The sequence below is a fragment of the Leucoraja erinacea genome, chromosome 35 (genome assembly GCF_028641065.1).
Source record: "Leucoraja erinacea ecotype New England chromosome 35, Leri_hhj_1, whole genome shotgun sequence".
Classification (NCBI taxonomy): Eukaryota; Metazoa; Chordata; class Chondrichthyes; order Rajiformes; family Rajidae; genus Leucoraja; species Leucoraja erinaceus.
This window is the reverse complement of record NC_073411.1, coordinates 12,996,277-13,101,276: the sequence shown is the minus strand read 5'-3', so window position 1 is coordinate 13,101,276 and position 105,000 is coordinate 12,996,277. Positions and strand designations below refer to the sequence as shown.

The window sequence follows — 105,000 nt, the reverse complement described above, 5'->3', positions numbered from 1 at the left end:
AAAGCATAGATTATTCAGCGTGGAAACTGGCCCTTCGGCCCAACTTGCTCACACTGACCAACATGCCCCATATTTACTATTCTCACCTGTCTTCATTTGGTCCCTATATACCTCGAAACCTCCCTTTAGAGAGGAACCTATCCAGGTTCCTGTCTAAATCTGCCAGAGATGACAGGTGCTTTCTGTACAGAGTTTGTACGTTCTCCTTCTCTCTTCATAGCTATCTGAAGAAGGGTCCCACCCCGAAACGTCACCCGTTCCTTCTCCCCAGAGATGCTGCCTAACCTGCTGAGTTACTCCAGCATGTTGTGTCTAGCTTTGTGTTGACTTCGAATCAGTCTCAGCCTTTCCAAGTGAATGTAGATTCTGTCCTACCCACTAGGGACAATTTACAGAAGCCAATTAACCTACAACATTGGTTCCCAATAATTTTTTCCATTAATTTCCCTCGTATTATTGTACAGCTGATAATTTTTGGTTAGATAGATCCAGATGGGCTAAGAGTTTCCTTTGTTGGATGCATATCGTTGTGTCCTTGGGCAAGACACTTCACCCCACCTTTGCCTGTAATGGAATGTATTACGGCGGCAACACTGCGACGCCCTTGTCTCCCTTTCAAGGGAGATTAAAAATGCATTTCGTTGTCTCTGTACTGTACACTGCAATGACTAAATTCGGATTTCAATTTCATTTCATTTCATTTTCATTTCATTTTCATTTCATTTATCCCTGGTGCTCTATTCGGATAAGGTTAATGACATTAGTCACCATCGCCTTTTCTTTCCGATGTTCGCTCACACCGCCCTCTTTGACCATGCTTTTCCTGTTGAATGTTGCCCGCTGACCAGGGAGCTCACGTTACCATCAATGCCCGAGCTGATGAGGATGTGGAGCTAGACGAGATCATGGGGAAGGTTGCCAAAGCCTCCGGTGCCAACTACAACTTCCACAAGGAGAGCTCCCGCTACCAAGATACCACCCCGCAGGGTCCTGTGGTGAGTCACCCATCAGCCTCTTGAAGCACTCTACACAACCCTACCTACAGCCCAACCTCAGCATCGATCTGCTGTGGACTTTGTTCTGGTTGCATTACGTGCTTTGCTTTGCACTATTATCATCTGGTTACTGAGTATTACTGATAATATTGAATTATTGATTATTATATATTTGTTGTTGCATTAATGGACCTGCAGCAAGTAAGAATTTCACTGGTCCGTTCCTGGTGCATATGACAATAAGCAAGTTTGGTATTCCGAAAAACGCAAGGAGTCATGGGATTTGTCAAAGGTCACTCGTGATAAACATTCTCGGCAGCTGTGCTGCTGCATGGATACAGACCAGCGTTTTATCCGTAGTCAGGATCGAACCCAGGTCTCCAGTGCTGCGAGCGCTGTTGAATTGCTACTGGACCGTCCCCATCCCCTCCCGAGTGTCCCAACTCTGTCCAGGGGCGGTTGGAGATGTCCAGGGTGACCTTGGACTACGGGACACCAGCCCGGAGCAATGGAGTTAGCGCTTCTTCTCTACCTTGGCTTTAAGCCTGGGCCGCCACTTATATTCTAAACTAAATAACATGGTGGGATTATGTGAATGGTGATCATGTGGTTTGGGATTGTGTCAGTGTAGTGATGGGACGGCAGGGGATTTTCAATCCTAATTGCCTTGTCCCACGGTGCGAGTTCATTCCAAGAGCTCTCCCGAGTTTAAAAAAAAATCAAACTCGTGGTAAGCACGGAGAATGAAAGTAGCGGGTACGTCGGAGCTCGAGGTCGTCTCATAGCCCTAACGGCAGGTACTCGGGAAGACTCGCTAACGGCAGGTATTCGGGAAGACTCGCTAACGGCAGGTAAGCACGGGAAAACTCGTGAAGATTTTTCAACATGATGAAAAATGTCCACGAGAGCCCTGAGTACCGACGAGCGGCCATTACCGTAAATCTCCGAGTTCGAATCGGGGCAAACTCAGGAGAACTCTTGGAATGAACTTGTACCGTGGGACAGGGGTTTAAGTGTTTTGTTGGTTCTGAGCAGAGACCAAGACGGCACACTGGCCCAGACAATTGCTGCGCAGACTCGGTGGGCCAAAGGGTCTGTTTCCATGCTGTGTGTCTAAGAAAAAAAAACGAAAGTACGTCACTTTCTGTAGGTGGTCCTCAGCGTGTATATGAATGGGTGGAGAAGCTGCATGGTCAGCTGCTTGACCCACCTTCATGGCTGGTGAGTATTGTATAGCACGAGTGGGCCTTACAATGGGGAACCTGTCCCATATGCAGCGTACTTCCTCAGGCAATGTTACCAGTAGCAACGGAAAGCTGCGTGCATTCTGGGTGTCTGTTGTGAGGCAACGTGCCCATGCAGTGTGACCACAGAGCATCGTTGCACCTTCTCTACTCTGCTCTGACAGATCGAGTTTCACGGCCAAACTCTATCCCTTCCCAACCCAGGACACGTGCTACTCATCTTGCTGTCATTCGAATGCCACAATCTTCAGGCAGCACTAATTTCCTTCTCTCTCCACTCAGGGGTCAGTTTATAAGAAGACAAACGCAATGACAGAAATCCGAAACGTGAACAAGGAGGGTTTCTGGGCACAAACGGAGGTGAGGCTTTAGTGAGTAAGTAAGTTTATTGGCCAAGTATTCAAATACAAGGAATTTGCCTTGGTGCTCCGCCCACAAGTAACAACATGACATACAGTGACTGTTACGGCAGTGGAATACTTTTGAAGGATACATTCAGCCTGTTGAGTTGTGATCAGCGATTGTAGCTTACATCAGCCATCCACCTGTCCAAATGACTAAACCCAGAGGTTGCCAATTGAAGTCCCACTGCGCCAATTTGAGAATCGAGTGTCCACGGTGAGACCCCATGGAGATAAAGCTGACTGCAAAACATTCCTTTGGTTATAGGATCCCAGAGTTGACTCTGGATGTGTTTCAAGGAAAGTACCTACTTGGTCTTAGCCTGTTTCAGCCCAGACCTACCCTTTGCAAGTGAGTCAGCGAGCACAAAATCACAGCAACGCTGAAGTAATGATTGGCTCAGCACGGAGGAATGAGCAGTAAATGACAGCCTCGCTAGAAATGCTGACAAGCACTAAAACATTGATCAACGTTGCCCATGATCTGAGACAGCGGTGTTGAGCCACCTGCGCTGTCTGCCCAGGAGCAGGTGTACAGTCGTAGGTAATAGGAGCAGAATTAGGCCATTCGGCCCATCAAGTCTACTCCGCCCTTAAGTCATGGCTGATCATTCACTACCTCCCAACCCCATTCCCCTGCCTTCTGCTCAGCTCAGAGCTTTGTCAGCGCCCTTTATGGCCCACTATTTGTATACCATGGGTTTGCAAAGAAAGAATTTCACAGTGACTTGTCGCATGTGACAAAGTATTCATTCATTCTCCCCGTAACCCCTGACGCCCGTACATAGTGTGTGCTATGTGGGGAGAAGATCCCAACTCTCTACCCCCTAGACTAGCTCGGACTCTCTCCTTGTGGAGTGCCATATCATCAATCCATGACTCCCCCCCCCACATTCCTTGTGTGCTGCTGTATCACCAGTCCTGCCCAATCTCATGTCCAAAGGTGATCGGAGCAGATTTAGGCCATTTGGCCCATCAAGCCTACTCCACCATTCAATTATGGCTGATCTATCTCTCCCTCCTAACCCCATTCTCCTGCCTTCTCCCCATAACCCCTGATACCTGTACTAATCAATAATCTATCTATCTCTGCCTTAAATATATCCATTGACGACCTCCACAGCCTTCTGTGGCAAAGAATTCCACAGATTCACTGCCCTCTGATTAAATAATCTGCTCACCTCCTTCCTAAAGGAACGTCCTTTAATTCTGAGGCTATGAACTTGGTCCTAGACTCACCCATTATTGGAAACATCCTCCCCACATCCACTCTATCCAGGCCTTTCACTATTCGGTAAGTTTCAACGAGGTCCCCCCCTCATCCTTGTGAACTCCAACGAGTACAGGCCCAGTGCCGTCATGTGCTCATTATGTGGTAACCCACTCATTCCTGGGATCATTCCCGTATTCTCCCCCCACATTCCTTGTGTGTTGCTGTATCCCCAGTTCTCCGCAGTCTCTCCCCACATGCCGTGAGCTAGCGACTGCTGCTTCCTGGCCCCACAGTGTTGGGTCCTGCAGGATTATCGTCGAAACTTGGGGGGGCGTGTTTCTGAATTTCCACGCCACATTCCCACACTGACGGTGAGTCCCTTTCCCATCAGAAAGATGAGGCAAAGCGAAGGGAAGAAGACAAGAAGAGGCGGGCACAAGAACATGAAGGCTTGGAGCAGGAGCGGAAGGCGAGAGAGCGGCAAGAATCTGACTCGAGGGAGCAGCATTATAGAGATAAGTCAAGTCAGATTGACCAGCAGAAGTGAGTGTTGTTTCTCTGTGTCCGTTCTTTCTCCGAATGGTGCTGTGTTTGAGTACAGACCGGGTCAGGGACTGCAGGATATGTTATTTAGTGAAGAGATACAGTGCGGAAACAGGCCCTTCGCCCCAACATGTCTGCAAGGACCAGCGATACCCGCACATTAACACTATCCTACACACACTAGGGGCAATTTACATTTATACCAAGCCAATTAACCGACAAACCTGTATGTCTTTGGAGTGTGGGATGAAACCCGAAGATCTTGGAGAAAACCCCCGTGGTCACGGGGAGAACGTATAAACTCCGTACAGACAGCACCCGTAGTTGGGATCGAACCCAGGTCTCTGGCCCTGCAAGCGCTGTAAGGCAGCAACTCAACTGCTGCGCCACCCTGCTTAATCTAGCTACTCAATCTTGCCTGCACTTGGCCATGTTCCACCAAATCTTTCCTAACCATGTACCTTTCCAACCTGTCCCGCTAAACTACTCCAGCATTTTGTGTCTACAGTGTAAACAGCATCTACAGTTCCTTCCTACATTATGTGGAATTGGTTTGAACTCCCTCAAGTTAGATGACCTGATTGTAGTTTCATGCAACATAAACTTTGGGCCGCTGCTTCAAGTTGATACTCCTGCTTAGTGTCTCAGTGTTGTGCTGTTGGTGTTTTAACGAGTTGCAAATATTACAATAATTGTACTTACCGTGGCTTTCCTGCCGTAATGCAGGAAAAATGTTCCCAATGTTGGGGGAGTCCCGAACCAGGAGCCACTGTCTAATAATAAAGGGGAGGCCATTTAAAACTGACAATGGAAAAAAACTTTTTCTCCCAGAGAGTTGTGAATTTGTGGAATTCTCTGCCACAGGAGGCAGTGGAGGCCAATTCACTGGATGAATTTAAAAGAGAGTTAGATAGAGCTCTAGGGGCTAGTGGAAACAAGCGATATGGGGAGAAGGTAGGCACGGGTTACTCATTGTGGATGATCAGCCATGATCACAATGAATGGCGGTGCTGGCTCGAAGGGCCAAATAAGCAAGTAAGTAAGTTTATTGGCCAAGTATTCACATACAAGGAATTTACTTTGGTGCTCCGCCCGCAAGTAACAACATGACTTGCAGTGACAGTTACGAATGACTCAGAAAACATTAAACATTAATAATAATAAAACGTTCATGATAAAACACCATTAATCAAGCATGTGAACCAACAAAATACCAATAAATGGCCTCCTGCACCTATTTTCCATGTTTCTATGTAATGTTAACCATGTCTGAGCAGCTTCATGGGTCTGGGTACAACTTGCTTGCATTGGGTGTTGTTGGATTTAATATGGATTATGGAACACCTCAGTAATGATTCATAAAAAGAGTCTGCCCGCAACAGACTACATTTTCGAAACTCGTTGACCGGCAGGTTTTCTTTAAATTCACTCCATTTTTATCCATCTGTCGTAGGCAGTTCCAGAAGAAACAAGACTCTGTAAGCAGGGAGAATGAGAAACAGCGTTGGGTGAGAACTCATCTGTGTAACTGTAAACGTTGATGCCCCTCTCTGTAGCTCATGAGTGCTGACCGTCAGACTGACTTGAAACAGCAAGTCCATGTAGTACATTGCTAGGGTACAAAATATAAGCTTTGTTTTGCATTCAAATTTCCGCCCGACTCATCACCCACCAAATCCTGGCATCACATCACTCCAGTCCTCAAACAACTTCACTGGCTTCCCATCTCCCACCGGATCATCTACAAAATCCTGGTCCTCACCTACAAAGCCCTCCACCATCTGGCCCCCCCATATCTCACTGACCTCCTCTCCCCCTACCAACCCTCACGGTCCCTCAGATCCACATCAGCCGGTCTCCTCTCCATCCACACCTCCGCAGTTTTGGGGACAGAGCCTTCTCCAGGGCAGCTCCCAGGCTCTGGAACTCCCTCCCCCAACTGATCTGCAATTCCGTGTCCCTCACCATCTTCCAGTCCCACCTCAAGACCCATCTCTTCACCTCTACCTATCCTTAGCCCCACATCCCCCTCCCTTTTCATCTGTGCATTAATTGCCTCATATTGTGTTGTGTATTGAATTCTGTCTTTACTTTGTGTACTAGTCATGTCTCTACTATTTATTTCATTCCCCTTACATGTTTTTCCTCTACCTGCTAAATTTTTGTAAGGTGTCTTTGAGACTCTTGAAAGGCGCCCATAAATAAAATGTATTATTATTATTATTATTATCCATGTTCCTGTCGAACTGTTTTTTAAACGTTGGGATTGTCCCAGCCTTAACTACCTCCTCTGGCAGCTTGTCGGTAGTTTTCTTCATGGAGTCCCGAATATTGCGCTGCCGCTAACTGGGTTGTGAATGGGTTGTTTTGCAGAATGAACAAGAGCAGGAATATCAAGCAGAGATGCGCAAGGGGTTCAAGAGAAGCCAGTCTATTGAGAAGGCATCGGTATGCTGACCATTAGCATGTATCTGCATGGGCTACAGTCCTGTCCTTCATTCAAAGAGGATGTGGGGGTACTTAATACACAGGGAGCAACTGCCATTTCTTTCCCTCCCTCTCCATCCCTCCCCCTTCCTAGTTCCCCGACCAGTCTGACTGTCCCCTAGATTAAAATTTTATCTCTATTTGCTTCGTTGTCAACTTCTCCCAGCTAACAATGATCTATCCTACATTCTCCTTGAACCCCATCTCTATTGGTCTCGTTTTCACACCTTACTCTTCCTTATCTCTGTGTCTCCCTCTCCCCTGACACTCAGTCTGAAGAGGGGTCTCGACCCAAAACATCACCCATTCCTTCTATCCAGAGATGCTGCACGTCCCTCTGAGTTACTCCAGCATTTTGCGTCTATCTTCAGTTGTTACGACTGACTGTAAATGTATGCCAGAGCCCCATAGGAGAATACTTACAACTTGGAACGTAGGAGAACATAGATAGTATTTTTGTTTAAATGGGCAAGTACTTGCCAGGGTGGGGAGGCAGGCTGGGTCATACACATGGCACCCACGCACACAGGCGCGCCCACACACATGCCCAAATGCGCGCGCACGCACGCACACATACATGCGCACACACACGGGCGCACACTCGCACACGCCTGCTAGCTGACGTCTGCGTTGCTCTGCGTTCTCCACTTACTACTGCTCTCTCTGCAGGAGGCAGCTTCCATCATCGCCCAGAGATCAATGAACCCCAAGGAGCTGTTCAAGGACCGTGAACGTGGCAAGTTGGCAGACCCGTCTTTGTTCAATGCGAGCACACAGCCAGGTAATGGAGTAGACCAGATTTCCCCCCCCCCCCAACCGCCTGAATGCACGCAACATGTTTCATAGGCAGAAGGGATAAGCCCGTAGTGCAGTGAACAGCGCAGAGTGTGGTCGAACTGGTTACAGCTCCTGACATATGTGACATTGTACAATCCTGAACCCTCACGACCCAGAATAACGTTCAAACCTGCTGTATAGAGTTGGCTAAAGCTGCAAAGTTAATGATGACGGAATGGCCAGAGTGCTGAGCTGCGCAGTTGCAACAGTCCAGCAACTTTTGCTGTCACAGTGTTTAGCTACAAGTGAGCAGATCCACTGCCCTCCTGTTCCAGGAGCGTGCGCGGGTCAAGATCTCTTGTGAATTAGTGTGAGCACATGGCCTGGTAATGGAGAGGGAACAGGAATGAATGGGTTAAATAACATGTGATGAGCGTTTGACAGACTGGGCCTTTACTCGCTGGAGTTTAGAAGAATGAGTGGGGACCTCATTGAAACGTACCGAATAGTGAAAGACTTGGATGGAGTGGATGTGGAGAGGATGTTTCCACTAGTGGGAGAGTCTAGGACTAGAGGTCACAGCCTCAGAATTAAAGCACGTTCCTTTAGGAATTTCTTTAGTAAGAGGGTGGTGAATCTGTGGAATTCTTTGCTATAGAATGGTGTGGAGCCAAGTCAGTGGATATTTAAAAGGATATTTCCCTTATAGTCACGTTAACCACCTTTGTACCTTATCCCCACCTAAACAAACCCCTTCTTGTTTGGAGCGACACTCAAATCCTAGTGCATCTTGCAGTGGACAAGCAGCTTAAGACGTCTTCGATATTTTGAGCACTGATCTGGAAACTTATCGAGTCGGGCGTCAGCGTACCTAGAAAGGTTTCTGCCCCGCTTCATGCTCTCTAAAGCCACAGCTGCCGAGGATGTCCTGTCCTGTTGCACAGAGAACACTGAGGTTTGCAAGTCATGCACTGTTACATTAACGCACTTTGCACTGAGCTGCTTGCAAATGGCAGCTGGAATCTCTTAGTGTGCACGGTTGTTCTTCATGACTGCGTATCATAAGTACAGAGTCTTATCTACACTGGAGGGAAAAAAATTAAATTACTCCGTTGTAGCTTTGCTAATTTCACCGTGCAAATGAGACACTAGGCAGGATGTGGTTGCAACTTGGCTTGTTATCTGGTTAGTTAGTGCAATGTCCAAGTGCCTCATTTACCTCGGATTTACTGGTTATCAACGCAATCTTTCCTCGTTTGTCCTATTAAGGTCAAAAGAAATAGCAGTAGAATTAGGCCATTCGGCCCATCAAGTCTTCTCCGCCATTCAATCATGGCTGATCTATCTCTCCCTCTGAACCCCACTTTCCTGCCTTCTCCCCATAACCCCTGACACCTGTACTAATCAAAAATCTAGGCAGGGAGGGGGTACTGATTGGGGATGATCAGCCATAATCACATTGAATGACGGTGCTGGTTTGTAGGGCCAAATGGCCTACTCCTGCGTCTATTGTCTATCTATCACTGCCGTAGAAATATCCATTGTTTTGGCCTCTCCAGCCTTCTGTGGCAAAGAATTCCTCAGATTCACCACCCTATGATTAAATACATTTCTCCTCATCTCCTTCCTAAAAGAACGCCCTTTAATTCTGGTGAGATGACCTCTAGCTCTAGACTCTCCTTGTGCTTGCACTGACATTTCTTGCTGCTCTCTGTCACCCTGTGCTTTGGTGCTTGAGCTTCCCTGAGCAAGGGCTGGGTTGAAAGCACAAGTAGCCCTTCAGGGTGAAACACTGGCACCCAAGCTGGCACTGCCCTTCCAATCCACTGTCCTGATGCTCATTGCTCCCCTCTCCCTCTTGGGAAAAGTTTTAATAGGAATCTGTGGGGTAACCGTTCCCACACAAAGGGTAGTGGGTGTATGGAATAAGCTGCCGGAGGAGGTAGTTGAGGCTGGGACTATCCCAACATTTAAGAAGCAGTTAGACGGGTACATGGATAGGAAAGGTTTGGAAGGATATGGACCAAATGCTGGCAGGTGGGACTAGTGTAGCTGGGATGGGCATGTTGGGCCGAAGGGCCTGTTTCCACGCTGTGTCACTCTATGCCTCTCCATTACCTGGTTGCCATGCGGTAAGGACAGCTGATGCATGCGACCACTGCCATCTATAAGCAATACTCCTCGAAATATATCGCCGTTCCTCCACTGCCCGCTCGGTCTGGACCTTGGACTTGCATAACTGCAGTGTGAGAGTCCCTTCCTATCAAAGATCATCGTGGTTCAAGGTGGATCACCACCAGAACCAGCTGTCGTTGAAGATGAGCAGTAAATATTGGGCCTATTAACAAAGTAATAAGCTCAGTGTTGCTGCATCTGGTCAGCTTGCATCAATAGATAATAGACAATAGGTGCAGGAGTAGGCCATTTGGCCCTTCGAGCTGGCACCACCATTCAATGTGATCACGGCTGATCATCCACAATCAGTACCCCGTTCCTGCCTTCTCCCCATATACCCTTACTCCGCTATTTTTAAGAGCCCTATCTAGCTCTTTCTTGAAAGCATCCAGAGAACCCGCCTCCACCGCCCTCTGAGGCAGAGAATTCCACAGACTCCCCACTCTCTGTGAGAAAAAGTGTTTCCTCGTCTCCGTTCTAAATGGCTTACTCCTTATTCTTAAAAATCAGACTTATCAAATATTGTGGACTTTTATTTGGTGTGTAATTTTGAACACTAGAGGGTGATTGGTGCAGATTGTAACTTTGTCCTTCACAGTGCAGGCCTGCAACGTGCGGCCACTGGCTTGGAGTCTCCTGCTGTGTTGCCTTGTACGCTGCTGTGACAGCGCAGCTCACTGTTGTGTCCGTGCTTTTGTGTCTTATCTGCTTTTTTCTGCCAGGCAAGTTGAAGAGCCCTTTCCTGCAGTCCCGGAGCCAGCAGCTAGAATCCCCTCCCTCGCCTGTCCGCTCATCAGCCCATCCACAGTCCCCAGGTTGGCATCGCCTCTTCTCCGTTTTCACTGGGCCTGTGGTGGCGAAACAATCAACAAAGGGTTAGGGATGAGATGCATGACGTTAGTTACTAAACCCGCGAGCTCTCTCATGTGATGTGTGTAATCAGAGAGCGACGGTTGTGTATTACTGTCACTTGCCTTTCGACACATTGGCTGCTGCAAATGCTGGACCTTGTGGGACCTCACTTGTGTCTCAGCCTCAGGCTAAATCACACAAACCAGATCACTCTGCTCTGCAGCAGACATTTGCTTAGAAGTATCCACCAGAGTTTAAACTGTGCTGGTGTAACTCAGCGGGACAGGCAGCATCACTGCAGAGAAGGAATGTCGAGACCCTCCTTCGGACTGGAGAAGAGTCATTCGGACATCTGCCTGAAGAAGGGTCTCGACCCGAAACGTTACCCATTCCTTCTCTCCAAAGATGCTGCCTGTTCCGCTGAGATACTCCAGCTTTTAGTCTCTGTCTTCGGTTTAAACCGGCATCTGCAGTTCCTTCCCTCAGAGTTGAAACTGTCCACACGCCTCCTCGCCCTCCTTCATCTCACCCTATCGCCACATCTACCGTGCTTAGCAAGCTTCGCCTTCAATGTAATCTGCTTTATGCTTATTAATTCATGGAGTAAATGCAGAGAGTCCATACCTCTCTGGGTCGACTTTTCTCCTGAATCCCTGATTAGATTTATATTACCGGTAATTCTGGGCTTCCAAACAAATGGAATTGCATTACTGTGAGCCAACCAAGGTGGTAACCAGAGCACCCCCGCCTTCGTACAACCTCTGAATTCCACAATCCCTTTCAGCATCTTCCCGGTGCCTTACTTGGTTCTTGGTTTCTTGGTCCTCCAAAATATTCCAAATGGAATTTAAACTGGAGGTGGTACCCCCCCACATCTCATCCCCCCCCCCACATCTCTCTCCCCCCCCCCCCCCGTCTCTCCCCCCCTCCCTCCCTCCCCCCCTCCCCCTCACCTCTCTCCTCCCCTCCCCTCTCTCCTCCCCCTCCCAACTCCCTCGCGCTCCTCCCCTCTCTCCATCTCTCCCTCCTCCCTTCTCTCCCCTCTCCCCACCCACCCCCTCCCTATCCCCTGCTCTCCCCATCTCTCCCCCCCCAACCTCTCCCTCTTTACTCCCTTCCCCCCTTCCCTCCCCCCCTCCTCCCCCCCCCTCCCTCCTCCCCCCCCCCCCCCTCTGTCTCCTTCCCCACCCTCCCCCCCCCCTCATCCCCCCTACCCCTCTCCCACTTACTCCACCACCACTCTCCCCCTCCCCCTCCCTCCCCTCTCCCCTCTTCCACTTCTCTCCCCTCCCCCCCCCCCCCTCTCTCTCCCCCCTCCCCACCCCTCTCTCTCTCCCCCCCCTCCCCTCTCACCCCCTTCCCCTCTGTCCCTCTTCCACAACTCCCCCTCCCCATCCTACGATTCATTCTGTAGTAGAGAGACTAGACCTGTGTATGGTGCTGCAAATGTGGTCTAACCACAGTACCGATCCTCACTGGATTACTTACAGGTATCATTCCTGGGAACCGTCCGTAGCCAATTTCTCCAAGAAAACTTCCATTTTCTACATCAATCACTCTACGTACTATAACTTAGTTTAGTTTAGAGATACAGTGCAGAAACAGGCCCACCGAGTCGGCACCGACCAGCGATCCTCACACATTAACACCATCCTACACACACTGGGGACATTTTTACATTTATATATTTATACATTTACACCAAGCCTATTAACCTACAAACCTGAATGTCTTTGACATGTGGGAGGAACGAAGATATCAGAGAAATCCCACGCAGGTCACGGGAGAATGTACAAACTCCGTACAGACATCACCCGTAGTCAGGATCAAACCCAGGTCTCTGGCGCTATAAGACAGTAACTCTACTGCTGTGTCACTGTGCCACCCCATTTATTTACTATCATTTTATTTTCATCCAATACTTACCTAACACTACCTCTAACTAAACTAATATACTGTATCCAGTGGTTAATAGACACCATGTAGCATTATTATCATAACTTGCTTTGCAAATGTGGTAATAAAGTGTGAGTTTGGGTATAGTCGGATTTCCATAAGTCTGAAGAAGGGTCTCGACCCGAAACGTCACCTATTCCTTTTCTTCAGAGATGGTGCCTGATCCGCAGAGTTCCTCCAGCTTGTTGCGTCTATTACCCGTTAAAAACCAGGTGGTTTGTAACCCAGGGAGCCCCTGTGTATGGAAGCCACAGTGATGTGGAATGCTGCATGGATTCTAACCAGGGTATATAGGGACCAGGAATGTGCACGGGCCCCCAGCTGAGGGCTATCCAAGTGACAAGGAGGCAGCGCTCAGTGGGTTGTCAAAGGTCCACTATAAATTCACGTTTTTGAAATCTTTTCCGGCCTTTGTCTCCACTTTGATAATTGAGGTTGAGAATGTAACTTATGCGATGTAACCATGGTGATGCAGTTTAAACACAGCATGCCTGGAATGATTGTATTTATAGAGTTTGGTTCGGTGGGTGCTGGAAGCAGAGGTGGGCGCTTTTCAACCCTTTCCACACAAGTGCGTGCATGTACACACGCACACGTGCTCGCGGACACACACGCGCTCGCACATGCATGCTCGCGCGCACGCACACGCACATGGGCATGAACTCGCGCGCGCATGCACACTCCTCTTCCCTTTGTAATTCTCTGATCGTTGATCTTTTTTGGCAAATCCCATCAGAACAGCACACGATTAGAAATCACTGTGTTTGCCAACCTTGTATTTAGACATGCAGATCTCAGCAGAGGCGCAGAGTGAAACCGAGAGGGTAGATGCAGAGCCCAAGGAGGAGCCACAGACTGTCTGGAACGGTAAGTCAGCAGCTGAGGTGTCCGTGCCCCTGGCTCTGTGCACGGGTGTCTGTACGTGACATGCACTGTATTTGGGAGGGAACATTATCTACCTCTATTTGGTTTATTATTGTCACATGCACCGAGGTACACGGAAAATCTTTTTTGTTGCGCGCTATCCAGTCAGTGGAAAGACTATACATGATTACAGACTGAGAAGAAAGGGTATCATGTTTAGTGCAAGGTAAAGTCTGATTCAAGATAATCTGTGGGTCCCCAATGAGGTGGTTGGTGGGTCAGGCTGCTCTTTAGTGGATGGTTCAGTTGCCTGATAACAGCTGGAAAGAAACTGCCCCTGAATCTGGACGTGTGCGTTTTCACACTTCTGTACCTCTTATCTGATGGGAGAGGGGGAGAGAGTGTTCTGAGTGAGACTGGTCGCCTATTCCTTCTCTACTTAGATGCTGCCTCACCCGCTGAGTTCTTCCAGCATTTTTTGTCTTCCTTTGACCTGAAATGTTCTCAGTTTCCCCTTGCTCACATGCCTGACCTCTTGAGTCTCTCCCGTAATCTGTCTTCAAGTGGGTGTTGGGGGTGGTGGGAGAGTGGCTGGGTATGGAATTCCCTGCCACAGAGGGCAGTGGAGGCCAAGTCACTGGATGGATTTAAGAGAGAGTTAGATAGAGCTCTAGGGGCTAGTGGAGTCGAGGGATATGGGGAGAAGGCAGGCACGGGTTATTGATAGGTGACGATCAGCCATGATCACAATGAATGGCGATGCTGGCTCAAAGGCCAGCAATGGCCTCCTCCTGCACCTATTTTCTATGTTTCTATGTATTCCTGCCCTTGTTGCCTATTGACCTGATTTTCCCTCTGCTCATGTTCCGGCAACCAGTACCCGTACCAGTACCAGTACCAGTACCAGCACCAGCACCAGCACCAGCACCAGTACCAGTACCTGCGGAGCAAGCTCAGAGTGAAGAAGGTTACAGCTGGCAGTTCCACCACTCAGACACAGTGGAGCACGAGGACATCTACCAGGATGCGGAGGGAAACGCAGAGGAGCAGCAGAAGTCGGAGCCAGTCCCCGCGGTAAGTTAGTTTAGAAATCAGAATCACACTTTTTCCGCCAAGTATGCAATAAAAGTCACTGCTCCCTGATCAGTTTTATTGCCCTCAACTTAGTTTACAACCCCCAATGTTTATTTTAACTAAGCTAGTTGTGCTGTGGAATCTAAACATTATGAACAAATATATTTATTGTCTCACCAACATCCTTATGTTGGCCATTTAGCCCATCGTGCTTCCCCAGTAAAGGGCCTGTCCCACTTTCACGAGGTAATTTACAAATTCTCCCGAGTTTTCCCCTCGATTCACACTCGCAGAATGTTTGTAACGAGTCCGTAGGAGGTGGTAGATATATCCTAGCGGCTCGTTATGCTAGCTGTAGGTACTCGTGGCATCGGGTAAATCGGGACGTTTTTTCCAGCCCGATAATAAATCTCCACGAGAAACAAAAAATGAAAAAACTGTAACTTTTTACTCGTAAGGGGGGCATCGAAACAGTCGTGGGAATTCATGGACAGACTCGTAGGGGTCCATGAACACAGTCGTAGGAGTTTGTAGATTACCACAATCTTGATTTGTTTTTCGGTCCTTTAAACTCGGCAGAGGTTTTGAATTAAGTCTTGAAAGTGGGACAGGCCCTTAAGTAAATTCGTGGGTTAAGCAGATTGAAAACTGGTCACCTTCCAATGTCCGACATCGTGGGTATTTGGGATTGTGAAGGGCTGTTGCTGGAGTAAGTGGGGAGAAGCTGTTTGCAGTGGGCCAGTGACTCGAGAGTGCTGGACATTTGGAATTGGCAGCAGAGTTGTCTGAGGGGCTTTGTGATTTGGAATACACTGCCAGAGCTGCTGATGGGATGGGGTTGGAGGGAATGTGCAGATGGGAGCCGGGTCGATACTTGAAGAAAAGTTTAATTCATTCCCAGGTGACCACGTTCTTGTTTCTCACAGTCTGTCCCTCAGGTCACGACGGAGCAGGCCGCCCCTGACGATCAGAACATTTATGAGACAACAGAGACCCCGGTGCAGGGGCTGTGTGCCAGGGCACTATACGACTATCAAGCTGGTAGGTCTATTTGCCACTTTGACACCAACAGGGCCATTGGTCACATAATCCAGCTGCCGATAATCAGGAGACATCGAGGTCCCTGGTGGACTCGCGAGCAGAGTCTGTGGAGAAATTGGATCCTGTGTGGCTGTGTTTAAGGCAGAGATAGATTCTTGATTAATGCAGGTGTCGGTGGATATATCTTTTATTGTCATTGCACAGAGGTACAACGAGATTTGGAATGCAGCTTCCATCTGATGTCATAACTTAATTAGCTAAAGATTTAGACACCCAGAGAAACAAGATTAAAAAAAAACAAAAACAGTTAAAACAGGGAGAAGGCAGAAGTATGGGGTTAGGAGGGAGAGATACAGTAGATCAGACATGATTGAATGGTGGAGTAGACTTGATGGGCCGAATGGCCTAATTGTACTCCTATTCCTGATGACTATATGACCCGTGTGTGTGTAAGAGTAAACTCCATAGGCTGGTATCGTGCATCCCAAGCACAACACACAGACCTGATACCTGCCCAGGTGCCAACCTTTCTTGGGCTTCCGTGAGATCCAACACCAGTTGCAGGGTCTCTGGATGAGTGGACACAGCGGAGTGACCGGTCAACACTGGCAAGGCAGCTCACTGTGTGGTGGAACCTGCAGATGGAGGAGTGCCCACTGCCCATTTCCATGGCACCCCACATCCATCCTGGCCTTGTCCGGAGGTTCCTACTTCCCCAACTCTGCTCCCAGTTGCCAATGCACAACTATAAAGCAGAGAAAGACAAACTCTTGATTAGAACGGGTGTCGAGGGTTATAGGGAGAAGGAGAAGGCAGGAAACTGGGATTTGGAGGCAGAGATCAGCCATGATTGAATGGCGGAGTAGACTCGAGGGGCCGAATGACCTAATTCTCCTCCTGTAACTTGTGAGCCACTGTGACGTTTGCTCTATGATAACCCTGGTGTGGAGAGGCAGCTGAGGGGATCAGTCCTGGCTTTCCCCAGGTGCCCTGCCCCTGCCACTGCCAACTCAGTTGCTTGATCACATGTTTCCTGCACACAGAAAGATGCAGCTTCTCCCAACACCTTGTACATGTGGAGCTTAGCATCCCAACTTCCTTATATGCTGATTGATGAAGGCTGATGTACCCAGAGCCTTCTTGACCACCTACCTGTGATGCCACTTTCAAGGAACTATACACCTGCACTCCTAGACCCCTCGGCCCTTCAACTCTCTCCAGGCCTCTCCGATTCACCGTGTAGGTCCTGCCCTGGTTTGACTAAAACTCTTATCACCGCACACGTACATTGCATTAAACTCCATTCACCATTTCTCAGCCCGCGTGCCCAGCTGAATAGGATCCAGCTGTAATTTTTCGTAACCAACTTTGCAGTTTTAGTGTTTAAGAGGGAACTGCAGATGCTGGAAAATCGAAGGTAGACAAAAAAAGCTGGAGAAACTCAGCGGGTGCAGCAGCATCGATGGAGCGAAGGAAATAGGCAACGTTTCGGGCCGAAACCCGGAAGGGTTTCGTCCCGAAACGTTGCCTATTTCCTTCAGTCTGAAGAAGGGTTTCGGCCCGAAACGTTGCCTATTTCCTTCAGTCTGAAGAAGGGTTTCGGCCTGAAACGTTGGCTATTTCCTTCAGTCTGAAGAAGGGTTTCGGCCCGAAACGTTGCCTATTTCCTTCAGTCTGAAGAAGGGTTTCGGCCCGAAACGTTGCCTATTTCCTTCAGTCTGAAGAAGGGTTTCGGCTCGAAACGTTGCCTATTTCCTTCGCTCCGTAGATGCTGCTGCACCCGCTGAGTTTCTCCAGCTTTTTTGTCTACCTTTGCAGTTTTAGTGTTGACTCTTCTGTCAACTGGTTACAAACACATGAAGCCCAACACCCAGTGATTGCAGAAAGTAAAAAGATTATCCCGATGGTTTTACTCCAGGATAATTCTGGACAGTTGTGTGCAGAATATGTTGTGGCCAGTGATGCAGAACACAATGAACAGGTAGAAATGCTGGTTTAACAGGTTTAGGTGTGCTGACCTCTCTCTCTCTCTCTCTCCCTCCCTCTCCCCGTCTCATCAACCTCCTCCTGTCTCCCTCACCCCTTCTCTCCCTCCCCCTCTCCTCCCTCAACCCATTTCTCCCTTCCCCACTCACTCCCTCTCCCCTCAACCCATCTCTCCCCTCCCCCATCAATCCATCTCTCCTTCCACCCACGCCTCCTTTCTCCCTTCCCCCTTAACCCCTCTCTCCTCTGTCACCTCCATCACCCCCTTCCCCCTTTCCCTGCCATTCCCCTCTCTCATCCCCACTCTGCCCTCGCTACCCCTCTTCCCTTTCCCCATCACCCCCTCTTCTTTCCCCCCCCCCCCCCCCCCCCCCCCCCCCTCCCTCCCCCCCCCCCCCCCTCCACCCTCTCTCTCCCCGCCACCCTCTCTCCCCCCCCCGCTGTGCTACCTTGCGGACCCAGCTGACAGCACAGAGACCCCCTTCGACCCGGACGACATCATCTCGGACATTGAGCAGATAGATGAAGGCTGGTGGCGGGGCTACGCTGCGGACGGCACCTTCGGCATGTTCCCAGCCAACTACGTGGAGCTGCTGACCGGGTAGTGTCCGGCCCTGACCTGCTGCCCGCCCGCCCGCTCTGGCCCAACGCTGACCACTCGCCAACGCTGCACTGTGCTCTCGTCCTCTCACCCTCCCGGTGTCTCGGTGATCGACACGGCGAGGGGTGGTGGTGTCTGCTCTCTGTCTGGGGGGGGGGGGGGACGGTCTCTGCTCTCAGTCACACGGTGGGGGGGAGAGGTGCTGGAGAAGTTTCAGCCACCCCTCACCCTCCAGTACACTTGGTGTTTTCCCCCCAAACATTCCATCCATCACACATTCCACCCCCTCACTGCCTAGCGATCAGGCCAGGACGTTGTCCGATCCCGGAGCCCCTGCCTGGTGGTACCACACTGGGGGCTGTCCGTCCATCTCCGGCCTGCTTCCCCCCCCCCCCCCCCCCCCCCCCCCCCCCCCAGCCCCCAGCCCCTCACAGCGCACTGCGGCCAGCTCAGGGTGGGTAAGCCCAGCCCCACCCACACACCTGGGACCACAGGCCACTTCTCCCCCGACCCCCCCCCAGTGTCTCGTGCCTAACCCCGCCACACTCCCCCCCCCCCCCCCCCCCCTCCACTCCCGCCAATTGTGTCCCAACCCGTGCCCACCCCACCCGCCAACAAGAGGACATTGCTGGTTTACGGAAAAAAGACAAGAGTGCCGGAGTAACTCAGCGGGTCAGGCAGCGTCTCTAGAGACCACGGATGGGTGATGTTCGGGGTCGGGACCCTTCACACTAGAGATGCTGCCTGACCTGCTGTGTTACTCCAGCATTCGGCATGTTCCCCACCTGTTGTTAGTTGTTCAGCAGAGGGGGGTGAAGGGGGGGCGAGGGGAGAGGGGGGGGGTGAAGGGGGGGGGGTGTATCAGTAGTCGTCAGGCACTCACCCACCCCCCCCCCCCCCCCCCCACCCTCACTGCCGCTGCCTCCGTCAGCTCCCCTGGACACAGCGGCCCCCTGAATTTGAGTCGATGGTCGGGTCTGGGGGGGGGGGGGGGGGGGGGGCTTTCTCTGGGTTTTCCACACATCGCATCAACGGCTCTGTCATGGTTTTCTTTCTCTCTCCAATGGCTTATTTTGAATAAAAAATAATCATGTGCCGAAATGAAAGTATTGTCTACCTGTGGGTACAGTCCCCAGCACCACGGGCACTGGGGCTGTCTGCTTCACCCCCCCTCCCCCCCCGCCTCCTCCCGCCATTCACTCACTCGCACTCACCCACTCGCTCACACACACTCATCCACCCACCCCCCCACTCTGCCCCCTCCCTCCACTCACTCAGTAACCCACCCACCTAACGCCTGCCTAATGTCTTTGCTGCTCGCTTTTAATAAAAGGATTTCTTTGTTTTTTGGTCACTTGGCCTCTGTGGCTGTGTTTGTGTACTAGGTGACGGTGGTGTGGTGGTCATAGCCTCAGAATTAAAGGGCACTTTTTTAGAAAGGAGGCAGTCCGAGGGTAATTAATCTGTGGAACAGAGGGCTGTGGAGGCCAAGTTAGTGGATTTTTTTAAGGCAGAGATAGACATTCTTGATTAGAACGGGTGTCAAGGGTTGTGGGGAGAAGGCAGGAAAATGGGATTAGGAGCCATAATCAAATTTTTCTAACTTACAAAATTCTTAAGGGGTTGGACAGGCTAGATGCAGGAAGATTGTTCCCGATGTTGGGGAAGTCCAGGACAAGGGGTCACAGCTTAAGGATAAAGGGGAAATCCTTTAAAACCGAGATGAGAAGAACTTTTTTCACGCAGAGAGTGGTGAATCTCTGGAACTCTCTGCCACAGAGGGTAGTTGAGGCCAGTTCATTGGCGATATTTAAGAGGGAGTTAGATGTGGCCCTTGTGGCTAAGGGGATCAGAGGGTATGGAGAGAAGGCAGGTACGGGATACTGAGTTGGGATGATCAGCCATGATCATATTGAATGGCGGTGCAGGCTCGAAGGGCTGAATGGCCTACTCCTGCACCTAATTTCTATGTTTCTATGAATGGTGGAGTAGACTGGATGGGCCAAATGACCTAATTCTACCATAACTTGTGGACTTGTTGGGGCCTGCAGGGAAAGTGGGGGAGGAGGGGTTATGGAGGGAGGGAGGGAGTGACTGAGGGTAGGGGAAATGAGTGGGAGGGAGAGGTGAGGGGAGGAGTAGAGGGAGGGTGAAGAAGGCGGCGGGAGTGCTGGGGGATGAGGGGAATGGAGGATAGGGGTAGGAAGAGGGATGGCCAGGTAATGGTGGAGGGGAGGGAGGGGGTGATGACAGGAAGCAGAGGAGGGTGGGGAGAGAGGATAATGGAGGAGGGGAATAGAGGACTGAAGAGGGAGAGTGAGATGCATTCACGTTGATCTATTTTGCCATTTTAGTCATTTTAAACTTTAAAATCATCACAGTGTATGCGCAGTTTGGTGGAATATTGCATTGGGGGAATGGGGACCCAACTGGTCCCACTTGGTCTAGTGTGACAATAAAACACACGACTCCGGGAACCTCTCAAACAAAGATACTAGAAGATCGTCTAGGATCTTTGATCTCAACAACCTTGCTGGAGCAATTGTTGGAAGTAGCAGCAGAGGGCAGCAGAGGTCCAGTCTCTGTCAGCAGAGTGATGATGGTATTGAGGAAGGAACTGCAGATGCTGGTTTACACCAAAGATAGACACAAAGTTATATGGAGAAACAAGGAACTGCAGATGTCTTTATTTACAAAAAATACATAAAATGCTGGAGTAACTTAGCGGGACAAGACAACAACTCTGGCGGGACAGGGATGATTGGCTGATGCCAGTGTAAAGGGAGTTGCAGTAATCAAGACGGGAGGAGATGATTGCGTGGATGATCTTTTCAAGGTCGTCGAATTGGAGGAATGGTTTTATTTCAGCTATCGTGTGAAGCTGGATGAAGCTAGCTTTGACCACAGCATTGACTTGTTTGTCAAACTTCAATGCAGAGTCAAATATCACGGCAAGGTTTTTGACGTGAGGTTTGAGTAAGGAGGTTAGGCTTCCAAGGCTGCCTGCTATGGTTTTGATGGAGTCCGAGGGGCCGAGTAGGATGACCTCAGACTTGCTCTCGTTTAGTTGGAGGAAGTCATGGTCCATCCAACACTTCATATCCTCGAGGCTGTAATCTAATATGGACACATCGAAACATAGAAATTAGGTGCAGGAGGAGGCCATTTGGCCCTTCGAGCCTGCACCGCCATTCAATATGATCATGGCTGATCATCCAACTCAGTATCCCGTACCTGCCTTCTCTCCATACCCTCTGATCCCCTTGGCCACAAGGGCCACATCTAACTCCCTCTTAAATATAGCCAATGAACTGTGGCCTCAACTACCCTCTGTGGCAGAGAGTTCCAGAGATTCACCACTCTCTGTGTGAAAAAAGTTCTTCTCATCTCGGTTTTAAAGGATTTCCCCCTTATCCTTAAGCTGTGACCCCTTGTCCTGGACTCCCCCAACATCGGGAACAATCTTCCTGCATCTAGCCTGTCCAACCCCTTAAGAATTTTGTAAGTTTCTATAAGATCCCTTCTCAATCTCCTACAGAGTATAAACCAAGTCTATCCAGTCTTTCTTCATAAAACAGTCCTGACATCCCAGGAATCAGTCTGGTGAACCGTCTCTGCACTCCCTCTATGACACAGAATTTCCCAGCTAATCGATATCCGTTGCAAAGACTTGACAAGCACATCTGTTGCCAAAAAGCCCGGTGGCAGATTAATCTTATTTGATAAATATTTGTGTACTCTGTTTGTTACAAGCAACTTTCACTTCCCCCTCCCATCAGTGAGGAGGTCTGCATGCGTTGAGTTGACTGGAATTGGTAGGGCTTCAGTCATGAGTGCAGTGTGTGGGCTAATCCTCCAGCTCGATTTATTTACGCCCAATTCAGTTTGAAAGACAAGTTATTTCCAGCTTGTGAGAGTACAGTAAATAATTGAGGAAACGCATTACTGTAACAAGCATGTAGATTCCTTTGACGGGGAAAGGCACTTACAAGCCTAATAATGTCCATGTACACAAGGGCTCTACCTGTGCGTGCGATAGACACAAAATTCTGGAGTAACTAAACTAAACTCAGCGGGCCAGGCAACATCTCTGTGGAAAAGGAGTAGGTGGGATTTCTGGTCGAAACCTTTCTTAGGGGGTTGGAAAAATATAGGGGGTTGGACAGGCTAGATGCAGGAAGATTGTTCCCGATGTTAGGGAAGTCCAGGACAAGGGGTCACAGTTTAAGGATAAAGGGGAAATCCTTTAGGACCGAGATGAGAAAAATATTTTTCACGCAGAGAGTGGTGAGTCTCTGGAACTCTCTGCCACAGAAGGTAGTTGAGGCCAGTTAATTGGCTATATTTAAGAGGGAGTTAGGTGTGGCTAGAGGGATCAGGGGGTATGGAGAGAAGGCAGGGATGGGATACTGAGTTGGATGATCAGACATGATCATATTGAATGGCAGTGCAGGCTCGAAGGGTCGAATAGCCTACTCCTGCACCTATTGTCTATGTTTCAGACCTGCTGAAAATGCTGTGGATGTTGTGTGGTTAGAAATCTTGTGTTAACCAGAATTGTTTGCGCGTTGCTCTTTGGTCGACGGCATGTGGATGTAATGCGTTGTGGGTTAGTATTTGAACCTATTTGTATCCAACTGTACTATGAGAATCGTTTTTCATCATTCACCACAGAACAGTTTCCTGAAAGCCTCTGGAAATAATCGCTGAAATCTTTGGTACTTCCCCACCTCCAGTGTGGTTCTCAGAATGATGCCTGCCACCTTATTTCAGTGGGAACTGCTTCTCGGCTGAAATATTATCGTCAAAATAATAAAAAGTACCTTGACGAAATGATACAAAATAAAAGCTGGTGGAAATTTTTACAAGTAGTGAGAATTGATGTTGGGGCAAAAACAACAGCAACAGTTTTCCTGTTATTTAAATATCAAATGCAAGGCTCAAAATAACCCTGGAGGAACTCAGTGGGTCAGGCAGCATCTGCGGAGGGAATAGACTGCAAAAGGGCCAGTCCCAAAACTTTGTCCATCCATTCCTTCCACAGATGCTGCCTGACCAACTGAGTTCTTCCAGCGCCTCATGCTTTGCTCCAGATCCCAGAATCTGCTGTTTATAGAATATAGTACAGCACAGGGACGGGCCATTCAGTCCACAATGTGTGTGGTGAACATGATGCCAGCCAATCTCCTATTCCTGCATGTGTTTCCCATTCCCCAATTATCTGTATAGTCACCTAGCTATCCAAAAGCTTCTGAAACACCATTATTGTATCGATCGCCACCGCTACAAGAAAGGACAGAGCTGGCTGTATTTTTTGAGAAGGCTCCACTCTTTCAACTTGTGCAGTAAGATGCTGCAGATGTTCTACCAATCGATGGTAGCCAGTACCATCTTCTTCGCTGCCGTGTGCCGGGGCAGCAGGCGAAGGCCGCGGATGCCAACAGGATCAACAAACTCATCAGGAAGGCCGGCTCCATCCTGGGGGCGGTTGGAGTTGGATTCACGGGAGGTTGGTCTTGGAGGGGAGGATGCTCCTCAAACTGCGGAGCATCCTGGACAAAACAGCTCACCCCCTCCATGGCACGCTGGTCAACCTGAGGAGCAACTTCAGCAACAGTCTGGTTCCACCAAGATACAGCACAGAACGCCACAGGAGGTCCTTCTTCCCTGTGGCTATCAAACTGTACAACCTCCCCTCCCCTTCTGACCTGGGGTAGACTGAGACTGACCCACCCCCAGCCCAATCTTTGCACATCCCTAATCCTTTCCACTCGTCACTTAATTTTCATGTTTCATGTATTTTGTGTTTTATGACTGTTGGCAGATTAATTTCCCTCCTGGCCGTATCTGCCGTTTGCCCTCTGTCTGAGGAAGGTTCTCCTTGCCCTGGTGAGAGCATAGTTTCTTCCCCCACAAGATAGGATTGAGACCCCTTGGCGTTAGGAAGAATGAGAGGTGATCTTACTGAGGTAAACCAGTTTAGCCCTGGAGGCAAGGCAGCGCCTTTACCACCTCAGGCAATTGAGGAAATTCAGAGTGTCTCCGAGGATCCTCCAGTGCTTCTACGCAGCGGCGGTGGAAAGCATCTTGTCCGGGAACATTACCATCTGGTTTGGGAATTGCTCTGCCAAGGACAAGAAGGCTCTGCAGAGAGTAGGGCGTTCGGCCGAATGCACTATGGGAACTTCACTCACCCCCCTGCAGGAACTATACAACAGGAGGTGCAACTCCAGAGCAAACAAAATCATGGGAGACCCCTTCCACCCCTGCAACGGACTGTTCCAGCTGCTACGGTCAGGCAAACGCCTCCGTTGCCATGCGGTGAGAACGGAGAGGTTGAGAAGGAGTTTCTTCCCAGAGGCAATTCGGACTGTAAACGCCTATCTCACCAGGGACTAACTCTACAGAACGTTTTTCCTTCCATTATTTATTATGAATAAGAATAGGTGTGTTATGATTGTGTTTATAATTTGTTTTGTTGTTTGTCTTTTGCACAAAAGTCCGCGAGCATTGCCACTTTCATTTCACTGCACATCTCGTATGTGTATGTGACAAATAAACTTGACTTGACTTGACTTCTCCGGACTCAACAGCTCCATCCAAGACCACGTGCAACTGCAGCGAATTGTGGACGCAGCCCAGACCATCACACAAAACCAACCTCCCTTCAATCGATTCCATCTACACCTCATGCTGCCTTGGCAAGGCCAGCAGCATCATCAAGGATCAGTCACTCCCTCTTCTCCCCTCACCCATCGGGCAAGAGGTACAGAAGTGTGAAAACGCACACCTCTAGATTCAGGTAGACAAAAATGCTGGAGAAACTCAGCGGGTGCAGCAGCATCTATGGAGCGAAGGAAATTATTTCCTTCGCTCCATAGATGCTGCTGCACCTGCTGAGTTTCTCCAGCATTTTTGTCTACCTTCGATTTTCCAGCATCTGCAGTTCCTTCTTAAACCTCTAAATTCAGGGACAGTTTCTTCCCAGCTGTTCTCAGGCAACTGAATCATCCTACCACAACCAGAGAGCAGTGCTGAACTAATATTATCTCGTTGGTGAACCTTGGACTATCCTTGATTGGACCTTGCAGGCTTTACCTTGCACTAAACGTTATTCCCTTATCATGTATCTGGACACTGTAAATGGCTGGATTGTAATCATGCATTGTCTTTCTGCTGACTGGATAGCGTGCAACAAAAGCTTTTCACTGTACCTCGGTACACGTGACAATAAACTAAACTGAGCCGTGTTCCCATCTGCTGTGTAGGATGTGCACAGGCAGGTCTTACACTGCAAGATCCCACAGCAAGATGGTGAAAAGAACCTGATAACCTGTTTGTGTAAGGAGGAACTGCAGATGCTGGTTTACACTGAAGATAGACACAAAGAGCTGGAGCAACTCAGCGGGACAGGCAGCATCTCTAGAGAGAAGGAATGGGTGACGTTTCGGGTCAAGACCTGTCACAAGACTTGTGACCTGTTTATTTGAGTTGCAAATATTAGTCCCAAATATTGTTGACGGGATCTTTTTGATTCATTTGTGTGAGCAGATATGAATGTTATGTTTAATTCGAAGGACTGATAAAACCACAACTGAGTTTTCCCAGAGTTTGTTCGGGTCTGACGAGGTATTGGACATCAACAGCTCACCAAATGCGTAAAATCTTTCACAAATGAAACCATTTCCAGGCCACAACACTCTGCTATTTCCTGTTAATTGATCATTTGACTGTAAATCTCACCAATATATTACGCAGAGTTCTCATCTCACTCAGCCTCTAATGAAATCATATCTCCACCATCAATAACCACACACCTCCAGGGACAAACAACGCATCATGTTTCTGCAGCACCTGGAATGGCTCAATTCATCGAGTTACGTGAGATGTGAGGACTGAATACAGGAAATGCTGGAAAAGCTCAGTCGGTCGGGCAGCATTTGTGGAGAGAGAAACACACAATGTTGGTGTATCAGATCTGAGCCCACACCCCATCAGAACTGGGGAACTCTGAGTCCCCAGGCGACCCAGCCGTGGTTGATCAGACCACGACTTGTGTTCAGGTGGCACTCTCTCCTCCCCATGGACCTTCTCTCCTGATCCAGAGCCATCTCGAGGCCTTCTCCGCTGCCTCTGTGGTGTTCTTGATGGCTCTTCTCCTCTCTACTCCGATGATGCCCAGCGCACTCAAGGCTTTGTACAGCGATTGCCCTGCAAAACCTCTGCAGCCAACCTTGCCTTCCAGCTCTTCGTACTTGGTCAACTTCCTCTCCTCCAGACGGTCCTCCCAAGGCACTGCCAGTTCCAACAAGACGATGTTTTTAGTTGCCTCTGAGACCAGGAGACTGTCTGGCCTCAGGGTGGTCGTGGCAACGTGCTGTGGGAACTTCAGCTGTCTCACCAGGTCTACAGAAAGCTGCCAGTCCTGCGCAGTCGCCAGGATTCCTGACGGATTCCTGGCAGCTGTGGAAAGATATTGAGTACAAAAGTTGGGGCATCATGATACAGATATACACGTCATTTGTGAGACTATACATGGAGTATTGGGTGAAGTTCTGGTCGCTCAGTTATAGGGAGGATGGCATTACGTTAGAAAGGGTGCAGAAGAGATTCACCAGGACCTTTTCCTGAAGAATGTTCACCCGACGCCGATGATCCAGCTTCGCGGCAGAGGGCCTGAGAACATCGAGTTGGCTGAGGAGGCCACATATAGACCCCAACCTCGGGTGGACTATGAGGGGGGAGAACTGGATGTTTTTAGTGCCTTCCCCCACAGTGAATTCTGCTGTGGGGGGACGTTTCATGTTGATTTCTATAGTGTGCTGTTCTGTGTCTTTTTTCTCTTTTTTGTTTTGTATGGATTTATTGGCATTTGATCTGTTCAATTAATTTAATCAATCTCTGTAAAACACTTTGGTTCAAATACTGGTTTTGTTGAAAAGTGCTATATAAATAAACATTATTATTATTATTATTATTATTATTATTATTTCCTGGGTTAGGGGGCTTGAGGCATAAGGAATGAATGCATGAAGTTTATTGGCCAAGTATGTACACATACAAGGAATTTGCCTTGGTGCAGGTAACAACACGATATACAGTAAACAATTAAGAATAAAACTTAAAACCTTAAGAATAAAACATTATAGTTTAAACATGTGAATGAAATAAATTACCAGAACAAAAGGGGGCTACAGACTTTTGGTTATCGAGTAGAGCTACTACTCATGTTTTTATGTCTGGTTGTGGTGGCTTTGACAGTCCGGAGAGGTTGGACAGGCTGGGACTTTTTCTTTGGAGAGCAGGAAGCTGATGGGTGATCTTATTTGAGGTGTACAAGATCATGAGGAGCATGGATAAGGGAATGTTCACAGCCTTATTCCGATGGTAGAGGATTCAAAAGTAGAGGACATACATGTAGCCTTAAGATGAGAGGGGCAAGATTTTAAAGGGACCTCACACTCGGAGGTAAGTCGTATCAGGGATGAGCTGCCACAGGAGGCTTTAGAAATGGATACAATAATGACTTTTAAAAGACATTAGGACATATATATATACAGGTATAAATAGACAGAAATAGCCAAATAGCTTTTGCGGTTGCAGCACCTAGACTGTGCAACAGCATCCCTCTCCTCATCAGAACTGCCCCCTCCATCGCCTCCCTTAAATCAGGGCTCTAAACCTACTTCTCTACTCCCTAGCATTTTTTGAGGCCATCTGAGGGGGCGCTGTAAACAGTTAATGTATGCATTGTTAGGTCTGTGAGCCATTGTATGTAGCACATTAGTATCTGCTCTGATACAACCTGCACCTCCTCGCTGGCATTGCCCCTGCTGATGTGAGACGGGAAGCCGCCAGCCGAGTAGAGATGACCAAGGCCACCAGTGATGAACGCCACCTCCTCTACGGACATGTACCCCCGGCCCAATGGCTGAAGTCCAGGAGAAGCTTTCTCAGCCATGTCCAGCCCCTAATAGCATCACGGGAAGAAACCAGACTCCAACTATGGACAAAAAGGCTTGAGGACAACCCCCCTCCTACTGACTTGGGTATCCCTCCTTCTGAAGCCCTCCCTCCAGGCTCAGAAGCACCATGGGTCCAGTGGAAGACGCTCAACCGCCTGAGAACAGGAACAGGGTGATCAAAAGCTGCCATGGCCAGATGGGGCTATGAAACTGGCCAAACCACCTGTGAATGTGGAGAAGAGGACCATACAATGCAGCACTGCCTTGTCTGCCCCCTACTACTCAACCAGTGCAGCCCAAAGGATCTCGCAGTGTAAAGGAATGGGAAACTGTCATATAACCAACCAGCTTCAAAGACACGAAAAGAAGATCTGCTCTGATGTACAGCACTTTGGTCAAAGTGAGTTGGTTTTAAATTGCTATACATAATAAATAAAATTGATTGATTGATTGAAATACAGGCAAGTGGGACTAGCCCGGTATGATAGACAGGGTGGGCCGAAGGGCCTGTTTTGATCCGTATTGCTGTATGATATCTATGCCAAACAAGCCTGGTGTAATAGAATATTTCTCAAAAGATAGGGCTTAATATTCCATTGATAACAAAACTAACAAACGGAAGTGAAAGAAGCGGATGTAATAGTGTTACATTAATGCTCAGTCATTTCGGAAGAGGTTTCAGCAATATTGAGGTCAGTTTACCGTGGGTGCTATCTGCTCACTCTGCTGTCAATAAAATGTCTTTGGCACTCGACAATGCCACACACTCACCCACGTAAGTTTCAGTTTTACTTTGTAAAGTCTGCTTTGTGAATTTCACCGCTCCACACTGGGAACTGTCAGAGGGGGCTATTGTAGGGAATGAATCACAAGTTTTGTTTGAGGCAAGTTTCGTAAGTGAGTGAGAGACCAGAAAAAGGTGCGACTATTTGGGCGACTACTCACCACCAAACAGGCGTCACCCCACAACCTTTTTCTGGTCGCCGCTGGATTTTCAACATTTAATAAAATTTCGGCAACATGCTGCAACTATGCTGGCAAGTCGCCAGAAAAATCGGGTAAGTGGGACAGGCCCTTAATACTCCAAATACAAGGAGCAACTTGGAACCAATAGGTGGGAATACTGAAGATAGACATAAAAAGCTGGAATAACTCAGCGGGTCAGACAGCATCTCTGGAGAAAAGCTGACTGGCCCATGAGTCAAGAGTCAAGAGTGTTTTATTGTCATGTGTCCCACATAGAACAATGAAATTTTTGAGTTACTGCAGCACAACAGAATATGTAAACATAGTGTGATATGATAAACGAGAGAGAAAAGAACATTTCAGTGTGTATATATACACATACTCACTCTATATATACATACACTACCCTACCCGCTGAGGTACTTCAGTTTTTTGTGCCCATCTTTGGTTTAAACCACCATCTGCGGTTCTTTCCTGCACAGGGGAACACCACCACCTGCAGGTTCCCCATGTGCAGGCCCTACACCGTTCAGTCCTTCCTTGCGGCTGTGTCAACTCAAATACTGTAGCGGGAGCTTCATTAGAAGCTTTGCTGACGTTTGTGGCTGAGCTGTGGGATTGCCGGCTGGCCCAGTGGTTAATGTCACAAAGCGGCAAGAGAGAGAGTCGAGTCAGGCTGGAATCTTGAGGATTGGATTCTGAGGGTTTTATACAGAAACCCAGGAACGATTTACAGATCGGAATCAAATCAAGAGATACAGTGGATTTAGAGTATTGGGTAGCCAGCAGTAGGTTAAAGGCTTGAATCTAATCTTGTACAGGTTTATACAGAGTCGGCGAAGTTTCAGATCTCGACTCTGCCTCCACCGCCTATTTACCACCTCAGCCTCTCATAATTTTACACACCTGTCAGGTCTGGTCGCAAACTCTGGTGACCACAGAAAACAATACGTCAAACGTGGCCAAACAAAAATCTTATAAATCTGGATCACGACTCTTACACTTAAAGACCCACCCTGTGAACGCAACCATACCATGTGCCTCCTTTACCATTTATATACTTGTGTTGCTACTTTTACCCTGGGATCCTTCTGTGCATCTTTGCACAATATTCTTTGCACAAATTACTTCGCACAACTCTGCACAAGTTTATTTGCACAAGGTAGACAAATAAGCTGGAGAAACTCAACGGGTGAGGCAGCATCTATGGAGCGAAGGAATTAGGCAACGTTTGCACAACTTTGCACAAGTTGCTTTGCGCAACTTTCTTCACACAACTTAGCACAAGTTTCTTTGCACATGGTGCTTTGCACAAGTTTATTTGCACGACTTAACACGAGTTGCTTTGCGCAACTTTGCACAACTTTCTTTGCACGAGTAGCTTTGCACAACTTTGCACAACTTTCTTTGCACGAGTAGCTTTGCACAACTTTGCACAACTTTCTTTGCACGAGTAGCTTTGTAAAACTTTGCACAACTTTCTTTGCACGAGTAGCTTTGCACAACTTTACACAACTTTCTTTGCACGAGTAGCTTTGTAAAACTTTGCACGAGTAGCTTTGTACAACTTTGAGCAAATATCTATGACTGTGGGCGAGGTCACGTTTGTGGGATTACAGCGGGGGGGCCGGGGCTACCACGAGGGGCAGGGGCAGTGGAGGGGCGGGGCTGCCTATGTGGGGGGCGTGGCTACCAATGGGGGCGTGGCTATCCGGAGGGGAGTGGCTGGCCAGCTATGGGGGCGTGGCTGTCGATGAGAGGGGGCGTGGCTAGCCGGAGGGGCGGGGTGTGGCTGGTTATGGGGCGTGGCTGGCCAGCTATGGGGGCGTGGCTGTCGGTGAGGGGCGTGGATAACAGGGGGCGGGGGCGTGGCTAGCTATGGGGGCGTGGCGTGGCTAGCCGGGAGCGGGGCGTGACTAGCTATGGGGGCGTGACTGTCGGTGATGGGCGTGGATAACAGGGGGCGGGGCGTGGGCTAGCTATGGGGGCGTGGCTGTCGATGAGAGGGGGCGTGGCTAGGTGGAGGGGCGGGGCGTGGCTAGCTATGGGGGCGTGGTTGTCGATGAGAGGGGGCGTGGCTAGCCGGCGGGGCGTGGCTAGCTATGGGGGTGTGACTGTCGGTGAGGGGCGTGGCTAACAGGGGGCGGGGCCGGCGGGTTGTCCGTTGGGCCGCTGCTGCAGCTCGCGCTCCGCCGGCAGGCAGTTTGGCGTCGAGTGCGGGCGGGTGGACGGGATCCAGCTCCATGTGGGCTCCTGCCGGCAACTTGTACAAGTGAGTGAGGGAGGGCCGTTAGGGTCAAGTTAAGTTGAAGTTAAGGTCATGTGTGTGTGGTACTCTGTATGTGTGACATTGTATGTCTGATACTGTGTGTACATGTGTGTGTGTGACACTGTGCGTGTGTTAGTGTGTGAGGCACTGCGTGTGTTAGTGTGTGAGGCACTGTGCGTGTGTTAGTGTGTGAGGCACTGTGCGTGTGTTAGTGTGTGAGAGAGGGGCATTTCGTGTGTAAGTGTGTGAGAGAGATGTGTGTGAGATGGAGATTGTATGTGAGATATTGTGAGTGTAAGAGATACTCTGTGTGAGAAAGACATTGTGTGTGTGTGTGTGAGAGTGTGCGTGTGAGTGTGTGTATGTATGTGTGTGTGAGTGTGTGTGCGTGTGAGAGAGGGGGTTGTGTGTGAGAGGGAGATTGTGTGAAAGATACTCTGTGTGAGAGACACTGTATGTGTGTTGGTGTGTATGTGTGACTGTATATGTGTGTGAGTGAGAGAGAGAGGCGTTGTGTGTGTGTGTGTGTGCAAGAGAGAGGGGTACTGTGCTTGTACTCACACCTATTGCCACCACAGACGTGTTGAGCCCTTCCCGCGTTCTGTACTTTTAAATCGGAAGGGCTGCCGAGAGAGGAGACAGAACTAGAGCCTCACTCAGTGTCTCACTCAGTGTGAGGCTCTAGTTCAGTCTCCTCTCTCGGCAGCCCTTCTGATTTAAAAGAACAGAACGCAGGAAGAGCTCAGCACGTCTGTGGTGGCAAAAGGTGTGAGTTGAGTCTTCGTGTTGAGACCCTCCATCAGGAGTGACCCAGAAAATGAATATCCACCTCTTCTCTGGAGAGACTGTATTCAACCCCTGAGCTCTGTTTGTTATACCAGATTCTTGCTTCTGTCGTCTATTTGTCTCCAGCTTTCCTGGTGTGTTTGAGTCTCTGACTTGCTCCTGCACATGACTCTGTGTGCATACAAGCCTCCTCTGAGCCTCGTTGGAAGTGGGAACTTTGGCAGAGTTGAGAAGTTGGTGCCAGTGAGACTTTTGTAGCAGTGCTGTGTGGGCAAGGACAGAGAGATTCAGTAGAGATGATTGCTGCAATCTCATTGCTGAGCAGCTGACATCCTTGGGAGTCATTCAGAGTTCCTGCCCCGACTCAGTGAAGCCCTAATTTTGGCCACTACGAGAGAGGGGAGAGCTCGGAGTTACAGACAAGGCTGTTTCCACATTCCACCATGGGCCAGGTAAGGGGGATTGGAGAAGAGGGGGATGTGGCATGAATAGCCTGCAGGTAACGTGGGTTGGGCAATGGGATCTCTCTGTGAGCCAGCAGAGACTTGATGGGCCGAAAGGTCGTGAGTAAATATGGAAACTGGCAATGATTTGAAAAGGAATTGTTTGCGGTGTGCATGGCTGCTGTTTAAGGATGTGAAAGTCCCTGAAAGGGAAGCAGAGGGGATTTCGCAAATTGTTCGAGAGATGAGGGATTCATCTTCACCGAAAGGTTGTCCATGGTGGATGTTCTCCTCGGAGAGAAGCAGTTGGGAGGAAGTTTGATAGAGGCAATGGGGTGGGCTGGGGGTGGGTCTCCCATTAACAGACTTGGAGTAATGCTGCTGGTAGAGCCATGCCTCACAGCACTGGAGACCCGGGTTCAATTCTGACCTCAGGTGTTGTCTGTGTGGAGTTTGCACGTTCTCCATGTGACTGTATGGGTGTTCTCCAGGTGCTGCGGTTTCCTCCCACATCCCAAAGGCGTGCAGGTTTGTACGTTAACTGTCCTCTGTAAATTACCCTGAGTGTGTAGGGAGTGGATGTAAAGTGGGACAACATAACAGAAAACCCAGACTGCAGGCGGTGTGAGGTGGCAATGTGACTAGGATCAGACTGTCTGTTGGGGCGTGAGATCCCAGCCCGTCTGGAGAAGTCATGGGATGGCAGCCGGAGGCTAAGGTATTAAGTAAGAGCAGAATTAGTCCATTTGGCCTATCAAGCCTACTCCGCCATTCAATCATGGCCGATCTATCTCTCCCTTCTAACTCCATTCTCCTGCCTTCTCCCTATAACCCCTGACAACCATACTAATCAAGAATCTATCTATCTCTGCCTTAAACATGTCCATGGGCCTCCACAACCGTCTGTGGCAACGAATTCCATAGATTAGCTACCCTCTGACTAAATAATTCCTTCTCATCTTCCTAATAGAACACCCTTTAATTCTGAGGCTGTGACCTCTAGCCCTAGACTCTCCCACTAATGGAAACATCCGCTCCACATCCACTCTATCCAAGTCTTTCACTATTCGGTATGTTTCAATGAGGACCCCCTTCATTCTTCTAAACTCCAGCGAGTAAAGGCCCAGTGCCGTCAAACACTTATCTTGTTAGCCCACTCATTCATGGGATCATTCTTGTAAATCTCCTCTGGACCCTCCCCAGGGCCAGCACATCATTTCCCAGATATGGTGCCCAAAATTGCTCACAATTCTCTGTAATGTGGCCTGACCAGAGCCTTATAGAGCCTCAGCATTGCATCCCTGTTTTTGTATTCTAGCCCTCCTAAAATAAATGTGAGCAATGTCTTTGCCAGGGGAAGGTGTAGAGCCTAGTCTCCCTGTGAAACACGGAAATGTCTGGCTGACCTGGACTAATATGCAGCAGCACAGGTTGAGAGAAATACACCGGAAAGGGGCAGGTCTGGTGTGTGACTCAGAACCCACAGGGGAGTTTTTATTGCAACAGACATGTGTTTTTATAGAAAATGTGGTAATTTTGCTGAAATGATGTCAATTGAAAAGCAAGGTATCTAATGTTTACATCCTTCAGAACAGATATTGCAACCAGTGAAGTTTTGAATTGTCTGTTTGATAAAGGGAAAGTACTGAGGTTCTGATATTACTGAATCGGAACCAAAGTCAGTGATGTATCTGGTGAAACAAGGAACTGCTTATGCTGATTTACAAAAAAGGACACAAAGAGCTTGAATAACTCAGCAGGGCAGACAGCATCTATGGAGGGAATGAACAGGCAGAAGATGGGTCCTGACCTGAAAATTCATCTATCCATTCCCTCCCCAGATGCTGCCTGACTCGTCGAGATCTTCCAGCACTTTGGGTTTTGCTCAAGATTCCAGCATCTATAATTCCTTGCGTCTCCAGGTGGTGAGTTACTCAGCTAAGGGCAGAGGAATTCAATGAATGGTGGTCTTTGAGGGTCTTTCTAACATTATTCACTCCCATGTCGATTCACCTCTACCCCATTGCGGACATTGGACTGTCTATGGAACTGATGCGCTACAATGCTGAGAACTATATTCTGCACTCTGTATCTTCCCCTTTGCTCTAACCATTGTACATTTTCTTTGACATGTATGTGCCTCTGTATGGTATATCAGTTCTGTTTGGATAGCATGTAAAACAAAGCTTTTTACTGTGTTTAAGAGGGAACTGCAGATGCTGGAGAATCGAAGGTTACACAAAAAAGCTGGAGAAACTCAGCGGGTGCAGCAGCATCTATGGAGCGAAGGAAATAGGCAACGTTTCAGGCCGAAACCCTTCTTCAGACTGATCGGGGACGGGGGTGGGCGGGGACAAGAAAGGGAAAAGGAGGAGGAGGAGCCCGAAGGCTGGGGGATGGGAGGAGACAGCAGGGGGGCTGAGGAGGGGGAGGAGACAGCAATGACTAACAAAATTGGGAGAATTCGATGTTCATGCCCCCGGGATGCAGACTCCCTAAACGGAATATGAGGTGCTGTTCCTCCAATTTCCGGTGCTGCTCGCTGTGGCCATGGAGGAGACCCAGGACAGAGAGGTCGGAGACGGAGTGGGAGGGGGAGTTGAAGTGCTGAGCCACCGGGAGGTCAGCTTGGTTATTGCGGACCGAGCGGAGGTGTTCGGCGAAACGATCGCCCAACCTCCGCTTGGTCTCACCGATATAGATCTGCTGACATCTAGAGCAGCGGACGCAATAGATGAGGTTGGAAGAGATGCAGGTAAACCTCTGTCGCACCTGGAACGATTGCTTGGGTCCTTGAACGGAGTCGAGGGGGAGGTAAAGGGACAAGTGTTGCATCTCTTGCGGTTGCAAGGGAAAGTGCCCGGGGAGGGGGTGGGTACGAGAGGGAAGGGAAGAATTGACAAGGGAGTTATGGAGGGAGCGGTCTTTGCGGAAGGCAGATATGGGGGGAGATGGGAAGATGTGGCGAGTGGTGGGGTCACGTTGGAGGTGGCGAAACTGACGGAGGATTACCTTTTGTATGTGACGGCTGGTGGGGTGAAAGGTGAGGACTAGGGGGACTCGGCCCTTGTTGCGAGTGGGGGGATGGGGAGAGAGAGAGCAGTGTTGCGGGGTATGGAAGAGACCCTGGTGCGAGCCTCATTTATGGTGGAGGAGGGGAACCCCCGTTCCCTGAATAATGAGGACATTTCAGATGTCCTGGTGTGGAACGTCTCATCCGTGGAGCAGATGCGGCGTAGACGGAGGAATTGGGAGTAGGGGATGGAGTCCTTACAGGAAGCAGGGTGGGAAGAAGTGTAGTCCAGATAGCCATGGGAGTCAGTGGGTTTGTAGTGTATGTCGGTCAGAAGCTTTTTTGTGTAACCAAAGCTTTTTACTGTACCTTGCTACTTGTGACAATAGTAAACATAAACCTTAGCTTAGGTCAGAGCTCGGCAGTAGCATACACACCCCACCTCGTGGTTCCAACCCTGATTTGGATCAGTTTGTTCAGCTCCAACGCTCTCCAGACCTGGTGTGTGCTTGAATTAGGTGGCTTAATAGTCCACCGTCCATTGAGGAACTGACCATCGTATCTACCAGTTCATCTTCTCCTTCAGGCCAGTGTGCCTTGGGATTTCCCCCTCTGGCTGCTCTGATTTCTTCCCACATCACATTTCCCCCCTTGCCCTGCTTTAGAATGGATGTCATGAGGATGGAGAGAGTGCAGAGAAGATTTACGAGAGATGTTGCCTGGATTCAATAACCAGAGCTACAGGGAGAGGTTGGACATGGTGGGCCTTTATTCCTTGGAGTACAGGAGGCTGAGGGGTGATCTTATAGAGGTGTATAAGATCATGAAGGGAAGTGATTTCATCCCCACACCTTCCTAGGGTTGAGAAGTTGAGATTGTCCATCCCCTGCTGTCTTCTATCTCAGTACCACATTCTGTTTCTTTCATTGGTGGAAACATCTCGACATTTATCCTGTCGATTCACTAAGGCTCTCAACCCCTTCCAGAAGATCACTCCTCATTCTTCTGAACTCCAAAGAATACAGAGACAACTTCTTCAACCATGTATGGTAGGACAACTCCCTGAGCCCCAAAATTAGCAGATGAATTGCCTCGACTGCTAGTAATTAAGGTGACGCAAGCTCCACACAGCGCTGCATGCTGACTCTCCTGCAGAAGGTGAAGGATTGTTGAATATCAGTCCTCTTCCTGACACAGCAGATCTAAAAATAAGGAGAGAACAAGGGAGCTGACAGACCACAGACATTCTCCCAGCTTGGTTACAGCAGCTGATTCTGCTGCTCCAGCTCTCTGTCCTAGTTTTGCAGATCAGCAAAGGTGGAGCGGGGGGAGGGGGGGACATTTCAATGTTCTGTTGTCAGTACACATGACAATTAAACACTCTTTTGACTCTTGAAGCTGAGGCCAGACTTCGGGGTCAGAACATAGCAAGATGCTATTTCCTTTATCCTGTATCTGTACACTGTGGACGGCTTGATTGTAATCATGTATAGTCCTTCCGCTGACTATAGCAGGCAACAAAAACGCTTTTACTGTACCTCAGCACACGTGACAATGAACTAAACTAGCCCAGTGACTCCTCTGTTAACTCGGAGGCATCATGAGATGTCGCATCTTGAGTGGCTGAATGGCCTCCTATGATGCCTCAGGGTTCACAGAGGAGTCTCTGGGGTAGAAGAGAGTGTCCTGACACTGACCTACAGTAGGTCTCCTGATTCTGCCAATCCTCACCAACATTCACCCTCACAACCCTCCCGAGACATTACTTATTCCGATGAGTCTGAAACTTGAATGGTTGCTCCAGAATCCACAGGCTTTCGTTTTGAGCACTTTCCTATCACATGTGGACCTAAACTTTGCGCAGTTCTCAAAAAGGGCCTGTTTTTGTCGGGTGTTGATGTATGTGAGAGGAAAAATGTAAGTGGATACTTTATGGACAGCACGGACATGATGGGCCAAACGGCCTGTTTCCATGAGATGACTATAGCAAGCTGTAACCTTCAGTGAGGAAGCCTGAGTGCCCTTCACAAAAGTGGAGCTCAGCAGTTTGTGGGCAGTCATTAATCAGAGACGGGGTAAGGCAGGCAGGCAGCAGCATCCAGGGAGTGGATGGTTCACAGCTGGGCAGCGCTGGGTCTGTGCTGTGGACCTGGCGCTGCTCTCTCGCTCTTACTCGGTGCCGGTACACTCTTATCAGCCGCAGATCAGCAGAGCTTGGAAAGCTGTCATTTCCGATCAGCGAGCTGCCTTCTCGAGGCCCAGACCGCCTCAGCCACAGTTGTGATTTTGTGAGCATAGTTTGAAAGGCAGTTATATTGACCTTAAATAATGGAGTAATTTCTGTACTAAGCTACTGTTCAGGCGGGGTTAGTCACAATTTGTGTTGTGTTTCTGTTTGTGTTTGATCACTTTTTTCCAAGAAGGAAATGAGTAATAAAATGAAATTCTATAGCGTGTGTTATAAACTTCAGATAATAATTTGAGGTGAACAGATTGATGGAAGGCAATGATAGTGTGCCGGTGTGTGTGTGTACATTGATGTACATCTTTCTCTGTCTGTTGTCTACGTGCATGGGTCCCTCAATATTGCTGTGTTATGCACGCATTGTGCAGTAAAGCCATGTATGGGACATCGTTCTCTGTGCCTGTGGCAGTGGATGTGGGCTTGTTCCCTTGCAGACATTCCCAGCAAGACGTGGCATATGTCTCTTCCCCCAATGTTTCATTGAACAACCAGCTCCCATCTTCCAAACGTGGACAATTTCTAACGTTGCCCCCAGATGGCAACTGGGCTAATCTGTAACGAGCTGGGTAGAGGTGGACAATAGACAATAGGTGCAGGAGTAGGCCATTTGGCCCTTCGAGCCAGCACTGCCATTCAATGTGATAATGGCTGATCATCCCTAATCAGTACCCCGTTCCTGCCTTCGCCCCATATCCCCTAACTCCGCTATCTTTAAGAGGCCTATCCAGCTCTCTCTTGAAAGTATCCAGAGAACCGGCCTCCACCGCCCTCTGAGGCAGAGAATTCCACAAACTCACAACTCTCTGTGTGAAAGTGTTTCCTCGTCTCCGTTCTAAATGGCCGACCCCTTATTCTTAAACTGTGGCCCCTGGTTCTGGACTCCCCCAACATCGGGAAGATGTTTCCTGCCTCTACCCTGTCCAATCCCTTAATAATCTTATATGTTTCAATACGGTCGCCTCTCATCTTTCTAAATCCCAGAGTATATGACAGTTCAGCCATCCTGGGAATTAACCTGGTGATCCTACGCTGCACTCCCTCAATAGCAAGAATGTCCTTCCTCAAATTAGGGGACCAAAACTGCACACAATACTCCAGGTGTGGTTTTGCTAGGGCTCTGTACAACTGCAGAAGGACCTCTTTGCTCCTATACTTAACTCCTCTTGTTATGAAGGCCAACATGCCATTGGCTTTCTTCACTGCCTGCTGTCGGTCGGCACCCTCATCGACGGCCACATTGACCTCTCCACTTTCGCCTCTGGGTCCCCGCCTGACCCCTGTGTGGCGCCGAAACAGGCCCCAGGATGCGTCGACTCGCAGGCTCCAACTCCAACCCGCGAGGGAGCCTCCCTATAGAGGATCTGTCTGCCTTTCACCGCAACCTGCGTTTTTGGAAGACAAGAAGGTGTGAAGTGAAAGACCAAGGTGGTTTTAGTGGTCGCCCTCACTATGACATGACATTTGATGTTGGTTCAGTGAGTGTGTGGAACTCTGAGTGTGCCTCTTACTGATAGAAGCTGCAGGCTGATGAACCTACCTGCTATTCTGACCATTGTACAGCTTCCATCGTGAATCCCATACTCCTAGATACCAGACATATTAACTCTCATTCTTCTGCCATTCTGTAGCTCACATCCCAACAGTATGAACATTGATTTCTCCAATTGTAGGTAACTTACCAAAGTCCCCACCCCTTTCTTCCACCCCTCCTTTTTTTTTACCCCCTCTCTTCCCTGTGCCTCGCCTACACCAATTTGAAATGTCACCCATCTATGTTCTTCAGAGATGCTGCAGCACAACAGTTACACCAGCACTTTATGTCCAAATCCATGAACATTCTTGCCCAACTGCACCAAGCCATCCATCAATCCATAGGGAAAGACCAGGATATTCCCACCACTCCCAGAGGCATTGGCAGACATTGCATTCCCACACAGAACACTGTGTGAAAAGCCACATACATGTTGGTCATGCCAGCTGCAGTGTCTGTGAACACCACCCACCTCCTTCCCCTCTGTCCCTGCATCCAGCATGACTTATCTGATGTCTCCTGCCATTCACATGGGTGATGGGGTGGCACTGCGGCTATAGCTGCTGCCAGAAACCTGCATTTGGTCCAGACCTTGAGAGCTGTCTGTGTGGAGTTTACACGTTCTCCTTGTGACCATGTGGATTTTCTCTGGATGCTCAGGCTTCCTCCCACATCCCAAAGATGTGCGGGTGTGTAGGTTAATTGGCTCTCTGTAAGTTGCCCCCTGAGTAGGTACGTGGGGAGCAGATATGATGGGCATATGAGAGAGAATTAGTAGCTAGAAATGTCCTGAGAGCAGGCATGGACTCGATGGGCTGAATCATAAGGAATAGGAGCAGAATTAGGCCATTCGGCCCGTCAGGTCTACTCCGCCATTCAATCATGGCTGATCTATCTCTCCCTGCTAACGCCATTCTTTTGCATTCTCCCCATAACCTCTGACACCCGTAGTAATCAAGAAATGGCCTTCGATGCACTATGAATATCAAAAGACCAATCTATAAAAATCAAATGGGAATGGAGTTGTGATTGTGACTGGGAATACTCTGGTTCCCCAAACTCCAGTCGGTGTAGATGGGGTGTCGGGGATAGAGCGCAGTCTCTCTCTGATCTGGTGCTCAGCTCCATGCCCGGTTCCTCTTACAGCTGTGAAGATCGTAGCCTAGTCTTGCCGCTGCGCCAACAACAGAGCTGGAGATGGCGGAGGAGCCGGGTCTACCGGATGATGCAGGTGCCGGTGAAATCAACCAGAAGAGCTTCCTGGTCAACCTGTACCAGTTTATGAAGGAGCGGGGCACTCCCATCGAGAGAATCCCACACCTGGGCTTCAAGCAAGGTGAGTGAGGGGCTGAGGCAGGAGGGGGGACTGAGCCTCGGGCATCCCTGGCAAAAGCTGATCAGCTTGGCAGGTAATGCCATGCATGGCAAGGGGTGAATCCACGATGGCATTCTGAGACACGGCGCTTCCCAAAACAAGTTCCACATCCAATAATGTATCATTAAAGGAAAGAAACACAGCAGGCAACCTTTGCTCAGTGAAGGGTGGCACGGCAGCAGAGCTGCTGCTTCACAACCCCTGAGACCCAGGTTCAATCCTGACACCAGGTGCTGTCTATGTGGTGTTTGCATGATCTCCATGCAACTGTGTATGTTTCCTCTGGTTTCCTCCCACATCCCAAAGACGTGCTGGTTTGTAGGTTAATTGAGCCTCTGTAAATTGCCCCCTGGTGTGTAGGGAATGAATGATAAAGTGAGATAGCATAGAACTAGCATGAAAGGGTGATCTATGGTCGTTGTGGACTCGGTGGGCTGAGAAGCACTGCAGAAGCCTCAGTACTGTAGCTTCTCCCCAAAAGCTGCAGTGCTTACGGCTACCCAGCACGAGTGGGCGTGAGAGAGCGGTGGTGTCTTCTGGCGCAGGGAGTGACGGAGGAGGGAGGAGGGGGAACAATGACAATGACAATACTCTCGCTGTACATGGTGGGATCTTGACGGAAGTTCCCACCTTTTGCTGACTCTGTGACTGCTTTCTCTTCACAGTGAACCTGGCCACACTCTACAAGGCAGTGGAGAAGCTGGGCGGTTACGAAGTGGTGAGTCATTTTTTTGTTGCCCTCTGTGGCAGGGAATTCCACAGTGGTACAGGTGGTACAGGTCTGAATCCCAGCCACCTGTGATGTTCCTGCTCTCTAGCCTTGGACTGTTCCTCCATCATGAGTCAGCCAGGCTTTGATTGAAGAAGGATCTGACCAGAAACGTCACCTATCCATGTTCTCGTCACCTGTCTGATCTGCTGAGTTACTCTAGCATTTTGTCTTTTTTTGACTGGCAGCTTGGTCCTACTCTGCCTTGCAATGCAGGCCGTGCATTTACCCCTCTATAAAGCTCAAGAGTCCAGAATATTTAACTCCCTGACATTGGGCCCTAATACTGTTCTAATGAAGCTTGCTCGAAGCTCAAGGTGAACACCTCACCCTCTTGTCTCAGACTTGTCTCAGACTTCCTGCCTCAATGCTGAGCAGCACCTTCCAGTCACGATAATTTGCCTTTCTCTGTGCGCCTCATGGTATCATCAGGGTTCAGTTCTTGTCCCCTCAATCGCATCTCCTGTGGGGTGACCATCGCCCCCTCGCCTGTCAACTGTGTCCAGCACCAATCCGTCAATCTCTGCTCCCTTTCAGACCCGCCCTGTTCACTCCCTCTTGCCCCTCCTCACCACCCTGACAACCTAAAACATGTTTGATTAACATCGAAGATAGACACAGAATGTTGGAGTAACTCAGCGGGGCAGGCATGATCTCTGGATAGAAGGAACGGGTGACGTTTCGGGTCGAGACTCTTCTTCAGATTGAGAGTCAGGGGAGAGGGAGACACGGAGGTGAGGAAGTGTAAGGTGTGAAAACAGGACATCAAAGGTGATGAATCTCAAGGCAAATGTAGCTCAAGGATCAAGGTTAGCTTGGAGAAGGTGACAAGGAAGCATCTGTTTCCATCTGTTCCCAGTTTTAGTGGGAGACCATCGACCCCAAACATTAGCAGTGTCCTGTCCCCACCCACACTGCCTGGCAATATACAATAGACAATCGGTGCAGGAGTAGGCCATTTGGGCCTTCGAGCCAGCACCGCCATTCAATGTGATCATGGCTGATCATCCCCAATCAGTACCCTGGCGTGCAGTATTTTGTCCGTGGAGGCCTGTCGCTTACTTCCCCTGACATTTTGGCACCGGTCTTTCCCATGCGCAGTGTCCAATCCAATGAATTCCAATCTCAAGGGCTTGACTTGGAAACCAGCCCCAAACAAACGTCAACATCTCGGCCCTCTGAGACCTACTGGTCATGGGGACTTGTCCAGACTTTGGTTCCCAGGAATCCTCAGCTGGGAATTGGCAAGGAGTGTTGGAAAACATCCACAAAATCTCACGTCATTCGCATTTCTTCTCCAGCAGCAGCTTCCAGCTGCACCCTGGTGACCTGGCAAGGGTCACGCTCCCTGTGAGGGGGTGAGGTCATTGTTTGGGTATCTGCAGCTATTGGGACCTCCAAAGTGTCCAGAGGTTGCTCACCAGGAAAGGGGCCCTGGGTGACTCCAATCTCCCTGGTCTACAGGGACTGAATCACGGGGAGATACAGGTCAGGGACAGGCCCTTTGGCCCAACGGGTCCGTGCCGACCATCAACCACTCATTTACATAGTCCTACATTAGTCCCATTCCTTTTTTCTCCTTTGACATTTCATTGAAAGTTGAAGGAAAAGATTAAACTGGCCCCAGATTCCATCACTCCCTACACACTGGGGGCAATTTACAACCAGCACGTCTTGGGGATGTGGGAGGGAACCGGAGCATACAGTCACAGGGAGAAAGTGAAATCTAAACAGGCATAGAGTGCAGGAGGTCGGGATTGAACCCGGATCCCTAGCTGTGTGAGACAGCAGCTCTACCCGCTGCACCGCCCGGACACGACAGTGTTCCAGTCCAAGTTGCTCTTCACCCTCCCTGGATACGCACGTGACATGCAGCAGGATGTGACTGGCAGAGTGGGTCTCCCATGGGCTCTGTGCTGCTGGCATCAGGGAACAAGGCAATTGCTCCAAAATTCTCAGCAAAAGCACAATACCTGACAGCTGCATCATCTGGAGCAAGGATTAAAATAGGAATCTGTTGCCTCAGCAGGTGACGGAGAGCGGGAGATGCTGCCTCCCTCCTCCTCCTCCTTGCTTCCTTCCTTTATGTCAGAGAGACAGCATGGAAACAGGCCCTTCGGCCCACCGAGTCTGTGCTGACAAACGATTACCCATACACTGATGCTATCCCACATACTAGGGACAATTTACAGATGGCAACAATTAACCTACAAACCCGAACGTCTTTGGAGTGTATAAACATTGTGCTCTGTAAAACATATAAATAAATAATTGTTCAGTGTGTGTATATAATATAACAAACAGAAAAATAAATGGCGCAAAGTCAAAAACATAACTCAATAAATAAATAAAAGTTCAATAAATTAAAAAATACAGGTTGAAGGGCCTGTTTCTACGCTCTAACTCTACATTAAACTGAACCAGCAAAAGGGCCACATAGCTGGGGCACATATGAGTGCCCATGGCTATATCTTTAGCTTGAAGAAAGTGAGAGAAGTCAAAAGAGAAGCTGTTGAGGGTGAGGCCAAGTTCAGTCAGGTGGAGACGAGTGTTAGTGGAGGGGAATCGATTAGGAAGATAGACACAAAAAGCTGGAGTAACTCAGCGGGTCGGACAGCATCTCTGGAGAAAAGGAATGGGTGACGTTTTGGATTGAGACCCTTCCAACTGACAGAGAGACAGGGGAAAGGGAAACAAGGTGATGTATGGAGATAGAACAAATGAATGATATGCAAAAAAGTAACATTGATATGGGAAACAGGCCATTATTAGCTGTGGCCTAAAGCAAACATGAGTACAGACATTGAGTCTCAACAAGACGACTTTGAAGCTGGTACGACTGGGGGAGGGATGGAGAGAGAGTGGGTGCAAGGGTTACTTGAAGTTAGAGAAATACAAATTCATACCACTGGGTTGTAAACTGCCCGATTTGCCCAAACATATTGGGTCTCTGTCAAGAAAGATCCAGGAAGGCCTTGAGACATTCCTGGTGGAGGGTGGAGGTGTAAAGGGACTGGACATCCATGGTGAATATGAAAAAATGGGGTCTAGGAATTGGAAATTGTTGAAGTGATGAAGAGCATGTGAGATGCCTGCCTCGGATGTAGGTTGGAAGGGACTGAACAAGGTGAAAGTGGAGGTATGTGGAGATGAGTTTAGCGAGGGGCAATCCCGTTTGTGCATTCTGGGAAGGAGATAGAAATGAGCAATGGGAGAATCAACAAGGAGTAGGTGCAGTCCAAGGAAGGACATGGCAGGTTGGCTGGCGAGGTGGGGGCAGTGGGAATACACTCTGGAGAGGGGCAGGAACACGGCCATCTGCTGCTCGGAGAGCACACTGCTGACAAGGTGGGGAATTTCCCCCCCCCCCTCCCCTCGACAAACCGTTAACTTCAGACATGGGAATTCAGGTTTTACTGAGAAATAATGACTGTATCTCTCCAAGTCAGGAAGTGTGCGTGTACAGAGAACTGATAAAATTATACTGATGATTTAAAACCGCTAGCGTGACAGACAAACCCTCCACCACACCAGTCCCCTACCAGTAATTTCACAAGAATGAACTGGATCAATTTCGCTCAATACTTTTCCGATCCATTTATCTGTCCAAGTGTATTTTAAGTCAGATTTGCATCTTCTTCTGTAGATTCCTTTCGCAGCTCATCCCAGGTACAGACTATAAATTGCCCTCTTAAATCTCTTTTTCTCACCATAATCCGATGTCCTCTAGTTTTAGAATCCTCTACCATAGGAAAAAGACTGTGAGCGTTCACTTAATGCGTGTCCCTCACGATCTTGTACACCTCTATAAGGTCACCCCTCGGCCTCCGTTGCATCAAAGAAAAAAAGGCCCAGCCTGTCCAACCCAATGATCAGTCTGAAGAAGGGTTTCGGCCCGAAACGTTGCGGGTGCAGCAGCATCTATGGAGCGAAGGAAATGGGCAACGTTTCGGGCCGAAAACCTTCTTCAGACTGAAGGAAATAGGCAACGTTTCGGCCCGAAACGTTGCCTATTTCCTTAGCTCCATAGATGCTGCTGCACCCGCTGAGTTTCTCCAGCACTTTTGGCTGTCCAAGCTCTTCCTGGCCTCACCAAGCTATCTCACTGGGCCCATTTCTCTCTCTCTCTCTCTTCATAAGAGCTGGGAAAGGCTAGAGATCAAACGGGTGTTAAGTTGGAGGGAGGAGAGACTGCTTGGGGGAATAAGGTGTCTGTGCCGGGCTGATGCATGGAGATGTGTTGGCAATAACTACAAATGCTGGTTTACACCAAAGATAAACACAAAATGCTGGAGTAACTCAGCGGGACAGGCAGCATCTCTGGGTGACGTTTCGGCTCGAGACCCTTCTTCAGACTGAGTTGTTTGGTGATGCTGCCCACTGCCACCCAGTGCTACTGACCAACTACATACTGCACCAGAGACCTGGGTTCGATCCTGACCATGGGCACAGTGTGCGCGTGTGTGTGTGCAGTTTGCACGTTCTTCCTGCGACCACGTGCGTTTCCTTTGCGTGCTCCGGTTTCCTCCCACAACCCTATCCACGTACACTACAGTTGCGGCTTGGCCCACTGAATTACTCCAGCACTTAGTGTTTTTTTTATTTTGTAAACCAGCATCTGCGGTTCCTTGTGTCTACCAAAGATATGCGGGATTTGTAGGTTAATTGTCCCTCTGTAAATTGCCCCTAATGGGTCGGGAGTGGATGAGAAAGTGGGATAACATAGAAACGGTTTGAACAGGCCGAAGGGTCTGTTTCCCTGCTGTATCTCGAAAAAGAAATGTAAAACTAAATTTCATCTCTGCTCCTGCAGGTCACCACAAGCCGTCTCTGGAAGAATATTTACGATGAGCTGGGGGGGAGCCCAGGCAGTACCAGCGCCGCCACCTGTACCCGCCGGCACTATGAGAGGTAGGAGTGGGCACAGTGCAGAGACTACACACCTGTGTGGAGGGGTGGGTGTCCCTGCACCTCACTTGCCCCCCCTGCTGGCTGTCTGGGGGCAGTTGCCAAGAAGGGTTCTAACCCGAAACATTCACATTCTCCAGAGTTGCAGCCTGACCTGTTGTTTAGTTGAGACATACAGCGTGGAAACAGGCCCTTCGGCCCGCTGAGACCACACCGACTGCACACCGGCTCAAGCTGACTCTTACAAAATAAACAGAGAATGCTGGAAAGGCTCAACAGGTCAGGCAGCATCTGTGGAGGGAGAAACTATCCATGTTCCTTTAACTTGCACCTGACGTATTCATGTTATTCCCTCTATCATGTATCATAGAAACATAGAAACATAGGTGCAGGAGTAGGCCATTCGGCCCTTCGAACCTGCACCGCCATTTGATATGATCATGGCTGATCATCTAACTCAGTATCCCGTACCTGCCTTCTCTCCATACCCTCTGATCCCCTTAGCCACAAGGGTCACATCTAACTCCCTCTTAAATATAGCCAATGAACTGGCCTCAACTACCCTCTGTGGCAGAGAGTTCCAGAGATTCACCACTCTGTGTGTGAAAAAAGTTCTTCTCATCTCAGTTTTAAAGGATTTCCCCCTTATCCTTAAGCTGTGACCCCTTGTCCTGGACTTCCCCAACATCGGGGACAATCTTCCTGCATCTAGCCTGTCCAACCCCTTAAGAATTTTGTAAGTTTCTATAAGATCCCCTCTCAATCTCCTAAATGCTAGAGAGTATCATTACACTATGGATGGTTTGATTGGAATCATGTTATTCTCTTTCCACTGCCCTTTTCCCTTTCCCCCCTGCCTCTCCCCCTCTCTCCCCCCCTCCCTCTCCCCCCCCCCCCCCCCCCCCCCCCCCCCCCCCCCCTCCCCGCCCCTCTCTTGGACAGGCTGGTGTTGCCGTACGAACGCCACCTGAGGGGGGAGGCTGACCGCCCTCTGCCGGCGGGCAAGCCCCGGAAACAGTACAAGGTGGTCCGGGGCAAGGACGGCAAGGGCTCCAGCGCTGAGCTGAAGGAGCAGAACAGCAAGCGGAGACCGGGGAAGACTGGCGTGCAGCAGAACCAAGGCGGTGAGGTACGGTAACCCACTCCTTCCCGACTGTCTGTCTACGGAGAGTGGTGGCACAAGGCGCAGCGGGTAGAGCCGCTACCTCACAGCACCGGAGACCTGAGTTCCATCCTGACATCGGGTGCTGTCCATGTGGAGTTTGCACGTGGGTTCTATTTGTGATCGCGTGGGTTTCCCCGGGTGCACTGGTACAGGTTGAGTGGTTAGTCTGCCGCTGTAAATTATGTGGGGGTGACAACAGCTGGGAAGATGAAACTGAAACTCACTGAATCTGGAGGTGTGAGTTTTCACATTTCTGTACCTTCTGCCAGAGGGGAGAAGAGGGAGTGACCGGGGGTGCGACTGGCCCTTGATGATGCTGCTGGCCTTGCCGAGGCAGCGTGGGGTGTAAATGTAGTTTGGGCATCCCTGTGACTGAAGATTTCTGTCTTGTGTCCCCTCTCCCCCCATCACACACACACACAGATTCCCCTTCTGGTGGCCAATGCGGACACGGGGTCGGGGTCGGCCAGGGACCCTCGCCGCCTCTGCACATCTCCTACCGAAGACCACAAGTGCCCGGGAACGGACGGGGCGACGACGGGAGACAAAGGTTGTACCGGGTCCCCACGTCCAGCCGGCGACAAGGTCCCTGGTCCGGGGTCGAATGAGGAGCTGCGGGTGGCGGGAGGGGTGACCGACGGAGAGACGAAGCCGGGTCCCCACCGCTCTTCGCCCTGGAAGGAGCGGGCAATCCTGTCGCCTTTAGCCAAGAAGAAGTTCCTCGCCCAGACAGGGGTGGTGGCGGCGGCCGGAGCCGGAGCGGTCAGTCTGGCCAGACCCACGGTCATCCAGCCGCCGCCGCTGCCGCCTCCACCGCGCCCGGCCGGCTGTCGGATAGCAGGGGAGAGTGGACAGGAGCCGCGGACAAGCCCAGCGCCCCCGCTGCGTCCAGCCGCGGTCAAGCCGCTGCCCCTCGCTGACAGACGGGCCGGGTTCTGCTGCCGCGGCTACAGGGAGCTGTACGACCGGCCTACCGACCTCAGCTTGCCCCGACCCCGGCCTCTCGCCCACCCGCCGTGGGCAGTCGAGCCAGGCCGACCTAAAGCGTGCTGGGTGCCGCCTCTAAGCGTGGCGCTGCCGCGGAAGGTACCGGTCAAGCGGCTGAAGGCGGCCGGAGGTTTGTGCGAGGCGGGCCCGCTGACGGAGGCGGCTTTGGGCAAGAGGTATCGCGTCGTGTCCCCGCTGCGAGTGGTGAAGCAGCCGGAGGCCCATGAGGGACCGGCGGGGGAGGACAAGCCGGGCAAAGCCCCTCCGCCGACCTGGTTGCTGGCGGCGCCCAGAGCCCATCTCCCCTGCCCAGCCCCGGCGCTGAGGGAGCGGTTCCCGGCCGCCTACCTCCTCCCATTCAAAGGGCAGGCACTCTATTCCTCCCTCGTCCCCTCGCTCGCCTTCAGCTCCTTCATGGCGCCGGCCGGGCCGGCGGGGACTCTCACCGCTCCTGGATACCCGCTGGATCTCTACAAACATTGGGCAACCGGACCTTCCTACGACTCCTTCCTCCGGCATCGACTCTACCCGCTAGCTAGTTATCCCACGCCCTACCTCTCCGCCCAAGTGCGGCCTCCGCTGTAGAGCGGCCCGGCTCGGCTCGGCCCGGCCCGGGCGACTGCGCTGGCCCGGGGCCTGTGACCGAGAACGCTCCACCCTAGAACCACACAAACGGGGCATCGCCCCTCGCTGAGCCAATGACCCGGGTCGCGCTGAAAGGACAGAAGATGGCCCGGGTCGACCTCGTGTGTAAATAATCCGTGACAGACAGAGACTGGCCGGGGATACAAGGCCCCAGGGAACTTCGGACATCGGCGCGGAACGACTTGACTTTGCCGAGCTCCGCGCTGCTGCTGCTGCTCCGAGTGTCAAGAGGAATCCGATGGACTCGTTCAGGGAGCGACCGGTGAACCGCAGATGCTGGAATCAAGAGTGAAAAAAGCCAAAGTGTTGGAGGAACACAGCGGGTCAGGCAGCATCCGTGGAGGGAATGGACAGATGGCGTTTTGTGTCGGGACAGTGAGACTGGAGAGGTTGTACGTTACCCGAAATGTCCCGCCACAGATGCTACCTGACCCGCTGAGTTCCTCCGGCACTTTGACTTGCAACTGGTTTAGGGGGCAAACGGGCCAGGAGGTGAGAGTTGGACGATTCCTTGTAGATTAGCAAACAAATAGAGATAATTTATATACACATAAACCTGGAGTAACTCAGCGGGACAGGCAGCATCTCCGGAGAGAAGGAATAGGTGACGTTTCGAGTCGAGACCCTTCTTCAGACCAAAGATTATAGAGGAGCTCCTCTAGGATCTTTGCTTCAGACTGAGAGTCAGGGGAGAGGGAAACGAGAGATGTAGACGGCGAAGTAGAGAGATGTAGAACAAATGAATGAAAATATGCAAAAAAGTAAGCGGGGGGGGGGGGGGGGGGGGGGGGCAAGGGCTACCTGAAGTTGGAGAAATCAGATTCATATCACTGGGTTGTAAGCTGTCAATTTGCGTTTGGCCTCACTTTGACAATGGAGGAGGCCTAGGTCAGAAAGGTCAGTGTGAGAATGGGAAGACTCGATATCATCCAACATCAAGTCGGCACATGCTGTATGTGGCATCTCACCGCGCAGAAACGAGCAGCCGGGAACTGCAGGTCCTGCTTTACACTGAAGACCGACCCAAAATGCTGGAGTAACTCAGCGGGAGGGGCAGCATCTCTGGAGAGAAGGAATGGGTGGCGTTTCGGGTCGAGACCCTTCTCAGCCCATTTCTTCTCTCCAGTGAGCGTGCAGAAATGAGCGGCACTTTGCAACATTATAAGGCGGCCACACACACCTCACCGCCGACAACTGAGACTAGACGCCATCTCCCACACGTGACTGAATGAACCGAGGAGCTCTCGGGATGATGGACTAATGAATACAATTGGTGTCTGTATCACCTCTCTCTGATGGACGTGCATGTAAACGTGACTCTAAACTATGTATTTGATAAAGACCAACATGTCGCCAGAAACCTGATTCTATGTTTAATCCCTGTAAATGAAATGTTGGTGATCTCTGTTCGTGCTTTAGCCATCTGTCTTCCCCGGGTTGATCTGTTATGTTCGGTTAGATCAATTTGATCCGTGTTTCCTCGCTCCCCCCCCCCCCCCCCACCACACACCCACCGACTTTGCCTGGTGTAATGGCGACCTGAAGACCCACAATCCTCCCAGCTTCGGAAACCTCTCTATCTGTCTCGTGTTGTGAGCGGGCACTCGGCGAATGGAATGGTATACACTCTATTGCCACATGTGACAAGGCACAGTGAAATTATTTCCTTGCATACCCGAGGTGTACAAGGTAGCTGAAGGGATAGTCTGGGATCGTGTTATAGGAACAGAATTAGGCCATTCGGCCCATCGGGTCTACTCCGCCATTCAATCTTGGCAGGAGAATGGGGTTAAGAGGGGAAATTAGATATCCTGGGATGGGAGGACTTTCCTATGAAGAAAGACTGGATAGACTCGGCTTGTACACGCTAGAATTTAGAAGATTGAGGGGGGATCTTATGGAAACTTACAAAATTTCTTAAGGGGTTGGACAGGCTAGATGCAGGAAGATTATTCCCGATGTTGGGGAAGTCCAGAACTAGGGGTCACAGTTTAAGGATAAGAGGGAAGTCTTTTAGGACCGAGATGAGAAAATCATTTTTTACACAGAGAGTGGTGAATCTGTGGAATTCTCTGCCACAGAAGGTAGTTGAGGCCACAGTTCATTGGCTATATTTCAGAGGGAGTTAGATGTGGCTCTTGTGGCTAAAGGGATCAGGGGGTATGGAGAGAAGGCAGGTACAGGATACTGAGTTGGATGATCAGCCATGATCATATTGAATGGCAGTGCAGGCTCGAAGGGCCGAATGGCCTACTCCTGCACCTATTTTCTATGTTTCTATGAGACGATCCAAGATTGCATGGCGGAGTCAACAATTCACTTCTGACCTTATTTAGGGGAAGCGGGGTCTTCATGGTCTGGAACAGCGACTGATTAAACCCGTGGACAAGGGCACACTCTCGTGTTGGATTGTAGAATTGCAGCCAGCAAACCTTTCATTCTAGAAACAAGGAATTGTAGAAGTTAGACACAAAATGCTGGAGTAACTCAGCGGGACAGGCAGCAACTCCGGAGAGAAGGAATGGGTGATTGGATAGGTATATGGACGGGAAAGGAATGGAGGGTTATGGTCTGAGTGCAGGTAGATGGGACTAGGGGGGAATAAGTGTTCGGCACGGTCTAAAAGGGCCGAGTTGGCCTGTTTCCGTGCTGTAATTGTTATATGGTGACGTTTCGGGTCGAGACCCTTCCTCAGACTTGTTTGTCTTGTGTGCCTGAATAAAGGGCAAGGCCATAAACGTCACCTATTCCTTTTCTCCAGCGAAGTCGCCCGACCCACTGTTACTCCAGCTTTTTTGTGTCTTTCTTCAGGTTCAAGCCAGCATCTGCAGTTCCTTCCCACACACCTCGGTCAACCCATGTCCCGATTCTAAGCCGCATCTCAACCAGTGCTTGGTTTCCCGGGTGCTGCTCTGCCAAGTTCACGCCCCGCAAAACAGTCTCCAAAAGCGCCAATAACGCGAGAGAAGATCGTGCTTTATTTCCTGGGGTCAAGAATGGCGTGTTTTTTTTTAATCGAAACTCTCTTAAGTTCCAAATTCTGACGCCGTCTTCCTCGATGCTTGGAAGCGACAGTTCATCAGCACAGGAAGAGTTTTCCCTCCGTGACCTTTGCAATCTGAGGAAGAGCAATGAGAAAGAAAACGGTAGCAATTGAGCATTTGTGTGAAATTTCCTGGAATATCCTCACTCGATAGGACTGTCCAGGAGCGCAGAGAAATGGTCTGAGTGACCTTGTATTAGAACCCCCCCTCAACAGACAAAGAATCCCCAGCAGCATCAGAGGGCACTGGCTGCATGGCTGCTACCTCCTGCACCTGTGCTGTGAACTCATTGATCATTTGTGTCACTACCAATTTCCATCCTGCGCTCAAATTCACTTGGACCATCTCCGACATGTCCCTTCATTTTCTTGGTCTCCATCCCAGGAGATAGCCTATCGACTGACATCTATTATAAACCTACTGACTCTCACAACTATCTAGACAAGGCTCCCAAACCTGGGGTAAATTTAAGTTGCCTATTTCCCGAAACGTCGCCTATTTCATTCGCTCCACATAGATGCTGCTGCACCCGCTGAGTTTCTCCAGCACTTTTGTCTCCCTTCGATTTTCCAGCATCTGCAGTTCCTTCTTAAACACGATTAGTGCGGGTGTCAGTGGTGATGGGGAGAAGACAGGAGAATGGGCTTGGGAGGGAGAGATAGATCAGCCCATGCTTGAATGGCGGGGTAGACTCGATGGGCCGAATGGCCTAATTCTGCCCCTGTGACCTGTGAACTGGTGAGCGGTGCATTATGAAGGTGACCATTGGTCTGCTGGGCTAGTGAGTGATCTCAGGGCTGGCCAGTGGCCTTGGGCGGGTGGGGGTGAAGTACTCACTCAGCAGGCTGCTCCAGAAGGAGGCGTAGGTTGCCGAGCCCGTCACTGCCCCCGGGGTGGCGGGGTTCCGGCGCGTGGTCTTCACCGTGAAGCCGTGGCCTGAAGCCTCATCCACCGGGCCTCTCACCTCCACCTCCACCACGTGCCAATCCGACAAACTGTGGGGGGGGCAATGGGCATCCCGTGAACGGCCCGCGGGGGGACAGGGACTGTGCACAGAGTTTCGGTTTATTGTTATACAGCGCGGAAACAGGCCCTTCGGCCCACCGAGTCCGTGCCGCCCAGCGATCCCCGCACATTAACACTGACAATAGTCAATAGACAACAGGTGCAGGAGGGGGCCTTCGAGCCAGCACCGCCATTCATTGTGATCATGGCTAATCGTCCCCAATCAATAACCCGTGCCTGCCTTCTCCCCATATCCTCGACTCCACTAGCCCCTAGAGCTCTATCTAACTATCTCTTAAATCCATCCAGTGACTTGACCAAAAGTGGAAGTTTCATACAGTAGGTAGCCACCGTTACACTGCCTTGCAGAGCCCCGACCTCCCTGGTCCTCAACCCCCCACCTCCCCCACACACCCTCTCCCCCACACCCTCTCTCTCCCACACACTTCTCCACCACACACTGTCTACCCCCCTCCCCTCCCCCCCCCCCCCCCCCCCCCCCCCCCCGTGCCCACACTGACCTGGGGTCAGACACCAGACATCCCTGTACCCGGTCGAAGCCCAGATTGTGGGCGGCCATGGCTGCGGCTGCCATGGTGTTGACGTTGTTGGGCGCCAGGGGGCAGAGACCCCTCACAGGGCCCTCGTACAGCACCGCCCGCCCCCCCCGACTCTTCCCCTGCGCCCCCCAAAGCCCCCTCTAGCCTGAAGCTGTCGGGGTGCTTGCTCATCGTCACCTTCAGAGCCTAGGTCAAGGGGGAAAGGTCAGGGGCCGGAGGGAAGAAACGGGGATGGAAGAGGGGGGAGGGGTGGGGGTTTGTTAAATCCCCCTCCCACCAAATCCCCTCCCCACCCCCACCAAATCCTTCCCCACCCCACTCCTCCCCACTCCTCCCCACTCCTCCACAACTCCCCACCGACCCCACCCCATCCCCACTCCTCCCCACCCCCCATCCCACCCCACACCTCCCCACCCCTCTCCACCACCCCTCCCCACCCCCTCCCCACCCCACACCTCCCCTCCCCCCCTCACCCCTCCCCACCCCCCTCTCCACTCCTCCCCACCCCTCCCCACTCCTCCCCAACTCCCCATCGACCCCACCCCACCCCTCCCCACTCCTCCCCACCCCCACCTCTCTTCTCCCCCCACCCCACCCTTCCTCTCCCCACCCCTCCTCTCCCCACACCCCACCACACCCCACCCCACCCCTCCTCCCCCACCCCCCCCCACCCCACCCCTCCTCTCCCCACCCATCCTGACCTGCAGGGCTCCGCTGTCGGCCATTCTCTGGATGTCCGCTGCCCCCCACAATGCGCCCGCTGGGTATGTACAGGGTGTGTCCGTGTCTCCTCGCCGCCTCCCGGCACGCCGCCTCCACTTTCGGATCGGCAAACGCTGTGGGAGACCCGACCTGGGCAAAGGCCAGTGACCCCTCACCTCTCAACCCTCACCTGTTGACCCCCCACCTCCACACTGCCCACCCCCCCCTCCCCCCCCCCTGCTCCGCCCTCCCTCATGCTCACACGGTGGGAAGCTCCATGAACCCTTCCCCATGTGCGGGGGGGGGGGGGGGGGGAGGGGCACCCCGGTTGCTGTCTGCTGTCGTCAGTGGGGGTCACAGAGAGGGTGCAGTTCTTTCCCACATCTCCTACACCCCCCCACCCTCATCTCTCCCCCACCCACACTCCCCATCTCCATCTCTCCCCCACCCACACTCCCCTCCCCCACCCACACTCCTCTACTCATCTCTCCCCCCCCACCCACACTCCCCTCCCCCCATCTCCCCCCCACCCACACTCCCCTCCTCCATCTCTGCCCCGCCCACACCCCACACTCCCCCTCCCCCACCCACACTCCCCCTCCCCCCATCTCTCCCCCCCCCCCCACTCCCCTCCCCCCCCATCTCTCCCCCACCCACACTCCCCTCCCCATCTCTCCCCCACCCACACTCCCCTCCCCATCTCTCCCCCCACCCACACACCCCTCCCACATCTCTCCCCCACCCACACTCCCCACCTCCATCTCTCCCCCCGCCGTGCCTCACTGAACTCACCATGAAGTCCGCGTGTTTCAGGATCTCCGCTCCGTGCTCCTTGGCTATGTGAGGGTGAGCGACCTCCACAACCAGGTCCGCCCGTCTGCAATGGAGAGGGAGGCGGTGGGAGGCAGTGTGGCCGGTGGGTCTGAGGTCTACTAGTGGTTGACCAGTCACCCTCCCCCTCCCCCAGGTGCACCCAGGAAGCTGAGGCTGGAGAGGTAGGCGGAGGGTGGACGCAGGGACTGAGGACCAGGCGCATTGGCCTAGCATGGATCCGGGGTCACAGCATTGCTATAGGCCAGGAGCTGGCCATTCAGCCCATCTAGTCTGATCTAGGCCCACCTCAAGTGCACCTCAAATTATCCAGTATATATCATCTTTCAACTTTGAAAGCCTTGTGTCCGAGGAGATGGCCAGGCCTCTGGGGCTAAAATGGATCTTCCAACCTTCTCCCCCAGACCCAGTGTATCGGCAGAAGATAAACGCAAGATGCTGGAGGTACTCAGCGGGTCAGGCAGCATCTCTGGAGACAAGGAAGGGGAGAGGTTTCGGGTCGAGACCCTTCTTCAGACCTAAGAAGGGTCTCGACCCGAAACGTCACTTATGCATGTTGTCCAGAGTCGCCACGGTCCGGATGCAGGTGAGAGCTCACCTGTGCACGACGTCACTGAGGGACGGCAGCTGCTGCTCCCTCCGGACGCGGCCCTCCATCTTGTCCCGGCTCCTGTTCCACACGAAGGCCAGCTCCAGACCGTGCCGACACCCCTCCTCCTCAATCCTCGCGGTCAGGTACTGGCCTGCAGGTGAGGGGCAGGGGCATGAGTACCGGGGCTGTGGGACCCCCAGCGAGTGAGGGGGGGGGGGCTCAAACAGGGCAGTGAACCCGCTCCACACCCTCCCCTCCGCAACCCTTCCCTCCCCACACCTCCCCACCCCTTCCCCACCCCACACCTCCCCTCCCTTCCCCACCCCCCACACCCCCCCCCTCCCCTCCCCCCCCACCCCTCTCTCTGCCCCTCCCTCCCCCTCCCCACCCCTCCCCTCCCCTCCCCACCCCACACCTCCCCTCCCTTCCCCACCCACCCCCCCCTCCCCCACCCCCTCCCTTCCCCCCCCCACACCTCTCCTCCCCACACCCCCCCTCCCCATCCCCTCCCCATCCCTCCCCACCGCTCCCCTCCCCCACCCCTCCCCTCCCCACCCCTCCCTTCCCCCCCCCCACACCTCCCCCACCCCTCCCTTCCCACCCCTCCCCACCCCACCCCTCCCCCCCCCACCCCTCCCCTCCCCACCCCTCCCCACCCCTCCCCTCCCCCCCCCACCCCTCCCCACCCCTCCCCCCCCACCACCCCCCCCCCCCCCACCCCTCCCCTCCCCACCCCTCCCCTTCCCCACCCCCACACCTCCCCTCCCCACCCTTCCCTTCCCCACCCCACCCCCATCACCCTCCCCACCTCCCTTCCCCTCCCCATGTACACTCACCTAGGGAACAGAATCTCACCCTCACTAACATCAGCTGTTCCTCCTTCACCACCACGACCACACATGAAAAGTTTACCCAGAATAAAGTTTCTGAAGAAAGGCTTCCTCTCACCTTCGACCTACCTAAGTGTCCGAAGCCGATGATTCCGACTCTCCGGGGCTTGCTGTCTCCGGCCATGGTTGTCTCCTGCAGGTCCCGTACTTTCAGCCCCTGTAAGACACGCTCAAACAGATGATCTAGACTCAATTCCTTGACCGATGAAGGCCAATGTGCCTTCTTCTGTGGAATTATCTGCCTCATAAGGCAGTGGAGGCTAATTCAGATAAGTAGACAAGTAGATAAAACTCTTAAAAGATAGCGGAATCAGAGGATATGGGGAGAAGGCAGGAACGGGGTAATAATCGTGGATGATCAGCCATGATCACAGTGAATGGCGGTGTTGGCTCGAAGGACTGAATGGCCTCTACTCCTGCACCTGCTGTCTATTGTCTATTCACCACCCGTGTAAACTGTGACAACATTTCAGGGAATGTTGTGTACTTGTGTCCTAGATCTCTCCCCAATGGGGCTCAGACACGCCCAGGCCATGGTGGAAGGTGAGCAGTGGCTTCTCCCCAGAGACCCCGGGGCCAGTATCCATCCCTCATTCACCAGGTAGGTAATTGGGCGCTGGTCATTGTGTGCTGGTGGGATCTTGCTGTGCAGTGGTCTCGGGCAGTGGCGGCCCCGCTTCCCCACTGCACTGGGCCCGCAATGGACAAGGGTGACTTGTACTCGCCGACTGACCAAGCTCCCCAATCCTTCATCAGTCTGAAGGAAGGTCTCGAACCGAGACGTCGCCCGTTCCTTCTCTCCAGAGATGCTGCCTGACTCGCTTATGTTACTCCAGCACTCGATGTCAACCCCCTGATATTAAACTGACTTACAGCCCCAAGCAGCAAGGGCCAGTACAAACCTCCGTGGCGACCTCTCACACAGCAGGCAGTGTGGGCTCCCCAAGCTTGTGTATACTGATCCAACGCACCTTGACCCCATCTCTCCCGCTCCAGTTAATCACTAACCGCTGACAGAGTGTTCAAGAAGGAACTGCAGATGCTGGAATTTCGAAGGTAGACAAAAGTGCTGGAGAAACTCAGCGGGTGCGGCAGCATCTGTGGAGCGAAGGAAATAGGCGACGTTTCGGGCCGAAACCCTTCTTCAGACAAAGTGTTCAGTTTGGTTTGTTGTCACGTGTACCGAGGTACAGTGCAAAGCTTTTTTGTTGTTGCGTGCTATCCAGTCAGCGAAAAGACAACACGTGGTGAGAATCAATGCGTCGGAAGGAACTGCAGGTGGTGGCTGACACTGAAGACAGATACACAAAGTGCTGGAGTAACTCAGCGAGTCAGCCAGCATCTCTGGAGAGAAGGAATGGGTGACGTTTCGGGTCGAGATCCTGCAAGCCTGAAGAAGGGCCTCAATAGACAATGGGTGCCAGCACCGCCATTCAATGTGATCATGGCTGATCATCCACAATCAGTACCCCGTTCCTGCCTTCTCCCCATATCCCCTGACTCCGCTATCTTTAAGAGCCCTATCTAGCTCTCTCTTGAAAGCATCCAGAGAACCGGCCTCCACCGCCCTCGGAGGCAGAGAATTCCACATACTCACCAGTCTCTGTGAGAAAAAGTCTCCTCCTCTCCGTTCTAAATGGCTTACTCCTTATTCTTCAACTGTGGCCCCTTGTTCTGGACTCCCCCAACATCGGGAACATGTTTGCTGCCTCTAGCGTGTCCAAGCCCTTAACAATCCTATATGTTTCTCCAGCATTTTTTTTATCTACCAGAGGCCACAAGGTCATGAGATAGGAGCAGAATTAGGCCATTCGGCCCATCAAGTCTACTCCACTATTCAATCATGGCTGATCATCCACAACCAGTACCCCGTTCCTGCTTTCTCCCCATATCCCTCCACTGCCTTCCGTGGCAGAGAATTCCACAGATTTACAACTCTCTCTGGGTCAAATCAGTCAGGGAAGTGAGTATAAATGTTGGACTGTTTTGTTGTGGTTTGTACAAGATGTTGGTTGGCCTATTGGGCTGGTATCAGTTCTGGTATTATCCCTGATATGGGTTAACCCTCATTAAGTTGGAGCGAGTGCAGAGAAGATTTACGAGGGTGTTGCCAGGACATGGGGGCTTGAGATTTAGGGGGAGGTTGGGCAGATTGTTCATTTCTTCTGAAGTCTAGACAGAAGAAAGGTCTCGACCCGAAACGTCACCTCTTCCTTTTCTCCAGGGATGCTGCCTGACCCGCTGAGTTACTCCAGCTTGTTGCTTCATAGACGATGATGGATTGCAGAATTCCCAGGTCCCGGTTCGGGGCACACGGAGCTCTGAAGGCGGGACACTAGGGGGACTCTTGGACATTGAGAACAAAGAGTGATTCTCAGGAGGGGTGAATGTGCGCTAGTGGACTGAAAGGTGGCTCGTAGTGTGGGGGTAAGAGGTGAAGCCGTGTTTGAAGAGTGACTCACAATGGGGGCTTAGAACACGGGGTCAGGCGACACAAGGGGATGGTCTATCACAGTGTATATCTCACAATGGTCCCACCTCAGTGACTCATAACGGCCCTACCTCAGTAGCCCAGTGTGTGGCTAGCAGTAGCCCTCCATTAGTAGCCCAGTGTGTGGCTAGCAGTAGCCCTCCATTAGTAGCCCAGTGTGACCAGCAGTAGCTCGCCATCTGTAGCCCAGAGTGTGGCTCACATCAAGGCATCAACTAACGTTGGTTTGGGACAGTGCAGCCACAATGGGGAATTCATTTTTTCTTGAATTCAAGTCGAAGGTGGACGGCGAAGTGGTCAATCCGTTGCAGAAGATGATCCTGGAGTCAGGCGAGATCCGTAAACCGAGCCACAACTGCCGCACATTGAGCCAGGACATGTGGCGGGGCGCCATCGGCTCTTCCTTCACGGTCTTCATCGGCGGCATCCTCCTCATTCTCATGCACAGAGGCATTGCGTTCATCTACCTCGAGCTGACCCATGCATCCAATACACAGGATTCCAAGGTAAAGTGTCAACCGTCTGTAGGGCCACAGGGTCATAGGGCCACAGGGTCATAGGGTCACAGGGTCATAGGGTCACAGGGTCATAGGGTCATAGGGTCAGGGTCATAGGGTCACAGGGTCATAGGGCCACAGGGTCATAGGGTCACAGGGTCATAGGGCCACAGGGTCATAGGGCCACAGGGTCATAGGGTCACAGGGTCATAGGGCCACAGGGTCATAGGGCCACAGGGTCATAGGGTCACAGGGCCACAGGGTCATAGGGTCCCAGGGTCATAGGGCCACAGGGTCATAGGGTCACAGGGTCATAGGGTCATAGGGCCACAGGGTCATAGGGTTCATAGGGTCACAGGGTCATAGGGCCACAGGGTCATAGGGTCACAGGGTCATAGGGCCACAGGGTCATAGGGCCACAGGGTCATAGGGTCACAGGGTCATAGGGCCACAGGGTCATAGGGTCCCAGGGTCATAGGGTCACAGGGTCATAGGGTCACAGGGTCATAGGGCCACAGGGTCATAGGGTCACAGGGTCATAGGGTCACAGGGTCATAGGGCCACAGGGTCATAGGGCCACAGGGTCATAGGGTCACAGGGTAATAAGGCCACAGGGTCATAGATTCACAGGGTCATAGGGTCACAGGGTCATATAGTCATAGGGTCACCGAGTCACAAGTCATAGAGTGATATAGTGTGGAAACAGGCCCTTCGGCCCAACATGTTCCATCTACACTGTTCCCGCCTGCCTGCATTTGGCCCCTATCCCCCAAACCTGTCCTATCCATGTACCTGTCTAACTGCTTCTTAAACGATGGGATAGTCCCAGCCTCAACTACCTCCTCTGGTAGCTCGTTCCATACACCCACCACCCTCTGTGTGAGAAGGATGCTCCCCAGATTCCTATTAAATATTTTCCCCTTCACCTTGAATCTATGTCCTCTGGTCCTCGATTCCCCTACTCTGGGCAAGAGACTCTGTGCATCTACCTGATCTATTCCTCTCATGATTTTACACACAATCTGTAGATCAGGCACAAAATGCTGGAGTAACTCAGCAGGACAGGCAGTATTTCTGGAGATAAGGAATGGGTGACATTTAAGAAGGATTTTGTTTAAGAAGGCAGTGGGTAGCATCTCCAAACATCTCAGTCTGAAGAAGGTCTCGACACGAAACGTCACCAATTCCTTCTCTCCAGAGATGCGGTTACTCCAGCATTTTGTGTTAATCTTCTAGATAATCTTCTGGGTACGGTGGGGGTGGGGGGGGGGGGGGGAGTTACGGTGACTATGTGATGTGGAATATGTCCCATTGTATATCTTGGTTGGAGCATTAATGGGTGGTAAGAGGGGGTCCCGTTCCAAGTGTGGGGATGGGGAAACATAGAGCACCTCATGCAGGTGAGGTCACAATGGCGCAGCGGTAGAGTTGCTGCCTCACAGCGCCGGAGACCCGGGTTCGATCCCGACCACGGGCGCTGTCTGTACGGAGTTTGCACGTTCTCCCCGTGACCACGTGGGTTTTCTCCGAGATCTTCGATTTCCTCCCACACTACAGAGACGTGCTGGTTTGCAGGTTAATTGGCTTGGTGTAAATGTAAATTGTCCCTCGTGTGTGTAGGATTGTGTTAGTGTGCAGGGATCGCTGGTCGGTGCGGGCTCAGTGGGAAGAAGGACCTGTTTCCGTGCTGTATCTCTAAGCTAAGTTACACGTTAGTTTTGGAGGGCAGAGTGCACAGATTAAATCTCTGATGAATCTAGGATCTGTGCAGTGGAGATAGTTGCCAAGATGGGGCTGTCAATGTTTGGTGAATCTCACACTGCCTCCACTCACCGTGTATCTTCTGTAAAGCAGCGTGTCTCACTTATCCTTCTCATCATCTCTCCAGTGGAACAGGGGCAGGAATCGGGTGATGTCTAACGACGTGGTCATCGCTGCCAAACACTTGACCAATCGCCTCGTGCTGGAAAGGAAGAAGAAGCCTCTGACAATGGAGGTAGGTGCTTGCAGAAGCAGAAATCCTGAGCGGCCCAGACAGACACAACAAACATTTCCACCTTAGTGGGTATTTTTTATTATTTTTTAATTTTTATTTTTTATTAGCAGTACAGTAAATCACATTAATACATCGCATATATCTTATTACATTATGTTGTACCACTTCATTTTTTGAGCTTTAAAAGAGAAAGAAATAAAAGAAGTAAGAAAAGTAAGCAAGAATCGTGAAGGTGCAGGAAAGTGTTGGGAGAAAAGAACCCCTTAGGGAAGGAATTAGAGAAGGAAGCAAAGAAAATAATTAAGACCCTATAAAGAAAAGAAAAAAAAGAAAAAAGGAAAATCAGTCGCTCTATTGTAACACAAAACTCCGCAAAAAAGGATATACCAACCATATTTTTATTAAAAATGTATTTTATACCCCCCATTACCCGGTCCTGGTAGCCTTTATATTTTAACTTATTATTGCACCTTAGCTTGTAATAGTTCCATAAATGCAGACCACGTCTTTTGGAAGTGATCTGCTTTACCTGCTAGGAGGAGTCTCATCTCTTCCAAGTGTAGTGTTTCGAACATGTTTGAAATCCACATTTTTGTTGTTGGTATTGGAGCATTTTTCCAAAATGTAAGTATAAGCTTTTTTTCCGATTATTAGCCCATAATTAAGTAAGTTCTTTTGAAACATATTTAATTCTGGGTTACCTTCCGATATTCCAAAAATGATCCATTCTACTCTGGGTAGAAGTTTTGTTTTAAATAATTTTGTAAAGATTTCAAATATTTCGTTCCAGAATTTTTGAATTTTTATACAGAAAACAAAAGAGTGCGCTATGTTAGCTTATTGTACCTGACATTTATCACAAATGGGTGAAACATTGGGGAAAAGTTTATTTATTTTAGTTTTTGAATAATATAGTCTTTGTAATGTTTTATATTGGATTAGAGTATGTCGTACGTTGATCGAGCATTTATGCACATATATTAAGTGTTTATCCCAGCTCTCTTTTGAAATTTTTTATAGCTAGTTAGTGGGTATTTTTAAGGCGGAGGTTGACGGGATCTTGGCTAGTCCGGCTGTCAAAGGTTATGGGGAGAAAGCAGGAGAATGTGGTTGAGAGAGAATGAGCGTGGGAGCATCACGGTGGTGCAGCGGGTAGAGCTGCTGCCTCACAGCGCTGGAGACCCAGGTTCGATCCTGACAGTGGGTGTAGTGGCCATTTGGCTTTTGTTTGCATCATTAATGATGGCGTGTGTCTTTAAATTTTAGACTGCCCGTTATATTGTGGGTGGGATTTAGGGCGCGTTTGGAGCTAACTTTCTTGCGCAGAAGCTTAGTTTTTAGTTTAGTTTTGGGACCAGCGTGGAGAAGGTTTACCCTTGGACCATGCGAAGTGTAACGGAGACAGGAGGAACTAGAATTGTTAGCTGAGGGGAATGTGACCATACGGCAAACAGTCTGTAATACTTAATCGGGGAGGACAGTAGGACTAGTCGGACAACTAGGATGGGGGAGAGACGGAGAGAGAGGTAATGCAAGGGTTGCCTAAAATTAGAGAAGTCAATGTTCATAACGCTGGGGTGTAAGCTGAAGCGAAATATGTGGAGACGTTCGTCCAATTTGCGCTGGGCCTTTCAAATAAAGGATTCAAGTCATTCAAGTCAAGTCAAGGCCTCACTCATAGTGACAGGAATCAGGAGGTAGTAGAAGTAATGTGAGCGATGGTCTGTGTGGGCTCGGTGGGCAGTCTGAAGAAGGGTCTCGGCCTGAAACGACACCCATTCCTTCTCTCCAGAGATGCTGCCTGGCCCGCCGAGTTACTCCAGCATTCTGCGTCTGTCTTTGGCTGAAGGGCCTGTTTCGAAGGGCCGAATGGCCTACTGCTGCACCCATTGTATATTGTCTGTTGTCTATTGAAAAGGAATAGGTGATGTTTCGGGTCGAGACTAGGAAGTGTTAGGGCCTCGGGGCCATGTACGTAACTCATTGTAGGATTTAAGGAGATGGTATCACTGGTCTTGCGATATTTCTGAAATAAGACTGAAATCTGAAATGAAATCTATTGCAGGAGATTGAACAGCTGAATGCAACGGAGACATCAAAGATAAGGAAGGTCAACTTGGGGATCGATGTTCAGGAATGGGCCCAGCGAATGATATCGGCACAGTCTTTAATTGGTCGAGGTCTTGTGAGTAGCAGCGGCAGGGCGGTTCGCCACTGGGGGGTCGACATTGGTCAGTGCAAGGACAGTCGGCAGGTGGGGGCGAAGATCAGGGCTACAACGACATCCTTAGCTTAAGGCAGGACAGTCCCGTGGGCTGAACACAGCAGCAGGGAAGAAGGGTCTCGCCCCGAAACGTCACCCATTCCTTCTCCCCAGAGAGTAGTTAGAGGGGCAAGGTGACAGTGGTGGGGAGGTGGGTGTGGGTGTGGTGACCTCGGGCAGTGGGGACCTGGTGAAGGGGAGCAGACGGAGGTGGAGGTCAGGGTGGGGGGTGGGGACTGGAGGTGACAGTTCTGGGCACCCAGCCTCTGATGTCCCCTCTCTCTCTCTGTCTGTCTCACACACACACACAGGTGATGATGGTGTTCCTGCTCAGCTTCGGATCCCTCTTCATCTACTTTGTCATATCCATAGAGTGAGTGAGTGAGGGGGCATGGGGCAGGGGGCAAGGGGCAAGGGGGCAAGGGGCAAGTGTCAGGGGGCAGGGGGCAAGGGGCAGGGGGCAAGCTCAGACCCACAGGCCAGAGACGCAGGGGCACGCGGGTACAGAAACATAGAAAATACAGCAGTAGGCCATTCGGCCCTTCGAGCCAGCACCGCCATTCAATGTGATCATGGCTGATCATCCCCAATCAGTACCCCGTTCCTGCCTTCTCCCCTTATCCCCTGACTCCGCTATCTTTAAGAGCCCTATCTAAGCTCTCTCTTGAAAGTATCCAGAGAACCGGCCTCCACCGCCCTCTGAGGCAGAGAATTCCACAGACTCGCCACTCTCCTCGTCTCCGTTCTAAATGGCTTTACCCCTTATTCTTAAACTGTGGCCCCTGGTTCTGGACTCCCCAGAAATCTGACTCTCTCTTGAAACCATCCAGTGAATCGGCCTCCGCTGCCTTCTGTGGCAGAGAACTAGCGGAGTGTCACACACACAAAGTGTCACACGCGGGCACAGCAGACAACACGGTACACGGGCACTCGAGGACACACTGGCAGACACACACACGCACGGATATCCACGGGCAAGGCAGCCACACGCAGGCTCATGTGTTGGCGTGTCCTGTCTGATGGATTACTGTGGGCTGCCCGGTTAAAGTGGGAGCGTGGGGGCGGGGGGGGGGGGGGGGGGGGGGGGGGGGGGGGGGGGTTCACCAGCCATTCACCCCCCTGCTTTGCCCCCCCCCCCCCCCTGTGTAGAAGCAGCGAGGACACCCGCGTGGTCCTGGAGAACCTCCAAGCGGTTGATCTGGGCTTCAATTCCTTCTTCCTGTTCTACTTTGGACTCCGTGTAAGTGATCTGCTTCCCCGGGGACCCCCCTGAGCCGCGCTGTGAGACGGGGCGATACAACTTCCCACCTCGGCCCCGAGCCGTGAGTGTGTATCTCAGGCCCGACCTCACCCCCCTGACCTGACATTCACATCCCCTGCCCGAGGCTCTCTGTTCCTCCGTTCAGTCCGCCTGGTCCGGTCGAAGGAATACATTAGTTAACCTATGATGAGCGTTTGTCGGCACTGGGCCTGTACTCGCTGGTGTTTAGAAGAACGAGGAGGGACCTCATTGAAACTCACAGAACAGTGAATGGCCTGGATAGAGTGGATGTGGAGAGGATGTTTCCACTAGTGGGAGAGTCTAGGACTAGAGGTCACAGCCTCAGAATTAAAGGACGTTCCCATCAAGAGCTTTCAAGAGAGAGCTATATAGGGCTCTTTAAAATAGCGGAGTCAAGGGCTATGGGGAGAAGGCAGGAACGGGGTACTGATTGGGGATGATCAGCCATGATCACATTGAATGGCGGTGCTGCCTCAAAGGGCCAAACGGCCTACTCCTGCACCCATTGTCTATTGTCTATTGGGATGAGGAGGAATTTCTTTAGTCAGAGGGCGGTGAATCTGTGGAATTCTTTGCCACACAAGGCTGTGGAGGCCAAGTCAGTGGAAATATTTAAGGCAGAGATAGATAGATTCTTGATTAATGATGGTTTCAGGGGTTATGGGGAGAAGGCAGGAGAATGGGGTTTAGAGGGGGAGATAGATCAGCCATGATTGAATGGTGGAGTAGATTTGATGGGCAGAATGGCCTAATTCGTCTCCTATCCCTTATGACATGACCATTGACCTTTCTGTCCTGGATCTCCTCCACTGTCAGCGAGGACCAACGCAAATTGGAGGAACAGCTCCTCATATATCGATTGGGCAACTTACACCCCAGCGGTGTGAATATTGATTTCTCTATCTTCAACGTCAAGGGATCCTAGTGTCCTAATCCATAGCTCCCTGAAGGTGGCAATGCAAGTAGATAGAGCTGTATGGTATGCTTGCCTCCATGAGTCAAAGCATTGAGTGCAAGGGTCAGGAAGTCGTGGTGCAGATGTTAGGTGAGGTTGCATTTGACGCGTTGCTTGTATCTGTGTCTGTCCGCTGGGATTCTTCGTCACCCACTCGCCCTCCTCACGGCCAGTTCATCGCTGCCAACGACAAACTGCGCTTCTGGGTGGAACTCAACTCCATCGTGGACTTCTTCACCATCCCGCCCGTCATCCTGTCTCTCTACTTCAGCCGCGACTGCATCGGTGAGTGTGGCCGTGTCCACCCCCCTCCCACCCCGACCCCCCCCCCCCCCTCACTACCCCCCCCCACCACCCCGCTCCACCCTCACCCTCCCACCCCCCCCCCCCCCGCACTGCCCCCCCCTCACACCCCCCCCCCCCCCCGCACTACCCCCCACCCTCACCCTCCCCCCCCGCACTACCCCCCCCCCCTCACCCCTCCCTCCCCGCCCCAACCCCTCCCACTGCCCCCACCATCCCCCCCCCCCCATCATTATTCGCTTCCCCTCCCCCCACTGCCGACCCCCCTCCACCCCTCCCCAGCGGGCTGATGCAGCGATGCTGTGCTCTGTCCCACAGGGCTGCGGTTCATGCGATCCCTGCGGCTGCTGCAGTTTGCCCGAGATCCTGCAGTACCTGCGCATCCTCAAACGGCAGTGAGTAGCGGTGCCCCCCCCCCTCCCCCCCCACCCCACCCCCTCCTCAGCCCTCCCCCCCCCCCCCACCCCCCCCCCCACCCCCTCCTCCCCCCTCCCCCCCCCCCCCCCCCCCCCCCCCCCCCGCAGCCGCAGCTCTGTAACGGGACGTGTGTGGGGAGGGGCGCGTGCACGCGTGTGTGAGTGTGGGAGGAAACTGGAGCACCTGGAGTAAACCCACGCGGTCACGGGGAGAGGGTACAGACGGGATTAAACCCGGGTCTCTGGCGCTGTGAGGCAACAACTCTACAGCTGCGCCACCGTGTACATCGGTGTACATAGGTGTTTGCTCGTCAGCACGGCATAGTGGGTAGAAGGGCCTGTATGTGTGTGTGCTGGGCTGGGCTGGGCTGGGCTGGGTTGTGGTGGGTTGTGGTGCGCTGGGCTGGGGCTGGGTTATGGTGGGGTGGACTGGACTGGGCTGGGCTGGGGTGGACTGGGCTGGACTGGGCTGGGGTGGGCTGGACTGGGCTGGGCTGGGCTGGGCTGGGGTGGGCTGGGGTGGGGTGGGCTGGGCTGGGCTGGACTGGGGTGGGCTGGGCTGGGCTGGACTGGGCTGGGTTATGGTGGGGTGGACTGGACTGGGCTGGGGCTGGGGTGGGCTGGGCTGGGCTGGGTTGCGCTGGGCTGGGCTGGGCTGGACTGGGCTGGGTTATGGTGGGGTGGGACTGGACTGGGCTGGGCTGGGGTGGACTGGGCTGGGCTGGGTTGGACTGGGCTGGGCTGGGCTGGGTTGTGGTGGACTGGGTTGTGCTGGGCTGTGGTGGAGTGGACTGGGCTGGGTTGTGGTGGACTGGGCTGGGCTGGGTTGTGGTGGACTGGGCTGGGCTGGGGGTGGGCTGGGCTGGGCTGGGCTGGGTTGTGGTGGGCTGGGGTGGGCTGAGGTGGGGTGGGCTGGGTTGTGGTGGGGGGATGGACTGGGCTGGGTTATGGTGGGTGGACTGGGCTGGGCTGGGCTGGGGTGGGCTGGGTTGTGGTGGACTGGGCTGGGCTGGGTTGGGCTGGGCTGGGTTGTGCTGGGTTGGGCTGGGTTGTGGTGGGCTGGGGCTGGGGTGGGTTGTGGTGGGAGTGGGTTTCATGTTCTCCCTTCCCCCCTCACTCACCCTCTGTTGCTCCCCAGTACCAAGATCAAGCTGGCCAGCCTGCTGTCCGTGTTTGTTGGAGCGTGGCTGACCGCGGCCGGATTCATACATACGGTCAGTCAGTGTCCCCATGTAGTTTAGTTTAGAGATCCGGCGCGGAATCAGGCCCTTCTGCCCATCGTGTGGGGTAGTGGGCGACATTGTGTCTTAGGACGACTAACGGATCCGTTCTGTATTTTCAGATTGAGAACTCAGGCGACCCATGGCGGGAGGAGAACAACAGCCAGACGCTGACGTACTGGCAGTGTGTTTACCTGCTGATGGTCACCATGTCCACGGTGGGCTACGGGGATCTGACCGCTAGGACCACCGTTGGCCAGGTCTTCATGGTCTTCTTCATCATCCTGGGCTTGGTGAGTCTACAACTCTTGTCTTACTGTCTGGGGCAGTGCTACCCCCCCACTCACCACCCCCTCCCCCACTCACCCCCCCCCCCCACCACACCACCCCCCCCCTCCCCCACTCACCCCCCCTCTCCCCCATCACCCCCCCCCTCCCCCACTCAACCCCCCCTCCACCTACTCACCCCCCACTCACACCCCCCCCACTCACCCCCCCCCCCTTCCGAGTTTTTCCCCACTCCCCCCCCCCCTCCCCTCCCCCACTCACCTCCCCCCCCCCCATTTTTGTGTACCTGTCCAATGTTGTTGAACCTGGGTGTGAGGGAGGGGGGGGAGACTGGGGTGTGAGGGGAGGGGGACTGGGGTGGGAGGGGGCGAGGGGAGACTGGGGTGGGGGGGGGGGGGGGAGACTGGGGTGTGAGGGGCGGGGGGGAGACTGGGGTGGGAGGGGGGGGGGGGACTGGGGTGGGAGGGGCGGGGGGAGACTGGGGTGGGAGGGGGGGGGGAGACTGGGGTGGGGGGGGGGGGGGGGGGAGACTGGGGTGGGAGGGGGGGGGGGAGACTGGGGTGGGGGAGGGGGGGGGGAGACTGGGATGGGAGGGGGGGGGGGAGACTGGGGGGGGAGGGGGGGGGGGGGACTGGAGGGTGGGAGGGGCGGGGGAGAGACTGGAGTGAGGCGGGGGGGAGACTGGGGTGGGGAGGTCAGCAGGGTGGGTGGGGATATGTTGGATGCTGTGCTGGGGGCGGTGAAGATGAATCTTGGGGTTAGACACTGCGCTGGTTTGGAAACGTTGACTTTGCTCCCTCCACCACAGGCCCTGTTTGCGAGTCACGTCCCTGAGATCGTTGAACTGATCGGGAGCCACCGCAAGTACACGGGCTCCTACAGATTGGTCAGGGGTAAGAAGTGAGTATTGACCGTACACTGCACCCTCTGTAGGACCAGAAGTCTCTGCAAAGTTCCCATGTACCTGGTGTTGGCCAGTGGCTGGAGGTGTCTCCCTGAGTCACAGGGTTAAAGGGTGGAGAGACCAGGAGTGTCTGATGCCCCCCACCTCTGCCACGTGTGTTTAAGCCGGGGTTTCCTCCCATTGCAGGAGAGAACTAGTGTACGGGGAGATCGCTGGTCGGCACGGATTCAGTGGGCCGAAGGGCCTGTTTCCGTGCTGTGTCTCTAAACTATAATACACTACATAAACCTAAATAGGAAGCAACTTCAGATGCTGCTTACACCAAGGTGTACAAAATGCTGGAGTAACTCAGCAGGTCAGGCAGCATCTCTGGAGGAAAGGAATAGGTGCCATTTTGGGTCGAGATCCTTCTTCAGACTGAGAGCCACAGGCGGCTGTGGAGGCCAAGTCAAGGGATATTGGAACACTTTAGCCTGTAGTGTGTGTGCGTGTGCGTGTGCGTGTGCGTGTGCATGTGTGTGTGACTGTGAGCGTGTGTGAGAGTGTGTGTGTGTGTGTGTGTGTGTGCATGTGTGTGTGTGACTGAGTGTGTGAGAGTGTGAGCGTGTGTGTGTGAGCGGGTGTGCGCGTGTGAGTGTGTGTGCGTATGCGTGTGTGCGTGTGAGTGTGAGTGTGTGTGCGTGTGCGTGAGTGTGTGTGTGTGTGTGTGCGTATGTGTGTGCGTGTGCGTATGCGTGTGCATGTGTGTGTGTGTGTGAGTGTGTGTGTGTGTGCGTGTGAGTGTGTGTGTGTGTGTGTGTGTGTGTGTGTGTGTGTGTGTGTGAGTGTGAGTGTGAGTGTGTGTGCATGTGAGTGTGTGTGTGTATGTGAATGTGTGTGTGTGTGTGCATGTGTGTGTGTGAGTGTGTGTGTGTGAGCGCATGTGTGTGTGTGTGTGTGTGTGTGTGTGTGTGCGTGTGTGTGTGAGTGTGGTGGTGTGTCACAGGCGGTGGGCTTGCCCGGGTGAGAGTGTCCAGGGACCAGCAGTGAGGGTGCACAGAGGTCAGCTCTCACCTCCGTCGCTGAACTTTCCCACGACCCTTACAGGCACATCATCATGTGTGGATACATCACCTTCTCCAGTTTCCACGAGTTCCTGAAGGATTTCACCCGGAAGGAGAGAGAAGAGAGTTCGACCGACATTGTCATCCTTGAGGAGTGAGTATACAGGGCTGTGTGTCTCACTCCCCCTCCGTCACTCCCCACCCCCAACTCCCAGCCCCACCCCCCACCCACACCACCCACCCCCCCCATTCCCAGCCCCCACCCCCCACTCCTAAACTAAACTGGTGACCTTTCTGCTCCTGCTGGTTACAGCTTCAACCCCTCCCTGGAGCTACAAGCCTTGTTCAAACGGCACGTCACCCAGATGCAGTTCTTCCGGGGATCAGTTCTGAAGCCCGGTGACCTGGTCAGGGTCCAGGTGAGGTTGGTCATAGACTCATAGAGCCATACCTTATTGTACATACAGTACCAGCCTCAACTACCTCCTCTGGCAGCTCGTTCCATACACCCACCACCCTCTGTATTAATAAGTTGCCCCTCAGATTCCTATTAAATATTTTCCCCTTCACCTTGAACCGATGTCCCCTGGTCCTCGATTCACCTACTGTGGGCAAGAGACTCTGTGCATCTACCCGATCTATTCCTCTCATGATTTTATACACTTGTATAAGATCAGATGTTTTAATTTCCACTTTTCCCATAAGATTTTCCATACATATTCAAAATGTTTGTTGAATTTTTCCCGACTGTCCATGATACTGGTCTGTGTGAGTACATCCAAACAAGGCATTCATTATGCATTTCAAGTTACTTTTTTGGAGTTACAGCAGGGAAACAGGCCCTTCGGCCCAACTCGTGCCTGCTGACCAAGATGCCCCATCTATGCTAGTCCCATTTGCCTGCAAGTATCTGACTCAAGCGAAGCCCTCAACTGCCTGGCACCGTAACTGACGGACGGCCATCTTGGCAACCGCTCCACACCAGGGCACAATGTACTGAGGGCCAGTTGATCTACAAACCTGCACACACGGAGCAAACCCACGCGGTCACGGGGAGAACTTGCAAACTCCACATTAGACAGCATCCGAGGTCAGGGTCGAACCCAGGTCTCTGGTGCTGTGAGGCAGCAGCTCCACCCGCTGCGCCGCCCTCTGACAGGGGTGGGGGATGAGCAGAGAGCCGGGATGTTGTTGATCCGGTCAAGTTGCTGAATGCTGAGTAACTCTGTCCCTCCGGCCACCAGCTGGACGAGGCCAACGCCTGCCTCATCCTCGCCGACAGGAACTGCCTCAACCCCGAGGCTGAGGACTCCGTCAACATCATGAAGTGAGGCACGGCTTGAACCCTGACCCCTCACGAACCCTGACCCTTCCCGAACCCCGACCCCTGACGAACCCTGACCCCCGACCCCTCCCGAACCCCAAACCTGACCCCTCCTGAAACCTGACCCCTCCAGAACCCTGACCCCCGACCCCTCCCGAAGCCTGACCTCTCCCGAACCCTGACCCCCGACCACTCCCGAACCCTGACCCCTCCAGAACCCTGACCCCTTCCGACCCAAACCGACCCCCTGATGACCCCCGACCCCTCCCAGAACCTGACCCCTACGACCCCTCCCAAACCCCGACCCCTCCCGAACCCTGACCCCCAACCCCTCCCGAACCCCAAACCTGACCCCTCCCGAAACCCGACCCCCTCCAGAACCCTGACCTGACCCCTCCCGACCCCCGCCTGACCCCCGACCCCTCCCGAACCCCAAACCCTGACCCTTGACGAAACCCTGACCCCTCCAGAACCCCGACCCCTCCTGAACCCCCGACCCCCTGATAAACCCCTCCCCCTCTCGAACCCTGACCCCTCTCCAAACGCTGACCCCTCTCAAACCCTGAACCCTGACCCCTCCCAAACCCTGCCCAAACCCCCGAACCTGTCCATTAATTTTGAGGCGATGACCAGTAGTGGATACATCCTCTCCACATCCACTCCATCCAGGCCGTTGACTATTCGGGTAGTTTGTCTGTCTTCTAACTCCCGATTACAGGGCCATTGCCGTCAAACAATACTGCCCCGAGATGCGAATCATCGCTCAGGTCCTGCAGTATCACAGCAAGGTAGGCGTCGTGTCCCCCCACACACACCCACACACACACACACACACACACACACTCACTCTCCCACACACACACACACACACACACACACACACACACACACACACTGGAGCATCTCCACACCCCCCCCCCCACACACACACACACACACACACACACACACACACACACACACGCACACGCACGCACGCACGCACGCGCGCACACACACACACACACACACACCACACACACACTGCAGCATCACCCCCCCACCCCCCCCCCCCCCACCCCCCGTCATTACTGGGGAAAGCAGGGGAGGGGGGGGGGGGGGGGAGGAAAGATTGGGGAACCTTCCCTGTACCCCGTGCAGTTTGTTGACACATTGGAACAGGGAACCGCAGATGCTGGTTTACAAAAAAAAAACCCCCAATGTGCTGGAGTAACTCAGCGGGTCAGGAAGCATCTGTGGAAAACATGGATTGGCGACGTTACAGACTGATTGTGGTGGGTGGGGTTTGGGGGGGGGGGGGGGGGGGGTGAGAAAGCTGGAAGATAGGATGGGGCAGGTAATAGATGGATGCAGGTGAGGGAGGGTGTATGTCAGGCAGATAGTTGGACAATCATCTTCCCCTTCAACCCCAGGGAGTGTCCAGAGTGAGACTGGTCCTTGATGATGCTGCTGGCCTTGCCGAGGCAGCGTGAGGTGTAGATGGAGTCAATGGAGGGGAGGTTGGTTTGTGTGATGGTCTGGGCTGCGTCCACAATTCCCTGCAATGTCTGTCGGTCTTGGATGGAGCTGTTCCCAAACCGTGCTGTGATGTATCCCGATAAAATGCTTTCTCTCCACTCCCATCCTCACGGTGAGGTTAGGAAGTGCTGACGGAGATTGGAGGCCATGGTCCAGGAGTGTGGACATGGGTTTGTTCGCTGTTAGTCAATGGTTGGTCCCATATACGCTGGTCGGCTCTCTGAGTATTTCCAGCATGGCCCGGTTTTATTAAGGATTGATATGTTTGGGGCTTTGTTACCCGTACACACACCCTCACCCTCTCCCCCACCGCCCCTCCCTCATTGCACCCCCCCCCCCCCCCCCTCCTCACCTGCCATGGGGACCTCTGTTTAGTTTGTTTTCTGAAGGCAAGTGTGTGTGTGTGTGTGTGCGTGTGTGTGTGTGTGTGTGTGTGTGTGGTGTGTGTGTGTGTGTGTGTGTGTGTGTGTGTGTGTGCGTGTGTGTGTGCACGGGTATGTGTGTGTGTATGCGTGTGTTAGTGTGTGTGTGCACGTGTGTGTGTGTGTGTGTGTGTTTGTGTGTGTGTGTGTGTGTGCGTGTGTGTGTGTGCGCACGTGTGTGTGTGTGTGTGTGTGTGTGTGTGCGTGTGTGCACGGATGTGGGTGTGGGTGTGTGTGCGTGTGTGTGCGTGTGTGTGCACGTGTGTGTGTGTGCATGTGTGTGCATGCGCGTGCATGTGTGGGTGCGTGTGTGTGGGTGTGTGCATGTGTGTGCGTGCGCGCATGAATGAGTGTGTGCGTGCGCGTGTGCATGTGGGTGCGCTTGTGTGCATGGCATGCATGTGTGCGGGTGTGTGTGTGCATGTGTGGGGGTGCATGTGTGCGTGTGTGGGTGCACATGTGTATGCGTGTGTGTGCGCGCGTGTAGGCATACCTGCAGAACCTGCCCAGCTGGAACATGGGGCAGCGAGACAGCGTGATCTGTCTGTCCGAGCTGAAGATGGGCTTCATCGCCCAGAACTGCATTGTGCCCGGACTCTCCTCGCTCCTCGCAAACCTCTTCATCAAGAAATCCCTGGCGGAGGTAAGGACGGGATAGGTGTGTGTGAGGTGGGTGTGTGGGAGGGGGTGTGTGTTAGAGAGGGGCGTGTCTGGAGGGGGGGTGGGTGTGAAGGGGGGGTGGGAAGATGATGGGGTGGGGAGGGGTGGGGGATGATGGGGTGGGGGATGGGGTGGGGTGGGGTGGGGAGGGGTGGGGAGATGATGGGGGCGGTGCTGGGGTGGGGGAGGGGTGGGAAGATGAGGGGGGGGTGCTGGGGTGGGGAGGGGTGGGGTGGGGTGGGGAGGGGTGGGGGGATGATGGGGTGGGGGGGGGGGGTGGGGGGGGATGATGGGGTGGTGCTGGGTGGGGTGGGGTGGGGAGATGATTGGGCGGGGGTGGGGGTGGGGAGGGGTGGGGAGGGGAGGTCGTGGATGAGGAGGGCGATGGGGGGGAGAAGAGTGATTCTCCCCCTGTTATTCCCAGCACAAGACTGGCACGTGGCTGGACGTTTACCAGGAAGGAATGAGTCAGGAAATCTTCACGGAATTCCTGTCGGATTCGTTTGTGGGGATGACCTTCCCCACCGTGTGCGAGTGAGTGAATCCCGGACATTCCCGGCACCGGGCGGGGGGGGGGGGGGGTCTATTCGACTGGGAATGGGGCAGAAATCCCTGCTCCTAAAGCCAGAATGGGGATGGGGGGGTGGGGGTGAAGGTAGAATCGTTGGGTCATCCAACCGTCCAGCATGAAAACAGGCCCTTCGGCCCACCTACTCCATGCCAACCCAGTTGGCGGTTTGGGTTTGTCCCATTGACTTGACCCATTGACATTACACTAGAGATAAGGAAGGTCAAGGTGTGAAAACAATAGATCAAAGCAGATGGTGTTCAAGGAAAAGTAGAATGGTTCATTGTTAGGTATGGGGATGATGTTGTTTTCACACCTTGCCATTCCATATCTCTAGTTTCTCTCTCCCCTGACTCTCAGTCTACCCTAAGCAGTCTTTCCAGGTGAGGCAGAGGTTCACCTGCATCTCCTCCAACCTCATCTACTGCATCCGCTGCTCTAGATGTCAGCTGCTCTACATCGGTGAGACCAAGTGCAGGCTTGGCGATCGCTTTGCCCAACACCTCCGCTCGGTTCACATTAACAAACCTGATCTCTCGGTGGCTCAGCACTTCAACTCCCCCTCCCATTCCAAATCCGACCTTTCTGTCCTGGGCCTCCTCCATGGCCAGAGTGAGTCCCACCATAAATTGGAGGAGCAGCACCTCATATTTCGCTTGGGTAGTTTACACCCCAGCGGTTTGAACATTGACTTCTCCAATTTCAGGTAGTCCCTGCTTTCTCCCTCTTTCCCCTCCCCTTCCCAGCTCCCCCACAGCCCGCTGTCTCTGCCTCTTCCTTTCTTTCCACCCCACATCAGTCTGAAGAAGGGTCTTGACCCGAAATATGCCCTGTTTCCTTCGGTCCATCGATGCTGCCTCACCCGCTGAGTTTCTTCAGCATTTTTGTCTACCACAGTCTAAAGAAGGGTCTCAACCCAAAACGTCACCAATTCCTTCTCTCCAGAGATGCTGCCTGTCCCACTGAGTTACTCCAGCTTTTGTGCCTATCTCTAATCAATTAAAGTGTGATCAATTGAAGTCTGAACTAGCACAGGTTCCTGTAGACTGTGGAGTTTTTCTCTGACCGAGGGAGTTAATACCACACGTGTGGTAAAGAAAGCAAACTCAATGCTCGCATTTATTTCAAGAGGGCTTGTATACAAAAACAGGGATGTGATGCTGAGGCTCTATAAGGCGCTGGTCTGGTCAGGCTGCATTTGGAATATTGTGAGCAATTGTGGGCCCCATATTTGAGGAAGGATGTGCTGGCTCTGGAGAGGATCCAGAGGATGATCCCAGGAATAAGTGGGTTAACCTTTGATGAGCGTTTGTCGGTGCTGAGCCTGTACTCGCTGGAGTTTAGAAGAATGAGGGGGGGGGACCTCATTGAAACACACAGGACAGTGAAAGGCCCGGATAGAGTGGATGTGGAGAGGATGTTTCCACTAGTGGGAGAGTCTGAGGACTAGAGGTCACAGCCTCAAAATTAAAGGATGTTCCTTTCGGAAGGAGATGAGGAGGAATATCTTTAGTCAGAGGGTGGTGAATCTGCGGAATTCTTTGCCACAGAATGTTGTGGAGGCCAAGTCAGTGGATATTTTTTAAGGCAGAGATAGATAGAATCTTGATTAGTACTGGTGTCAGGGGTTATGGGGAGAAGGCAGGTGAATAGGGTTAGGGGGGAGAGATAGATCAACCATGATTGAATGACGGAGTAGACTTGATGGGCCGAATGGCCTAATTCTTACTGTAATATCTTGTTACATTATGATGCACTTCGCACCTGATCCCTCATTCACCACCCGCTGCAGTGCGGCCGGCAGCCAGGCGGGGTCGCTCTCGGGCAGCTTTTCCATACGTGGCTCAGCGCTGCCACCACCAGTCAGTGAGCAGCACTGCATGCTCCACTCAGCAGATCACACCAACACAGGGCCATTCGGCCCACTCTCTGCATGCTAGCAGAAACACCCTCAGAGCTCGCAATATACCCATCGCCGCATGCTTGACTATGGAGAACGGGTATAGGAAGGAACAGCAGATGCTCTTTTAAACACAAAATGCTGGAGTAACTCAGCGGGACGGGCGGCATCTCTGGAGAGAAGGAATGGGTGACGTTTCGGGTCGAGACCCTTCTTCACAAATAATGTGGTTCAGTTTATCATTGGCCTTTTCTGTTCCATATTTCATAGGTGCCGGGTTAAAGAAACATAGAAACATAGAAAATAGGTGCAGGAGTAGAGCCCATTCGGCCCTTCGAACCTGCACCATTCGCCATTCAATATGATCAAGGCTGATCATCCAACTCAGTATCCTGTACCTGCCTTCTCTCCATACCCCCTGATCCCCTTAGACACAAGGGCCACATCTAACTCCCTCTTAAATATATCTAATGAACTGTGTGGCCTCAACTACCTTCTGTGGCAGAGAGTTCCACAGATTCACCACTCTCTGTGTAAAGAGGGAATGTCATCTCTCAGCTGCAACTCTCAGCCTAACCTGCAGCTCACTGGTCATGGCATAGTTCCCACAACAACCCCCCCTGACCCAGCCGTGCCCCCTGACCCAGCCGTGCCCCCTGACCCAGCCGTGCCCCCTGACCCAGCCGTGCCCCCTGACCCAGCCGTGCCCACACCAGGCTGGTCAGCCAAGGCCAGGTCCTCTCACACCCTCTGCTCCCTCTCTCCACAGACTCTGCTTCTTCAAGCTCAAGCTGCTGCTGATAGCCGTGCAGTACCGCTCCAGCGAGTCCGTCAGGTAACTGACCCCCCCCCAAACCGTCTCACTCCCACCCATCACCCATCACCCCCACTCCCACCCCCCATCTCACCCCCTCCTAATATCCCCCCCCCCCCCACCCCACCCAGGAATATGTCAGGGCTCGCTGCGAGTGTGAGTGTACAAGGGCTGGCCTTGATTGTGTGTCAGTGTGAGTGTGAACATGAGTTTGCCAGAGCTTGCTGTGAGGGTGAGTGTGAGTGTGCAGCGACTAGTGTGTTAGTGCGGGTGTACGTGTGTCGGGGTGTGGGCATGAGTGTGTCAGTGAGAGTGTGCAAGGGTGTGTCGGGTGGGTGCGAGTGTGTCAATGTGGGAGTGAGGGTGTCAAGGTGAATGTGCGTGTGCCAGTGCAAGTGTGACTATGTTGCGGTGAGGGTGTGAGTGTCAGTGCAGGTGTGATTGTGTCTGTGTGCGGGGATGAGTGTGAGTGTGGAGGGTGAGTGTGAGTGCGAGGGAGAGCACGATGGTGGGAGTGTGCGAGGGTGAGTGTGAGTGCGAGTGTGCCCACTGTGCGTGTGTGTGTGAGGGTGAGTGTGGGTGTGGAGGGTGAGTGTGTGAGTGTGCGGTGGTGAGTGTGCGAGGGAGAGCACGAGTGTGGGTGTGTGTGAGTGTGAGTGTCGAGGGTGAGTGTGCCCACTGTGCACGAGTGTGTGAGGGTGAGTGTGAGTGTGTGCGGGGGTCAGTGTGAGTGTGGAGGGTGAGTGTGCCCCACTGTGTGTGAGGGTGAGTGTGTGTGTGCGAGTGTGTGGAGAGTGTGAGTGTGCCCACTGTGTGTGTGAGGGTGAGTGTGAGTGTGCGAGTGTGGGAGAGTGTGAGTGTGCCCACTGTGCGCGTGAGTGTGAGTGTGAGTGTGCGGGGGTCAGTGAGAGTGTGCGAGGGTGAGTGTGAGTGTGAGTGTGCCCACTGTGCGCGTGTGTGTGGAGGGTGAGTGTGCGTGTGTGTGAGTGTGGAGTGCACGTGTGTGTGAGTGTGAGTGTGCCCACTGTGCACGTGTGTGTGACTGTGCACGTGTGTGTGACCAGTGCATCTTCCCGCAGTATCCTGATTAACCCGGACTCCAGCGTCCTGATGCAGCACCAAACCCTTGGCTTCTTCATCGCCCGGAAACGCACGTTGGTGCAGAGGTAATAGCATGACAGCAGCCCTCGTGAACACTTGTGCACTGGCACGGCAGTGTGTGTCGGGGTAGCCGGGTCTGCCCAGATCCCCCAGTGAATGCGTGCGTTTACTCCGAGATCTCAGGTTCCCTCCCACACGACACAGCCACTCGTACACTCTCTCTGTCTCTGTGTGAGGTTATGGGGAGAAGGCAGGGAATGGGGTTAGCAGGGAGAGATAGATCAGCCGTGATTGAATAGTAGAGTAGACTTGATGGGCCGAATGGCCTAATTCTGCTCCTATTCCTTATGACCTAGTCCAGCCCAGAATATCCACACAACCCAAACTCACACCCCCCCTACCTCGCCTCTCCCCTCCCACCCTCACCCCGCTCCCTCACCCCCCTCACTCCCCCTCACCCCCTCCTCCCCTCCTCCCCCCCCTCCCCCTCCCTCACTCCCTCCCTCCCTCACTCCCCCCCCCCACCCCTCCCTCACTGCCTGGGGATTGTGGAATACTAGTGGGCTGGGTGTGGGCAGCCGGTTCCCATTGCTTTGAGAGACACAGAGTGCTGGAGTAACTCAGTGGGGCAGCAGCATCTATGGAGCTAAGGAAATAGGCAACGTTTCGGGCCGAAACCCGGAAGGGTTTCGGCCCGAAACGTTGCCTATTTCCAGAAGGGTTTCGGCCCGAAACATTGCCTATTTTCCTTTGCTCCATAGATGCTGCTGCACCCATAACTCAGCGGGTCCAGGCAGCATCTGTGGGGAACATGGATAGGTGACGTTTCGGGTCGCGACCCCTCCTCAGGCTCTGACGGACTCCTCTGCCTCCTCTCTCCGGCCACTGCGGGGGTCACAGGGCAAACATCTACTGCACGGAATGTCACTACGACATCTTTGATGTCAGGCGCATCAAGAAATGTGGCTGCAAGAAAAGTGAGTCCTGCCTCCCCTCCCCCTCCCCCCTCCCCCTTCAACCCCCTCTTCCCCCTCCCCCTCTCAACCCACCTCCCCCTCCCCCTCCCCCTCTCTCGACACCTCCCCCCTCCCCCCCCCCTCCCCTCCCCCCTCCCCCTCTCACCTCCCCCTCCCCCTCCCCCCCCCCCTCCCCCCTCAATCCCCCTCTCCTCCCACTCCCCTCATCCTCCCCCATCCCCCTCCCCCCTCAACCCCTCCCCCCCCCCTCCCCCCCTCAACCCCTCCCCTCAACCCCCCCCTCCCCCTCCCCCCCCCCACAACTCAACCCCCTCCCCCTCAAAACCCCTCCCCCCCCCCGCCCCTCCCCCCTCACCCCCTCCCCCACCTCCCTCTCCCCCCCCCTCCCCCTCCCCCTCAACCACCCACCCCTCGCTCACCCACCCCCCTCCCCTTCCCCCTCACCTCCCCCTCCCCCTCACCCCCCTCCCCCACACCCCCCCTCCCTATCACCCTCTACTCCCCCTCCCCCCTCCTACATCTCCTTCCCCTTCCCCTGGTCCTCCCTCTCCCCTCTCCCAGCTGTCTCCCTTTACCTAGCCCTGTCACCTCTACCTCAGTGGGCGGGGAAGGGGGAGGAGGTGACCCGTGGAGTGAGGGGGATTGGGTGGGTGGAGATGAGGGGGGGTGTGGATGGAGGGTGTGGGTGAGGTTGGGGGAGTGGGTTCTCAGAGATGAGGGGTGGGTGTGAGGTTGAGTGAGTTGGGGAGGGATTGGGTGGAGAGGAGGGGAGGGTGAGGGCTGGAGTTGAGGGGGGGGGGTGGTGTGTGAGTGCCACCTACCCAGGTCCATGAGACGTCCCCCCCCCCCCACTCACCGCCTGCCCCCGCCTTGGGCAGCCCCAGTGCTTGAACAAGGAGAAGTTCTACGACATCAAACGCATGCAGTCGTTCTGGGTGCTGCCCAAACAGAGCTCCTCCACGGAGAAGGGTCCTCGACCGAGAAGTAACCCGACAGAGCCCTCCACACTGATCTGGGTCACGGACCTCACACTCCCCCCCCCCCCTCTCTCCACTCTCCTCCCCCCTCTCTCCCCCCCCCCCTCCCCCTCTCCCCTCTCTCTCTCTCTCCCTCCCCCCCCCCTCCCCCCCCCCTCTCCTCTCCCCCTCTCCCCCTCTCCCCCTGCCTCCCTGTCTCCCCCTCCCCCCCTCTCTCTCCCCCCCCCTCCCTCTCCCCCTCTCCCCCTCTCCCCCTCTCCCCCTCTCCCCCTCTCCCCCTCTCCCCCCCCTATCTCCCCCCTCTCCCCCTCTCCCCCTCTCCCCCTCTCCCCCCCTCTCCCCCACCCACCCGCTCCTTCCCCTCCCTCACCTCTCCCACAGCCTCACACCGCCTTCATCATCCTGAGTGTTCTCACATATCCCTTGTTCTCCACCCTCTATATCCCTCGTTTCCCCCTCTCTCCCTTTGACTCTCAGTCTGGAGAAGGGTCTCGACCCATTCCTTCTCTCCAGAGACGCTGCCTGTCCCGCTGAGTTACTCCAGCATTTTGCGTTTATCTTCGGTTTAAACCAGCATCTGCAGTTCCTGACACCCTCCACACTCCTCCATGCCCCGTCTCTAAGTGCCGGGAGCCCTGGTCGATGTTCTCCGATACTAAGCGGGTGTCAGCGACCGGAATATTCGGCACACGGAGAGACGCAACACTTCACATCCAAGCTGTTGTCCGTCAGCTGGCAGCGGCGACACTCACACTGCCACCGGCCATTGCAAACAGTATTCGTCACGACAACCTTACAATGGGTCTGATGTCACATATCCCTAACTAGAAGTTACACCAGGCGGCCCCCAACACACACACACACACACCAGAGAACAGCAACTGATTAGTCTAAGCCAGTCCTCTCTCTCTCCCCCCCTCCAATCTACTCCACTCCCCTCATCCCCTCATCTCCCCTCCCCTCATCCCACTCTCACTCCCCCCTCCCATCTACTCTCCCTCTCTCATCACCCCTCTCTCTCTCCCCTCCCCCCTCTCTCCACTCCCTCCCTCCCCGCCTCCCCTCCCTCCCTCTCTCATGCCCCCCCCTATCTACTCCCCTCGCCTCTCCCCTCATCTCCCATCCCCTCATCCCTCTGCTCACTGACCTCTCTCTCTCTCTCCCCTCCCTCTCTTTCCCCTCCCCTCCCACCCCCCTCTCCCCCTCCTCTCCGAACCCCTCCTCTCTCTCTCCCTCCCCTCCTCTCTCTCCCTCCCCTCTCTCTCCACCCCTCTTTCACTCCCTCCCACCTCACTCTCATCCCTCTCTCTCCCCTCTCTCTTTCTCTCCCCCTCTCTTCCGCGATCTCTCCTCTCAACCCCACTCTCTCTCCTCTGCCTCCCCCTCTCCCTCTCTCCCCTCTCTCCCTCCCCCCCTCTCTCCTCTCTTCCCCCTCTTTCCCCTCTCCCTCCCCTCCCCTCTCCCCTCCCCCCCCTCTCTCCCTCCCCTCCTCTCATCTCTTTGTGCTCCCTCCTCCCCCCCTCCCTCTCTCTCCCTCTCTCCCTCTCTCTCCTCTCTCTCTCTCTCTCCCTCTCTCTCTCTCTCTCCCTCTCTCCCCCTCCCCCTCTCTCTCTCTCCTCTCTCCCCCTCCCTCTCTCCCCTCTCCCCCTCTCTCCCTCTCTCCATCTCTCTCCCTCTCCCTCTCTCTCTCTCTCTCTCTCTCCTCTCTCTCCCTCTCTCTCTCTCCCTCCCTCTCTCCCCCCTCCCTTTCCCTCTCCCTCTCTCTCTCCCTCTCTCCCTCTCTCTTTCCCTCTCCCTCCCCCTCTCCCTCCCTCCCTCCCCTCCCCTCCCCCTCTCTCTCTCCTCTCTCTCTCCCTCTCCCTCTCCCTCTCCCTCTCTCCCTCCCTCTCTCCTCCCCCTCTCCCTCTCTCCCCCCCCCCCCCCCTCTCTCTCCCTCTCTCCCTTTCCTCTCCTCCCTCTCTCCCTCTCTCCCCCCACCAGTCGGGCCTTTGATGAGACAGCTGTGTGGGCTGCTTTCATGTTTTATTGCGAGGTCCCATTAATCATTGGCGGTGGGAGATTAACTGTCGCCAACCCCCCCCCCCCCCCCCCCCTCCCCCATCCCAAACTTCAATGAAGTATTAACCGCAGTACTAGTTTAGTTTAAAGTTACAGTGCGGAAACAGGCCCTTCAGCCCATTCCCGCACACTAGCCCTATCCTACACACTAGGGGCGACTTACAACTTACAGAGGGACAATTGTCCGACACATCTGACAATAGACACAAAAAGCTGGAGTAACTCAGCGGGACAGGCAGCACCTCTGTGGAGAAGGAATGGGTGCTGTTTCGGGTCGAGACCCCTCTTAAGAGTCGCCCATTCCTTCTCTCCAGAGACGCCGCCCGTCCCGCTGAGTTACTCCAGCATTTTGTGTCTACCTTCGGTGTAAACCAACATCTGCTGTTCCTTCCCTCACAACTCCTGCAAACCTGCACGTCTTTGGAATAGAAACATAGAAACATAGAAATTAGGTGCAGGATTAGGCCATTCGGCCCTTCGAGCCTGCACCGCCATTTAATATGATCATGGCTGATCATCCAACTCAGTATCCCGTACCTGCCTTTTCTCCATACCCTCTGATCCCCTTGGCCACAAGGGCCACATCTAACTCCCTCTTAAATATAGCCATGAACTGGCCTCAACTACCCTCTGTGGCAGAGAGTTCCAGAGATTCACCACTCTCTGTGTGTGAAAAAAATGTTTTTCTCATCTCGGTCCTAAAAGATTTCCCCCTTATCCTTAAGCTGTGACCCCTTGTCCTGGACTTCCCCAACATCGGAAACAATCTTCCTGCATCTAGCCTGTCCAAGCCCTTAAGAATTTTGTAACTTTCTATAAGATCCCCTCTCAATCTCCTAAACTCTAGAGAGTATAAACCAAGTCTATCCAGTCTTCTCTTCATAAGACAGTCCTGACATCCCAGGAATCAGTCTGGTGAACCTTCTCTGCACTCCCTCTGGAATGAAGGAAGGAAACCCAGGCCGTCACGGAGCGATCGTGCAAACTCCACACAGACAGCACCCAAGGTCAGGATTGAACCCGGGAGCCTGTCGCCCGTGAGGCAGCAACTCACTGTGGCACCTCAAAGAAAAGCCCCAAGGTCCTTCCTGTAACCGAGGCAGACAGTTCCTAGTTTAGTCGGTTCATTGTTCAAGAGCCTGATGGTTTGTTGGGAAGAAGCTGTTCTTCAACCTGGAGGTCGCGGTTTTCAGGCTCGTGAATCTACCCCTCCCTGATGGTAGCAGCGAGATGAGAGCATGGCCAGGGTGGTGTGGGTCTCTGATGATGCTGGCTGCCTTTCCAGCTCCCTCCGATGGTGGGGAGATCAGTACAATAGACAATAGGTGCAGGAGTAGGCCATTCGGCCCTTCGAGCCAGCACCGCCATTCAATGTGATCATGGCTGATCATCCCCAATCAGTACCCCGTTCCTGCCTTCTCCCCATATCCCCTGACTCCGCTATTTTTAAGAGCCCTATCTAGCTCTCTCTTGAAAGCATCCAGAGAACCTGCCTCCACCCCTCTGATGCAGAGAATTCCATAGACTCACAACTCTCTGTGAGAAAAAGTGTTTCCTCGTCTCCGTTCTAAATGGCTTACCCCTTATTCTTAAAACCTGTGATGGACCTTCGATGGTGGGGGGGGGGGATGGACCTTCGATGGTGGGAGGGGTCAGTACTGTGATGGACCGGGCTGTGTACACCATTCCCTGTGGTCTCCTTCACCCCTGGGCATTTGAGTTGCTGAACCAAGCTGTGAGATGAGTCCAGTTTATTGTCCCATGTACCGAGGTACAGTGAAAAGCTTTTGTTGTGTTCTAACCAGTCAGCGGACAGTACAATCGAGCCGTCCACAATGTACAGATACAGAATAAAGTGAATGAAGTGAAACGCAGATAAAGTCCAGCAGAGTTTAAGTAAAGTTAGTCCGAGGGTCTCCAATGAGATGGATGGAGGCTCGGGACTGCTCTGAAGTTGGTGATGGCTGGGATGATTCAGTTGTGACAACCCCCCCCGTAAACTTTAATATTGTAAGCAGCCCATTGCCTTTCTTATACGTTCATTACTGATAGAAGCAGAATTAGGCCACTCGGCCCATCAAGTCTACTCCGCCATTCAATCATGGCTGATCTATCTTTCCATCCCAACTCCATTCTCCTGCCATCTCCCCATAACCCCTGAAACCCGTACTAATCAAACCTCCTCACCTTCCCTGCCTGTCATCCATCATCAGCCCTGCCTTCATCTGCCCATGTCCTGGATTCACCACCCCCCCCCCCCCCCTCAATCCCAACCACCTCCCAGCTCCGTCTGCAGATTCTGTCCCCACCACCTCCCTTCCTGTCCCCCCTCTCTGTCCCCTCTCCTCTTCCCTCTCTCTCCCGTCTCCCCCCATCCCCCCCTCCTCCTCCTCCCTTCCCCCGACCCCCCAGCCCCACCCCTACCCCCTCTCTGAGAAAATCAAAAAATGTATTCATTGTTTAAAATAACATTTACAATACAATTACAACAAGACAGAATCCACACCCTAATACATAGACAACCAAATATACTAAATAACCAACTATGTTACACCCTTGTCAAGATGTAGTCCACCCCCCGCGCTGCCCAGCCCGTCCCGGAACCGCATGTTGTCCCCTTGCCTGGCCTCATCTCCCCCCACCTGGACTTCCCATGTGCCATAACGGACCCCCCCCCCCCCCCTTCTTTCTAGTCTCATCTCTCCAACAGACTGGCCCTCGCAACGACCAGGGATAGCCTTGTGAGGTGAAGGTGCCACTTGGATTCCACTGGCATGTTCCACACTGTGCCCACCCAAGCCCATCGTAGCCCAGAGTCACGCTGGTGGGTACCACTATGCTCACATGGCCCCCCCCCCACACACATATACACTCTCGCTGGCCCCCCCACACACTTACACACACACATATAACATGCTCGCTGCCCCCCACACATCACACGTACACACACACATATACAACGCGATCGCTGCCCCCCCTCCCCCCCCATCACACCACACACATATAACACGCTCGCGCTGCCCCCCCACACACGTACACACACTACACATACATGCTCGCTGCTCCCCCCACACACATGTGCACACACACATATACTGGGACACACACACACACACACACACACATATCACGCTCGCTGCCCCCCCCCTCCCCCCACACACACACACATATAAACGCCTCGCTGCCCCCCAGCCGCCCCCCCCCCCCCCCACACACACACATATACACCCCTCCACACACACCGGATGCCCCCCCCCACCACACACACACACCATACACACACCCCGCTCCCCCCCAAGTCCACCCCCACGCCATCCCCCGCCCCACACACTATATACACACTCGCTGCCCCCCCTCCCCCCCACACACCACACCATACACAATCATCCCGTCACCCACTGTACACCCCTCCCCCCCCACACACACACATACACACACTCAGCTGCCCCCCCCCCACCCCCCCCCACCACACCACACTCTACACACTCGCACCTGCCCCCCCGTCTTCCCGGAACCCCCCCCCCCACACACACCCGTATTCCACACCGATCGCTGCCCCCCACCATCCCCACACCCACACACACACCCACACGACCCCCCCGCACACACGCTACCCCCACTCCCCCCCCACACACCTCACACTCGTCACACGCTCGCTGGCTCCCCCTCCCCCACAACACACAGATACACGCTCGCTGCCCCCCTCCCCCCCCACACAACACTATACACGCTCACTGCTCCCCCCACACCATGTACACACACACATATACACACAGCACACACACACACACACACACACACACCACATATACACGCTCGCTGCCCCCCCTCCCCCCCCACACACCACACATACCATAAACCTCGCTGCCCCCCCACTCCCCCCCCACACACACACATATATCGCACACCTCTCTATACGCTGCTCCCCCCACAACACACACACACACACATATACACGCTCGCTGCCCCCACACCCCCCCCCCCCTCCCCCACACACACACATATACACACACTCGCTGCCCCCCTCCCCCCCACACACATATACATGCTCGCTGCTCCCCCCACACAACATGTACACACACACATATACACCTCGCTGCCCCCCCCCTCCCCCCCACATACACACATATACGCTCACTGCTTCCCCCCACACACACACACACACACACACAACACATATACACCTCACTGCTCCCCCCCCACACACACACACACATATACACGCTCGCTGCCCCCCCCCCCCCCCCACACCACACATATACACGCTCACTGCCCCCCCTCCCCCACCCACTACACACATATACCGCTCGCTGCCCTCCCCCCACACACATGTACACACACACATATATACACGCTCGCTGCACACACACACACACATATATACACACACATATATATATATATATATACACACACACACACACACACACACACACACACACACACACACACACCACACACACATACACGCACACACACACGTACACACACACACACACACCCCCCCCCACCCCCCACACACCCACACATATACACACACACACACACACACACACACACACACACACACACACACACACATATATACACACACACACACACACACACACACACACATATACACACTCGCTGCCAACCCCCCCCCCACACACACACACATATACACACTCGCTGCTGCCCCCACACACACACACACACCACACACCCACACACACACACACACACACACACACACACACACACATACACACACACACACACACACACACACACATGTACACACACACACACACACATACACACACACACACACACACACACACATATACACACACACTACACACCCACACACACACACACACATATACACACTCACCCACACACACACGCACACACACACACACACGCACACACACACACACACATATACACACCTCGCTGCCCCCTCCCCCCACACCACACACACATATACACGCTCGCTGCCCTCCCACACACACATATACACGCTCGCTGCCCCCCCTCCCCCCCCTCCCCCACACACACACACATATACACACTCGCTGCTTCCCCCCACACACATGTACACACACCACACACATATACACACTCGCTGCTCCCCCCACACACATGTACACACACACATATACACGCTCGCTGCCCCCCCCCCACACACACACATATACACGCTCGCTGCCCCCCCCCCCACACACACATATACACGCTCGCTGCTCCCCCCCCCCACACACGTACACACACTTGTTTAGTTTTGTTTACTGTTATTTAGTTTATTCCGTTTATAGTTTAGTTTGCTGTACCGAGGTGTGCACGCGTGTGCACGAGCGTGTACGTGTGTGTGTATGTGTTTGTTCGCGAGTGTGTATGTGTTTGCGTGTGTGTATCCATGGGTGTGCGCGAGTGTGTACGCATGTGTATGTGTGTGCGCGCCAGTGTGTGTATGTGTACATGTGTGTGTATGAGTGTATACGTGTGAGTGTATGTGTGTGTACATGTGCGTGTACGTGTGGGTACAAGTGTGTGTGCGTGCACGAGTGTGTACATGTATGTGTGTGTACACATGTGTGTGTGTATGAGTGTGATACGTGTGAGTGAGTGTATGTGTGTGTACATGTGCGTGTATGCATGAGTACAAGTGTGTGTGCGTGTACGCGTGTGTACATGTATGTGTGTGTATGTGTGTGTACACATGTGTGTTTTCCCCCCAGAACCGTGCTATGGCGTCCCGGTTGCAGCTGAGCAAACACGTCATTGTGTGCATCTTCAGCGAGGCCGAGTTCCCGGGCATCGGGCTGCGTAACTTTGTGATGCCTCTGCGGGCCAGCAGCTTCACGTACGACGAGCTCAAGTCCATCGTGTTCGTTGTCTCGCTGCAGTTCATCGCCAAGGAGTGGGAGACCATCAGTAACTTCCCCAAAGTCTTCATTCTGCCCGTGGGTATACCCTTATCCCCACCCCCCCTCCCCCTCCCCCCTCCATCCCCCCCCCCCCCATCCCCCTCCCCCCTCCCCTCCACCTCCCCACCCCCCCTCCACCCCCCATCCGTGGCTGACCTCTGGGGCCAGCGCCAGTGACCCGTGGCCCCGATGGTTAGTGACCCGCTTGTGTCCAGCGGGCACTGACATGTCCAGTGGGCCCTGACCCATGTCCAGCGGCACTGACCCATGTCCAGCGGGCACTGACCCATGTCCAGCGGGCACTGACCCATGTCCCAGCGGCACTGACCCATGTCCAGCGGGCACTGACCCATGTCCCAGCGGCACTGACCCATGTCCAGCGGCACTGACCCATGTCCAGCGGCACTGACCCATGTCCAGCGGGCCCTGACCCATGTCCAGCGGGCACTGACCCATGTTCAGCGGCACTGACCCATGTCCAGCGGCACTGACCCCCCATGTCCAGCGGCACTGACCCATGTCCAGCGGCACTGACCCATGTTCAGCGGGCCCTGACCCATGTCCAGCGGCACTGACCCATGTCCAGCGGCACTGACCCATGTCCAGCGGCACTGACCCATGTCCAGCGGCACTGACCCATGTCCAGCGGGCACTGACCCATGTCCAGCGGCACTGACCCATGTCCAGCGGGCACTGACCCATGTCCAGCGGCACTGACCCATGTCCAGCGGCACTGACCCCATGTCCAGCGGCACTGACCCATGTCCAGCGGGCACTGACCCATGTCCAGCGGCACTGACCCATGTCCAGCGGCACTGACCCCATGTCCAGCGGGCCCTGACCCATGTCCAGCGGCACTGACCCATGTCCAGCGGCACTGACCCATGTCCAGCGGGCCCTGACCCATGTCCAGCGGCACTGACCCATGTTTCAGCGGCACTGACCCATGTCCAGCGGGCACTGACCCATGTCCAGCGGCACTGACCCATGTCCAGCGGCACTGACCCATGTCCAGCGGGCACTGACCCATGTCCAGCGGCACTGACCCATGTCCAGCGGCACTGACCCATGTTCAGCGGCACTGACCCATGTCCAGCGGGCACTGACCCATGTCCAGCGGCACTGACCCATGTCCAGCGGCACTGACCCATGTCCAGCGGGCCCTGACCCATGTCCAGCGGCACTGACCCATGTCCAGCGGCACTGACCCATGTCCAGCGGGCCCTGACCCATGTCCAGCGGCACTGACCCATGTTCAGCGGCACTGACCCATGTCCAGGGGCACTGACCCATGTCCAGCGGGCACTGACCCATGTCCAGCGGCACTGACCCATGTCCAGCGGGCCCTGACCCATGTCCCAGCGGGCCTGACCCATGTCCCAGCGGGCCCTGACCCATGTCCAGCGGCACTGACCCATTTTCAGCGGCACTGACCCATGTCCAGCGGGCACTGACCCATGTCCAGCGGCACTGACCCATGTCCAGCGGGCACTGACCCAATGTCCAGCGGCACTGACCCATGTCCAGCGGGCACTGACCCATGTCCAGCGGGCACTGACCCTGTCCATCGGGCACTGACCCATGTCCAGCGGGCCCTGACCCATGTTCAGCGGCACTGACCCCATGTCCAGCGGCACTGACCCTGTCCAGCGGGGCACTGACCCATGTCCAGCGGCACTGACCCATGTCCAGCGGCACTGACCCATGTCCAGCGGCACTGACCCATGTCCAGCGGCACTGACCCATGTCCAGCGGCACTGACCCATGTCCAGCGGCACTGACCCATGTCCAGCGGCACTGACCCATGTCCAGCGGCACTGACCCATGTCCAGCGGCACTGACCCATGTCCAGCGGGCACTGACCCATGTCCAGCGGGCCCTGACCCATGTCCAGCGGCACTGACCCATGTCCAGCGGCACTGACCCATGTCCAGCGGCACTGACCCATGTCCAGCGGCACTGACCCATGTCCAGCGGCACTGACCCATGTCCAGCGGCACTGACCCATGTCCAGCGGCACTGACCCATGTCCAGCGGCACTGACCCATGTCCAGCGGGCACTGACCCTATGTGTGGCCGGGCAGGGTTCACCGCTGTGCCGCGCTGACCTGAAGGCGGCGAGCATCGGTTCCTGTGACATGACGGTGGTCATCTCCTCCAACCGCACCAACTTCCCGGAGAAGAGTCTACAGGACAAGGAGTGCATCCTGGCAACGCTCAACCTCAACGCCATGCTCTTCGAAGAGAGCAGCACCATTAACCCACTCCCCACCAGGACAAAAGGTACGCGGAGACCGGCCCACACCCCAACACCCCCCCCACCTCAAACCCAACCCCACCCCCACCCTCTCCCTCAAACCCAACCCCCACCCCACCCCCACCCCACCCCCACCCCCCACCCCCACCCCCCAACCCTAACCCCCCCCCCCACCCCCAACCCCCACCCCCACCCCCACCCCACCCACCACCCCCCCCCCCCCCAAACCCCCTCCCCCCCCCCCCCCCACCCCCACCCCCCCACCCCCCCCCCACACACCCCACCCCCACCCCCACCCCCCCCCCCCACCCCACCCCCACCCCCCACCCCCCCCCCCCCCCAAACCCCACCCCCAACCCCCACCCCCCCACCCACCCCCACCCCCCCCCCCCCCCCCCACCCACCCCCCCCCCCACCCCCCACCCCCCCACCCCCACCCCCACCCCCACCCCACCCCCCCACCCCACCCCCCACCCACCCCCACCCCCACCCCCACCCCACCCAACCCCCCCCACCCCCAACACAGCCCCCCCTCCCCCCCCCCCCACCCCCCCCCCCCCCTACACCCACCAACGTCCCCCCCCCCCCCCCCCCCCCCCCCCCCCCCCCCCCCCCCCCCCCCCCCCCCCCCCCCCCCCCCCCCCCCCCCCCACCCCCCACCCCCCCCCCCCCACCCCCACCCCACCCCCCCCCCACACCCCAAACCCCACCCCCACACCCACCCCCACCCCCACCCCCACCCCACCCCCAACCCCACCCCCACCCCCCACCCCAGCCCAACCCCCGCCCAACCCCCACCCCCACCCCCACCCCCAGCCCCACACGAGCCCACACACCACGCCGCACCCCCACCCCACCCCCACCCCAGCACACCCAACGACACACCTCCCAACCCCCACTGCTTTTGACTGACGCTGCCGTTTGTCTTGCAGATGACCCGGTCTCCATGTTGGACGACAACAAGCAATACTACAGGGTCCCGATCATCACCTCGCTGGGTAAGGAACGCCTTCACTCAATGTGAAAGATACATGAATGAATGAATGAATGATGAATGAATGAATGCATGAATGAATGAATGAATGAATGAATGAATCTCTTTATTGTCATTGCACATGGTACAACAAAATTTAAAAGTCAATCCCACGGTGCGATTCACAAGAGTAATTTTAAATATATAAGAAAAGGTAAAAATATATACATATATTAAAAAAATTACAGATAAATAACAATAGCAGCTGAGGTAGAACCATTCAGTTGAATGTGAGTGCTATTTCTTATTTTGCATTGTTAAGTTCACGTATGGCTATGGGGTAGAAGCTGTCTCTGAGTCTGTTTGTGCCAGTTTTGAAAGACCTGTACCGTCTGCCAGAGGGCAGCAGGTGGAACAGGTTGTGTCCAGGGTGGGAAGGGTCCTTTAGGATGTTGGCTGCCCTGCCAAGGCAGCGAGAGCTGAAGATGTCCTTCAGGGAGGGCAGTGGGCAGCCAGTGATTTTTTGTGATACATCTTCTAGATGCGCTGGGACACATCCTCCGTGATGTGACCTGGGGGTCATCGGGTGTTTGTGGTCCCACAACATCAGACACCCTCGCCCAGGCGACCCAGCCCGGGTTGATCAGGCCCCGACTTGTGTCCCAGCAGCAACCGCCCACGGATCAGCCATCTTAGTAACCACTCTGCAGGGGTTGGGAGACTCTAGTGCCTGGAGGGACTGCACTCTGTGGGATGAGTCCTGGCCGTCTCACCAGGTTCAAGGCCTGTGCCTGCGTGCCCTGCACCCCTTTCTCCTTCTCCAAGCATTTCATTCTCGCCTGATGGATTTTTAGGCCACGGTGGTTCACACACGTACACACACACTTGTTTAGTTTTGTTTATTGTTATTTAGTTTATTTCGCTGTAACGAGGTGTGCGCACATGTGCACGATCGTGTACGTGTGTGTGTGTGTGTACGTGTTTGTTCGCGAGTGTGTATGCATGTGTACGTGTGCGTATGCATGTGTGTGCGCGCCAGTGTGTACGCATGTGTACGTGTGTGCGCGCCAGTGTGTGTATGTGTACGTGTGTGCATTAAGATTCAGATTCAATTTTAATTGTCATTGTCAGTGTACAGTACAGAGACAACGAAATGCATTTAGCATCTCCCTGGAAGAGCGACATAGCACATGATTTGAATAAATAATAATAAGTGTCCGGGGGGGGGTGGTGATTGGCAGTCAACGAGGTGTATGCATGTGTACGTGTGTGCGCGCCAGTGTGTGTATGTGTACGTGTGTGTGTATGCATGTGTGTGCGCGAGTGTGTACGCATGTGCACGTGTGTGCGCGCCAGTGTGTGTATGTGTACGTGTGTGTATGCATGTGAGTGCGCGAGTGTGTACGTGTGTGCGCGCCAGTGTGTGTATGTGTACGTGTGTGCACATGTGTGTGCGCGAGTGTGTACGCATGTGTACATGTGTGCACGCCAGTGTGTGTATGTGTACGTGTGTGCACATGTGTGTGTGTATGTGTACGTGAGTGTGTATGTGTAGTGTTCATGTGAGCTTGTATGTCACGCTATGATTGAATGACGGAGTAGACTCGATGGGCCGAATGGCCTGATTCTACTCCTATCCTTATGCCTGTCCCTCCCTCCTCTCACTCCCCAACCCTTTGTCTTTCACTGTAGTTCACCAGTCTAACGTGTATTACCTGGATCAAGAGGACCGTGACGATCCCGACACAGACCTGTACCTCACACAACCCTATGCCAGTGGGTCTGTGTTTGCCTTCAGCATCTTGAATGCTCTCATGTGTACAGTGAGTTGCTCCATGCCCCTCAGCACGGCGGGTATGTCCTCACTGATCAACCTCACGTGGCAACAAGGGCCGCACGGTGGCGCAGCAGTACAGGCCATAATTGATAGGAGCAGAATTAGGCCATTCGGCCCATCATGTCTACTCCACCATTCTATCATCTTGAGCATTCGATCTATCTCTCCCTCCTAACCCCATTCTCCTGCCTTCTCCCCATAACCCCTGACACCCGTACTAATCAAGAATCTATCTATCTCTGCCTTAAATATATCCATTGACTTGGTCTCCACAGCCGTCTGTAGCAAAGAATCCCACAGATTCACCACCCTCCGACTGAAGAAATTCCTCCTCATCTCCTTCCTAAAAGAACATTCTTTAATTCTGAGGCTGTGAGCTCTAGTCCTAGACTCTCCCACTAGTGGAAACATCCTCTCCACATCCACTCTGTCCAAGCCTTTCATTATTCTGTATGTTTTAATGAGGTGCCCCCTCATCCTTCTAAACTCCAGCGAGTACAGGCCCAGTGCCGGAAAATGCTCATCTTTGGTTAACCCACTCATTCCTGGGATCGTTCTTGAGAACCTCCTCTGGACCCTCTCCAGGGCGAGCACATCCATCCTCAGATATGGTGCCTTGCAGCGCCAGAGACCCAGGATCGATCCTGACTACAGGTGCTGCCTGCACAGAGTTTGCACGTTCTCCCCGTGACCTATATGGGTTTCCTCCCACACTACAAAGACATACTGGTTTGCAGGTTAATTGGCTTGGCATAATTGTGAATTGTTCCTATTGTGTGTAGGATAGTGTTAATGTGTGGGGATCGCTGGTCGGCACAGACTCGGTGGGCCGAAGGGCCTGTTTCCGTGCTGTATCTCTAAAGAAAACTAAACTAACCTCAAGATGCTGGTTTAAATCGAAGGTAGACACAAATTGCTGGAGTAACTCAGCAGCATCTGGTGTCACCCATTCCTTCTCTCCAGTGATGCTGCCGGTCCCGCTGAGTTACTCCAGCGTTTTGTGTCTATCTTTGGTTTAAACCAGCGTCTGCAGTTCATTCCTACACATCAAGCACCTTGTGGTGTGTGTTTAGGAATGGCCTGAGGTCCTTGTGTTGTACAGTGATCTGAACCCTTGTCATGCTGCAGTTCCACAGGTCGAGCTGCTGCCTCACAGCACCAGAGACCCGGGTTCGATCCTGGCCACGGGTACTGTCTGTGTGGAGTTTGCACGTTCTCCCCGTGACCATGTGGGTTTCCTCTGGCTGTGCTTGTAGGTTAATTGTCCCTCTGTAAATTGCCCCAAATGTGTTGGGAGTGGATGGGAAAATGGGATTACATAGAACTAGTGTGAACAGATAGTCAGCAAGGACTCGGTGGGCTGAAGGGCCTGTTTTCGTGCTGTATCTCTGATCTAAACTAAACTCTGCTGGGTGGCTGGATGAGGGAGAGCTCAGGCCGATGTCTGTGACCCAATGTTTAGTTGAGAGAGTTTAGTTCAGAGATACACCGTGGACACAGGCCCTTCAGCCCATCGAGTCCGCACCGACTCATCTATCGCCCGCTCGCACTAGTTCCATGTTTTCCCACTTTCTCGTCCACTCCCGACACACAGTAGAGACAATTTGCAGAGGGCTTTGGGATGTGAGGGGTGAAACCGGAGCTCCAGGAGGAATCCCACACGGTCACAGGGAAGAACGTGCAAACTCCTCACAGACAGCGCCCGGGGTTAGGATGGCGCTGTGTGGATATGTGATGACAATGTGCGGTGCCCAGTCCCACCCTCTCCCCTCTCCCCAGACCTACTTCAACGACAACATCCTGATGCTGGTCCGGACGCTGGTGACGGGCGGCGCCACGCCGGGCTTGGACGAACAGCTGGCGGACGAGGATGCGCTGAGGGGCAGCGTCCACGCCCAGGATAACGTCCACCAACGCAACCGCTGCAAGCTGGCCCGCATCACCTTGTGTGACCAGCGCTTCAACCAATTCGCCGTGGGTCACTGCACGGGGGCACGAGTGGGGGGGAGGGGGGGGGGATGGGGAAGGGGGGAGGCGGGGAGTGGTGGTGGGGGAGGGGGGGGAGGGGAGGGAAGGGGTTATGGGGGGAGGGGCAGAGAGGGACGGAGTGGGGGATGGTGGGGGATGAAGGAGGGTGTGTGTTGGGGGGGAAGGGTGGTGGGGGAGGGGGGGGAGGGGAGGGAAGGGGTTATGGGGCAGAGAGGACGGAGTGTGGGTGGTGGGGGGTGAAGGAGGGTGTGTGTTGGGGGGGGAGGGTGGGTGGGGGGGGGGGGGAGGGGAGGGAAGGGGTTATGGGGAGGGGAGGGGCAGAGGGGGGGGGAAGGGGAGGGTGTGTGTGTGTGGGGTTTGTGATGGGGGAGTCTGGGGCAGTGGGTGTGGGGCAGTACGTTACGCGGTGCTGGGGGTGGGGTGGGGGGGGGAGACAGATGCCAAGAAGGTCTCTCTGCTCTGACAGCCTCTCTGTTTCTGCAGAAAGGTGGCAAGTATGGAGACCTGTTTTCCAAGGCCCTGCAAGATTACGGTATACTCTGCTTTGGGATATTCCGTCTGCAGGATCCCGCTAAACAGTCCAAGAAGCGGTGAGTTGATGGTCGTCTCCGCGCCCCCGTATCCAGCTGTGGCCCAGCATCAACCACAACAACCTCAGCCAAAGGCCACTCGTCCCCTCCAGCCCGTTCCACAGCCCGATCAACCCCTTTCCCTCTCAACTCTTTTCTCCCCATCTCAGGTACATTAGATTCAGATTCAGATTCAGATTCAGATTCAATTTTAAACGAACAGCTTAAAATGGCCTCCTCCTGCACCTATTACAAGTGTATAACAGTATTGTGTACTGTTTTGGTCTCCTAATTTGAGGGAGGACATCCTTGTGATTGAGGCAGTGCAGCGTAGGTTCACGAGATTGATCCCTGGGATGGCGGGACTGTCATATGAGGAAAGATTGAAAAGACTAGGCTTGTATTCACTGGAGTTTAGAAGGATGAGGAGGATTCTTATAGAAACATATAAAATTATATAAGGACTGGACAAACTAGATGCAGGAACAATGTTCCCAATGTTGGGTGAGTCCAGAACCAGGGGCCACACAGTCTTAGAATAAAGGGGAGGCCATTTAAGACTGAGGTGAGAAAAAGCTTTTTCACCCAGAGAGTTGTGAATTTGTGGAATTCCCTGCCACAGAGGGCAGTGGAGGCCAAGTCACTGGATGGATTTAAGAGAGAGTTAGATAGAGATCTAGGGGCTAGTGGAGTCAAGGGATATGGGGAGAAGGCAGGCACGGGTTATTGATTGGGGCCGATCAGCCATGATCACAATGAATGGCGGTACTGGCTCAAAGGGCCGAATGGCCTCCTCCTGCACCTATTTTCTATGTTTCTATGTAAGTGTATAACAGAAGTTTAGTTTAGTTGTGGGACCAGAGGAGGTTTACAAGAATGATCCCAGGTATGAGTGGGTTAACATATGATGAGCGTTTGCCGGTACTGGGCCTGTGCTCGCTGGAGTTTAGAAGAATGAGGGGGGACCTCATTGAAACTTATAGAATAGTGAAAGGTTTGGATGGAGTGGATGTGGAGAGGATGTTTCCACTAGTGGGAGAGTCTAGGACTAGAGGGCACAGCCTCAGAATTACAGGACGTTCCTTTAGGAAGGAGATGAGGAGGAATATCTTTAGTCAGAGGGTGGTGAATCTGTGGAATTCTTTGCCACAGGAGGTAGTGGAGGCCAAGTCAATGGATATTTTTAGATACAGTGCAGATATTGATAATTCTTGATTAGTATGGGTGTCAGGGGTTATGGGGAGAAGGCAGGAGAATGGGGGTTAGGAGGGAGAGATAGATCAGTCATGTTTGAATGGCAGAGTAGACGTGATGGGCCGAATGGCCTAGTTCTACTATCTCTTACGACCTTATGAAGAGTAGACTGAGACAGTATACAAAGTGGCCAGTTTGGGGCCATTTTCATGTGGCAGGTATTGTAAGAGCAGGGATCTTGATCTGACCATGAAGGTCTGTTGTCCTGGCGGCATTGCAGGGTCGGCCGGGCCAAGCGTGGCCGTGGTGTTCTCTGCCGCTGCTCCACCGCTATAGGCCGCGTGCAGTTCACGTGCTTGTTCTGTAGGAGCGGCGCCAATGGAGCCCCAGGCTGCTGTAGGGCCTCCAGCAGTGTCTGATCTAATTGAGGCCCAGGCTGCTGAGGGGCCTCTAGCAGTGTCCAATCTAATCTAGGCCCAGGCTGCTGTAGGGCCTCCAGCAGTGTCTGATCTAATCGAGGCCCAGGCTGCTGCAGGGCCTCCAGCGGTGTCTGATCTAATCGAGGCCCAGGCTGCTGAAGGGCCTCCAGCAGTGTCTGATGTAATCTAGGCCCAGGCTGCTGTAGGGCCTTCAGCAGTGTCCGATCTAATCTAGGCCCAGGCTGATGCAGGGCCTCCAGCAGTATCTGATCTAATCTAGGCCCAGGCTGCTGTGGGGCCTCCAGCAGTATCTGATCTAATCTAGTCCCAGGCTCCAGGGCCTGCAGCAGTGTTTGATCTAATCTAGGCCCAGGTTGCTGTGGGGCCTCCAGCAGTGTCTGATCTAATCTAGGCCCAGGCTGCTGTGGGGCCTTCAGCAGTGTCTAATCTAACCGAGGCCCAGGCTCATACAGGGCCTCCAGCAGTGTTTGATGTAATCTAGGCCCAGGCTCATACAGGGCCTCCAGCAGTGTCTGATCTAATCTAGGCCCAGGCTCATGCAGGGCCTCCAGCAGTGTCTGATCTAATCGAGGCCCAGGCTGCTGCAGGGCCTCCAGCAGTGTCTGATCTAATCGAGGCCCAGACTGCTGAAGGGCCTCCAGCAGTGTCTGATCTAATCTAGGCCCAGGCTGCTGCAGGGCCTCCAGCAGTATCTGATCTAATCTAGGCCCAGGCTCATACAGGGCCTGCAGCAGTGTTTGATCTAATCTAGGCCCAGGTTGCTGTGGGGCCTCCAGCAGTGTCTGATCTAACCGAGGCCCAGGCTGTTGCAGGGCCTCCAGCAGTGTCTGGTCTAATCTAGGCCCAGGCTGCTGTGGGGCCTCCAGCAGTGTCTAATCTAACCGAGGCCCAGGCTCATGCAGGGCCTCCAGCAGTGTCTGATCTAACCGAGGCCCAGGCTGTTGCAGGGCCTCCAGCAGTGTCTGGTCTAATCTAGGCCCAGGTTTAACATAGGATCCTGTCTGTTGCACTGAACTCTTTGCCATCTGCTTTAGGTTTGTCATTACGAATCCCCCCTCTTCCTTTGAGCTGAACGAGATGGACTTTATCATGTGCACGGTGCCCTTCTTCGACACGGAGACCATGGCCACCAACCCTTACTGCCCGATGAACTACTCCTCCAAGTTCATCCCTCTGCAGGCCGTGGCCAGGCACTCCTCCACCTTCATAAAGCCGGTCCGGTTAGACGGGAACATGTACACCCTCGACCACGCAGACCAAGCTCACCTGAAAGTGGAGAAGGACAGGGAGGTGTTTGAGAAGGCCAGTACTGCTGAGTCCGAGGAGGCCAAGCTGAAGAAGTCGCTGGAGCAATACCGTGAGCGGCTGAAGTCAGTCGGCCCGCACAGCGGCTCCAAAGATCGGACCAAGCCCACCACCCTGATAGCTGCCGTTCACACCTACATCGACGAGCTCAAAGGCAAGGTGGAGCCCTCTCCCGTCAAACCCAAGGAAGTGGAGGTTCAAGTCATATTTAGTGACGAATTTGAAGAGCTCTCCAGGATGGAATCCACTGACGAACCTAGCCTAACCACCACTAGCCTAACCACCACACCTGCAACAGCTGCAAAATATGGAATCGTAACACCTGGACCAGCTGCAACATCTGGAGCTACAACTCCTGCAACAGCTGGAAGTAGAGCTGCAACACCTGTAACTGCAACACCTAGAAAACCTGGAACTACACCTCCTGGAACAGCTGGAACTAGACCTACAACACCTGTAACAGCTGGAATGACAACACTTGGAACATCTGTAAAACCTGGAACTACAACTCCTGAAACAGCTGGAACTAGACCTACAACACCTGTAACAGCTGGAATGACAACACTTGGAACATCTGTAAAACCTGGAACTACAATTCCTGGAACAGCTGGAACTAGACCTACAACACCTGTAACAGCTGAAACTGCAACACCTGGAACAGCTGTAAAACCCGGAACTACAACTCCTGGAACTAGAGCTACAACACCTGTAACAGCTGAAACTGCAACACCTGGAACAGCTGTAAAACCTGGAGTGACAGCATCTGGCACAGCTGGAAAACCTGAAGCGACACCACCTGGAACAGGTGGAGCTACAACATCTGGAACAGCTGGAACTGCAACACATGGAGCAGATGTAAAAGCTGGAACTACTACACCTGGAACAGGTATTAAACCTGTAACCACAACACCTGGAACAGATGTTAAACCTGTCACAACAACACCTGGAACAGGTATTAACCCTATAATTACAACACCTGGAACAGATGTTAAACCTGTAATTACAACACCTGGAACAGATGTTAAACCTGTAATTACAACACCTGGAACAGTTGTTAAACCTGTAATTACAACACCTGGAACAGGTATTAACCCTATAATTACAACACCTGGAACAGATGTTAAACCTGTAACAACAACACCTGGAACAGATGTTAAACCTGTAATTACAACACCTGGAGCAGATGTTAAACCTGTAATTACAACACCTGGAACAGATGTTAAACCTGTAATTACAACACCTGGAACAGATGTTAAACCTGTCACAACAACACCTGGAACAGATGTTAAACCTGTAATTACAACACCTGGAACAGATGTTAAACCTGTAACCACAACACCTGGAGCAGATGTAAAACCTGGAGCTGCAACACCTGGAACAGCTGGAGCTGTAACACCTGGAACATCGGTAGAACCTGGAGCCACAACATCGGAGGATAAAGTTGAGAGCAAGGCAGTGGAACCAGATGCCAAACCTGATGGCTCAAAATGATTCCGTCCTCTATAGATCGGCAATAGTTTGGGCCGAGTTATATTATAACCAATCTGTATTCCCCGTATAACTTATCAATAAAATGCCACCTTTAAGCCTGCAGTTTAACTGTTTCGATCACCTCTGCCACGTGTCCACGAGTTACTGAGGTGCTGAAGGGAGACATCCTATTGGCTGTGAGTAGCTGCCAACATTGGGACTGACTCAGAAGGGTCTGAAGAAGGTTCTCGACCCGAAACGTCACACATAGAAAATTACAAAATAGGTGCAGGAGTAGGCCATTCAGCCCTTCGAGCCTGCACCGCCATTCAATATGATCATGGCTGATCATCCAACTCAGTATCCTGTACCTGCATTCTCTCCATACTCCCTGATCCTTCTAGCCATAAGGGCCAATTCTAACTCCCTCTTAAATATAGCCAATGAACTGTGGCCTCAACTACCTTCTGTGGCAGAGAATTCCACAGATTCACCACTCTCTGTGTGAATTTTTTTCTTCTCATCTCAGTCCTAAAAGACTTCCCCCTTATCCTTAAACTGTGACCCCTTGTTCTAGACTTCCGCAACATCGGGAACAATCTTCCTGCATCTAGCCTGTCCAACCCCTTAAGAATTTTGTAAGTTTCTATAAGATCCCCCCGCAATCTTCTAAATTCTAGCGAGTACAAGCCGAGTCTATCCAGTCTTTCTTCATATGAATGTGTGAGTGTGTGTGTGTGTATATGTGTTAGTGAATCAGTGTGTGAGTGTGTGTCAGAGCATGTGTGCCTGTGTGTGTCAGTAAGACAGTATGTGTGTGTCTGTCTATGAGTATGTGTGTCGGTCAGTGCGTGAGTGTGTGTGTCAGAGTGTGTGTGTGTGTCAGTGTGTGTGTGTGTGTCAGTGTGTGTGTGTCAGAGAGTGTGTGTGTGTGTGTGTGTCAGTGTGTGTATGTCAGTGTGTGTGTCAGTGTGTCAGTGTGTATGTGTCAGTGTGTGTGTGTGTGTCAGTGTGTGTGTGTGTGTGTGTGTCAGTGTGTGTGTCAGTGTGTGTGTGTGTGTCAGAGTGTGTGTGTGTCAGTGCGCATGTGTCTCTCCTGGAGAAGGTGCCTGACGTGCTGGAGAGGACTTGATGGGCCGAATGTCCTAATTCTGCCTCTATCAACTGGCCCAGAGTAGGTGAGGCCCACGGCAGGTGAGCAGTGATGGAGTGATGGGCTAGGCTGGAGGGGCTGAGTGGCCTGCTGTTGCTACTTGCCCATCCTGTGTCTTGTTCCATGCAGGAATGCCGCCAGTGTTGCCCGCCCGGAACTCCACCGGCTCTCCCCACTCCTCCCTCTCTTTTAAAAAAGAAATCAAAATAGATTTGATGCAAGTAATTAAATATATACAACGCAGCAACTGTGCAGAAAATTCTTCCGACATTTTCGGAGGCTGCATTCAATACAGTCAATTGAAGATAGACACAAAGTGCTGGAGTAACTCAGCGGGACAGGCAGCATCTCTGCAGAGAAGGAATGGGTGGCATTTCGGGTTGAGACCCTTCTTCAGACAACGGCCATTCCTTCTCTCCAGAGATGCTGCCTGTCCCGCTGAGTTACTCCAGCTTTTTTGTGTCTATCTTCGGTTTAAACCAGCATCTATCTGCAGTTCCTTCCACCATACAGAACATTTAATTCTTTGTTACACAGAGTGGACAACAGCCCAGTTATACCCCCACACCCTCGACACTGGTGTGCGGGGTGACCCCACCAGCCTCCCCCTGAAGGTCCGGCAGCAGAAGGGCCCTCTCTGGCCAGAGTCTGGGTCCTCTCTGACCGACCTTGTCCTCTCCAGCTCATCCATCTAGCTGCCTTGCCGAGCTCACACTGTGAGATTAATTGCTATACTCACCCCTCATCCATCACACTTTGCCGAGATTATTTTGACATCCAGTTAATTTGTGCTCGATGATTTATCAAATTCTTATTACTGTGCTCAGAAGGGCCCCATTTATAATGTTGATTCATGATAATGACGAGGGGGGGGGGGGGGGGGGGGGGGGGGGATGTGGCTCGCATGTTAATGAGGGCCTCGCCATCACTGCCCTTACTCCCTCCCTTCAGCTTGAAATAAATGCCTCGGCACACACAATCGCTGTGATTCTCTGTCAACAGAATCTTGCAGAGGCCGGTAGCTTTCGTCAGCCAAGCACCCGGTGCAGGAGGATCTCGGCCGATAGACACAAATGCTGGGGAAACTCAGCGGGACAGGCAGCATCTGTGGAGAGAAGGAATAGAAACATAGAAAATAGGTGCAGGAGTAGAGGCCATTCGGCCCTTCGAGCCTGCACCGCCATTCAATATGATCATGGCTGATCATCCAACTCAGTATCCCATCCCTGCCTTCTCTCCATACCCCCTGATCCCTTTAGCCACAAGGGCCACATCTAACTCCCTCTTAAATATAGCCAATGAACTTGGCTCAACTACCTTCTGTGGCAGAGAGTTCCAGAGATTCACCACTCTCTGTGTGAAAAATGTTTTCCTCATCTTGGTCCTAAAAGATTTCCCCCTTATCCTTAAACTGTGACCCCTTGTTCTGGACTTCCCCAACATCGGGAACCATCTTCCTGCATCTAGCCTGTCCAACCCCTTAAGAATTTTGTAAGTTTCCATAAGATCCCCCCTCAACCTTCTAAATTCTAGCGAGTACAAGCCGAGTCTATCCAGTCTTTCTTCATATGAAAGTCCTGCCATCCCAGGAATCGGTCTGGTGAACCTTCTCTGTACTCCCTCTATGGCAAGAATGTCTTTCCTCAGATTAGGAGACCAAAACTGTACGCAAGAATGTCTGATGTTTGGGGTCGAGACCCTTCTTCAGACTCACTAGAGTTATGAAAGGGTAAGGTGTGAAAATGACAGATCAAAGCAGATGGTGTTCTAGAGATAGACACAACATGCTGGAGATCTCAGTGGGACAGGCAGCATAGGAATGGGTGACTTTTCGGGTCGGGACCCTTCTTCGGACTCACTAGAGTTATGAAAGGGTAAGGTGTGAAAATGACAGATCAAAGCAGATGGTGTTCCCGATGTTGGGGAGAGTCCAGAACCAGGGGCCGCAGTTAAGGGGTAAGCCATTTAGAACGGAGACGAGGAAAAACTTTTTCACCCAGAGAGTTGTGAATCTGTGGAATTCTCTGCCTCAGAAGGCGGTGGAGGCCAATTCGAATTTGATGGGACTTGTCGTCAGAATCCGGGGGAAAGGGAGGTAGGGGTGGGGGCCAAAGCCTGGTGCGGGTTTTAGTTTTATAGATACAGCATGGAAGGAGGCCCTTCGGCCCACCGGTTCTGTGTTGACCACTGACCCCCTGTGCAGCGCCAGAGACCCCGGTTCGATCCCGACTACGGGCGCTGTCTGTACGGAGTTTGTACGTTCTCCCCGTGACCTGCGTGGGTTTTCTCCGCAATGTTTGGTTTCCTCCCACACTCCCAAAGTGGTACAGGTTTGTAGGTTAATTGGCTTGGTGTGAATGTAAATTGACCCTAGTGTGTGTAGGGCAGTGTTAGTGTGCAGGCATCGCTGCCTGTTCTCCCACTGTATCACTAAACTGTACTAAATCTCATCAGGTAGAAGGTACAGGAGCCTGAAATCTGCAACAACCAGGTTCAGGAATAGCTACTTCCCCATAGCCATCAGACTATTAAACTCACCTCAATCAAAAATCTGAACTTTAAGTTCAGATAAGTGGAGAGATAAGTTTTTTTTGGCCTTCCATCACAGCAATGTGATGGATGTTTATGTAAAATGTAAATTATGTTGTGTCTGAGGTCTATTTGTTTGTAATGTATGGCTGCAGAAACGGCATTTCCTTTGGACCTCCAGGGGTCCAAATGACAATTAAATAGACTATTGACTATTGACTATTGACTAATTAGCCTACTGCACGTTATATGTTTATATATTCAACGGTATATGGATACACTGATCTGTTCTGTATTCATGCCTGCAATATTCTGTTGTGCTGAAGCAAAGCAAGAATTTCATTGTCCTATCTGGGACACATAACAATAGACTCTCTTGAATCTTGAATCTTGAAACTGAAGAAGGGTCTCGACCCGAAACGTCACCTATTCCTTCACTCCATGGATGCTGCCTGAGTTTTTATCCACCTTTGATTTTTCCAGCATCTGCAGTCC

The 105,000-nt window shown here is 53.0% G+C and overlaps 4 protein-coding genes across 11 annotated transcripts in view; 3 read left to right on the top strand and 1 right to left on the bottom strand.

The window, feature by feature from the left end:
* Positions 1-19,024, top strand: part of dbnlb (drebrin-like b) — a 27,751-nt gene extending 8,727 nt beyond the window's left edge. Inside the window, exons 5-15 of one of the 8 annotated variants that reach the window (XM_055662344.1) lie at positions 849-995; positions 2,522-2,599; positions 4,245-4,396; positions 5,850-5,904; positions 6,770-6,844; positions 7,553-7,664; positions 10,558-10,650; positions 13,427-13,510; positions 14,397-14,581; positions 15,508-15,622; positions 18,071-19,024. In XM_055662344.1, coding sequence (XP_055518319.1) covers positions 849-995; positions 2,522-2,599; positions 4,245-4,396; positions 5,850-5,904; positions 6,770-6,844; positions 7,553-7,664; positions 10,558-10,650; positions 13,427-13,510; positions 14,397-14,581; positions 15,508-15,622; positions 18,071-18,213 — 1,239 coding nt within the window. In that variant the 3' untranslated portion in view covers positions 18,214-19,024. The remainder of the gene's footprint in view (positions 1-848; positions 996-2,521; positions 2,600-4,244; positions 4,397-5,849; positions 5,905-6,769; positions 6,845-7,552; positions 7,665-10,557; positions 10,651-13,426; positions 13,511-14,396; positions 14,582-15,507; positions 15,623-18,070) is intronic. The other 7 variants (XM_055662347.1, XM_055662346.1, XM_055662345.1 and 4 more) reach the window with 7 other exon arrangements.
* A 12,275-nt stretch (positions 19,025-31,299) lies between these two features.
* LOC129713354 (AT-rich interactive domain-containing protein 5A-like) lies at positions 31,300-50,044 on the top strand. Its single transcript, XM_055662343.1, has 6 exons — positions 31,300-31,412; positions 40,574-40,763; positions 41,468-41,520; positions 46,385-46,482; positions 47,422-47,608; positions 48,068-50,044. Exons 2-6 carry the CDS (start codon positions 40,625-40,627, stop codon positions 49,214-49,216), a joined length of 1,626 nt encoding a protein of 541 aa, XP_055518318.1. The 5' UTR covers positions 31,300-31,412; positions 40,574-40,624; the 3' UTR covers positions 49,217-50,044.
* Positions 50,045-52,213: 2,169 nt separating this feature from the next.
* On the bottom strand, positions 52,214-58,053 carry aspdh (aspartate dehydrogenase domain containing). Its single transcript, XM_055662342.1, is given in 9 exon segments — positions 52,214-52,394; positions 53,158-53,315; positions 53,847-54,013; positions 54,015-54,071; positions 54,587-54,643; positions 54,645-54,737; positions 55,380-55,464; positions 56,017-56,161; positions 56,970-58,053. Coding segments are annotated over 9 exon segments (1,032 nt in total). The 5' UTR covers positions 57,148-58,053; the 3' UTR covers positions 52,214-52,302.
* Positions 58,054-58,833: 780 nt separating this feature from the next.
* On the top strand, positions 58,834-101,528 carry LOC129713289 (calcium-activated potassium channel subunit alpha-1-like). Its single transcript, XM_055662240.1, is given in 28 exon segments — positions 58,834-59,897; positions 61,777-61,884; positions 63,950-64,069; positions 64,459-64,520; positions 65,297-65,387; positions 66,558-66,669; positions 67,006-67,046; positions 67,048-67,082; positions 68,242-68,317; positions 68,446-68,616; positions 69,420-69,511; positions 70,602-70,712; positions 70,872-70,977; positions 71,803-71,885; positions 72,601-72,670; positions 74,310-74,465; positions 74,907-75,016; positions 77,720-77,785; positions 78,844-78,930; positions 79,766-79,842; positions 81,480-81,594; positions 88,489-88,825; positions 90,874-91,072; positions 91,979-92,044; positions 93,712-93,842; positions 95,636-95,830; positions 96,329-96,435; positions 99,083-101,528. Coding segments are annotated over 28 exon segments (4,947 nt in total). The 5' UTR covers positions 58,834-59,636; the 3' UTR covers positions 100,845-101,528.
* Positions 101,529-105,000: the final 3,472 nt, after the last annotated feature.

What these genes read in the sequence shown, in the direction of transcription:
- LOC129713354 (XM_055662343.1), top strand. Translation starts at nt 40,625, where the DNA reads ATGGCGGAGGAGCCGGGTCTACCGGATGATGCAGGTGCCGGTGAAATC. An exon ending in ACACCTGGGCTTCAAGCAAG is followed by an intron (nt 40,764 to 41,467) that starts GTGAGTGAGGGG and finishes TTCTCTTCACAG; the next exon opens with TGAACCTGGCCACACTCTAC. An exon ending in AGCAGAACCAAGGCGGTGAG is followed by an intron (nt 47,609 to 48,067) that starts GTACGGTAACCC and finishes ACACACACACAG; the next exon opens with ATTCCCCTTCTGGTGGCCAA.